General features: G+C 50.6%; 5 protein-coding genes across 7 annotated transcripts in view; 3 read left to right on the top strand and 2 right to left on the bottom strand.

The window, feature by feature from the left end:
• The first annotated feature begins 853 nt into the window (after window positions 1-853).
• On the top strand, window positions 854-46,257 carry CCDC39 (coiled-coil domain 39 molecular ruler complex subunit). 2 transcript variants are annotated; one of them, XM_078878592.1, is made up of 21 exons: window positions 854-1,083; window positions 4,298-4,417; window positions 7,407-7,553; window positions 8,657-8,815; window positions 10,290-10,382; window positions 10,774-10,902; window positions 14,620-14,811; window positions 16,013-16,116; window positions 19,968-20,100; window positions 21,059-21,253; window positions 23,454-23,618; window positions 24,957-25,094; window positions 25,950-26,158; window positions 30,627-30,750; window positions 31,096-31,255; window positions 32,217-32,323; window positions 35,761-35,901; window positions 36,662-36,841; window positions 40,939-41,045; window positions 42,040-42,194; window positions 43,447-46,257. In XM_078878592.1, the coding sequence occupies exons 1-21, from the start codon at window positions 994-996 to the stop codon at window positions 43,503-43,505; spliced, it is 2,907 nt and encodes a 968-aa protein (XP_078734718.1). In that variant the 5' UTR covers window positions 854-993; the 3' UTR covers window positions 43,506-46,257. The 2 variants fall into 2 exon arrangements, with proteins under 2 accessions (XP_078734718.1, XP_078734717.1); XM_078878591.1 differs by having other exon boundaries at window positions 42,037-42,194.
• Window positions 46,258-57,412: 11,155 nt separating this feature from the next.
• Window positions 57,413-81,513, top strand: LOC144948886 (uncharacterized). Of its 2 annotated transcripts, none has more exons than XM_078878593.1 (10): window positions 57,413-57,584; window positions 66,533-66,694; window positions 68,510-69,355; window positions 69,612-70,318; window positions 72,412-72,583; window positions 74,101-74,231; window positions 75,431-75,580; window positions 76,629-76,768; window positions 77,475-77,650; window positions 79,088-81,513. In XM_078878593.1, exons 1-10 carry the CDS (start codon window positions 57,434-57,436, stop codon window positions 79,306-79,308), a joined length of 2,856 nt encoding a protein of 951 aa, XP_078734719.1. In that variant the 5' UTR covers window positions 57,413-57,433; the 3' UTR covers window positions 79,309-81,513. The 2 variants fall into 2 exon arrangements, with proteins under 2 accessions (XP_078734719.1, XP_078734720.1); XM_078878594.1 differs by lacking the exon at window positions 57,413-57,584 and adding an exon at window positions 65,297-65,527.
• Window positions 81,514-88,704: 7,191 nt separating this feature from the next.
• Window positions 88,705-95,465, bottom strand: LOC144948838 (uncharacterized). Its single transcript, XM_078878488.1, has 4 exons — window positions 95,134-95,465; window positions 94,819-95,090; window positions 90,833-90,961; window positions 88,705-89,311 (listed from the first exon to the last, which is right to left on the bottom strand). The coding sequence occupies exons 1-4, from the start codon at window positions 95,463-95,465 to the stop codon at window positions 89,046-89,048; spliced, it is 999 nt and encodes a 332-aa protein (XP_078734614.1). The 3' UTR covers window positions 88,705-89,045.
• A 1,243-nt stretch (window positions 95,466-96,708) lies between these two features.
• On the top strand, window positions 96,709-130,440 carry TRAF3IP1 (TRAF3 interacting protein 1). Its single transcript, XM_078878590.1, has 16 exons — window positions 96,709-97,083; window positions 102,776-102,844; window positions 104,682-104,843; window positions 106,629-106,766; window positions 109,304-109,587; window positions 109,663-109,819; window positions 113,061-113,117; window positions 113,340-113,375; window positions 115,617-115,719; window positions 116,449-116,539; window positions 117,628-117,711; window positions 118,070-118,211; window positions 122,585-122,621; window positions 124,785-124,849; window positions 125,545-125,759; window positions 127,557-130,440. The coding sequence occupies exons 1-16, from the start codon at window positions 96,961-96,963 to the stop codon at window positions 127,720-127,722; spliced, it is 1,929 nt and encodes a 642-aa protein (XP_078734716.1). The 5' UTR covers window positions 96,709-96,960; the 3' UTR covers window positions 127,723-130,440.
• Window positions 130,441-138,004: 7,564 nt separating this feature from the next.
• LOC144948837 (uncharacterized) overlaps window positions 138,005-144,179 on the bottom strand; it is a 29,061-nt gene continuing 22,886 nt past the window's right edge. Inside the window, exon 2 of the mRNA XM_078878487.1 lies at window positions 138,005-139,729. Coding sequence (XP_078734613.1) covers window positions 138,005-139,684 — 1,680 coding nt within the window. The 5' untranslated portion in view covers window positions 139,685-139,729. The remainder of the gene's footprint in view (window positions 139,730-144,179) is intronic.

Genomic DNA, 144,179 nt, shown 5'->3' with positions numbered 1-144,179 from the left:
CTCCACCCGTTGTTGTGAGCGTCGCCCCCCCCCCCCCCCCCGCTGGCACTGCCCCCACCCCTCCCCATCAGCCAATAGCGGTGGGGGACGCGCGCCACGTGACCGAGTGGAGAGAGGGTGGGGCGGGGGGCTCTGTCCGTGTCGCCAAGGCAACGGGCGTGTACATAGACAAAGGTCCCCCACATAGCCCCGAGCAGACCTTTGGGGCAAGTGCAGCTTAGCTAAGTAAGCAGCTTACAACTCGCATCGTAACAATACCCTGATTACTAATCTAGCATATAATTACAGTCACTCCCCCCTTGAATCTTTGCACCTGATGAGTTAATGAGTTAATGATGACGTCACCCTGCTGCTGCTCTATATAAGAACGGGAGACACAGCAGAGCCTCACCATTCTGGCGAATTGCCCGATGATGCTGGATGCAATTACCAGCGAAACGTCGTACTCAAATTGTAAATGTTGTGGCTTCAACACACCGGTGGGCTAAAGCAGTGAACTATTTTGTCTTTTGTCAACGTGACACATTTTTACTGATTGGCCGTGTCGGGTGGTGGAGGGTTACGACACATTTATAAATAACGCGATCTAAACCCAAAAACGTTGATTATGAAGTAAGCAGCACCGATGAAGGCCGGCACTGTGGCACACGAAGGGGGTGGTCAGCACCACGCCCGGCCGCCTTTGTCTTCCCAATGGCGATGTTTTACAAGCCGTGGCAGGTAACAGCAGCGCGCTAACCGCTGCACCACCGCTCCCCACCCTATAGCCACACACTCCCCCCCTCACCCAATAGCGGTGGAGGACGCGCGCCACGTGACCGAGTGGGGAGGCGGGGCTCTCCGTGTCGTCAAGGCAACGGCGTGTATACAAATTCGGCCACTCGCTGTTCGCAAACTCTTTGGTTAAATGTTCCTCGTTTTTTAACGAGGGAATACAAAACATTTTTTTTAAAACCACATCGCTAAATACAAAGTGAGGCCTCCGACATCGAGATGAGCGACTCGGTGCTCGCTGAGCTGCAATGGGACGAGGGGATGGCGATCCCAGTCGCAAACGAGGAAAACAAAGCCTTGGAGATGCAGGTAGGCCTCAACTTTCCAGCCTGTCATTTGAATTATTTAAAATATATATCTATAGAGTGATGTACCTGTTAACAATCCGTACGGCTTCACCCCGTGTTCTTGTACAGGGGGAAATTTAGTTTTTAGGTCCATGCCGCGTACAGCCGTTTTAATGCGGGGCACAAAAAAGTGTCTATTTGTTTGTGTTTCTCACTTGGGAGTTTGTAGGATGAACGTTGGGATTCATAAGGGCACGGGGTGACCTCTAAGGTCTGAATTGGTCTGTAATAAGATATGATCTACATTTGTAATACATTTCGATTTGAAGCTTTCGTTACTGCAGGGATTCATCTTCTTGGTTCTTTCGGTAAAGTCACGTAGAAGGGAAATAATACAATAATACAAATAAAACATAATAAAATACAATTCTGAGCGTCATTCGGACGCTGTCTTTCCGACAGCCCTGTTCTTCACCTGAGGACGGCTGCTTGCGTTGTGGCCGAAACGTCGTGAGAATTGTATTTTATTGTTTTATTTTTATTATTTTATTATTTCCCTTCTACGTGACTTTACCGAAAGAACCAAGAAGATTTGTAATACATTTTACAATGTTGCGTTTTTAAGGTGCATTAGAAAGTGACGTTTACGAGATGCATCAGAATCGGAATAATTTATACTGGAGGAGGAATCCGATGAGCTATGAAGCTATTTTTAAATCCTTTATATTAAGTTCACTTGCTTGCTTGCTTACGACCGTGCAAATCTTTCGGTCGTTTTTTAACCCACTTCCCGTGATCCAATCGAGCTGACATTTTCCACACAGACTCGTTGTGCGAGACAATTAATGTTCGTGAAAAAAAATTCCCAAAAATGTACACTGTTTAGGGAAAACAAATTAAATATTTATTTACCAATTGCTTAATACTGGCAGACAATCATCTGACCCATAGGTGGCGGCCATCTCAAGCCAGAGGACGAGAAGACTCTAACCGCCACGCATATAAAGGATTTATATTGAAAAACTTTGTTTTTACGGGTTTACTTGTTCACAGATGTCCAGCAAGGGCACGCCACTCACAACAACATCCTATTTCCCCCAGTAAATAGTAAAGGTGCAGCCCTGCAATTGCCTTCTAATGCACACCCGCTGTCTTCTTGGTTCTTTCGGTAAAGTCACGTAGAAGGGAAGTAATAAAATAATAAAACTAAAACATAATAAAATAAAATAATTCTCACGACGTTTCAGCTACAACGCAAGCAGCCGTCTTCAGGTGAAGAATGAATTTTATTTTATTATGTTTTAGTTTTATTATTTTATTACTTCCCTTCTACGCGACTTTACCGAAAGAACCAAGAAGATGAATCCCTGCAGTCACGAAAGCTTTAAATCGAAATTTAATTATTTTATTATGTTTTAGTTTTATTATTTTATTACTTCCCTTCTACGCGACTTTACCGAAAGAACCAAGAAGATGAATCCCTGCAGTCACGAAAGCTTTAAATCGAAATTTAATTATTTTATTATGTTTTATTTTTATTATTTTATGATTTCCCTTCTACGTGACTTTACCGAAAGAACCAATAAGATGAATCCCTGCAGTCACGAAAGCTTTAAATCGAAATTTTATTATGTTTTATTTTTATTATTTTATTACTTCCCTTCTACGTGACTTTACCGAAAGAACCAAGAAGATGAATCCCTGCAGTCACGAAAGCTTTAAATCGAAATTTAATTATTTTATTATGTTTTATTTTTATTATTTTATTATTTCCCTTCTACGTGACTTTACCGAAAGAACCAATAAGATGAATCCCTGCAGTCACGAAAGCTTTAAATCGAAATTTTATTATGTTTTATTTTTATTATTTTATTACTTCCCTTCTACGTGACTTTACCGAAAGAACCAAGAAGATGAATCCCTGCAGTCACGAAAGCTTTAAATCGAAATTTTATTATGTTTTATTTTTATTATTTTATTACTTCCCTTCTACGTGACTTTACCGAAAGAACCAAGAAGATGAATCCCTGCAGTCACGAAAGCTTTAAATCGAAAGCACAACCGCTGGTGAAAGTAGCCTCCACTATAGAGGTGCTATAGAGGGTGTTTGGCCTCCTCTTCCACGCTGCCCAATAACTCACACTTTACCCCAGTACAATCTTGTATGAATGCAATGAGTGCATTCGTTAACTGAAATTGCCCTGCGTATTTTTGCGCGGATGAGTCAATCGACTCAACGAATGCATCCTTTATCCGCGGGTTATCCAAATGAAGGATTGCAGCGCAGGCGGGTTCATGTCCTCACATCTGCATTCATCCGTTCGTCAATGAATGCATTCACTCATCGTCTAGGACTACGCGGGGAGTACTCACACTTTACCCCACCACACCAGAGGTCGCAAACGGGTTTTGATTCCTTACCCGTACCCGGCCGCACCAGGGTCGCAAACGGGTACCCGTACCCGTACCCGGCCGTACCCGTACCCTACCCGTACCCGACCGGGTACCCGACCGGGTACGGGTAGGTTACGGGTATCGGGTACCCGATTGCGACCTCTGGGATGAAGCCATGTTGCAGGCGCGGGTGGGTTGATTCTAGGAACTTGAATTGTGAGAAGAGACAAGACGTTGGGAAATGAGTGGCAAACGGTGACTCACCAGTGACTCACGGTCTACCCGTACCCGGCCGCACCAGGGTCGCAAACGGGTACCCGTACCCAGCCGGGTACGGGTAGCCGGGTATCGGTAGGGTACGGGTATCGGGTACCCGGTTGCGACCTCTGCACCACACTCACACTCCCTGTGGGTCGACTAACCGTGGTGTGTCCGTCTATGCTGCTGGGTGGACAGAGGCGGGGATGTTTAAGAAACGTGCAGCATTGTTTAAACCGCCGTTCCGGGAGATGGAATCGAACCTATAACTTCTGGTTTGCAAGCCTACAGGTTTCGCTCGTTCCATGTGCGTGTGATTTTGCGCTGTATATTTGGCCAACATGTTTCTACCACGAATCCGCTAGACAGTACGTGGTTTGAATTCACTCAGATGCGGCTATGCGGTCGGACGTGAGACAACATGGTGTGTGTGTGTACTGTGTGTGTGTGCTCTGTGTGTGCTGTGTGTGTGCTGTGTGTGCATAACCATCCTCCATAATGATAGGACTGTAATATGACAACAGTGTTCTTGTGTTGGCGTGGCAGTAATGCTTGGTTCTGTCGGGTTTGTGCTGCTGCTGTAGCTGCAGAAGCGACTGCAGGAGAATGTGTCGATGGAAGGGGAGATGATGGAGCAGGAGGAACGACTTCACGCGATGGTGGAGCACCTCAAGAACGTGAAACAGGAGTTCACCAACACGCAGGTGCTCACTCAGCTATTAACTCATTCACTCGGATCGCTCACTTGCTCTTTCATTCACTTGTTAACTCACTCCATCACTCAACCACTCAAGTCACTCACTCATTGACTCACCCACTCATCCCCTCAATGACACCGTCATTCCCCCACATAACACATTCCTACTGCGGAGGGAGCTGGTAGGAACGTTGGGTTGCTCGGTCAATGACCAGGGTCAACGGCCAGGGCGTGGTGTATTCCGCAAATATGCCCGACTGTGAGAGCGGGCACAAGCGGGCGTGAGTAGTAATCTTAATTTTAGAACTTTCGTGACTGCAGGAATTATTATTTGGTTCTTTCGGTTAAGTCACGTCTAAAGATAAAATAATAAATTAAATTAAATAATAGAATACGACGTTTCGATTGCAACACAAGCAATCATCATCAGGTATAATGAAATAGCGACATAAAATCTAACCAGAAAACTATAGACAGACATATTAGCAGACAGATATCACCAAGATACATAGAGAGAGCAACACAGGTAACAGAGAGAGGTGGTCGTCTCTGTGGGGTGGCCTTAAATAGACAGAGGAGGGCGGACGCAGAGAGAGGGAGGGGGGTTAGAGAAAAAATTAGCATATCAATGAGTGGACAACAAAATGTGGTGCTGCAAGTGCGATGACACGGCAAGCAAGCCTGAAAATCAGGAGAAGGACACACTAAAATTAAATAACCTAGTAAAATATCGAAATGTAATGTAATACAACACAGAGGGTCGCTCAACACACAATTAACGCATAGCCTGGTTGATTACGTATTTCAAAAATTGCTAAGTTAGAATTTAAGTGTGAACATTCCAAAGAGAGGACACAGGCAGAGAGAACAAGTAGTCAGAGTGAGAGAAAAAAGAAGATAAGTTTAAAACTTCCCCGTAGAAGTGGTTCAATCTTAATTTTAGAACTTTCGTGACTGCAGGAATTATTATTTGTTTCTTATATGTCTGTCTATAGTTTTCTGGTTAGATTTTATGTCGCTATTTCATTATACCTGATGATGATTGCTTGTGTTGCAATCGAAACGTCGTATTCTATTATTTAATTTAATTTATTATTTTATCTTTAGACGTGACTTAACCGAAAGAACTAAATAATAGGGCGTGAGTAGGTTAAACGTTGAGTTTTATAAGGGCACCACGGGGTGACCAGCCCCACCCCTCCCACCCCTCACCCAGCCCCACCCTCCCCTCCCAGCCACTCCCCACCCAGCCCCTCCCCACCCTCCCCTCCCCACCCAGCCCCTCCCTCCCCTCCCCACCCAGGCCCTCCCTCCCCACCCAGCCCCTCCCTGCACGACGGACGGACACAAGAATCCCCTGTGGGCTGGTGGAACCAGTGGGTTCCTACCAGTATTAATTCACCTACACACTCACTAACCAAAGCACTATCCCATTCACCCGGTCACTCGCCCCTCACTCGCTCGATAACTAGTCCTCTCCCTGGCTCACTTGCACGCTCCCTTACTAGCTCCCTCACTCACTCATTCGTAAGCTCAACCACAGACTCACACACTTTCCAAAAGCACACTACCTCTTACACCACAGTAGGACGATGGCCCAGCCTTGTCTTTTATTGCTGCTGCTGCTGCTGCTGTGTTCACGCAGCACCACGGCTCTCCCTTGTAACATAGCCCGTCACCTGGCGACATGAGATCTTCATCCGTAGAACGGATGAAGCAAACTCAACGATGTGCGCAGTCATGACAGGGAGCCGAGTGGAGTCAGAAGGCACTTTCGCCTTCTGACGTCTTCCATCTTGCAGCGCTATATAAAACGCAGCCGGGTTTGCTCGAAAACATCGACGTCGTATAAGGCAATCACGTTGTGCTCGTACACAAATGGCTATTTCAACTTTGCCCTCGCTATCCATTGAGTCGGTGAGCCCTACGATAACAGCAGCCGGTGTTTTACAGTTTAGTTTCGATACCTTTCGCCAGACTCGTACAAAGGATAAATGTCCGTGGCCCTAAAACACTCATGCCCAGTGGCTTTCTTCTGTAAAATTAGCAGACGTTAGCGCCACATATTCTGGCTGGGAGGCATCCTTTGAATTTCTGTGAGTGCAGCCTTATTTGTATGATAAGCGGCTAATAACAAAGACATTACTCTGAGAGACCCAAAAGAGGAACGCGTGGATTGTAGAATACATCCGAGGTTAAGGACTTCATTTTGACGTTAAGAAATTGTCATGATGTGCTTGGGCAAGACACATCGCTGGAAGAGACGATGGGCGGTGCTGAGAATTTCACCGGGGTGGCAGCGGTAAGAGGGAGTGTGTTCGAGGCGTGTGTGAGTCTCATTCTAAGGCCATACTTCACGTGCACATAGCCTGGCACAAGTGCTCTGGTGATGTCACCGCCACATAGTGGCGAACGGCGGTTGTTGTTGTTGTTGTATTCTCGCTGCGTGTGTGTGTGTCTCTCGCTGTAGTGCAGCGGTGAGCACGCTGCAATGCGAACCCAGCCGGCCACCAACACCGGTGACGATTATCCGAACCAGTGCTGGGCATCCCCTAGGTCGACTCAGCCTTAAACGAGTATCTGGTGCAATGTGTAAACATCGCCACTAGGGAGGCAAAGGCAGATGGAGCGTGGTGATAGCCACCCACCCCCTCGTGTACCGTGTCATTCTTAACAGCCGCTCGCTAACAGCACTTGCCCCAACAGCCTGTTAAAGGCTACACGGGGGACTTTTTCGTCTTTTGGGGGTTCGCGGTTAACACACTTGTCGACTAACATAGCAATCCCGGTTCAACTCCAGTCGATGGCTTCCTTTACCCACAACCAAGCCACGTACCTTGCTGGCCCACACCTACCACTAATCCACTGTGCGCCGGGTCTTCATAGGTGCTCGCTAACAGCACTTGCCCCAACGGTCTGATGAGGCTATCCGGGGGGTGTCGTGGGGGTGGTGGGGGGCGAGCCTTTGTGTTGGCGCGTGTCACTGGTGCTCGCAGGTGCTGTGCCGTGCGCGTGAGAAGGAGCTGGAGACGGAGTCGCACTTCACGACGCTCGCCGAGCGCGAGGACGGGCGCCTCAAGCAGGAGCTGCGTCGACTCGACACGGAGATGCACGACGCGAGGGAGCGGCAGAACAACCAGCAGGTGCAAGCTCACGCACACACACACGCACGTGCGCGCGTGTGTGTGCGTGAGCGGTAGTGTAGCGGTTAGCGCGCCGCGCTACGAACCTGGCGACACGGGTTCGATTCCCGCTCACGGCCAACACCGGTGACGATTATCTGAACCGGTCCCGGGCCTCCCCTAGGTCGACTCAGCCTCAAATGAGTACCTGGTGCGGTGTGTAAAAATCGCCACTAGAAAGACAAAGGCGGTCGGGCGTGGTGCTGGCCACCCACCCCTCGATGTACCGTTCTGGCCTTCATAGGTGCTCGCTAACAGCACTTGCCCCTACAGTCTATTAAGGCTATACGGGGGATCTTTGTATCTCTGTACGCACACACACATGCGTGCATACGCGAACACGCTACGATGGCTTGAATAGCCATGCACAGGGCTCGGCAACCAGCGTCTCCGAAACCGCGTGTGGCTGATTACCGTCGGCATAATTATTTCATTCTGCTGACGATAATGTTATTGACAATGATGATGAAGGCGATGATGATGACGGTGAAGGCATTGACGATGATTATGATGATGACAACGATCGTGAAGGCAGTGACCATGATGTCGGCAATGACGATGATGGAAGTAATGACGATGATGAAGGCAATGACAATTATGACGACGATGAAGGCATTGGCGATGATTATGATGATGACAACGATCGTGAAGGCAGTGACCATGATGTCGGCAATGACGATGATGGAAGTATCGACGATGATGAAGGCAATGACAATGATTACGACGATGAAGGCATTGGCGATGATTATGATGATGACAACGATCGTGAAGGCAGTGACCATGATGTCGGCAATGACGATGATGGAAGTATCGACGATGATGAAGGCAATGACAATGATTACGACGATGAAGGCATTGGCGATGATTATGATGATGACAACGATCATGAAGGCAGTGACCATGATGGAGGCAATGACGATGATGGAAGTATCGACGATGATGAAGGCAATGACAATGAAGACGACGATGAAGACATTTCAAATTACGACGACGACGACGATGAAGGGGATGACCGCGACAGCCGCTACGATGACAATTTATGGCGGTGGTGGTGGCGGCCGCAGAACGAGCTGTTCCGGGCGACGCGCCGGCTGGAGGAGAAGCGAGCGGAGCTGCGCTGGGACGAGCTGGCGCTCGACGCGTGGCTGGAGGAGGCGGCGCGCCGGGACGAGGACATCGAGGCGCTGCAGAGATACGCACGGCTCGACGAGGGCAAGATCCGGGTGAGGATCGCTCGCCCGCCCGCCCGCCAGCCTACACGCTTACTCGTCCACTTGCTCACCCGCTCGCTCACTCGCCTACACACTCGCCTACCTACACGCTTACTCGTCCACTTGCTCATTCACTCGCCTACACACTCACCTACACGCTTACTCGCACACTCGCTCGCTCACTCGCTTACTCGCACACTCGCTCGCTCACCTACCCACTCACCTACACGCTTACTCGCACACTCGCTCGCTCACTCGCTTACTCGCACACTCGCTCGCTCACCCACCCACTCACCTACACGCTTACTCGTCCATTTGCTCACTCGCCTACACGCTTACTCGCACACTCGCTCGCTCACTCGCTTACTCGCACACTCGCTCGCTCACCCACCCACTCACCTACACGCTTACTCGTCCATTTGCTCACTCGCCTACACGCTTACTCGCACACTCGCTCGCTCACTCACCCACTCACCTACACGCTTACTCGTCCACTTGCTCACTCGCTCGCTCGCCCACTCACCTACACACTTACTTGTCCACTCGCTCACTCGCTCACTCGCCTACACGCTTACTCGCTCGCTCGCTCACCCACCCACTCACCTGCACGCTTACTCGTCCACTTGCTCACTCGCTCGCTCGCTCACCTATACGCTTACTTGACCTACGCTCGCACACTCACTCGCTCGCTCACTCACCTACACGCTTACTCGCTCGCTCGCTCACCCACCCACTCACCTGCACGCTTACTCGTCCACTTGCTCACTCGCTCGCTCACTCACCTACACGCTTACTCGCTCGCTCACTCACCCACCAACTCACCTACACACTTACTCATCCCACTCACTCGCTCACAGACTCACCTACACGCTTACTCGTCTCACTTGCTCGCTCGCTCCCACACTCACTTGTTCACACGCTTACCTCCATGCTTACTCGTCCACCCGCTCGGTTACCGACCCACCTACCCACTCACTCACTCACCTACACGCTTACTCATCCACTCACTCGCTCCCTCACTCACCCACTGCACTCGCTCGCCCGCCCACCCACTCACCTACACGCTTACTCATCCACTTGCTCACTCACCCACTCACCTACACGCTTACTCATCCACTTGCTCACTCACCCACTCACCTACACACTTACTCATCCACTCACTCGCTCCCTCACTCACTCACTGCACTCGCTCGCCCGCCCACCCACTCACCTACACGCTTACTCATCCACTTGCTCACTCACCCACTCACCTACACGCTTACTCATCCACTCACTCGCTCACACACTCACCCACGCACACACCCACTCACGCACACACCCACTCACGCACGCGCCCACTTAAGAATGAATATGCTGCCACCATTGATGCTGATGATACATTTTCTGCCACTTGATGATAATGGTACTTTTGCTGCTGATGATGCTGATGATGCTGCTGCTGGTGACTTCACTGCTGTGCCTCTGCGCATCATGACACGTGGTGCAGGAGCTGATGTTGAGACTGGACCGGCTCACGGATGAGGAGTCTCAAAAGAAACGATCCCTCGAGAATGAAGTCACGGAGACTGTGATGACGCAGGTGACTCTCCAAACACAACTTTGTGCATGCGTGTGTGTGAGAGTGTGTGTGAGAGTGTGTGTGAGAGTGTGTGTGTGCGTGAGAGTGTGTGTGTGCGTGTGTGTGAGAGTGTGTGTGAGAGTGTGTGCGTGTGTGTGTGCGTGTGTGTGCATGTGTGTGTGTGCGTGTGTGTGAGAGTGTGTGCGTGTGTGTGCATGTGTGTGTGTGTGAGAGTGTGTGTGTCAGTCTGTGTGTGAGCTCTACGAAGTGGCTCATCGTGTGGACATCCAAAGCAGCAAATATAAAATACCACCAGCGGTGGCTGTGCTCTCCCGCTGCCTGCTACTGCGTCCGGGGGCTCCGGCTGATGGAGGTTTTCTTTTCTTCGTCTTCCCCGTTTTGCCTCCTGCAGGTGGAGCTGGACAAGGCCGCGGAAGAGTTCCGCCGGGCGCATCGGGAGCGGCAGCAGCTGCTGCAGCAGTGGGAGGAGACGATTCAGCAGATGCAGCGGAGAGACCGGGACGTCGAGCGCTGTGCGCTGGTGCGCGCCGCCCTCCGTCACCTTTCCCCACTCGCTCGCTCGCTCGTTCGCTCGATTGATCGCTCGATTGATCGCTTGATCGATTGATCGCTCGATCGCTCGCCCGATCGATCGATCGCTCGCTCGCTCGATCGCGTTCCCCCCGATGATGGTGATAGGCCAGCGTCTACGCGCACGTGGTTTAAACACGAAGACAAAGGTCACCTATGTAGCCTTGAACAGGTCTCTCCGAGCACCTATGGGGGGAGCGGTGGTGCCGTTCGCGGCGCTACACAACCAGGCGACCAAAAGTTCGGTTCTAGCTCATGACCAGTCAAACAGCCAACGCCAGTGACGATTATGTGAACCGGCCCTGGGCGTCCCCTAGGTCGACTCAGCCTTACATGAATACCTGGTGCGTTGTGTAATCATCAGCACTGGGGAGACAAAGGCGGCCGGGCGTAGTACTGGTCAACCACCCCCTCATGTGCCATGTCGGCCTTCATAGGTGCTGGCAGTTGACAAACAGATATCTGCACACTTACACGTAGCATACACAAGTGTACGTGTCAGTGGACGTGTCACATCCAGCAGGGAAGGGGCGATTGGTGTGAGAGCAGTGGATTGGTAAAAATCTGGCCGTACTTCCCACAATGCCCAAGTGAAAAGCCACTTTGCGATTATAGTGACATCCATAATAAAGTTTTATTTGGGTTAGATCGCGTAAGTAGAAATGTGTCTTTCGATTTAAAGCTTTCGTGGCTGCAGGGATTCATATTCTTGGTTCTTTCGCTAAAGTCACGTAGAAGGGAAATAATAAAATAATAAAAATACAACAATACAATTTTCACGACGTTTCGATTGCAACACAAGCGATCATCATTGGAAGGATGTGATAAACCATTTCGGGTCTTGATTGATTGTGTTCACGTTTACGGTGACTTTCAGACCGCGTTCCATTCTCATTCTCTCCCCCCTCCTCCGTTCCGAGCATCGATGGACCCGTCCATCTGAACAATACCAGTCGCTGTCCGTGGTGCTGACATTAAGAAAAAAACGCCACTTTAAAAAAAAAAGATCTTGCTGTGGTTTTCACACCTGATGACGATTGCTTGTATACTGTTAGGTTTTTTCGGTAAAGTCACGTAGGTAAAACAATACAATTAAAAGTTAATAAAAGTAATAATGGAAATAAAATAATAAATCACGACGTTTCGGAGGCAACACAAGTCTCCGTCATCAGGTGGGATCGTCACAGCTAAAATTACTGCATCAATGCAGTAATACGTGACTTTACCGAAAAAAACCTAACAGTATGAATCCTTGCAGTCACGAAAGCTTCAAATCTAGAATGATTGCTTGTGGTGCAATCGAAACGTCGTGAGAATTTTATTGTTTTGTTTTTATTATTTTATTCTATCCCTTCTACGTGACTTTACCGAAAGAACCAAGAATATAAATGTTGTGTCGTAACCCTCCACCACCCGACACAGCCAATTAGTCAGGGGTTTGGCAAATCGCCCGATGATGATGCTGGATGTAACTACCAGCGCAACGTCGTACTACTCAAATTGTAAATGTCGTGGATTTACTCTCCAACACACCGGTGGGGCTGAAGTAGTGGCAAATCTCTTACTGATTGGCTGTGTCGGGTGGTGGAGGGTTATGACACATTTATAATAAAAATAAAACATAATAAAATAATTTTCACGACGTTTCGGCCACAACGCAAGCAGCCGTCCTCAGGTGAAGAACAGGTCTGTCGGAAAGACATCGTCATTCAGACGCTGTCTTTCCAACAGACCTTCACCTGAGGACGGCTGCTTGCGTTGTGGCCGAAACGTCGTGAGAATTATTTTATTATGTTTTACTTTTATTATTTGATTACTTCCCTTCTACGTGACTTTACCGAAAGAACCAAGAAGATGAATCCCTGCAGTCACGAAAGAAGCTTTAAATCGAAATACAACATTTATACTTACGCGATCGAACCCAAAAAAACCTCTATTATTAATAATATTGGTCGCGAAAACCCACTACGTTATAGTCACATCGCCCACATATCTAGACTTTGTCCACTGCCCCGGATGAATCCCCTTCTAATGCTGCTAGACGTCATTACCCACTCTGCTTCTGCTTATTCCACTGCTTCTGCTGTTTCTGTTTTGGCTCCTGCCAATGCTGCTGCCGCTGCGTCTTCCCCTATCACCGCAGCTTCCAACGATGTTATACAACCGCTGATCACGCTTCTCCTGCTGCTGCTGCTGTCTGCTACCGCTGCTTCCGCATTGCCGCTGATGTTTTTTCTTCAATTCCTTCCCCTGCTCTCCCCGCTGTCTCTTCTGCTTCTGTTGAATCTTTATTTTTAAAAACATGTTTCCGCACCTTCATCTGTTGCTTCTGATGCTCCCTGTGCTCCTACGTCTGCCCCCTGCTGATTTTGCCACTTCTCCTCTCCTCTCTCTCTTCCACTCCCACCGCTCCTCCTGTCCCTCTACTCCTGTCCCTCTACTCCTGTCCCTCTACTCCTGTCCCGCTCCTCCTGTCCCTCTCCTCTCTCTCTCTTCCACTCCCACCGCTCCTCCTGTCCCTCTACTCCTGTCCCACTACTCCTGTCCCTCTCCTCTCTCTCTTCCACTCCCACCGCTCCTCCTGTCCCACTACTCCTGTCCCTCTACTCCTGTCCCACTACTCCTGTCCCACTACTCCTGTCCCTCTACTCCTGTCCCTCTACTCCTGTCCCTCTACTCCTGTCCCTCTACTCCTGTCCCTCTACTCCTGTCCCTCTACTCCTGTCCCTCTACTCCTGTCCCTCTACTCCTGTCCCTCTACTCCTGTCCCACCACTCCTGTCCCACTACTCCTGTCCCACTACTCCTGTCCCACTACTCCTGTCCCACTACTCCTGTCCCACCACTCCTGTCCCTCTACTCCTGTCCCACTACTCCTGTCCCACTACTCCTGTCCCACTACTCCTGTCCCACTACTCCTGTCCCACTACTCCTGTCCCACCACTCCTGTCCCACCACTCCTGTCCCACTACTCCTGTCCCTCTACTCCTGTCCCACTACTCCTGTCCCACTACTCCTGTCCCACTACTCCTGTCCCTCTACTCCTGTCCCACCACTCCTGTCCCACCACTCCTGTCCCACTACTCCTGTCCCTCTACTCCTGTCCCACTACTCCTGTCCCACTACTCCTGTCCCACTACTCCTGTCCCACTACTCCTGTCCCACTACTCCTGTCCCTCTCCTCCTGTCCCACTACTCCTGTCCCTCCACTCCTGTCCCTCCACTCCTGTCCCTCTACTCCTGTCCCTCTCCTCCTGTCCCTCTCCTCCTGTCCCTCTCCTCCTGTCCCACTACTCCTGTCCCACTACTCCTGTCCCACTACTCCTGTCCCACTACTCCTGTCCCACTACTCCTGTCCCTCTCCTCCTGTCCCACTACTCCTGTCCCTCCACTCCTGTCCCTCCACTCCTGTCCCTCTACTCCTGTCCCTCTCCTCCTGTCCCTCTCCTCCTGTCCCTCTCCTCCTGTCCCTCTCCTCCTGTCCCTCTCCTCTCTCTCTTCCACTACCCCCGCCTCTCCTCCTGTCCCTCTACTCCTGTCCCTCTCCTCCTGTCCCTCTACTCCTGTACCTCTCCTCCTGTCCCACCACCCCCGCCTCTCATCCTGCCGTCACCGCTCCACGCGGCACGCTGCGACCCCCTCCCCCGCTCTGCCCTCGCGCCGTCCAGGACCTGGCGGAAGCGCGTCAGGAGCAGCGCGGGCGCAAGGAGCTGCTGCGGCAGAAGCGCCAGTTCCTGGAGCGCGAGGCGGAGAACAACGCGGAGCACGAGAGGCGCACGGCGGGCAGCGAGCGCCTCGCCGCAAAGCTGCGCCGGGCCCTGCTGCAACTGGACGGCGCGCGGGAGCAGCTGCACGACCAGGTGCGGCGGACACGGCGGGGAGGGCGGGCACGTCACGCCGTCGCATTAAAACTAACGATGGCGCGTTGAAGAATCGCAGGTACAAGACAAACGACGTGTGTAATGCGAGCGTAAACGGGGTTCGCTGCTGGGCTCTGGCCCAATCATACGGGCCGGGGTATTGGGGGGCGGAGCCCAGTATGGGGGGGCGTGTGGGAGGGCCCGCCGTTCACCTCGGGTCCAATCGGAAGCGAGGTGAGTGGGGGTGAAGCCAGCAGGGCGCTGTGGGAAGGCCGGATCTGACGTTCCGGAAGGGGAGGAGTCAGGATCACGTGGTGAAGGGGATATAGGTGGGAGCCCGGAAGCGCTCCGGGTCAGTTGGGAGAGTCACGCAGCTGGACCACGTTGGGTGGCCGGAGGGGATCCGCGCCATCGGCCACGTGGCTGCAGGAGCTTCAGCCCAGCGTCGGCCAGCGGTGTGCGGAGTGGGGGAGCGGAGGAGCTGACGAGGGAGCGCGTGCGGGGCGCGCGTGAGGAGACGTGGGTCCGCTGTCGGGACCAGCGGGGTGCGAGCAAGAAGCTAAATAAAGAGCAACGGAGACCAGCAGTGTGTGTGACGAAGTCCTTTATTGCATATATATACTATTGAAACGAATTAAAATAAAATCTTGATTTGAAACAGGAATCCATACTCTTTGGTTCTTTCGGTAAAGTCACGTAGGTAGAAAAATAAAAGGTCGCGACGTTTCGATGGCAACACAAGCAAGGAAAAACTGCTGCTTTGTTCTTGCTGTGGTTGTCCCACCCGGTGACGATTTGCTTGTGTTTTGCGAACGAAACGTCGTGATCTATTAGTTTTCTACCGAAAGAACCAAAGAGTATGGATTAAAATAACATCGTGTGTATTGTGTGTGTGTGTGAATGGAGTAGTGTAGTGGTTTAGCGCGCTGCCCTACGAACCCGGCCACCCAATTTAGATTCCCGCTCACGACCACCAACACCGGTGAAGATTACCTGAACCGGTCCTGGGCCTCCCCTAGGTCGACCCAGCCTCAAATAAGTACCTGGTGCGATGTGGTGCTGGCCACCCACCCGCTCGTGTGCCGTGCCGGCCTTCACATGACGCTTCTCGTTAACAGCATTTGCCTCAACCGCCCGTTAATGGTACATGGGGGGGTGGGGGAGACCTGTCTCTCGTCTGTGTCTTGTGCGTGGTGTGCAGCTGGAGACCCTGAAGGGCACGGTGGAGCGCACGGCCACTGAGCTGGAGAACGCCCGGGCACAGGTGTCGAACCTAGGCAAGGAGGCGCAGGACAAGACGAACCGGTGGGCGCAAACTCCGGCACCACCCACGGCACACGATCGCTGCGTGCTTCACGTGACACATTTGTCTCCCCGTTATTGATGGATTCAGAGTGCTGGCATGGTGTCATGCACCAGGTAAGGGCCACTGGGCTGTACAGTGTTTTTGTTTAGACGCGACCTGGCTAACACAAATGATAGCTCAACGATGTGGCTTATCGTCGTGTGGAAATGTATAGCAGCAGCAACAATACTCTGAACGCGTGATGTGGATTCTAAATATGTGGGGAAAAACCCGGGCGGGGGGACCGGAGAAAAAAATCCACGTGACCATGGGGAGAGAAACATGCAAATTCCAAATATGTAGGAGTCAGGGTTAGGATCGAAGCCACAACCTCCTGTATACCAGGTGAGGTAGTGAACATCTCGCCACGGTGGCAAGATGTTGTTTTAGTGTACACCGTGTGCTGTACGGTGTTATACGATACACCGTGCGCTGCTCTGTACGGTGCTATAGATCGTGATGATGATGTTGGTGGGGGTGGTGGAGGGGGTTGACCGGTTGAGGGGCCCTCTCCAGTGTAACGCGTCGAGCGAGACCACCGCTTCGAGTGTGTTGGGGACCGAAGATCGCGATGAAATATCGAATCCGCACCATCTGCAGGCGGACCGCGCACTCCTTAGCCAACGCAGAGATGAGAATCCTCGCAGCGTCAAACCGCGTACGGCCGAAGATTCGCACTCCGTGTTCCCTGGAAAATGTACCTCGATAAGTAAAATCGTGCACAGCTGAAACATGCCTTCGATTTAACAGCCTTGGGTAAGGTGTGACCGACTTTGACGGCCGATACCTGGATCATGAAATGGCAGAAAATGTTGGGGTTGGTCTCAGGACACATGAGATCGAACACTTGCACAAGCGCGAACAGCAGTTTTCGTCCGGGCTGATGCCACGTAAAAAATGCCCCGACTTGGAATCAAAACATTCATAACGGTGTAAACTCCACCAACAGATGGCTCTGTAGAATACTATTGGGCTCAAAGCAGGTCATTTTTTTGATCACAGCTTTCGAGCGGGATCAGGGTACCCGTTCACATTCACCAGAAGGAATCACAACGTTTGGTGAATTGGCTACGGTTGCTCAAGGCTGTACGCTCAATTCTGTCTGTCGGATGCTGTGCACTGTGGTGATTGTATGCTCTAAGCCAGCAACGAAAATAACAAGAACAGACAATGTTTTTTCTAATTCGATAAAAAAAGCTGAATATTTCATGAGCCGCAATGCATGTGAATACGAGGCGGTCCTGAATAAATAACGTCATGAAGCAGTGCTTAAAGAGGTATAGAGTAGGTCATCGGTTCTATCACGACCCTGACGCCTGTATATTTGGAGTTTCCATGTCTCTGTCTCTCTCTGTGGTCGTGCGGTTTCATCTCCGGTTGCCGCGGTTCTTTCACTCCACGTTTATAATCAACTTGCGTTCAGAGTATTCGGCCGCGACACATTCCCACGCGACGATGATAGGCCACTTCCGTTGGGCTGCTATGATTTGTGGCCAAGGTAGCTTGCGAATAAGTATAACCCGTAAAAACAAAGTTTTTCACTATAAATCCTTTATATGCGTGGCGGCTAGAGTCCTCTCGTCCTCTGGCTTGAGATGGCTGCCACCTATGGGTCAGATGATTGCATTGCACCATTAAGCAATTGGTAATTAAATATAATATTTTTGTCCTAAAAAGTGTAAAATTTTGGAAAAAAATTTTAGACGAACATTAATTGTCACGCAAAACGAGTCTGTGTGGAAAATGTCAGCTCGATTGGATCACGGGAAGTGGGTTAAAAAACGACCGAAAGATTTGCACGGTCCTAAGCAAGCAAGCGAACTTAATATAAAGGATTTAAAAAAAGCCACACAGCTGAGAGGGGCCTTTTACCTGCCAAAATAAAAATTAAAAAAATCAATATAGCACGCGGCTCTGCAACCGCAGGTTTTCGACCCATGCTCCAAGCTGTTCGATCTGCACCAATTCTCTTCATTGCAAGGCCCGTGGGCCAATAGCGGCCCCTGGTGGCCTTTAGCGCGGCCTCTGACGTGTGGCCCCCGACAATACACAACACGTGACGTGATGACACCCCATCGTGCTGTCAAACCCAATGGCGGGCCTCACACTGATGTCTTATTGGCGGAAAAGTGGTCTCCCCCCCAACTCTGAAAATGAGTGAAGAAGACTTCCATAGATTCGTGCAGAGACCCATAGACTCGTGTAGATACCCTTAGATCAGTGGTCTGGATTGCAGGGCCCGTGGGCCACTGGCGGCTCCTGGTGGCCTTTGGCGCGGCCCCTGATGTGCCGCCCCCGACAATACACAAATGTGATAACGCTCCCCATCATCAAAGTGCTGTCAATTCCAATGTTTTCAAATGCGTGGTGGTAGCCCTCACACCGATGATGTCTTATCGGCGAAAGTGCCCCCCCCCCCCGAAAATGAGTGAAGAGCACTGCTCTAGAGGGTCTCCTGTAGAGGAGCTCTTCTCGATGAGACCCTCTAGAGGAATGTAGTCTACAGCCTCCGCCTCTCTCCTCTTACCGGACGATGCACGAACGAGCGGTGGATCAGTTGACTCGGCAGCAGCAGCTACAACGCCGGGGGGGTGGGGAAGGTGGGGGAGCGACCCCCAATGTCGTGGCCGCGACTTCTTTGGGCCCCGTCTCGTTATTGGTCACTGGGCGAGAGGTCGGGACGGGTTCCCTGCACTCTCGGGCAAAGATTCTGATTCCGTGACAGCAGCAGGCAGGAGTTAGGGTGGGAGAGGGACGGTGAAGGTGGGATGGGAGGGTGACTAGGGGGGGAGGGGAGGGGCGGCTGCTGTACCGAGTTCTATAGCAGACAGCAGGAGTCGGGACAGGGTGCACTGCTGTCCCAAGCCCTGTAGTTCAGGGCTTGGGACAGCAGGAGTCGGGACAGGCTGCGCTGCTGTGCCAAGTCCTGTAGTTCAGGGCTTGGGACAGCAGGAGTCGGGACAGGGTGCACTGCTATGCCAAGTCCTGTAGTTCAAGGCTTGGGACAGCAGGAGTCGGGACAGGCTGCGCTGCTGTGCCAAGTCCTGTAGTTCAGGGCTTGGGACAGCAGGAGTCGGGACAGGGTGCACTGCTATGCCAAGTCCTGTAGTTCAAGGCTTGGGACAGCAGGAGTCGGGACAGGCTGCGCTGCTGTGCCAAGTCCTGTAGTTCAGGGCTTGGGACAGCAGGAGTCGGGACAGGGTGCACTGCTATGCCAAGTCCTGTAGTTCAGGGCTTGGGACAGCAGGAGTCGGGACAGGGTGCACTGCTATGCCAAGTCCTGTAGTTCAGGGCTTGGGACAGCAGGAGTCGGGACAGGGTGCACTGCTATGCCAAGTCCTGTAGTTCAGGGCTTGGGACAGCAGGAGTCGGGACAGGGTGCACTGCTGTGCCAAGTCCTGTAGTTCAGGGCTTGGGACAGCAGGAGTCGGGACAGGCTGCGCTGCTGTGCCAAGTCCTGTAGTTCAGGGCTTGGGACAGCAGGAGTCGGGACAGGGTGCACTGCTGTGCCAAGTCCTGTAGTTCAGGGCTTGGGACAGCAGGAGTCGGGACAGGCTGCGCTGCTGTGCCAAGTCCTGTAGTTCAGGGCTTGGGACAGCAGGAGTCGGGACAGGGTGCACTGCTGTGCCAAGTCCTGTAGTTCAGGGCTTGGGACAGCAGGAGTCGGGACAGGGTGCACGGCTATGCCAAGTCCTGTAGTTCAGGGCTTGGGACAGCAGGAGTCGGGATGGGGCGGGAGGTAACGGGAGGGGGGGCTGCTGTGCGCATGCCGTGCGCTGCATGGGGTGTGCTGTGCCGTGTGTCCGCGCAGGCTGCGTGCGCTGGAGGGTGAGCGGGAGTCGCTGCGTGAGAGGCTCAAGTCGAGCCAGGAGACGGCGCTGAGCGCGGAGGAGCGGGCGCTACGCATGGACGAGATGTTCGCTCAGGAGCAGCAGCGCATCAAGGTGTCGCGGAAGCACGTCGCTCGGACGTACACGCATACACGCACCCGGGCACACGTGTGCACAGATACACGCGGATATGCACACGTGCAGATATAGACAAATACACACGCGCGCATAAAGATGTACACAAATACACAATACACAAATGTAAATGAATACGTCACGCATATACAAATATGTGCGGATACACACGCATGCAAATGTACACGTATACATGCATACATATACGAGAGCACACAATACAAATTCAAATATTATACAACTAAAACAACAACAACAGTCGCCGTTCACCACCAAGTGTCAGTGACGTCACCACGGCACTTGTGCCAGGCCAGGTGCACTTTGAGGCCACTTGAGGTGTCGAAGGCTGCCTGCGGGCAGGACGTCACGGGACAGACCCAAGTGTTATGGGTTGACCGACGTGCCAGGCTAGGTGCAGGAGATCACGACGGCACACGCCCAGGTGTTACGGTTGACTGACTGAGATGCGCCACCAAGTGCCGCCAGGGGCTCCGCTCGTTGTTGCCAGCGTCGCTCCTCTTCCCCCAGTTGTTGTTGGGAGGGCACCTGCTATCAGTGGCCCAGTAGCGTCCTAAACGATCCTCCTCCATACGTACACAGGCAAAGATGAAGATCCCCCCTATACCCTTGAACAGACTTTCAGCGCAAGTGCTGTTTCACGAGCGCCCTTAAAGACCGGCACGGCACACGAGGGGGTCGGTTGGCCAGCACCACGCTCGTGCATCCTGTGTGCCGCTGTGTGAACGTAACGAATCCTGTGATGGTGCCGCTCTTGTTTGCCCTACGTTGCACCCAATGTCCTGCCACTCAGCCTTTGTCAATTTCACCGGTACAGCGACCACCTGGTGTAGCCACGGAGCACAGCAACACAACCCTTCCCTCCAGCTCTTCTCACTCTCCCCCCCACCTCCTCCACGTCCTCCTCGTCTCTGCGTAGGAGCTGGAGCAGACACTGGCGCAGGTGAAGAACCAGAAGTTTGCGCGGGAGCAGCAGCTGCAGGAGGGCAGGGTGCGCGAGCGGCAGGCCGAGGTGGCGATGGCCGGGGCGAGGGCCTCGATCGCCGGCCTCGGCAGCAGACTCCAGCGCCTCGACGCGGACGCCATCAAGCAGAGCAACGTCATCTACAGCCAGGTGGGACGACACGCGGGGAGACACGCGGGGAGATGCGGGGAGACACGGGGAGATGTGGGGAGACGCGGGGAGATGTGGGGAGACGCAGGGAGATGTCCAGACACCGGTGAGACGCGGGGACATGCGGGCAGACACGGGGAGACACGGGGAGACGCAGGGAGGCGTGGCTACACACGGGGAGACGCAGAGATGCACGCCTGGAGACACACGGGGAAATGTGGGGAGAATGGCAGGGAGGTGTCCAGACACCGGTGAGACGCGGGGACACGCGGGGAGACACGGGGAGATGTGGGGAGACACGGGGAGGCGTGGCTACGTATGGGGAGACGCAGAGATGCACGCCTGGAGACACGCGGGGAGATGTGGGGAGAATGGCAGGAAGGTGTCCAGACACCGGTGAGACGCGGGGACACGCGGGGAGACACGGGGAGATGTGGGGAGACGCAGGGAGACGTGGCTATGCACAGGAGACGCAGAGATGCACGCCTGGAGACACGCGGGCAGGTGCCCAGACACTGGTGAGACACGGGGACACAAGTGAGACGCGGGGATACAGGTGAGATGTGGGGACACGCGGGGAGATGTAGAAAGGCATGCCTGGAGACACGCGGGGAGGTGCCCATAAACTGGTGAGACGGGGAGATGCGGGTGCGATGTGGGGAAATGGGAGAGACGCAAGGGGTGATACGGGGACATACGGGGGTGGGGTGGGGGGGCACAGGGACACACTGTGGCAGAAGCGAGACACCGGGAGACACGGAGAGGCACGGGGGACACGTGGGACACGTGGGGACACGGGGGAGATGCAAGCGATGCGCAGGAAAACCTCAGAAAATAAAAAAATCCATAAACAAATCAATAAATAGCCCCAAAACAACAGAGGCACAAACAACAACCAAACAGAGAAGTTAGTCCATTCAGTCCCAACATCGCAGAATACAGTCCGCACCTCCGATAAGCACGGTTGGCTACGTACGGTGCGACAGAAGTCCACACCCGAGACGGCTTTCCTTAGAGCCTAGTCTCATATGGGTTGGACCAGATGACGCCAAAAGGCGCACAACTCAAAGACAATGCACCATCAGAGTATGAGAGCTCGGGGCAAGCATCTACACTATGGGAACCTCATTTGCCAGTAAAAATATGATAATTGGTTTTTTACCCTTCTATCTGGCAACAAAACTGACACCTTTTTACAAGGAGTCATGTTTGCATAGACCGCAATACCTGCAGTCATATTACAAACAAAAGAACATAACTGATAATGTGCACTGTCCTTGAAGTTGATTGGTCCACACCCGAGACAGCTTTCCTTAGAGCCTAGTCTCACATGGGTTGGACCAGATGACGCCAAAAGGTGCACAACTGGGTTCAACGCCTACGGCACTATCAGCATGAACGCGCTCCATCTCGTCGGAAGCTACGCGGGATTTCGCGCCCGCTGCGTACTTGGGTGGGTGACCGCTTAAGGGGCTTGCCAGATGTTGCACGCGTGGTGCTGCGGGTTAACCGGGAAAGATGGGGGCTCTGAGCGTCAACCTCCCCGTGGTCCTGGGTCTTCACTGCGTCCTCTGGTTGCCTTCCACATCATTGGAACCTCATTTGCCAGTAAAAAATTATGATAATAGTTTTTTTTTACCCTTCTATCTGGCAACAAAACTGACACCTTTTTTACGAGGAGTCATGTTTGCATAGACCACAATACCTGCAGTCGTAATGCAAACAAAAAACACAACTCTGATAATGTATGTACCGTCCTTGAAGTTGATTGGTCCACACCCGAGACAGCTTTCCTTAGAGCCTAGTCTCACATGGGTTGGACCAGATGACGCCAAAAGGCGCACAACTCAAAGACAATGACCAATCAACTTCAAGGACAGTGCATACATTATCAGAGTTGTGTTTTTTGTTTGCATTACGACTGCAGGTATTGTGGTCTATGCAAACATGACTCCTCGTAAAAAAAGGTGTCAGTTTTGTTGCCAGATAGAAGGGTAAAAAAACAATTATCATTTTTTTTACTGGCAAATGAGGTACCAATGGTGTAAAGGAGGAATGATGATGAGGCAGTGCCAGAAAGCTACAACCAATTTAGACCAATCGGGTACAAGTATCCAAAAAAATACAACGCAATCAATTTCGCACAATGATGCCAGCGTGCGCGCATCGCCGCCGCGTTCGCGCCGTCCGCGTTTTGCAGGACTTCCAGCTGGCGCAGCTGGAGCGCCGCCTCGCCCAGCTGCAGGGGGACATCTCCAACGAGGAGAAAGAACAGCTGGAGGCTCAGGTGGCGAAGCTCAAGGCCCAGCTGAGCGAGAGGAACGACACGCACGCCCTGCTGAGCGCACAGCTGCGCAGAGTGCAGGTAAAGCCTTTGAGGTCGTCGTCATCATCAGCCATGTGCCGCCCTGCATACTTTAAACACGTGACGTTGATCCAAGTGCGGAGGGGAGAAACAGGAGGGCCCGGAGAAAAATCCACGCGACCACGGGGAGGAGAGGGACGCGCAAAGGATGCAACATGCTTCTTGGTTCTTTCGGTAAAGTCACGTAGAAGGGAAATAATGAAATAATAAAAATAAACCTATTAAATAATTCTCACGACGTTTCGGCCACAACGCAAGCAGCCGTCCTCAGGTGAAGAACAGGTCTGTCGGGAAGACAGCGTCTGAATGAACACCACCAGGCTTGGCAGCGTATATTTAAGCTGGGTGGGAGGGGGGAGGGGCGCCTTGACAAAGGAATTTGCATGTCAAGATTGGTATTACCTTAGAGTCGCGGCATCTCTCCGACAGACCTGTTCTTCACCTGAGGACAGCTGCTTGCGTTGTGGCCGAAACGTCGTGAGAATTGTATTTTATTATGTTTTATATTTATTATTTTATTATTTCCCTTCTACGTGACTTTACCGAAAGAACCAACAAGATGAATCCCTGCAGTCACGAAAGCTTTAAATCGAAATTTATACAACATGCGTCGGGGTCAGGATCGAATCCACGACCTCCTGCATACCGGGCGAGAGGGTTAACATCTCCTAGCCACAGTGGCACTAGACCCAGGGCTAGAAACCCAGTCTTCTAGCGGTGCTGACTCAGTGTTCCAACCCTGCCATGTCCATTTAGAACCTTCTTCTAAGAGAGAGTTAGAGAGAAGAGTTATCGTCTTCCACACTTGATGTATCTCCGTGTGATCCACCACCGCAATGCCTCTTGAGATTCCAGATCACATGTGTGTGTATTCTTAGGTTTTTTCGGTAAAGTCATGTAGGTAAAAAAAATGTTTTATTAAAATTAATGAAAGTAAAATAAAAATAAAATGAAAATCACGACGTTTCGGAGGCAACACAAGCTTCCGTCTTCAGGTGGAACCGTCACAGCACGATAGCTGTATCACTTGATACAGCTGTCACTTGATACATCTCTCACTTGATACAGCTATCGTGCTGTGACGGTTCCACCTGAAGACGGAAGCTTGTGTTGCCTCCGAAACGTCGTGATTTTTATTTTATTTTATTTTAATTATTATTTTTACCTACGCGACTTTACCTAAAAAACCTAAGAATATGAATCCTTGCAGTCACGAAAGCTTCAAATCTAGAATGTGTATGTATGTTGAATTTCGTTCGCGCCTTACATAGCCAACCGTGCTAATGGGAGGCTACACAGGGGATCTTTGTGTGTGTGTGTGCGTGCGTGCGTGCGCAGGATGACATAAGGCACACTCGGAGAGACCTGGAACGCTCGTCTTCTGAAAAGGCGGAACTCACGAGCAAGATTGAGCAGCTGGACCTGGAGAACAGTTCAGCCGAGAAGGAAATGAAGAAAATCACGAACGCCAAGCAGGTTTGATTCCACAAAGACAAAGATCCCCCGTATAGCCTGAGCAGACCGTTGGGGCAAGTGCTGTTAGCGAGTAACACCTGTGAAGGCCGGCACAGCCCTCAAACATTGCTCATACGAAAGATATTACGCTGATAATTATTTTTTTACCCTTCTATCTGGCAACAAAACTGACACCTTTTTTACGAGGAGTCATGTTTGCATAGACCACAATACCTGCAGTCGTAATGCAAATAAAAAACACAACTCTGATAATGTATGCACTGTCCTTGAAGTTGATTGGTCCACACCCGAGACAGCTTTCCTTAGAGCCTAGTCTCACATGGTGTTGGAACAGATGACGCCAAATATGCCAGATAGAAGGGTAAAAAAACAATTATCATATTTTTTACTGGAAAATGAGGTTCCAATGGTGAGATATTATGCTGTCGGGAACGCATCTCCATATATATAATGGTATCAACGACCCCTCTTTAGCTCCGATTCGATTAGCGCCCCTACCTGGACTTCTGCGCGAAAAGAAGCTTCATAGCCCATCGGATTCCTCCGGCATGAATACACATTCCGATGAAGAAATTTTACTGATTGATTTCAGACGCTGTCTTTCCGACAGACCTGTTCTTCACCTGAGGACGGCTGCTTGCGTTGTGGCCGAAACGTCGTGAGAATTATTTTATTACGTTTTATTTTTATTATTTTATTACTTCCCTTCTACGTGACTTTACCGAAAGAACCAAGAAGATGAATCCCTGCGGTCGCGAAAGCTTTAAATCGAAATGTAATATTTACTGATGTTATACTGAGTCTCTTACAAGGCTACTGGGGGGGGTGGCTGTGGGGGCATCTGTGTCTGCGTAGGAGCTGCTGGTGGAGGAGAGCCTGCTGAAGCTGGAGTGCCGGCGCGTGCGGGCGCTGGTGGCCGCGAGCGCCGACGGGGTCCTCTCGCTGGAGAAGCGGCAGCAGGCGCTGCAGACGGCGCTGAAGGAGCGCTCGCTGGAGAACGACGCTCGCAAGCACGAGCTGCTGACTCTGGAGCGCGGCCTGCAGCAGGAGAGGCAGGCGCTGAGGTGGGGGCGCGGGCACTGGCAACAACAACAACAACAGCCATTCGCCACTAAGTGGCGGTGACGTCACCACGACGCTTGTGCCAGGCCATGTGCACCTTGAGGCTACCACGTGAAGTGTCGAACGCCCGATGGCAGGAGGTCACGGGGCAGACCCAGTTGCCACGGGTCGACTGACCGAGATGACCGAGATGACTGGCTGATGCACCACCTGTGCCCACCGGCAACACACGCGCACACGCACGCACACACACGTGCAAAAGACACGGGCTGTTAGCGAGCAGCACCTATGAAGGCCGCCACGGCACACGAGGGGGTGGGTGGCCAACACCACGCCCCGGCCACCTTTCTCTCCCCAGCGTCGATGTTTGCACACTGTACGAGGTACTAATTTGAGGCTGAGTCGACCTAGGGGAGGCCCAGGACCGGTTCAGATAAACGTCACCGGTGTTGGCCGTGAGCGGGAATCGAACTCGGTGACCGGATTCGTAGCGCAGCGCGCTCACCGCTATGCCACCGCTCCCCACAAACTCCCCTACGCGCACACACACAGACAGACGTGCAAAAACAAAGACGTGCAAAAACAAAGACGCACACGCGGAAAAATGTGCACATTTAGATACGAGCGCACGCAGAGAGTTAGAGTGACAGACATGCACAAAAGCGCATTCACACACAGCCGGAGATGTGATAATGACAGAAAGCCAGAGAGTGCTTTTCCTCGCAAAGATTAACGCCTCGAATGTTTCAAGTGCACCGCACCGCACTTGAAAAGGAACAAAACATCACGGCGTCGGCAAGGTCACTCACGCAAATCTGCGTTGGGCCTTGAACGTTTCCCCTTGGCCCTTGAAATACATTGAAGCGTAATAATTTATCAGGTTTGGTGTCCGCGCCATGCTGGGAGCGCAGGGTTGATGTTTATTTTAATATTGCGTTTGCCCTGTCTTTGGTAATCTCTCAGCTTGGTCAATGGTAGTCTTGAGCGATATTAGTTAGCCTGGGAATAGCAGTCTGTGGGCAGTGTTAGTCTATGGGCAGTGATAGTCTATGGGCAGTGTTAGTCTATGGGCAGTGTTAGTCTATGGGCAGTGTTAGTCTATGGGCAATGTTAGTCTATGGGCAGTGTTAGTCTATGGGCAGTGTTAGTCTATGGGTAGTGTTAGTCTATGGGTAGTGTTAGTCTATGGGCAGTGTTAGTCTATGGGTAGTGTTAGTCTATGGGCAGTGTTAGTCTATGGGCAGTGTTAGTCTATGGGCAATGTTAGTCTATGGGCAGTGTTAGTCTATGGGTAGTGTTAGTCTATGGGTAGTGTTAGTCTATGGGCAGTGTTAGTCTATGGGCAATGTTAGTCTATGGGCAATGTTAGTCTATGGGCAATGTTAGTCTATGGGCAGTGTTAGTCTATGGGCAATGTTAGTCTATGGGCAATGTTAGTCTATGGGCAATGTTAGTCTATGGGCAGTGTTAGTCTATGGGCAATGTTAGTCTATGGGCAATGTTAGTCTATGGGCAATGTTAGTCTATGGGCAGTGTTAGTCTATGGGCAATGTTAGTCTATGGGCAATGTTAGTCTATGTGCAATGTTAGTCTATGTGCAGTGTTAGTCTTTGGGCAATGTTAGTCTATGGGCAATGTTAGTCTATGTGCAATGTTAGTCTATGGGCAATGTTAGTCTATGTGCAGTGTTAGTCTTTGGGCAATGTTAGTCTATGGGCAATGTTAGTCTATGGGCAGTGTTAGTCTATGGGCAATGTTAGTCTATGGGCAGTGTTAGTCTATGGGCAATGTTAGTCTATGTGCAGTGTTAGTCTATGGGCAGTGTTAGTCTATGGGCAATGTTAGTCTTTGGGCAATGTTAGTCTATGGGCAATGTTAGTCTATGTGCAGTGTTAGTCTATGTGCAGTGTTAGTCTATGGGCAATGTTAGTCTATGGGCAGTGTTAGTCTATGTGCAGTGTTAGTCTATGGGCAGTGTTAGTCTATGGGCAGTGTTAGTCTATGGGCAATGTTAGTCTATGGGCAGTGTTAGTCTATGTGCAGTGTTAGTCTATGGGCAATGTTAGTCTATGTGCAATGTTAGTCTATGGGCAGTGTTAGTCTATGGGCAATGTTAGTCTATGGGCAATGTTAGTCTATGGGCAATGTTAGTCTATGGGCAATGTTAGTCTATGGGCAATGTTAGTCTATGGGCAGTGTTAGTCTATGGGCAATGTTAGTCTATGGGCAGTGTTAGTCTATGGGCAATGTTAGTCTATGGGCAATGTTAGTCTATGGGCAGTGTTAGTCTATGGGCAGTGTTAGTCTATGGGCAGTGTTAGTCTATGGGCAATGTTAGTCTATGGGCAATGTTAGTCTATGGGCAATGTTAGTCTATGGGCAGTGTTAGTCTATGGGCAATTTTAGTCTATGGGCAATGTTAGTCTATGGGCAATGTTAGTCTATGGGCAATGTTAGTCTATGGGCGATGTTAGTCTATGGGCAGTGTTAGTCTATGGGCAGTGTTAGTCTATGGCAGGGGTCTGCAACCTTTAAGACATAAAGAGCCACTTGGACCCGTTTCCGAAGGAAAAAATAAACTGGGAGCCGCAAAACCATTGCAACTATTAAAACAAATATAACACTGCATATATTGTTTCTTACCTTATTGCTATATACAGGATCGTGCAGTCAGCTGTCAATCTGAATAAAAAAAGGACTTTTTCACTTAACAATGTAAAATATATTTTTGCAAATTAATAGCTAAATTACCTGGTTAATGGGATTTTTGCTCCTGAACCTCAGTGCACAGTGTCTGCACATCAGGGCTGTAAGACGTCACCTTCATTTTCACACAGGCTTGCAAGCTGTCATCTGTGAGGCGTGATCGATGTTTGTTTTTAATATAGTTCATGTTGGAGAAGACCTGCTCACATACATATGTGGAGCCGAAGATCGACAGGACTCCAAATGCATACTTTTTCATGTTTATATAAGTGTTGGGGATGGCATTCCATGTTTCGAATACAAGTTTGTCCTGTTTGGGAAGGTTTTCAATATCACTCCATTTATGATTCTGAGCCAGAATGGCCTTCTGACGGGCAACATCCTCAAGAGTAGCGGTCAAGCATTTGAACTTGGACACCCATATATCTTTGTCGGCTATATCGGCCAGTTCCATCTCAAGATCAGGTTGACTTACACCTGCAAATGCAGTCATATTCAATAGGGATGGATCGATCGCCAGGGGAGTGACAGGGAAGGATAATGTCGTTTTTTCCTCTCTGAACTCACAGAATCGTTTCCCAAACGAACTTTGCATTGTGGTGATTGCAGACTTGAAATATTCCAAATTTATCGTATCATGACTTTGTTTGAACTCTCTCAAAGAGGAAAAGTGAGACAGTGTACCTCTCTGTAAATCTTTGACAAACACTGTCAACTTGCGCTCGAATGCCAAAACCTCCTCCAGCATGTGCAGGGCTGTGCCTCCTTTCCCCTGAAGGGTTGTATTTAGCGTGTTTAGATGTGCTGTCATGTCTACCATAAAATGTAATTTTTCCAGCCACTCTGGCTGTTCCAGCTCAGCAAAGGTGAGCTCTTTGCTGCCCAGGAAGGTTTTTACTTCTTCCAAACATGTGACAAAGCAACGGCAACGTTATTGCCTGTCACCGGGCGGGCAGTGTGGAGCGGAGCGGCGACCTGTCAGCAGCGGCAACGCCAGAGCAGGTGTCACAGTGCGCCTCCTCCCCTCGCTAGCATCCGCCCCGGAGCCGCGGTCAAGGTTCAAAAGAGCCGCATGCGGCTCCGGAGCCGCAGGTTGCCGACCCCTGGTCTATGGGCAATGTTAGTCTATGGGCAATGTTAGTCTATGGGCAATGTTAGTCTATGGGCAATGTTAGTCTATGGGCGATGTTAGTCTATGGGCAGTGTTAGTCTATGGGCATTGCAAACTCCAAATATACAGCAGCAGCAGGCGTCAGGGTCGGGATCGAACCCACGACCTCCTGTAGACCAGGCGAGGACATTAACATCTCACCACTGTGGCGCTCCTGAACTGCATTGCTGCTGCCGCCATCATGCACAAGAATAGAATCAGGTGTTGGGTTTTTTGTTGCTTAACGGTTGCCATTCCCCAACATCGCAGCAGCCTAAAGCGCCCTGCGTCGCCCGCCTGATGTTGTTGCGTTGTTGTTGTCTTCTTGGTTCTTTCGGTAAAGTCACGTAGAAGGGAAGTAATAAAATAATAAAAATAAAACATAATAAAACAATTCTCACGACGTTTCGGCCACAACGCAAGCAGCCGTCCTCAGGTGGAGAACAGGTCCGTCAAGTAGACAGAGTCTGAAGACTTTACCGAAAGAACCAAGAAGATGAATCCCTGCAGTCACGAAAGCTTTAAATCGAAAAATGCTGTTGTTGTTGTTGTTGTTGCTGTTGTTGTTGCTGTTGTTGTTGATGTTATTGTTGTTGTGTCGCGATTGTTTCCAGCGCTGAGCTCCACGAGAGGCTCTCGAAGGTCGACAAAATGCGCAAGAGGTACGAGATCTTGACGGTCGCCATGGCCCCCCCGGAGGGCGATGAGGATAAATCGCAGGCTTACTATGTGATCAAGGTGAGTGCCGGGCCCGTGTGCGTGCGGGTCGGAGGGTACGGGCGTGCGTCCCCGCGCCTCCCATGAGCACGGCTGGCTGCGTACGGTGCGAAAGAGGATTATCATATTTTTTCTTCTGGCAAACGAGGTTCCAATGGTGTAAATACAGGTATGTATGTTGAACTTCTTGGTCAGAGGTTGACAATCGAAATAACAAGAAGAGCCATTTTTTTTTCTATTTTTTTGGTATTTTATTTCAAGAGCCTCACTGCAGTCCTTTGGACACGATGAAATGCTCGTGGAGTGGGGGGTAGGGGAGCACGGTCGCGGTGTCGTTGACACGGTCGCTTTTCCTCGGGTGCCCAGGCCGCCCAGGAGAAGGAGGAGATGCAGAAGCAGGGAGACGAGCTCGATGCCAGAATCCGCCGCGCCGAGAAGGAGATCCGCGCCATGGAGAACACGGTGCAGGTGGTGAACGGGCGCAACGCGGCGCTGCGCCGGTCTCACAGCAAGGTCCCGCAGGGCGGTACGTACACAGGGGTGACAGTGGTGTGTACACAGTGGTGTGTACACGGTGGTGTGTACACGGTGGTGTGTACACGGTGGTGTGTACACGGTGGTGTGTACACAGTGGTGTGTACACAGTGGTGTGTACACGGTGGTGTGTACACGGTGGTGTGTACACAGTGGTGTGTACACGGTGGTGTGTACACGGTGGTGTGTACACGGTGGTGTGTACACAGTGGTGTGTACACGGTGGTGTGTACACAGTGGTGGGTACACAGTGGTGTGTACACAGTGCTGTGTACACAGTGGTGTGTACACAGTGGTGTGTACACAGTGGTGTGTACACAGTGGTGTGTACACAGTGGTGTGTACACGGTGGTGACAGTGGTGCACACACAGCGGTGCACACACAGCGGTGCACACACAGCGGTGCACACACAGTGGTGACAGTGGTGCACACACAGTGGTGCACACACAGTGGTGACAGTGGTGCACACACAGTGGTGACAGTGGTGCACACACAGTGGTGCACACACAGTGGTGACAGTGGTGCACACACAGTGGTGCACACACAGCGGTGCACACACAGCGGTGACAGTGGTGCACACACAGTGGTGACAGTGGTGCACACACAGCGGTGCACACACAGTGGTGACAGTGGTGCACACACAGTGGTGCACACACAGTGGTGACAGTGGTGCACACACAGTGGTGACAGTGGTGCACGCACAGTGGTACGTACGGCACGGGACACGCACAGCGGTACGTACGGCACAAGCTAAGGCAGACGGTCCGGTGCTCGCGCGGCGAGCGTCAACACGAGTTTGAATCGGCGAGCAAAAGTTGCGTCGCTGCAGGCGGAGCCCGCACAGCGCCACGGGCGACTGCTGTAGCCTACACAGCACCGAGGGGTCTCTCTACCCCCCCCACTTCCCCCCTCTCCCCCTCTCCCCCGCCGTGCGTACCGCGCGCTCACGCAGGCGCCGAGCACGAGGAGAGGCTGCGTCTGGAGGAGCAGAAGCGATCGCTGGAGGAGAAGCTCAAGTTTAAGAGGCGGCAAGTCCGCGAGCTGCAGCACGACCTGCAGGTGAGGGCGCGGTGATGCGATGAGGACGCACGCACGCACGCGGATAAAGATCCCCCGTGTAGCCTTGACAGGCTGTAGGGGCAAGTACTGTTAGCGAGCGCCTGTGAAGGCCGCAACGGCACACGAGGGGGTGGGTGGCCAGCACCACGCCCGACCGCCTTTGTCTCCCCAGTGGCGATGTTTACACACCGCACCAGGTACTCATTTAAGGCTGAGTCGACCCAGGGGAGGCCCAGGACCGGTTCAGATAATCGTCACTGGTGTTGGCCGTGAGCGGGAATCGAACTCGGGTGGCCGGGTTCATAGCGTAGCGTGCTAACCACTACACCACCGCTCCCCACGGATACACACGAACGCACACACACACGCACATCTACGCAACATTACACAAATACATACGCAAGTGTACACCCAAATCTGCACGCACACACATGTACACAGACACGGCGTGTAGAGCGCCGTTTCGTGATAACGTTCTTTGTCTTCCTGCACAGATCAGCCCATGTATGGAAGATCGTGGGCATGGCGTTGCCCGTAAGGGGCATGTCTCTGCCCACGTACGGCCTTGTGTAGCCCCAATCGAGGTGTCTGTTGTATCGATTCTGCTCACGGATGATCCGACAGCCACGTGAGAACCGTCGAATCGTCGCGGGTTAAATCGCCGCCGTGTCGATCCATCGGCAAGCGATCCACAGCGAGCGAGTAGTCCCATTGTACTCATGCAGGTTGAACTTCTCTCGCACCGTACGTTTGCCGACCGTGCTAATCGGAGGTGCGGGTGAAGGTCAGCAAACTGAACTCAAAAAGCAGTTCTCAAGAAATGAGTTCAGTCGTGTGAATCGCCCCCCCCCCCCCTTTTTTTTTCCTCTTTGATCGTCTAACATCTGCACCATCGGTGATTGGGTCACGGCTCGTAAGGGGGCAGCCGTCGGCTAGGTTCAGCCGACCGCTGGCTCGGCCCGCGTGAGAAGGGGGCATCCTACACCAGGGTGAGGTCCTGAGGTTGGAATTCCAAAGGGGGCCTACGAAACGGTGATCCTTGTTTTTGTTCGACCTCAGAGACATGCCGTTGAGGACAATGATCTTGATCATCATCATCATCATCAAGGGCGCCACGGTGGCTAGGAGATGTTGACTACCTCGCCTGGTATACAGGAGGCCGTGGGTTCGATCCCGACCCTGACGCCTGCTGCTGTATATTTGGAGTTTGCGTGTCTCTCTCTCATCATCATCATCACGGTGGCTAGGAGATGTTAACTACCTCGCCTGGTATACAGGAGGCCGTGGGTTCGATCCCGACCTTGACGCCTGCTGCTGTATATTTGGAGTTTGCTTGTTCTGCCCGTGGTCGCGTGGATTTTTTCTCAGGGTCCTACGGTTTTTCCCTCCACATTTAGAATCGACGTCTCGCGTTTAGAGTATCTGTCTGCTGCTATAGATTGCCACGTGATGATAAGCCACTTCGTTGAGCTATCATTGGTGATGGCCACGTCGGTTCTGAAAGAGAGATATACAGCTCAGTGGGCCTTACCTGGTAAAATACAAAAACAATAAATTTCGATTTTAAGCTTTCGTGACTGCAGGGATTCATCTTCTTGATTCTTTCGGTAAAGTCACGTAGAAGGGAAATAATAAAATAATAAAAATAAAACATAATAAAATACAATTCCCACGACGTTTCGGCCACAACACAAGCAGCCGTCCTCAGGTGAAGAACAGGTCTGTCGGAAAGACAGCGTCTGACGCTGTCTTTCATTCAGACGCTGTCTTTCCGACAGACCTGTTCTTCACCTGAGGACGGCTGCTTGCGTTGTGGCCGAAACGTCGTGAGAATTGTATTTTATTATGTTTTATTTTTATTATTTTATTATTTCCCTTCTACGTGACTTCACCGAAAACCAAGAAGGCAAACACAATAGTTTAGTTTTGATGATGATGATGATGATTTGATGTGTAATTATTCTTCCCGTCAGTGATTCAATGGAATCGCCACAATTCTCCGTTGTGATTTCATTGAAGAATTAATTTTAGTTTTTCTCCCTTTAATTTGTATTTGCTTTTATCCGTTACCATTTTTCCCGAGCTTTTCACCTCTGCTTGTCGCATAACAGTGACATTTCACACATAATCCTCATGAAATTTGCAATAATTGCACACAATCGATTCCTGAATGCACGAATTCAACGAAGCGTGAGCCTAGTAATCAATATTAATTGATTAAATGATGACGATGTTGGTGATGAACTGAATCCATTCAGCCGGCATGACGAATAAATCCATTGCCTGATATCTAAGCCGCCGGTCCTAGTTGATAGGGCCTTTAAATGAGTACTTGCTGGATTGTGAAACACATCGACACACTGGAGGGAGACAAAGGCAGCCAGGGCTTGGTTCTTTCCACACCGCCAACTTGGGTGCCAGATGCGTTTTTACGGCCGTCTTGAACGCTCTTGCTTCTGAAATTAGGAAGCCACGTTTAAATCATCATCTAGATCAGGCGTGGGGAACGTCCGGCCCGCGGGCCGTATGAGGCCCCGCGAAATCATTTGGTGTGGCCCTGCCAATTCAATAAATCTCGGAGCAAACCTGGAAAAGAAGTTGCGAGTAGCAGCAACATCATCGATACCAGCTAACATCACCACGCGCCTCGCCAAAGAGAAGCAGTTCCAGCCATGACATTAGGGGTGAGTTAATTAAATGTTTGACCAAATATAACGGTTCTAGATTTGAAGCTTTCGTGACTGCAAGGATTCATACTCTTAGGTTTGTTCGGTAAAGTCACGTAGGTGAAAAATAAATTATAATAATAAAAATAATAGACTTTACCGGAAAAACCTAAGAGTACAAATATAACGGGCTAATTTTTAAGTTGATCATTTTGTTCATATCCAAATGGCCCTTGGCAGAAAAAGGTTCCCCACCCCTGATCTAGATTGCCAAACTCATTCATTCACACTTTTTAAATCCTTTATATTAAGTTCACTTGCTTGCTTGCTTGCGTGCTTGCATGCTTGCTTGCTTGCTTACGACCGTGCAAATCTTTCGGTCGTTTTTTAAGCCACTTCCCGCTATCCAATCGAGCTGACATTTTGCACACAGACTCGTTGTGCGTGACAATTAATTTTCGTGAAAAAATGTTTCCAAAATTTTACACTTTTTAGGGAAAATTTTTAAATATTTAATTACCAATTGCTTAATGGTGGCAGACAATCATCTGACCCATAGGTGGCAGCCATCTCAAGCCAGAGGACGAGAGGACTCTAGCCGCCACGCATATAAAGGATTTATAGTGAAAAACTTTGTTTTTACGGGTTAATTTTTTTGAGTGCAGCTTGTTGTCCCCCCCCGCGCCGCACCTCCGATTAACACGGCTGGCTACGTGCGGTGCGTAGGCGAGTTCAACGTACACGCACGCGCACGTGCTTCCTGTCGCGCAGGTGATGAATGAGAGCATGGATGAGCTGCTGAGTGAAGGGGACGCGCAGGAGGGGGACCTGGAGGGGCACAGCGGCAGCGTGCAGCAGCTGAAGAAGGAGATCAGGGAGCAGCAGGAGAAGATCGAGCGGGGAAACAAACAGGTGAGCGGGCCAAGCCCTGTTCCATTCCTAGCCGTGGGGAGCCGTCGCGTCAGAGGTCGCAACCGGATACCCGATACCCGTACCCTACCCGATACCTGGCTACCCGTACCCGGCTGGGTACGGGTGCCCGTTTGCGACCCTGGTGCGGCCGGGTACGGGTACGGGTAGGCCGTGAGTCACCGGTGAGTCACCGTTTGTCACTCATTTCCCAACGTCTTGTCTCTTCTCAAAATTCAAATTCCTAGAATCAACCCACCCGCGCCTGCAACATGGCTTCATCCCAGAGGTCGCAATCGGGTACCCGATACCCGTACCCTACCCGAGGGGCTGGTCACCCCGTGGTGCCCTTATAAAACTCAACGTTTAACCTACTCACGCCGGCTTGTGCCCGCCCTCACAGTCGGGCATATTTGCGGAATACACCACGCCGCCGTTGACCCTGGACATTGACCGAGCAACCCAACGTTTTTACCAGCTCCCTCCGCAGGAATGTGTAAATGATGCTACTGCTAAGACTGGTAATGATGCTACTGCTGAGACTGATGATGACTCTGATCATGATGCTACTGTTGAGACTGATGATGATACTGATGACCCTGATGATGATGCTACTGCTGAGACTGATGATGACCATGATGATGATACTGATGACCCTGATGATGATGATACTGCTGAGACTGACGACGCCACCGCTAAAGCCTTGGTCGCGCGCTCTTCGCCGCTCTCCCCACCCCCCGTCTCTCTCCGCGCCGGCCTGCAGTGCTCCAAGCTGTCCCGCGAGCTGCGTGCGGCCGCCAAGAGCCGCGAGGCGACTCTCGCCGAGAGGGACGTCGCTCTGCGCGAGCTCCGCGACTTTGGACGCGCCGTGACGCGCCTGCTGTCCGACAGCCTGGGCCAGAGCCCCGAGCTCGCCGAAGACGTGAACGTGTTCTTCCAGCAGGTCGCGCCGCTGCGTCAGAGTTGTTTTTGCGTTGCGCGCGTGATTAGTTTGTTGTCCTTACCCAGCCCCCGCAGCTCCGATGAGCAGGGTAGGGCTGCGTACGGTGCAAAGGAAGTTCAACATCCATACACACAGAGACTCGCACAGAGATTCATAGACTCGCACAGAGACACATAGACTCACGCAGAGATTCATAGACTCACACAGAGATTCATAGACTCGCACAGAGATTCATAGACTCACACAGAGACACATAGACTCACACAGAGACACATAGACTCACACAGAGATTCATAGACTCGCACAGAGATTCATAGACTCGCACAGAGACACATAGACTCACGCAGAGATTCATAGACTCACACAGAGATTCATAGACTCGCACAGAGATTCATAGACTCACACAGAGATTCATAGACTCGCACAGAGACACATAGACTCACACAGAGACACATAGACTCACACAGAGATTCATAGACTCGCACAGAGATTCATAGACTCACACAGAGATTCATAGACTCACACAGAGACACATAGACTCGCACAGAGACACATAGACTCACACAGAGACCCATAGACTCACACAGAGACCCATAGACTCACACACACACATAGACTCACACAGAGACACATAGACCCACACAGAGACCCATAGACTCACACAGAGACTCATAGACCCACACAGAGACCCATAGACTCACACAGAGACCCATAGATTCACACAGAGATTCATAGACTCACAGAGACCCATAGACTCGCACAGAGACCCATAGACCCGCACAGAGACCCATAGACTCGCACAGAAACCCATAGACTCACACAGAGACACATAGACTCACACAGAGACACATAGACTCACACAGAGACACATAGACTCACACAGAGACCCATAGACCCACACAGAGACACATAGACTCGCACAGAGACACATAGACTCACACAGAGACACATAGACTCACAGAGAGGCCCATAGACTCACACAGAGATACATAGACTCACACAGAGACCCATAGACCCACACAGAGACCCATAGACTCACACAGAGACCCATAGACTCACACAGAGACCCATAGACTCACACAGAGACCCATAGACTCACACAGAGATTCATAGACTCACACAGAGACACATAGACTCACACAGAGACCCATAGACTCACACAGAGACCCATAGACTCACACAGAGACCCATAGACCCACACAGAGACCCATAGACTCATACAGAGACCCATAGACTCACACAGAGGCCCATAGACTCACACAGGAACCCATCGACTCCCACAGAGACCCATAGACTCACACAGAGACCCATAGACTCACACAGAGATTCATAGACTCACACAGAGACACATAGACTCACACAGAGACCCATAGACTCGCACAGAGATTCATAGACTCACACAGAGATTCATAGACTCACACAGAGACACATAGACTCGCACAGAGACCCATAGACTCACACAGAGACCCATAGACTCACACACACACATAGACTCACACAGAGACACATAGACCCACACAGAGACCCATAGACTCACACAGAGACTCATAGACCCACACAGAGACCCATAGACTCACACAGAGACCCATAGATTCACACAGAGATTCATAGACTCACAGAGACCCATAGACTCGCACAGAGACCCATAGACCCGCACAGAGACCCATAGACTCGCACAGAAACCCATAGACTCACACAGAGACACATAGACTCACACAGAGACACATAGACTCACACAGAGACACATAGACTCACACAGAGACCCATAGACCCACACAGAGACACATAGACTCGCACAGAGACACATAGACTCACACAGAGACACATAGACTCACAGAGAGGCCCATAGACTCACACAGAGATACATAGACTCACACAGAGACCCATAGACCCACACAGAGACCCATAGACTCACACAGAGACCCATAGACTCACACAGAGACCCATAGACTCACACAGAGACCCATAGACTCACACAGAGATTCATAGACTCACACAGAGACACATAGACTCACACAGAGACCCATAGACTCACACAGAGACCCATAGACTCACACAGAGACCCATAGACCCACACAGAGACCCATAGACTCATACAGAGACCCATAGACTCACACAGAGGCCCATAGACTCACACAGGAACCCATCGACTCCCACAGAGACCCATAGACTCACACAGAGACCCATAGACTCACACAGAGATTCATAGACTCACACAGAGACACATAGACTCACACAGAGACCCATAGACTCGCACAGAGATTCATAGACTCACACAGAGATTCATAGACTCACACAGAGACACATAGACTCGCACAGAGACACATAGACTCACACAGAGACCCATAGACTCACACAGAGACCCATAGACTCACACACACACATAGACTCACACAGAGACCCATACACTCACACAGAGACTCATAGACCCACACAGAGACCCATAGACTCACACAGAGACCCATAGACTCACACAGAGACACATAGACTCACACAGAGACCCATAGTTTGTTATCCTTCCTCCGCACCTCTGATTTGCACAGTTGGCTACGTATGGTGCAAAAGAAGTTCAATGTACATATGTACATTTCCAAATGAATTGACTTCGCAAGTAATTTACCAAATCTGGGCCATGGCAATAGCCAAGTTTTTCATCTCTTAGCATCTCCATTCTGTCATCACTAAACGTTCAAGTGTTAATGTCCTTTAACAACGTAATTGTACATTTTTTAAATGAAATCTGTTCTTTGAAATCTGCAATTGTGGAATGTTTTATGATGTCTGCCAGCTGAGCCGGCCCCCCTTGATGAAGAGCGTCTTGGCTCTACCGGCTTTTTTCGATGGGGAAGTAAACTTCTTGATTCTCAGGATCATTACACTGGTCAACAATACAAAAAAAAATCTGGCCTGGACTTTTGCAGCTGTTTTAGACTAATTTCAGGGTGCCGATTCCAAATCTGATCTCAGATTTGCTCTATCACATCTCATTTTTATGTTATCGGCATACCCCATTTGCATTGATTTTACCCGAAATTAACTCTGTCACTTATGATTGCAAGTTGTTGCGAGTCAGTGACTGCTTTAGTGTTAAAATATGGTGCTGTATTTTTAGGATGGTGTGTTTATAATATAATTTCATGTAGATATCCACATTTATTTAATATTTTTCTTCCGCAGTTTTTATTGAAAATGCAATATTTGATATCTCAACAACCCGATGTGATAGACAAAAACTGATGCCAGATTTGGAATCAGCACCCCAAAATTACATTTAAAACCGTTGGAATACCTTATGCCAGAAAAAGTGTGTTGACCTGTGTTATCAGAGTTGTGTTTTTTGTTTGCATTAAGACTGCAGGTATTGTGGTCAATGCAAACATGACTCCTTGTAAAAAAAGGTGTCAGTTTTGTTGCCAGATAAAAGGGTAAAAAAAATGTATCATATTTTTTAATGGCAAATGAGGTTCCAATGGCATACATTTTCTGTTTTTATTGAAAAGCAATATTTGATCTCTCAAAAACCTGATGTGATGGACAAAAACTGATGCCAGATTTGGAATCAGCACCTCAGCAAATTACCTTAAAATTGTTGGAATACCTTATGCCAGAAAAAGTGTGTTGACCAGTGATATCTTTATTTATCCCAGAGGAAAAAAATCCGATGAGCTATGAAGCTCTTTCCACAGATGCGTACCTGTCAACCCACACGGTTTACCCGTATTCTTGTGCAGGAGAATTGAGTGTTCACTTCCATGCGGCGTACAGCCGTTTCAGTACAGGCAACAACAAAGCATCCACTTGTTTGTGTTTCTCCCTTGTGATGGGATTTTGTAGGATGAACGTTGAGATCTAGAAGGCCACGGGGTGACCAATAGGGTCTGAATTGGTCTGTAATAAGGTAGGGCACTGATAAGGGGTTGACAGGTGTGCAGATGTTCCAGCATTTCCACGGACGCCCCCTGGCAGCAAAAAATGATTGTTGTATTAAACGCCCATACCGACGCGGCGGTACTCATGAGCAAACCCTGGGCCGTCGATTTAACGGGCTGCGACGTCTTTTTGTTTGTTTGTGTTTTTCTCTCGTGGGAACGCCGCAGGCTGGGATCACTCTGCCATCACCATCGTCTTCCACGTCATCGTCATCTTCCAGCAGCAGGCAGAGCTCACGACTATCTTCTGCAAGATCCTCTGCATCATCAGTCCGGTACCGTAATGTCGATGTTTTCTACGTATCATTTGATATATATACGTGGCGTAGATGCCCCCCGTATAGCTTTAACAGGCTGTTGGGGCAAGTGCTGTTATTGAGCACCTATGAAGGCCGGCAGGGTACAGTGAGGAGGTGGGTGGGTGTAGTGGTTAGCGCTACGCTGCGCTACGAACCTGGCAACCAAGGTTCGATTACCGCTCACGGCCACCACTGGTGACGATTATTTGAACCGGTCCCGGGTCTCCCTTAGCCATACAGATATACAAACACAGACATAAGATGGATTCAAATTGAGCAATCATTGGAAAGATGTGATTAACCATGTTAATGACATGTTAATGACATGTTAATGGCATGTTAAACCTCAACCGCCACTCTCCCCCCCCCCCGCTCTACGTGCTGTATATTTGGAGTTTGCGTGTCTCTCTCATCATCATCATCACGGTGGCCAGGAGATGTTAACTCCCTCGCCTGGTGTGCAGGAGGTCGTGGTTACGATCCTGACCCTGACGCCTGCTGCTGTATATTTGGAGTCTGTGTCTCTCTCATCATCATCATCATCACGGTGGCCAGGAGATGTTATCTCGCTCGCCTGGTGTGCAGGAGGTCGGAGTAACGATCCTGACCCTGACGCCTGCTGCTGTGTATTGGAGTTTGCGTGTCTCTCTCCGTTGGTTGCGTGGATTTGTTTTTCATCGGGCCCTCCGGTTTTTCCCTACATATTGAGAACCAACATCACGCGTTGAGGATATTTCACTCACCAGTGACTCACGGCCTACCCGTACCCGGCCGCACCAGGGTCTACCCGGCTACCCGTACCCGGCCGGGTACGGGTAGCCGGGTATCGGGTAGGGTACGGGTATCGGGTACCCGATTGTGACCTCTGCCTGTGCCCCTACTGGAGACGTTTGATAACCCATCGGATTCCTCCTCCAGTCGAAGTAAACGATTGCGATTCTCCCTGCCTCTGCGCCGCCGTCACCAGCAGCGGCGTTGGATCCCAGCGAGCCTCGCCGGGGGCTGCGGTGGTGACGACCGTGCAACTGGGACTGGAGCTGCCGCCACCCTCGCCGTCGTCTCCGCACGGGGGCACCCCAGCGGGCAGGAGCCCCGGCCGCGGCTCGGTGACCGAGAGCACCAAGGGTGAGAAGCGAGCCCGCAGGCCCGCAGGCTTGCGTCCGAGCTCTGTGGTCCTCTACGTGTTGAGATGCTTTCAGCCAGCCAATGAGTGGTTGGTGCACGTCGGAGGAAAACTTTGAGCGCTCCGGAGTAGACCCACGCACGCGAGGGTGCAACACTCTATCCCGTACAGTTCAAAGTTCAAAAGTTCAAAGTTAATTTATTAGGTATAGCCCTGTGAGCCATTCGGCTCTTAAATCGGGTGCAACCGCAACAAACAAAAAAACATGAACAAGAAAACATCTTAAAGTGAATATGTGACTATGTGCAAACAGAAAATCAAAGAAAAGACAGCAAAATATTGCAGAAAAATCACCGTACACCAACCCTGTGTGCAAAAATCCCAGCGGGATGCAAGTCAAACAACAACAACAACCACTAGACAACTTAGATTAAGGCCATCAGTCTAACTCTGTACTACAACAAACAAACATGGCCAAACCAAAACACTTTTCGAAAATCACCAAAATAAAGCCATAAAAGCAGAAGGGACAGATGGACATTAGCCCACATTATTTCCCGTGCTGTTTTACAGCCTTATCCTGACCAGCCATAGCATGCCACTCGACTCCTACGGGAAGGGAGTTTCGCAACATCCGTGCGGTTGGTCCGCCAACCCTCGCCGCTGCCGCCACGGTGCTGGAGGTTCAAAGGTCACGTGCGGCGTCACCACCAGCAGCCGTGTGTGTGTCAGAGGTCGCAAACGGGTTTTGATTCCTTACCCGTACCCGTACCCGGCCGCACCAGGGTCGAAAACGGGTACCCGTACCCTACCCGATACCCGGCCGGGTACGGGTAGGATACGGGTATCGGGTACCCGATTGCGACCTCTGGGATGAAGCCATGTTGCAGGCGCGGGTGGGTTGATTCTAGGAACTTGAATTGTGAGAAGAGACAAGACGTTGGGAAATGAGTGACAAACGGTGACTCACCAGTGACTCACGGTCTACCCGTACCCGGCCGCACCAGGGTCGCAAACGGCTACCCATACCCGGCCGGGTACGGGTAGCCAGGTATCGGGTAGGGTACGGGTACGGGTAGCCGGTTGCGACCTCTGGTGTTTGTGTTTGTGTCTGGGCGTGGTGCCGTGCTGGTCACCCACCACCTCGTGTGCCCTGCCGGCCTTCATCGGCGCTACGCGCGAACAGCACTTGCCCCACACAGTCTGTTGAGGCTATAGGGCGATCTTTGTCTTTGTGTGTGTGTGTCTGTGCAGGAAGTGCAAAATCATCTCGTCCGAGCAGTCGTGGAAGTCAGAGCAGCACTCGGCGATAGCGCCGTCTGTTCCAGCGCAGCCGTTCCCGGCGCGTGGTCCACTCGGCAACCCAAACACAAACTTCCAACACAGACGAAGACAGGGCAAAGGTCCCCCGTACAGCTTTGACAAGGGCCGTTCGCGAGTAGCGCCTATGAGGGTCGGCACGGCACACGAGGGGGTGGGTTGGTGGGTGGGTGGCCAGAACCACGCCCGGCCACGTTTGTCTCCCCGGCGGCGATGATTACGACAAACAGATAATCTAGATTTCGATTGAAAGCTTTCGTGACTGCAGGGATTCATCTTCTTGGTTCTTTCGGTAAAGTCACGTAGAATGGAAATAATAAAATAATAACAATAAAACATAATAAAATAAGTATAAAACATAATAAAATAATTACTTAATCATGCTTTATTTTTATTATTTTATTATTTCCATTCCAAACATAATAAAATAAATATTGTGATAAAATAAAATAATTATTTTATAATGTTTTATTTTTTTTATTTTATTATTTCCATTCTACGTGACTTTACCGAAAGAACCAAGAAGAAGATAATCTAGACTTCAACAAAAAAAATGTCTTGCTGTGGTTGATGTTTGCTTGCGTTGCAATCGAAACGTCGTGATTTAATTTATTTTATTTTCTACCTACGTGACTTCACCGAAATAACCAAAGAGTATGGACAAACAGATGCTCATGGGACCGGCGTAGTTCAGATAATCGGCACTGATGTTGACGACCGTGAACTCGTGTCGCCGGGCTCGCAGCGCAGCCGGCTACCAACCGTTGCGCCACCGCTCCCCAACGTAGAACATGGGAACAAACCAACGCAAGGGGCTTGGTGAATCGAGCCTGTACTCCAGCACAGGAGGCAAGATTGCCACTAAGCAGACAACGCGCCTCACTCGCTCACGTACATGTCCTTCCACGGGAACAAGATGACGTTACTTTTGACGCATCCCATCAGCTAGCCGCACAGCCTACTGGGAGGGCGCAATTTTTGGTGAGCGTTGGTTCAGTACAAGCAAAGCTGTGGCTCAGATTTCTTGAAGCAGGGATTGGCGATCGATGAAGATTTGTCTATAGGTCTCTGTGTGCGTCTGTGGGTCTCTGTGTGAGTCTGTGGGTCTCTGTGTGAGTCTAAGGGTCTCTGTGTGCGTCTGTGGGTCTCTGTGTGAGTCTGTGGGTCTCTGTGTGAGTCTAAGGGTCTCTGTGTGAGTCTGTGGGTCTCTGTGTGAGTCTGTGGGTCTCTGTGTGAGTCTAAGGGTCTCTGTGTGCGTCTGTGGGTCTCTGTGTGAGTCTGTGGGTCTCTGTGTGAGTCTATGGGTCTCTGTGTGAGTCTATGGGTCTCTGTGTGAGTCTGTGGGTCTCTGTGTCAGTCTGGATCTTTGTGTGAGTCTATGGGTGTCTGTGAGTCTAAGGGTCTCTGTGTGAGTCTATGGGTCTCTGTGTGAGTCTGTGGGTCTCTGTGTGAGTCTATGGGTCTCTGTGTGAGTCTATGGGTCTCTGTGTGAGTCTACGGGTCTCTGTGTGAGTCTATGGGTCTCTGTGTGAGTCTATATATGTACGTATGTTGAACTTCTTTTGCACCGTACATCGTCAACTGTGCTAGTCGGAGGTGCGGGTGGAAGGACAACACACCACCGTTCCTTCGTGAATTTTGTCCAGCCCAGGCCCGTGTACTTTTCTTCGCAGTCAACTGGAGTTCTCGAATTATCGATTGTTCCCCGCTTCCGTATGTCCCTCGTTTTGCCGGCTCTCAAAAGTTGTTTGCGTAACTTCTCTGCTTTGTTCCATCTTCATTGGCGTAGGCGATACGGACCGTGAGTGTGTGTGTGTATATTCGTTTAGACATGTGATGTGCAATTTAAACTATAAACTAGTTTTATTTTACCAGGTAAGGCCCCACCGAGCTATGTAGCTCTTTGTCAGAAGCGACCTGGCCGCAAATTATCGCTCAACAAAGTGGCTCATCACGTGGAAATGTGGAGGGGAAAACCGGAGGACCCGAATAAAAATCCACGCGACCACGGGGAGAACAAGCTCACTCCAAATATTCAGGGGTCGGGATCGAACCCACGACCTCCTGCGTACCAGGCGAGGGAGTTAACATCTCCTAGCCACCGTGATGATGATGATGATAGAAACACGCAAACTCCAAATATACAGCAGCAGGCATCAGGGTCAAGATCGAACTCACGACCTCCTGTATACCAGGCGAGGTAGTTAACATCTCCTAGCCACCGTGATGATGATGAGAGAGAGAGACACGCAAACTCCAAATATACAGCAGCAGGCGTCAGGGTCGGGATCGAACCCACGTCCTCCTGTATACCAGGCGAGGTAGTTAACATCTCCTAGCCACCGTGATGATGATGAGAGAGAGACGCAAACTCCAAATATACAGCAGCAGGCGTCAGGGTCGGGTTCAAACCCACGACCTCCTGCGTACCAGGCGAGGTAGTTAACATCTCCTAGCTACCGTGATGATGATAGAGAATCAGACTCCAAATACACAGCAGCAGGCGTCAGGGTCGGGATCGAACCCACGACCTCCTGCGTACCAGGCGAGGTAGTCAACACCTCACCATCGCGGCGCCCAATTTACAATCGTTTATCTTTTACGCATTTGCCTCTTAGTAAAGCATCCGTGTTACTGATCCACGCGTGCTGGATAAAATGGTGATGAAATTTCAGAAGTCTTGCGTTAACTCAAGTGATTCGTGTATTTGTGGAAGTGTACACATCGGTTAACTTTACACTTGATTAAAATTCCATTTGGGAAAGTGTGGAATTGTGTACGTGGATTCATATGCATCGGTGACACACTGAGCGGCGGTTCACCCGTGCCACTTTCAGATGCGCTTCTGCGTCCGTCTGGAACGCTCTTCCGATATTAGAAAGCACTTTTAAATCGTCTAGATTAAAAACTAATTTCTTTAGAGCCGCTTTTTGTGTTTAGTTTGTTGTCCTTCCCCCGCACCTCCGATTAGCACGGGTTGGCTACGTACGGTGCGAAAGAAGTTCAACACACACACATACAAACACTGTGAACCCGGCCACCTGAGTTCGATTCCCGGCCACGACTAACATCAGTGCCGACCTGATGTCAGAGCCATTCTTGGGCCTCTCCATTCATCAACCTGCAATGAACAGCTGTGGTGAAGTATGGTCAAACAAACCCTCCTGACCAACAGCATGGCGACACTTTTAACGAGCACTGGACTGATGATAAGCTGTCAATTATTATTTTAAAATATATCAGAATCTTAATATTTATACTGGAGGAATCCGATGAGCTATAAAGTTCCTGTTTCACAGATGATCCTTATGGCAGTACCCCAGGCTACCAAATAATGCAAACTGGCCGAGGCAATTAAATATTTTATTTCTGGGTAAAAAGTTGATCGAAACAGGTTTCCAAAATTTGTCGACCCTCCCGTTTTTATTTAATTTTTTAGCCATTTATACCTACCTCTACATATGTAGTGGTTTCATTTGAGACGCACACTTGACTTAGGAGGCAACACGTTTATTCTCTCACCACAACGGGGTAACTATATAAACGTACAACGGGATAACTATATAGTGGTAACCACCACGGGGTTACTATATAACCGGGTCAGTTAACACACTGCCCCTGACCCACAATGCCGAGCGTGAAGACCGTAGCAAGGCGAGGTTCCATTCCAGAAGACAGCCCCGATCGGATCTCGGGACCTCCCTTTTATGCCCCTGAGCGTGGCCTGGCTCCGCCCTCTTCTGAATCCTCCCAGAAGGTTCTGGGCCATACACCACGTGTCCCTCTCGCCACCTTTGGGCCACATTCTTAGCCTGTCCTGGTCACGTGCCCTCTCGGGTTCAACCAGACTACCACGTCCTCAACTGCCCTCTCTCTGACAGCAGGGGCGGTTTCTTCATTAGGGCGATTGGGCGACGCACCACCAATATCATTCAACCACAGAGTCACGCTAGCCGTCACTGTGCCTCTGGATATAGTCCAATCAGCGTCATGCTACGTTCTGTGGAGTACCGCCTCTTTTTGGGCGATTTCACTCCGGCTGAGAATCGCCCAGAGTGGTCCCATAGACTTACATTCAAAGATGTTTTTTTTCGAACGGGGGGCGCTGCAATGCATTCTCCATGGCTTCCGGGAGGGCTCGCACTAACGTGCTTACGTCATCATACGTAAGCACGTTTCATCCAACAAAATTATTTGTCGCCACCTAGTGGAATCTTTAAGAAAAGAAACATGAGTGGATTGTATTAATAGTGAGTATAGAAACAAACAAGATGTATTGTAAGAGTCACTTTATTTTCCATTAATATTAAAGAAGTGAAGTTGCCTTGACATGCTTAAACTGTTAATTTATCCTTTGCATGGGTGGACCTTATCCTTATCAATCATCCAGACATTTGCCCCCCCCTGAGAGATTTTGCAGGAGCCGCCACTGTCTGACAGTCACCAGAACCATGCCCCTGAGGACCCCCTTCCATGCGGTAGATACTCTGGTGCCAGAGAGAGGTTCTAAGACTTGCAGTTCCACGCTTCTATCAGTAGCTGGCGCTAAACGCCGTAGTGACCCAACATAGATCACTACACAAACAATAGAGTCAGATACTACTGTAGAGTCAGTAGATACTACTATAGAGTCAGTAGATAATACTGTAGAGTCAGTAGATACTACTGTAGAGTCAGTAGATAATACTGTAGAGTCAGTAGATACTACTGTAGAGTCAGTAGATACTACTGCAGAGTCAGTAGATACTACTGTAGAGTCAGTAGATACTACTGTAGAGTCAGTAGATACTACTGTAGAGTCAGTAGATACTACTATAGAGTCAGTAGATACTACTGTAGAGTCAGTAGATACTACTGTAGAGTCAGTAGATACTACTATAGAGTCAGTAGATACTACTGTAGAGTCAGTAGATACTACAGTAGAGTCAGTAGATACTACTGTAGAGTCAGTAGATACTACTGTAGATTCAGTAGATACTACTGTAGAGTCAGTAGATACTACTGTAGAGTCAGTAGATACTACTGTAGAGTCAGTAGATACTACAATAGAGTCAGTAGATACTACTGTAGAGTCAGTAGATACTACTGTAGATTCAGTAGATACTACTGTAGAGTCAGTAGATACTACTGTAGAGTCAGTAGATACTACTGTAGAGTCAGTAGATACTACTGTAGAGTCAGTAGATACTACTGTAGAGTCAGTAGATACTACTGTAGAGTCAGTAGATACTACTATAGAGTCAGTAGATACTACTGTAGAGTCAGTAGATACTACAATAGAGTCAGTAGATACTACTGTAGAGTCAGTAGATACTACTATAGAGTCAGTAGATACTACTGTAGAGTCAGTAGATACTACTGTAGAGTCAGTAGATACTACTGTAGAGTCAGTAGATAATACTGTAGAGTCAGTAGATACTACTGTAGAGTCAGTAGATACTACTGTAGAGTCAGTAGATACTACTATAGAGTCAGTAGATAATACTGTAGAGTCAGTAGATACTACTGTAGAGTCAGTAGATACTACTGTAGAGTCAGTAGATACTACTGTAGAGTCAGTAGATACTACTATAGAGTCAGATACTACTGTAGAGTCAGTAGATACTACTGTAGAGTCAGTAGATACTACTATAGAGTCAGTAGATACTACTATAGAGTCAGTAGATACTACTGTAGAGTCAGTAGATACTACTATAGAGTCAGTAGATACTACTATAGAGTCAGTAGATGCTACTGTAGAGTCAGTAGATACTACTGTAGAGTCAGTAGATACTACTATAGAGTCAGTAGATACTACTGTAGAGTCAGTAGATACTACTGTAGAGTAAGTAGATACTACTGTAGAGTCAGTAGATACTACTGTAGAGTCAGTAGATACTACTGTAGAGTCAGTAGATACTACTGTAGAGTAAGTAGATACTACTGTAGATTCAGTAGATACTACTGTAGAGCCAGTAGATACTACTGTAGAGTCAGTAGATACTACTATAGAGTCAGTAGATACTACTGTAGAGTCAGTAGATACTACTGTAGAGTAAGTAGATACTACTATAGAGTCAGTAGATACTACTGTAGAGTCAGTAGATACTACTGTAGAGTCAGTAGATACTACTGTAGAGTCAGTAGATACTACTGTAGATTCAGTAGATACTACTGTAGTGTCAGTAGATACTACTGTAGAGTCAGTAGATACTACTGTAGAGTCAGTAGATACTACTATAGAGTCAGTAGATACTACTGTAGAGTCAGTAGATACTACTGTAGAGTCAGTAGATACTACTGTAGAGTCAGTACATACTACTGTAGAGTCAGTAGATACTACTGTAGAGTCAGTAGATACTACTGTAGAGTCAGTAGATACTACTATAGAGTCAGTAGATACTACTATAGAGTCAGTAGATACTACTGTAGAGTCAGTAGATACTACTGTAGAGTCAGTAGATACTACTATAGAGTCAGTAGATGCTACTGTAGAGTCAGTAGATACTACTGTAGAGTCAGTAGATACTACTATAGAGTCAGTAGATACTACTGTAGAGTCAGTAGATACTACTGTAGAGTAAGTAGATACTACTGTAGAGTCAGTAGATACTACTGTAGAGTAAGTAGATACTACTGTAGAGTCAGTAGATACTACTATAGAGTCAGTAGATACTACTGTAGAGTCAGTATATACTACTGTAGAGTAAGTAGATACTACTGTAGAGTCAGTAGATACTACTGTAGAGTCAGTAGATACTACTGTAGAGTCAGTAGATACTACTATAGAGTCAGTAGATACTACTATAGAGTCAGTAGATACTACTATAGAGTCAGATACTACAATAGAGTCAGTAGATACTACTGTAGAGTCAGTAGATACTACTATAGAGTCATCAGATACTACTATAGAGTCAGTAGATACTACTGTAGAGTCAGTAGATACTACTGTAGAGTCAGTAGATACTACTGTAGAGTCAGTAGATACTACTGTAGAGTCGGTAGATACTACTGTAGAGTCAGTAGATACTACTGTAGAGTCAGTAGATACTACTGTAGAGTCAGTAGATACTACTGTAGAGTCAGTAGATACTACTGTAGAGTCGGTAGATACTACTGTAGAGTCAGTAGATACTACTGTAGAGTCAGTAGATACTACTGTAGAGTCAGTACATACTACTGTAGAGTCAGTAGATACTACTGTAGAGTCAGTACATACTACTGTAGAGTCAGTAGATACTACTGTAGAGTCAGTAGATACTACTGTAGAGTCAGTAGATACTACTGTAGAGTCGGTAGATACTACTATAGAGTCAGTAGATACTACTATAGAGTCAGTAGATACTACTGTAGAGTCGGTAGATACTACTGTAGAGTCGGTAGATACTACTATAGAGTCAGTAGATACTACTGTAGAGTCGGTAGATACTACTGTAGAGTCGGTAGATACTACTGTAGTGTCAGTAGATACTACTGTAGAGTCGGTAGATACTACTGTAGTGTCAGTAGATACTACTGTAGAGTCGGTAGATACTACTGTAGAGTCAGTAGATACTACTGTAGTGTCAGTAGATACTACTGTAGTGTCAGTAGATTCTACTATAGAGTCAGTAGATACTACTGTAGAGTCAGTAGATACTACTGTAGAGTCGGTAGATACTACTGTAGTGTCAGTAGATACTACTATAGAGTCAGTACATACTACTGTAGAGTCAGTAGATACTACTGTAGAGTCAGTAGATACTACTATAGAGTCAGTATATACTACTATAGAGTCAGTAGATACTACTGTAGAGTCAGTAGATACTACTATAGAGTCAGTATATACTGCTATAGAGTCAGTAGATACTACTGTAGAGTCAGTAGATACTACTATAGAGTCAGTATATACTACTATAGAGTCAGTATATACTACTGTAGAGTCAGTAGATACTACTGTAGAGTCAGTATATACTACTATAGAGTCAGTAGATACTACTGTAGAGTCAGTAGATACTACTATAGAGTCAGTAGATACTACTGTAGAGTCAGTAGATACTACTATAGAGTCAGTATATACTACTATAGAGTCAGTAGATACTACTGTAGAGTCGGTAGATACTACTGTAGAGTCGGTAGATACTACTATAGAGTCAGTAGATACTACTGTAGAGTCGGTAGATACTACTGTAGAGTCGGTAGATACTACTGTAGTGTCAGTAGATACTACTGTAGAGTCGGTAGATACTACTGTAGTGTCAGTAGATACTACTGTAGAGTCGGTAGATACTACTGTAGAGTCAGTAGATACTACTGTAGTGTCAGTAGATACTACTGTAGTGTCAGTAGATTCTACTATAGAGTCAGTAGATACTACTGTAGAGTCAGTAGATACTACTGTAGAGTCGGTAGATACTACTGTAGTGTCAGTAGATACTACTATAGAGTCAGTACATACTACTGTAGAGTCAGTAGATACTACTGTAGAGTCAGTAGATACTACTATAGAGTCAGTATATACTACTATAGAGTCAGTAGATACTACTGTAGAGTCAGTAGATACTACTATAGAGTCAGTATATACTACTATAGAGTCAGTAGATACTACTGTAGAGTCAGTAGATACTACTATAGAGTCAGTATATACTACTATAGAGTCAGTATATACTACTGTAGAGTCAGTAGATACTACTGTAGAGTCAGTATATACTACTATAGAGTCAGTAGATACTACTGTAGAGTCAGTAGATACTACTATAGAGTCAGTAGATACTACTGTAGAGTCAGTAGATACTACTATAGAGTCAGTATATACTACTATAGAGTCAGTAGATACTACTGTAGAGTCAGTAGATACTACTGTAGAGTCAGTAGATACTACTGTAGAGTCAGTAGATACTACTGTAGAGTCAGTAGATACTACTATAGAGTCAGTAGATACTACTATAGAGTCAGTAGATACTACTATAGAGTCAGTAGATACTACTATAGAGTCATTAGATACTACTGTAGAGTCAGTAGATACTACAATAGAGTCAGATACTACAATAGAGTTAGTAGATACTACAATAGAGTCAGTACTACTGACTCTATAGGATGTAGGGTGTGTATGCTTGCATGCATATATCTGCACACAAGGTGGTGGGGGGGTAGAGAAATGAGGACATCGTTTGGGGGGCGAGGCGTGAAGCTTTGAGAACCCCACCGCAGGGACTCAGAGTTCAAGGGGGTGGCCGCGAAACGTCGAAATTCTCCGTGTCAAGAAAAGAGGCTCAGGGTCAGGCCGGATGCTGGGGGGGGGCGGGGTGCTCAATCACTATTTAAACACCGAACCGGGTTACTCGTTTGAGGCTGAGTTGACCTAGGGGAGACCCAGGACCAGGTTCAGGATAATCGGCACTGGTGGTGGGTGGCCGTGAGCGGTGATCGAACTCGGCTTCGTAGGCGGAGGGGGGGTGTCCCTAGCGCAGCGCGCTAACCGCTGCGCCACCGCTCCCCACGCGCTCTACCCACACGCACCCCAGACGCGCGTGTACACACACACACGTGTACACACACACACACGCACACACACATACGTGTACACACACACGTGTACACACACACACACACGCACACACACACACGAGTACACACACGTGTACACGCACACACGCACACATACGTGTACACACACACGTGTACACACACACACACACGTGTACACACACACACGAGTACACACACGCACACACACGCGTGTACACACACACACACGTGTACACACACACGCACACACGCGCGCGTATTGATGAGCGCGTGTGAGCTGTGACGGGCTGCATCGTGGGCACAGATCCCAGACGTAGACACCCCCCGCACACATCCATGGCTCGCTCCACACACGCCTAACGCACACACACACACGTGTACACACACACACGTCTGCACAATCACACAAGTCTGCACGCACCAAACGCTCATCCAAGATCCCATTGTGCGCGCTCCGTCTACGACCAGTACGTGGTAAGAATGTTGTCTTCTTCGAACGAGAGGCAGCCGACACAGCCGACCGCCTTTGTCTTCTTGGAACGAGACGCAGCCGACGAAGCCGGACTAAGCCGTTCGGGTCAGGTCGGCGAATTTGCGATCTCCATCGGCCGAAAGCCGGAATGCGACGATCATCTAAGATGCTCGTCCCTTTGGCGGTGCACTCCGCGTGTTGGGGAAGGCGTGCAAAAACGTCGTCGCAATCCCGCACGCGGTGACCTTTGTAATACTCTTGTGTTTTTTCGGTAAAGTCACGTAGGTAAAAAATTAAATTAAAATTAACAAAAAAAAAATGAAAAGGAAAAAAAATCACTTTTTAATTTTTATTAATTTAAATTTCATTTTTTACCTACGTGACTTTACCGAAAAAACTAAGGGTATGAATGCTTGCAGTCAAATCTAGACCCTTTCTAATGTCCACGGCGCGTTCGCATTGTCACGAACGTAAATACAGAGAAGCGGGGGGTGGTGGTGGTGGTGGTGAAGATAGCCTCGAATTTGAAATCATTGAACACGCTCTGTGCGGATTGACGTTAGTAATCTCGACTGCCGTGCGCGAAATGATGACAATTCGGCAGAGGTGTGCGTAGGTGTCTATAGATAGATTTAGATATTTATGTTTGTGTGTGTGTGTTTGCTGCAACGGGTAACATCATTGACGCTTCGTATTTTGAGTAGCACGGTGATGATTTCTGTGCGGTCTCCGTTGAATCTGGGAGCAGGGCTCCTCCACTGTATCCTATTAACCCGTTGCATCGCGTCCCGAGAATGATGTTTGATGTCTAACGAGCAAATTTCGTCTAGATGATCAATAATCGTCGTGATGAGCCGGTTGGAAAATCCACTGCTGGATGGATTGAACTGAAACTGAGTGTGTGTGTGATGTGTTGGCTGGCCATACTTCACCGCTCTGGTCAATTCGGATTGTATTGAATTAACACCAATAAATTATAACGCGTTATGTATTACCGGTAGGCGCTGTGTGTGTATGATTGTTAAAAACAAAATATTATTTGTACAGTTTTTGTTTAATGTGCCTTAGTCTCTGGCTCTATGAGTCTTGGGCGTTTTTGTTGAATTCAGTACCTCCTTTGGGATGTGAGTGTGTGTCTGTGTGTCTGTGGTCGCGTGTGTCTGTGTGTGTGTCTGTGGTCGTGTGTGTGTGTCTGTGTGTGGGGAGCGGTGGTGTAGCGGTTAGCGCGCTGCGCTATGAACCTGGCGACCCGGGTTCGATTCCCGCTCACGGCCAACACCAGTGACGATTATCTGAACCGGTCCTGGGCCTCCCCTAGGTCGACTCAGCCTGAATTGAGTACCTGGTGTGGTGTGTAAACATCGCCACTGGGGAGACAAAGGCGGTCGGGCGTGGTGCTGGCCACCCAACCCCCTCGTGTGCCGTTCTGGTCTTCATAGGTGCTCGCTAACAGCACTTGCCCCTACAGTCTGTTAAGGCTATACGGGGGATCTTTGTCTGTGTGTGTGTCGGTCAACTCAGCCGGTGTGGTGTGTAATCATCGCTCACGCGCGAGACAAAGGCGACTAGGCGTGGTGCTGGCCACCCACCCCCTACTCGATAACAGCACTTGCCCCTACAGTCTGTGAAGGCTTTGTCTGTAGGTCGACGCAGCCTTATAAGTAGACGCCTTTGGTGTGTGGATCTCAGCACTGGGAAGACAAAGGCGGCCGCGCACGGTGCTAGCCACACCCCAGACCTTTGTGTGCCCTAATAGGTGCTCGCTAACAACACTTGAGTCAATATTTTAATGGGTATTTTAATGTGTGTAGAGAGTCTATGTTTTTTAATCATTCAGGTGTATGTGAGATGGTGTGTGTGTTGATTTTTGTGTGTAAGAGAGACGTGTGTATGATGAAATGTGTGTGTCAAGACATTGAATGTGTGTGTGTGAGAGAGTAGGGTTGTGTGTGATGAGTGTGTGTGAGATGTATTGTAAGAGATGGGAGTGTGTGATGAGGAGTGTGTGTGTGATGTGTGTGTGTGATGTGTGTGTGTGATGTGTGTGTGTGTGATGTGTGTGATGTGTGTGTGTGAGATGAGTGTGTGTGATGAGTGTGATGAGTGTGTGTGTGATGTGTGTGTGTGATGTGTGTGATGTGTGTGTGTGTGATGAGTGTGATGAGTGTGGGTGTGTGTGAGTGTGTGTGATGAGTTTGATCAGTGTGTGTGTGATGTGTGTGTGAGATGGATTGTAAGAGATGTGTGTGTGTGATGAGTGTGATGAGTGTGTGTGTGAGTGAGTGTGTGTGATGAGTTTGATGAGTGTGTGATGAGTGTGTGTGATGTGTGTGTGAGATGGATTGTAAGTGATGAGTGTGTGTGATGAGTGTGTGTGTGATGTGTGTGATGAGTGTGTGTGTGTGATGTGTGTGTGATGAGTTTGATGAGTGTATGTGATGAGTGTGAATGTGTGATGAGTGTGAGTGTGATGAGTTTGATGAGTGTGTGATGAGTGTGTGTGTGATGAGTGTCTGTGTGATGAGTGTGAGTGTGGTGAGTGTGTGTGTGTGATGAGTGTGTGTGTGAGTGTGTGTGATGAGTGTGTGTGTGTATGTAATGAGTGTGATGAGTGTGAGTGTGATGAGTTTGATGTGTGTGTGATGAGTGTGATGTGTATGTGATGAGTGTGAGTGTGTGATGAGTGTGTGTGTGATGAGTGTGATGAGTGTGTGTGTGATGAGTGTGTGTGTGATGTGTATGTGTGTGTGTGATGAGTGTATGTGTGTATGTGATGAGTGTGTGTGTGTGATGAGTGTGTGTGTGAGTGTGTGTGATGAGTGTGTGTGTGAGTGTGTGTGTGATGAGTGTGTGTGTGAGTGTGTCAGTGTATGTGTGTATGTAATGAGTGTGATGAGTGTATGTGTGTATGTGTGAATGTATGTAATGAGTGTGTATGTGTGTATGTGATGAGTGTATGTGTGTATGTGTGAGTGTATGTGTGTATGTAATGAGTGTGATGAGTGTGTGTGTGTGATGCCAACCTTCTCAGTCAGTCAACCCATAGCACCTGGGTCTGTCAAGTGACCTGCCAGCGAGCCTCCAACACTTCATGGCCTCGAGGTGCACCTAGCCTGGCACAAGCACCATGGTGACATCACCACCGCTTATTTGTCGAACGGAATGTTGTTGTTGGCGCCTGTGCGTGAGCTCATTCGAGTGTGCGAGTGTCTGTGTGTTGAGTTTTTGCGTCGAGACATTGCACTGTGAGAGACCGTGGGTTTGCGTGCGTTTGTGTCAGATGCATTGTGTTAGATTGAAGTGTGTGTGTGTATGTGAAGTGTGTGTGTGTGTATGTGATGAGTGTGTGTGTGTAAACGTCGCCACGAGGGAGACAAAGGCGGTCGGGCGTGGTGCTGACTTCCCCACCGCCTTCTATGCGCGCGACGTGCCGGCCTTAATGGGTGCTCGCTAACAGCACTTGCCGCACGGAGCCTGCGTGGGCTACACGGGCCACCTTTGTCTTTGCGAGACGGGTACCACCCCCCCTCCCACGTGACCTGTCCCTCATCCAGCAGTGGATTGACCCTGACGGCTGTTGGCGTTCTCAGCCCGTGGCCTCGATCCCAACGCAACGGAGATGACCACGTGACCTCCCCGTCAGTGCGCGAATGCACAATCCGAATATGTATTACTGGAGGAATCCGATGAGCTATGAAGCTCTTTAGCGCGGATGTCTAGCAACAATGTCTCTGAGCCGTGACCTCTTCACCCCCCCTCGCCCCTCCTGCCCTCCCCCCCCCACTTTTCACCCCCCCCCCCTCCTCCCGCCCCTCCTGCCCCCCCCCCCTCCTCCCGCCCCTCCTGCCCCTCCCCCCCACTCTTCACCCCCCCCTCCCACCCCTCCTGCCCCTCCCCCACTCTCCCCCCCCCCTCCCGATGTTATCAACTCCGACAGCTGCCCGGACACTGGTCACGTGCGAGATGACGCGCTTCTGCGTCGTGGGGCTGCTCTGGGCGCTGATCTCCGCCGGCTCCTGCCTGGGAGCGGACCAGCTCTCGTGTCCGACGTTTCGCAGGGTGACCAACCAGGGCGCAGCGGGGGCCGTTGAAGTCCTTGCCAGGCCGGTGCCAGGTATGCCACCGTCCATGCACAGTCCTCGTCATCCTCCTCATCTTACTCATCATCCTCAATCGCTCTCAGCGCTCACTGCGGGGAGGGGGCGATCGATGCCAACTCCGGCCGAGACTCCGGCAACCTCGCCCAGAGTCCCGGCGAAGGTAGCTGCGACCCTGAGCACGAGGCTCCGCCGCTTGGAACACCTCGAGATTCCGTAAACAGTCAATAAACAAAAGTAGGTTGTAAATAACGGGGGAGTGTTGGTGGTGGGGGGGCGCCTTGGGAGAGAGGCGAGCTTTTACAGAAATTGAGTCAGAATCAGCTTCGAGTTGCTTCGTCTATCCTGGAGGAATCACGGGTCAGACCAGGTCCCCCCACCACCCACCACCCCCCGCCTACTGAAGTTGCCCCCAAGGGTTTGTAGCGATTCGAGGTGGGACCCAGGCCGCTGGTGCAACCGCCATCGCTCCCTTCCTTCTGCCAGGTCACCTCCAAACGGTCGCGAGCCGGGTGGCTGCTGCCGGCATACCCCGGCACACGACCCCCGACCCGAGTTCGATTCCCCGGCTCGCGGGCCGCCAACAGACAGCGGCGGTTGTCTGAACCGGCCGTGGGCCTCGCTTAGGTCGACTCGGCCGTAAATGAGTGGCTGGTGTGGTGCGTAACAACAACAAAACACTTGATACAGCTCTCACTTGATACAGCTGTCGGGCTGTGACGGTTCCACCTGAAGACGGAAGCTTGTGTTGCCTCCGAAACGTCGTGATTTTTATTCTATTTTTATTTTGCTTTTATTAATTTTAAGTTTTTTACCTACGTGACTTTACCGAAAAAACCTAAGAATACGCAGAAAACACATCGCCACCAGGGAGACGAAGGGTTGCCGGGTGTGGTGATGGCCAAAATCTGCCGCTCTATAGCCGTGCCGGCCTTAATAGGTGCTCGCTAACAGCAGCCAAACATCTTCTTGGTTCTTTTGCTAAAGTCACGTAGAAGGGAAATAATAAAATAATAAAAATAAAACATAATAAAATACAATTCTCACGACGTTTCGGCCACAACGCAAGCAGCCGTCCTCAGACGCTGTCTTTCCGACAGACCTGTTCTTCACCTGAGCACGGCTGGTAAACCGAAGGACCACTGCCAGTAGCAAAATATAAGAATAAGATTTCGAAGACAATCGATATACTATCAGAGCATGTGTTCGTCACGCACCTGGGGGGGGGGGAGGTCAGAGATTTGTGACGATGTGTGACGAGGGGGGGGGGTTGAGAAATGTGACGTCACATCAAAATGCGCAACACGTTCTACTTTTTAAATCCTTTATATTAAGTTCACTTGCTTGCTTGCGCGCTTACGACCGTGCAAATTTTTCGGTCGTTTTTTAACCCGCTTCCCGTGATCCAATCGAGCTGACATTTTCCACACAGACTCGTTGTGCGTGACAATTAATTTTCGTGAAAACATTTTTCCAAAATTTTACACTTTTTAGGAACAAAAATTTATATTTAATTACCAATTGCTTAATGGTGGCAGGCAATCATCTGACCCATAGGTGGCAGCCATCTCAAGCCAGAGGACGAGAGGACTCTAGCCGTCACGCATATAAAGGATTTATAGTGAAAAACTTTGTTTTTATGGGTTAATTTTTTAAGAAATGTTTTCTCCTACAACATCAGAGTGCAGCGCCACATTAAATACGCACTACAATGACAATAGTTTTAAAGCGATTTTAAGCAGGTTTCGCGTGACGTCATTTATGGACGGTCCCTTAATGCAGACACGATACCTTGCAAAAGGTTTCCGTTCGGTGTCGTAACATCTTAACACAACTGTTGTATTGCCAGCAAGGGTTAAACCTATTGTCATACGAAGGACCACTGTAGCTCATTTGATGCTGAGTCGACCTAGGGGAGGCCCAGGACCGGTCCAGATAATCACCGCTGGTGTTGGTGACCCTGAGCAGGAATCACAAACTCACACGCAAAGACAAAGATCCCCCCGTATAGCTTACACAGACTGTAGGGGCAAGTGCTGTTAGCGAGCACCGATGAAGGCCGGCACGGCACACGAGGGGGTGGGTGGCCAGCACCACGCCCGCCCGCCTTCGTCTCCCTAGTAGCCACATTTACACACTGCACCAGATACTCATTTGAGGCCGAGTCGACCTAGTGGAGAGGGGGGGGGAGGCCCGTTTCAGATAAATCGTCACCGGTGTTGGCCGCGAGCGGGAATCTTAACTCGGGTCGCCGGGTTCGTAGCGCAGCGTGGCGCCTAACCGCTGCGCCACCGCTCGTTCGATGCGAACGCGTGCGTGACCGCGGCTGTAAAACTCGCTCGGGTAACCCCTCGAAACAAACCCCCCCCCCCTTCGCCACCGCGGGGTTATCGACCCAGCTTGCCAACAGCCCCCCACGGCCAAGAGAGCCCCCCCCCCCCCCTCCACCCCTGTGCTTTAACTCGGACCGTGGAAGCAGCGAGTCGAACCCTGCAAGCTCAGCGGATAACGGTGGCCAGGAGATGTTAACTACCTCGCTTGGTGTGCAGGTGGTCGTGGGTTCAATCCCGACCCTGCCGCCTGCTGCTGTATATTTGGAGTTTGCGTGTCTCTCTCATCATCATCATCACGGTGGCTAGGAGATGTTAACTTTATCGCTTGGTGTGCAGCAGGTCGTGGGTCCGATCCCGACCCTGACGCCTGCTGCTGCTGTATATTTGGAGTTTGCGTGTCTCTCTCATCATCATCATCACTGTGGCTATGAGATGTTAACTACCTCGCTTGGTATGCAGGAGGTCGCAGGTTCGATCCCCACCCTGATGACTGTTGTATACAGGGAGTCCCCTACTTACGAACGGGTTAGGTTCCAGAGTTCTGTTCGTAAGTCGATTTGTTCGTAATTCCAGCTTTACTCCCGTCGATTTCAAACGTGTTGTACGGCGTGTACACTAAACACGGGGAATGGCTTTAAAAGTTGTATGATCTCCTGTAGATGCCACCGGTTCTTCGCGTTCCGCAGATGTAGATGCCACTGGTTCTTCGCGTTCCGCAGATGTAGATGCCACTGGTTTTTCGCGTTCCGCAGATGTAGATGCCACTGGTTCTTCACGTTCCGCAGATGTAGATGCCACTGGTTCTTCGCGTTCCGCAGATGTAGATGCCACTGGTTCTTCACGTTCTGCAGATGTAGATGCCACTGGTTCTTCGCGTTCCGCAGATGTAGATGCCACTGGTTCTTCACGTTCTGTAGATGTAGATGCCACTGGTTCTTCACGTTCTGCAGATGTAGATGCCACTGGGTCTTCACGTTCTGCAGATGTAGATGCCACTGGGTCTTCACGTTCCGCAGATGTAGATGCCACTGGTTCTTCACGTTCTGCAGATGTAGATGCCACTGGTTCTTCACGTTCTGCAGATGTAGATGCCACTGGTTCTTCACGTTCTGCAGATGTAGATGCCACTGGTTCTTCACGTTCTGCAGATGTAGATGCCACTGGTTCTTCACGTTCCGCAGATGTAGATGCCACTGGTTCTTCACATTCTGTAGATGTAGATGCCACTGGGTCTTCACGTTCTGCAGATGTAGACGCAACTGGTTCTTGACGTTCTGCAGATGTAGATGCCACTGGGTCTTCACGTTCTGTAGATGTAGATGCCACTGGTTCTTCACGTTCTGTAGATGTAGATGTCACTGGTTCTTCACGTTCTGCAGATGTAGATGCCACTGGGTCTTCACGTTCTGCAGATGTAGATGCCACTGGGTCTTCACGTTCCGCAGATGTAGATGCCACTGGTTCTTCACGTTCTGCAGATGTAGATGCCACTGGGTCTTCACGTTCTGCAGATGTAGATGCCACTGGGTCTTCACGTTCTGCAGATGTAGATGTCACTAGTTCTTCACGTTCAGCAGATGTAGATGCCACTGGTTCTTCGTGTTCTGCAAATGTAGATGCCACTGGTTCTTCTTGTTCTGCAGATGTAGATGCCACTGGTTCTTCACGTTCTGCAGATGTAGATGCCACCACCGCCATATATTGCGCGGCGGTTTAACTTACGAATCTCGGTCCGAACAGGCAACTGGACACACGGACCAGGTTTGTTCGTATCTCTGAAAGTTCACAAGTCGGATGTTCGCTAATAGAGGAGTCACTGTATTTGGAGTTTGCGTGTCTCTCTCTCCCCGTGGTCGTGTGGATTTTTCTCTGAGTCCTCCGTTTTTTTCCATTCCACATTCAGAATCAACATCATCACGCGGTTAGAGTGTTTGGTTGCTGTCAATGTCCACGTGATGGGCCATTTCGTTGAGCTATCATTTGTGTGCCAGGTCGCTTCTGAAAAAAAGAGCTGCATAGCTCAGTGGGCCTTGCCTGCTAAAATTCTAAATAGTTGATTTTGTTTTTAGTTTAACAGTTTCACAATCGGCTTCTTTTCCGGGGTATACGTCGTTGGTCGTGTGGGTATAATGTAAACAAAAATGTTATTTACAAACCGGCGGGACGTTGAAATTCCAAGCAAAATATTCCACGATATCTTTTTTTAATTCAAGGATTTCTTTGGAGATTAATTCCATAAACGGCAATAACAACAACAACAACCGCCATTCATCACCAAGAGGCGGTGACATCACCGGTGACATCACCGCCTCTTAACCCGTGCCAGGCTAAGTGCCATCGCGTGAAATGTGCACGGCTCCCTGCTGGCAGGAGGAGGTCACGGGACAGATCCATTTACCGTGGAATGACCGACTGAGATGACTGGATAATGCACCACCTGTGACCCCTACTGTGCCAGCTCGCTGCGTTTTAGCTGCCCGGCGCTCCGCTCGTTGTTGTGAGCGTCGCTGCTCCGTCCTCCGTTGTTGTATTCAGACTCGTAGAGAAATAAGTAAAATATATTTTTTAAACTTTTTTTAAAAACACGCTTTAATGAAATGTACGAGTAATGGAAGAACTCCACGACTCCAGGAAGTGGCCCCGAAGCTTGCCATGACGTAAGGGGACCGTGGTCAATTAGACCCAAGCCGAAACATAACATATAAAAAATATTGTTTAAAAATATGTATTATTTTGTATGATAGAAAATAGTATTGTCATCACTACGACACAAGTATACCAAGTTTGCAGTCGATGCCACATTGGGAAGTGGGTTAAAATTGAGTTACGAGATTTGAGGATACAACAACGACAACAACAACAACAACAGAGTGAGTTAAATTAAAGCGTGTAAGTAATAACGCCGAGATTCGAGCGGTGAACGGGACACCACCAACTTGTAGACGTCTCGGGAAACGGGGTTTAAGTGGCTAAGTGGGCCACGCAAGGCACCTTGCACGCAGGCCGAGATGTTAAGTGGGGGGCTTTGGTGGACCAATACAGTTATTTTATTTAAAATTCTCTTCCGGTTGCATTCCGATGACGTACACGTAGGTATACGTCATCGGAACTGGGAAAGGGTTATCACGAACAGCCCCCCCCCCTCCTCCCAACTACTGGTCTTCCCTCAGAATGTTAGTTACCTCTCCCTTGTTAGTTACCTCTCCCCCTGTCCCTCTTTCCCCTTGCCCTCTCTCTTTTTCCCCTCTCTTCCTCTACCCCCCCTCTCTCCTCCCTCTCTCCTCTCCCCCTCTCCCTCCCCCTCTCCCCCCCCCTCTCCCCCTTCCCCCCTATCCCCCCTCTCCCCCTTCCGCCCTATCCCCCCTCCCCCCTCTCCCCCCTCCCCCCTATCCCCCTATCCCCCCTCTCCCCCTTCCCCCCTATCCCCCCTCCCCCCTATCCCCCTCTCCCCCTCCCCCCCTCCCAATATAAAGCTTCAAGTGCCCCCGCACGTGGCCCCCACTTGGGGGGGGGGGGCAGCGAGCTCCCCCCTCCCTCCGCCCACTTGGTCCAGTTCACGGCCGCGCCAAATTCGGGGTTCCCCCATCTGCTCGGTGATCGCCGCCTTGATGATGATGATGAGGAGGAGGAGGATGATGATGAGGATGAGGAGGATTATGATGAGGAGGATGGTGATGATGAGGAGGAGGATGGTGATGATGATGATGGTGATGATGATGATGGTGATGATGATGAGGATGATGATGATGAGGATGATGATGATGATGAGGAGGAGGAGGAGGATGGTGATGATGATGATGAGGATGATGAGGATGATGAGGATGATGATGGTGATGATGATGAGGAGGATGATGATGAGGAGGATGGTGATGATGAGGAGGAGGATGGTGATGATGATGATGGTGATGATGATGATGGTGATGATGATGAGGATGATGATGATGAGGATGATGATGATGAGGAGGAGGATGGTGATGATGATGAGGATGATGATGAGGATGATGATGGTGATGATGATGAGGAGGATGATGATGATGATGAGGAGCTCACCCGGTTCCTCCCGATCCCCCGGGGACCAGGCGAGGGAATCGATCGCGGGGGGCGGGGGGGGTGACGCAAGGCCTCGCGTCTGCACACGGCACTGCCGTCGATTGATTGATGGCTGTTTGTGCCTGTGCGTGTGGTGTGTGTGTGTGGGGTGTGTGTGTGAGGTGGAGTGTGTGTGTGTGGGGTGTGTGTGGTGGGGTGATGTGTGCGTGGGGTGTGTGTGTGTGTGGTGTGTGTGTGAGGTGGAGTGTGTGTGGTGGGGTGGGGTGCGTGTGTGTGGGGTGTGTGTGTGTGTGGGGTGTGTGTGTGAGGTGGAGTGTGTGTGGTACGGTGGGGTGCGTGTGTGTGGGGTGTGTGTGTGTGTGGGGTGTGTGTGGGGTGTGTGTGTGTGTGGTGTGTGTGTGGGGTGTGTGTGTGGTGTGTGTGTGTGTAGTGGGGTGGAGTGTGTGTGGGGTGTGGTGGTGTATGTGTGGTGGGGTGGTGTGTGTGTGTGTGTGGGGTGTGTAGTGGGGTGTGTAGTGGGGTGTGTGTGGTGGAGTGTGTGTGTGGGGTGTGTGTGTGGGGTGTGTGTGTGGGGTGTGTGTGTGTGGTGTGTGTGTGTGGTGGGGTGGTGTGTGTGTGTGGGGGGTGTGTAGTGTGGTGAGTGTGTGTGGTGTGTGTGGGGTGTGTGTGGGGGGGGGTATGTGGGGTGTGTGTGTGGGGTGTGTGTGTGTGGGGTGTGTGTGTGTGTGTGGGGTGTGTGTGTGTGGGGGGGGGGTGTGTGGGGTGTGTGTGGGGTGTGTGTGTGTGGGGTGTGTGTAGTGGGGTGTGTGTGTGGGGGGGGGTGTGTGTGTGGGGTGTGGTGGGGTGGTGTGTGTGTGTGGTGGAGTGTGTGTGTGTGGTGGGGTGCGTGTGTGTGTGGGGTGGAGTGTGTGTGGGGTGTGGTGGAGTTCGTGTGTGTGTGTGTGTGTGGTGGGGTGCCTGTGCGTGTGTGTGTGAGGTGGAGTGTGTGTGTGTGGTGTGTGTGTGGTGGGGTGCGTGTGTGGGGTGTGTGTGTGGTTGGGTGTGTTTGTGTGGGGTGTGTGTGTGGTGGGGTGTGTTTGTGTGTGGTGTGTGTGGGGTGTGTGGTGTGTGTGTGGTGGGCTGTGTGTGTGTGGGGTGTGTGTGTGTGGGGTGTGTGGCGTGGTGGGCTGTGTGTGTGGTGGGGTGCGTATGTGTGTGTGGGGTGTGTGTGGTGTGTGAGTGTGTGGGGTGTGTGTGTGTGTGGGGTGTGTGTGTGTGGGGTGTGTGTGTGTGTGTGGGGTGTGTGTGTGTGGGGTGTGTGTGTGGGGTGTGTGTGTGTGGTGTGGTGGGCTGTGTGTGTGGTGGGGTGCGTGTGTGTGTGTGGGGGGTGTGTGTGTGTGGGGTGTGTGTGTGTGGGGTGTGTGTGTGTATGATGTGACAGTGCACCGGGTAGCGCGCTGGCGCTACCAACCCGGCGGCCCGAGTCCGATTCCCGCTTGCGTCCCAAACAACAGCGGCGAATACCTCCAGGGGGGCCTCCTCCTTCTGCCTCTAGGTCGACTCAGCCTCAAAAATACGCACCGGGGAGACCCCAATCGGTACCTCGGGGGGGGGGGGAGCGGGGGAACTTTGTTGTTGTTTCAATCTTCATTTGAAGCTTTCGTGAAAGCAGGAATCCATGCTCGTTGGTTTTTTCGGTAAAGTCACGTAGGTAGAAAAACACTAGATCACGACGTTTCGATCGCAACACAAGCAAATCGTCATCAGGTGGGACAACCACAGCAGCAGGCGAATGGCAGAGGTCGCAAACGGGTTTTGATTCCTTACCCGTACCAGTACCCGGCCGCACCAGGGTCGCAATCGGGTACCCGATACCCGTACCCTACCCGATACCCGGCTACTTGTACCCGGCCGGGTATCGGGTAGGGTACGGGTATCGGGTACCCGATTGCGACCTCTGGGATGAAGCCATGTTGCAGGCACGGGTGGGTTGATTATAGGAACTTGGATTGTGAGAAGAGTCAAGACGTTGGGAAATGAGTGACAAACGGTTACTCACCAGTGACTCACGGCCTACCCGTACCCGGCCGCACCAGGGTCGCAAACCCATACCCGTACCCGGCCGGGTACGGGTAGCCGGGTATCGGGTAGTGTACGGGTATCGGGTAGGGTACGGGTATCGGGTAGGGTACGGGTATCGGGTACGGGTAGCCGGGTATCGGGTAGGGTACGGGTATCGTGTAGGGTACGAGTATCGGGTAGGGTACGGGTATCGGGTAGGGTACGGGTATCGGGTAGGGTACGGGTATCGGGTACGGGTAGCCGGGTATCGTGTAGGGTACGGGTATCGGGTAGGGTACGGGTATCGGGTACGGGTAGCCGGGTATCGGGTAGTGTACGGGTATCGGGTAGGGTACGAGTATCGGGTACCCGATTGCGACCTCTGGCAAGAGGTCTGCCGTGGCACGAGGTTATATAGTAGCAGTAGGGGGGGGGGAGAGAGGGGGGGAAGGGGGCGTGGCAGGAAGTAGACCCCGTTGTTGTTGTTGTTGTTCTTCTTCTCACCCCACCCACCACCACCCACCCTCCCCCACCCCCACAAGGCCATCACTTGTCGGTGTGCCGCCCGCGCGCCCTCTCCTGCTGCTCGCGCTCCGTGGAGGCCCAGCTGGGCCCAGCCGCCCGGCTGGACCTGCAGCACCTCGTGGAGGAGAGTAGCCACTTCCCGCTGGCCGCGTTCCAGTCGCAGTACAGCAAGATGGACGGTAACGCGGCTTGCGGCACGCGGCACACGCGGCCACGTGGCACGGTTTGGTCACTTGGTCACTTCCACTTAGCACGGTTTGGTCAATTGGCACGGTTTGGTCAATTGGCACAGTTTGGTCAATTGGCACAGTTTGGTCAATTGGCACGGTTTGGTCAATTGGCACGGTTTGGTCAATTGGCACAGTTTGGTCAATTGGCACGGTTTGGTCAATTGGCACAGTTTGGTCAATTGGCTCAGTTTGGTCAATTGGCACAGTTTGGTCAATTGGCACGGTTTGGTCAATTGGCACGGTTTGGTCAATTGGCACGGTTTGGTCAATTGGCACAGTTTGGTCAATTGGCACGGTTTGGTCAATTGGCACGGTTTGGTCAATTGGCACGGTTTGGCTACTTGGCACGGTTTGGCCACTTGGCACGGTTTGGCCACTTGGCACGGTTTGGCTACTTGGCACGCTGCTGCTGCTCGCTGTTGTTGTTGATCTCAGTTTGTACCACCGGACGTAGCCGACCCCGCTAAACGGAGGTTGCGGGGGAAAGGACACTAAACTATACGTATCTGCGTGAATCTGTGGGTCTCTGCGTGAGTCTGTGGGTCTCTGCGTGAGTCTGTGGGTCTCTGCGTGAGTCTGTAGGTGTCTGAGTGAGTCTGTGGGTTTCTGCGTGAGTCTGTGGATCTCTGCGCGAGTCTGTGGGTCTCTACGTGAGTCTATGGGTCTCTGTGCGAGTCTATGGGTCTCTGTGTGAGTCTGTGGGTCTCTGCGTGAGTCTGTGGGTTTCTGTGCGAGTCTATGGGTCTCTGTGTGAGTATATGGGTCTCTGTGTGAGTCTGTGGGTCTCTGTGTGAGTCTGTGGGTCTCTGTGCGAGTCTATGGGTCTCTGTGTGAGTATATGGGTCTCTGTGTGAGTATATGGGTCTCTGTGTGAGTCTGTGGGTCTCTGCGTGAGTCTATGGGTCTCTGCGTGAGTCTATGGGTCTCTGTGTGAGTCTGTGGGTCTCTGCGTGAGTCTGTGGGTTTCTGTGTGAGTCTGTGGGTCTCTGCGTGAGTCTATGGGTCTCTGCGTGAGTCTATGGGTCTCTGCGTGAGTCTATGGGTCTCTGTGTGAGTATGTGGGTCTCTGCGTGAGTCTGTGGGTTTCTGTGTGAGTCTGTGGGTCTCTGCGTGAGTCTGTGGGTCTCTGTGTGAGTATATGGGTCTCTGTGTGAGTCTGTGGGTCTCTGCGTGAGTCTATGGGTCTCTGTGTGAGTATATGGGTCTCTGTGTGAGTATATGGGTCTCTGTGTGAGTCTGTGGGTCTCTGCGTGAGTCTATGGGTCTCTGCGTGAGTCTATGGGTCTCTGTGTGAGTCTGTGGGTCTCTGCGTGAGTCTATGGGTCTCTGCGTGAGTCTATGGGTCTCTGTGTGAGTCTGTGGGTCTCTGCGTGAGTCTGTGGGTTTCTGTGTGAGTCTGTGGGTCTCTGCGTGAGTCTGTGGGTCTCTGTGTGAGTATATGGGTCTCTGTGTGAGTCTGTGGGTCTCTGCGTGAGTCTATGGGTCTCTGCGTGAGTCTATGGGTCTCTGTGTGAGTCTGTGGGTCTCTGCGTGAGTCTGTGGGTTTCTGTGTGAGTATATGGGTCTCTGTGTGAGTCTGTGGGTCTCTGCGTGAGTCTGTGGGTCTCTGCGTGAGTCTATGGGTCTCTGTGTCTGTATGCCATCCGCGCGCCCTCTCCTGCTGCGCGAAAATGTTTCAAAACCACTCACAGATTAACACGACTGTCTATCATCATCTCTCTCTTCTGTCCTACCCCTTCCTTCACCCCCCACCCCCTCCGCTAGACTACATGGGCGACCTGCTGCGGCGTGCCGAGGCCTCGCTGCACGACATGTTCGTGCGCTCCTACGGCGTCATCTACACCCAGAACGCGGACCTCTTCCTGTGGCTCTTCTCCCAGCTGCGGCTGTACGCTGGCGTGAGCGCCCCTCCCCCGCCCGCCCCCCCCCAGCCCCCCCACCGCCGGACCCCCGGCGGGCCCTCCCCCGAGTCCCGGCGGTCTCGGCGCGGACCGGACGCCGACGCCGACGCCGGCGATCGTGGACGGAGGGGCGCAGTGCCGCTCGCCGACCGGGGAGGGAGATCTCCCGGGGTGGGGGGGCGACGTGGGGAGGACGACGGTGGACGGCCAGAGCCGGACGGGAGGACGAGGAGGAGGAGGAGGGAGTCCCCCAACATCCACCCGCGTGGGTCGGAGGCGGAGGGGACGCTGGGAGAGGGGAGAGCTGACGAGGCATCGAGCGGCGCGAGGGCGACGGTCGTCCTGGAGCCGTCGTCACGGGAGACGTTGTCACGGGAACCGTCGTCACGTGAGCCGTTGTCACGGGAGACGTCGCCACGGGATCCGTCGTCACGTGAGCCGTCATCACAGGATCCGTCGTCACATGAGCCGTCGTCACGTGAGACGTCGCCACGTGAGCCGTCGCCACGGGATCCGTCGTCACGGGAGCCGTCATCACGGGATCCGTCGTCACGTGAGCTGTCGTCACGGGATCCGTCGTCACGTGAGCCGTCGCCATGGGAGCCGTCGTCACGGGAGCTGTCGCCACGGGAGCCGTCGTCACGTGAGCCGTCGCCACGTGACCCGTTGTCACGGGAACCGTCGTCACGCAGTGCGGTCCAGGATGCACGTGAGTGAAGCGTGTCGTGGAGCGGAGGTGCTGAGGTTAGCGCGTCGCGCAAACGAACCCAGTGACCCGAGTCCAATCCTCGCTCACGGCCAGCAACACCGGTGACGATTATTTGAACCGGTCCTGGGCCTCCCCTAGGTCGACTCAGCCTTACTATTATCGATGGTTGTGCTTTCTCCCCAACTGCTTGCTGTCGATGTTCTCAACGCAGAATCGGCACTGAGAGGTTTCTCTTTCCAACGTTGTTCTGTTTCAGGCATCCAAGCACCGATTTTCATCTCCTTATCATCATCACCATCACCACCGTCAGCATCTTCGTCATCATTTTCTTCAACCGCATCATCATCATTATCATCATCATCACCACCACCAGCACCACCTTCATCATCATCCTCATCATTATCATCATCATCTTCATCATCCTCACCACCACCACCACCATTATCATTCTTATCACTATCATCATCATCCTCACCACCACCATCATCATCATCTTCATCAACCTCACCATTACCACCACCACCACCATCATTCTTATCACTATCATCATCATCTTCACCATTACCACCACCACCATCATTCTTATCACCACCACCATCATCATCATCTTCACCATCCTCACCCTCACCATTACCACCACCATCATCATCGTCCTACTCATTGACCCCATCGTCGCTCTCGTCATCGTCGTCATCGTCCCGCGCCGCCGCCGCCGTCGACCTTGCCGAGGTGATGTCGGAGTTCTGGTCGCAGCTGCTCGAGCGAATGCTGCAGCTGCTCAACCCCCAGTACCGCTTCTCGGACGGCGACCTCGAGTGCGCCGTCAAGCTCGCCGAGAGCCTGCGGCCCTTCGGCGCCGCTCCCCGCAAGCTGCTGGCGCAGCTGGGCCGGGCGGCGCTGGCCACGCGCTCGCTCACGCGAGGCCTGCGGCTCGCCGCCGGAGTCGCCAACGCCACGCGCACGGTCAGAGGCTGTGTGTGTGTGTGTACGTGTGTGTGTGTGTCCGTGTGTGTGTGTGTGTCCGTGTGTGTGTGTGTCCGTGTGTGTTCGTGTGTGTGTGTGTCCGTGTGTATGTCCGTGTGTGTGCGTCCGTGCGGGTGTGTCCATGCGTGTGTGTGTGTCTGTGTGTGTCCATGTGTGTGTGTCCATGCGTGTGTGTGTGTCCGTGTGTGTGTCTGTGTGTGTGTGTCAAGGTGCACATGGCCTGGCACAAGCGTCGTGGTGACGTCACCGCCACTTAGTAGTGAATGGCGGTTGTTGTTGTGTTGTTGTTGTGTGTGTCCGTGTGTGTGTCCATGTGTGTGTGTGTCTGTGTGTCTTTTCATCGGTTGCTCATGATCATTAAGGACCTTCATGATGGTGAGCGGGCCCGGGTAAAACTACGTGGCCGGGAGTCGGAGCCTTTCCCTGTACACCTTGGGGTGCGACAGGGATGTCCTCTGGCTCCCACATTATTTAACATCTATTTCGACTGCGTAGTTCGTGAAGCCTTCAATAGCTGTACCGGGGGAATTTCCATCTGGTACAGAAACAATGGGAGGCTGGTCAATGCCGGGTGCGGTCAAGGGATGGCTCCCTATTGCTCAACCACGTTATGTATGCCGATGACCTGGTAATTGCTGCTCACTCAGAGGAGGAGTTGGAGGCGCTGCTGCTGAACCTGGAGCGTGCCACTAAGAGGTGGGGCCTTACCATCAGCCCCACCAAAACTAAGCACCTGCCTGGGTATTTTGTACCATCGGACACTCCACCCCCACTTCTCCCAATCGGTGATGGGCTAGTTGTGGAGAGAGTGGAGAGTTTCCCATACCTGGGCAGTGTGCTCATGAGCAGCTATGGTTTGACAGAGGTCTTGCTCCGAATCAGTCGAGCGGCAATATCTCTTCATCAGTTGCGTAACGCTGTGTGGAAGCTCCCTGGTCTGTCACTCGGCACGAAGCTTTGGGTCTTTTTAGCAACAATCATGCCCTCCCTTCTCTACGCTCGTGTAATGTGAGGGTGCACCTGGGTGATTAAGTGGTCACACCTAATTGATAATGATTGACTCTACCGGTCCAGGCCCATAACCAATGGGGAGAGGTGTAGGGGCGTGGCCCTGACGTAATGCGAAGGTTACACCGGGAAGGAGATGATTGGCTCTGCTGGCTTCAGCCACAGCCAATTGGGGGGACGAGTTAGGGGCGTGGTCCTGGGGCCGTAGGATGGGATCTGGAAGATTCCAGGGAGGTCACCCAGGACTGGCTGAGAGGCACCACGTGACCCAGGGATTAAAAGGGGCGGAGATGGGAAACACGTGGTCAGAACTGGAACGAAGGGGGAAGCAACGCGGGAGCGCGGGGTCCAGAGCCTGCCACGTGGCAGCGACAGTCATCTCTCTCTCTATCCCTCCCTCTCACGCTGTCTGTCAACAGTGTCAAGGAGTCAGATTGCAGAGGAGTCCGTACGATGAGAGCTGTGGAAGAAAGATAATAAACAACACTGATTCCAGAAGTTGCCTCCGCGACCTTTATTACACTTGTGAAACATGGACCCCTATGATCGACCATCTTCGCTGGTTAGAAACATTTAGGCTGGCCTGCCTACAATCCATCCTGGGTTTAACCAGGCTGGATTGTCTCCTCCCCACGTCTCCCCACGTCTCCTCCCCACGTCTCCCCCCCCCCCCCCCACGTCTCCTCCCCACTCCCCCACACGTCTCCCCCCCTCCACATCTCCCCACGTCTCCCCACGTCTCTCCCACCCCCACGTCTCCCCCCACTCCTCCCCACGTCTCCCCCCACGTCTCCCCCCCCCCACGTCTCCCCCCCCCACCCCCACGTCTACCCCCCACTCCTCCCCACGTCTCCCCCCCACGTCCCCCCCCCCACATCTCCCCCCACGTCTCCCCCCCCCCCCCACGTCTCCCCCCCCCCCACGTCTCCCCCCCCACGTCTCCCCCCACGTCTCCTCCCCCTCCACGTCTCATCCCCCCCCACATCTCCCCCCCCTACGTCTCCTCCCCACGTCTCCCCACGTCTCCCCCCCCCCCCCTCCCTGCGTCTCTCCCCGCCGTGCAGGTTCCCCTGTCGGCCGAGTGTGTGCGCTCCCTGGTGCGCATGTGGTACTGCCCGCACTGCGGTGGCGCCACTGCCGTGCTGCTGCCGCCCTGCCACGCGTACTGCCTGAACGTGCTCAAGGGCTGCCTGGCGCACACCGCAGACATGGACGCAGCCTGGAACAGCTTCATCGGTGAGCACCGCGCGCCCCCCCCAGTCCTTCGTTCCCACGATTCGCTCCCCCCGATTCATTCCACTGTTTCATTCCCCGAGTCATTCCACTCAATCAGCCTGGAACAGCTTCATGGGTGCGCCCCGTGGGCCAGCCCAGCCCTTCGTTCCCAAGATTCGTTCCCCCCGATTCATTCCACTGTTGCTTCTCTAATTCATTCCCATGATTCGTTCCACTGATTCATTCCCCGATTCGTTCCACTGATTCATTCCCCCGATTCATTCTACCGAATTGTTCTCCCGATTAATTCCTCTCGAGCTTTCTCCGATTCATTCCACTGAATCATTACACTGATTAATTTCACTGATTAATTCCGCCAATTCTTCCCCCCCCCCCCCCCCGATTTATTCCCCCCCGATCCATTGCACTGATTAGAATCATCCTGCTACGTAAACTTGCAGGAACGACCTCGCGGGGGGGGGGGGGTGCCTCAGCCGATTATCCTGCAAACTGCTGCCCTTCCCTCGCTGCTGCTGCTGACGGTGACGATGATGATGACGACGATGATGATGACGATGATGACAATGACGACGATAATGACGATGATGATGATGACGACGACGATGATGATGACGATGATGATGACAATGACGACGATAATGACGATGATGATGACGATGACGATGATGATGATGACGACGCTGATGACAACGATGACAACGATGACGACGATGATGACGATGGTGACGATGACGACGATGACGACGATGACGATGATGATGACGATGATGACGATGATGACGATGACGACGATTATGACGATGATGACGATGGTGATGCCGATGATGACGATGATGACGATGACGACGATGACGACGATGATGACGACGATGACGACAATGGTGACGATGACGACGATGACGATGATGATGACGATGACGATGATGATGACGATGATGACGATGACGACGATGATGACGATGATGACGACGATGACGACAATGGTGACGATGACGACGATGACGATGATGATGACGATGACGATGATGATGACGATGATGACGATGACGACGATGACGACGATGATGACGACGATGACGACAATGGTGACGATGACGACGATGACGATGATGATGACGATGACGATGATGATGACGATGATGACGATGACGACGATGATGACGATGATGACGATGGTGATGCCGATGATGCCGACGATGATGACAATGCCGACGATGACGACGATGATGATGCCGATGATGTCGATGATGATGCCGATGATGTCGATGATGATGCCGATGATGTCGATGATGACGACGATGATGACGACGATCACGACGATGATGACGACGATCACGATCCGCTCCGGTGGCAGAGTCACCACCCCCTGGCTCGTGCACAACCGCACGTCCTATCCGGGACTCCCAACTCGCCCGTTCCGCCGAACGTTCACGCCGCGCGGCATCAACCGAGACCCCTTCTTGCCCGGCCGAGAGCGCGCTAACCACTGCGCCACCGTTCCCCACCTCACGACGCAGACGCGATGCTGCAGCTGACGGAGCGACTGGAGGGTCCCTTCAACGTGGAGACGGTCCTGGCTCCGATCGACGTGAGGATTTCGGACGCGATCATGCACCTCCAGGAAAACAGCGTCCAGGTGTCCACGCAGGTGATTCGCAAGTGCAAATCACGACGGCGATCGCCGCGATCTGTTCACAGGGCGACACTCGAAAGAATTCGGCCGCTTGGCACGCCGTGTTCACGCTGCGGTACGTGGTACGGTGATGCAGTACGCGGAACGGTGATGCAGTACGCGGAACGGTGATGCATGTGCGTGTGTGTGTACACAGTGTGTGTGTTGGGGGGGCATAGGTGGTGCATTAACCAGTCATCTCGGTCATCTCAGTCAGTCGAACCCGTGGCACCTGCTGGGTCTGCCCCGTGACCTCCTGCCAGCGGGCGTTCGACACTTCACGTGGCCTCAAGGTGCACATGGCCTGGCACAAGCGTCGTGGTGACGTCACCGTCACTTAATGGCGAATGGCGGTTGTTGTTGTTGGGGAGTGGTGGTGTAGCGGTTAGCGCTACGCTGCGCTACGAACCTGGTGACCCGGGTTCGCCCAACTTCGCCGTAGCTGCATCATTCGCAGGCGGCAGTGTCTCCGATTGAGCGCGGCGCTCATCAGACAGGCGTCTCCTCCTGCTGCTGCTGCTGCTACTGCTGCTGCTGCTGCTACTGCTGCTGCTGCTACTGCTTCTACTGCTACTGCTGCTACTGCTGCTACTGCTGCTGCTGCTACTACTGCTGCTGCTGCTACTACTGCTACTGCTGCTACTGCTGCTACTGCTGCTGCTGCTGCTACTGCTGCTGCTGCTACTGCTGCTGCTGCTACTGCTGCTGCTGCTACTGCTGCTGCTGCTACTGCTGCTGCTGCTACTGCTGCTGCTACTGCTGCTGCTACTGCTGCTGCTGCTACTGCTGCTGCTGCTGCCACTGCCGCTGCTGCTGCCGCTGCTGCTGCTGCCGCTGCTACTACTGCTACTGCTGCTACTGCTGCTACTGCTACTGCTGCTACTGCTGCTGCTGCTACTACTACTGCTGCTGCTGCTACTGCTGCTGCTACTACTGCTACTGCTGCTGCTACTGCTGCTGCTACTGCTGCTGCTACTGCTGCTGCTGCTACTTCTGCTGCTGCTGCTACTGCTGTTGCTGCTACTGCTGCTGCTGCTACTGCTGCTGCTGCTACTGCTGCTGCTGCTGTTACTGCTGCTGCTGTTGCTGCTGCTGCTGCTACTGCTGCTGCTGCTCCTGCCGACGGCTTCAGCGAGGGCCTTCGTCGCTGTGTGTCCGCTCCCACGCGCCCCCAGATCTTCGCGGAGTGCGGCATCCCCAACCCCGGCAGGGCGCACCAGGCCGGTAAGGGCGCGGCGCCGTCCGGCTACGGCGGCAGGGGGAGGGTCGGCACGAGTCGCCCGCCGGCTCCCACCGCCTCGCCCAGCACCACCATCGTCCACCTGGTGAGGTCGTGGGTCCCCCTTCCCCACACCCCTCCCCCCTCGGTGTTCAGGTCAAGGTCGTTCAAGTTCATCCCCCCGTCCCATCCCGTGGGTGGAGTCGTTCAGGTCGGGGTCGTTCAAGTCGCCCCCTAGGGGCTTCTGGTTGAGAAGGAGGTCGCCCGGCAGCGCGAGAGGCTTTGGGGTTCGGGGGTCACCAGCTCGACACCGAGGCAGGCGCGCAGACGGAGACGCCAGCGAACGCGAGCCCGATGCTCCCACGATCCACTCCCTCCCGCCTCCTCTCCCTCTCTCTCCCTCTCTCCTGCGCCGGATTGACGATGCGCCGTTAATTATCGTTCCATAGATCAGCGCCGTGACCGCCGCTTGCCACTCCGCCTGCGATCGTTGGCCGTAATGACTTTGCCCGTAACTCCTCCGGCGGAGCGCGCGCGCGTGTGTGTGTGTGTGTGCGAGAGTGTGCGTGTGTGTGTGTTTGTGTGCGTGTGTGAGCGTGTGTGTGCGTGCCTGTGTGTGTGTGTGCGAGAGTGTGCGTGTGTGTGTTTGTGTGCGTGTGTGAGCGTGTGTGTGCGTGCCTGTGTGTGTGTGTATTTGTGTGGGGAGCAGTAGATTAGAGGTTAGCGCTACGCTGCGCTATGAACCTGGCGACCCGGGTTCGATTTCCGCTCACGATCAAAACACCAGTAACGATTATCTCAACCGGTCCTGGGCCTCCCCGAGGTCAACTCAGCCTTAAATGAGTACCTGGTGCGGTGTGTAAACATCGCCACTGGTGGAGACAAAGGCGGCCGGGCGTGGTGCTGGCCACCCACCCCCTCGTGTGCCGTGCCGGCCTTCATAGGTGCTCGCTAACAGCACTTGCCCATACAGTCTGTCAAGGCTACACGGGGGATCTTTGCCTTTGTAGGCGAACGCACCTTTCCGTGGGCACCGGAATTTGAGCCACGTGGTGCCCCCCTCCAACCCCCTGCACCCCCCCACTGCCCCCCCCCCCCACTGCCCCCCCCCCCACACTGCCCCCCCCACATCCCCCCCCCCCCCCGTGGTGCAGGTGCGGGAGGCGAGGGACACCCTGCGCAGGATGAAGTCGTTCTGGGCCTCGCTGCCGTTCAGCGTGTGCAGCAGCGCGGAGCGCGTCGCCGCGGAGATCTCCAGCGAGGAGCGCTGCTGGAACGGGGAGGGGGAGGGCAGGTGGGGCCGTCTCTTCCTTCCCACAGAGCCGTCTCTCCCTTCCCTCTGCCAGCCCCCCCCCCAGAGCCGTCTCTTCCTTCCCTCTGCCGGATCCCACCACCCCCCCCCCCCCCCAGGGACACCCCCCTCTTAGCAGGACAACCACGGCGGTTGACCTCCCGAAAATCAGACCACCACGACTGGGTCTCATCGACCCCCAGAGGAACGACACGACGATGACGATGACGATGATGACGATAACGACGATGACGATGATGACGATGATGACGATGACGACGATGACGACGACGACGATGACGATGATGACGATAACGACGATGACGACGATGACGACGACGATGATGACGATGACGACGATGACGACAATGATGACGATGATGACGATGACGACGATGATGACGATAACGACGATGACGATGATGACGGTGACGACAATGATGACGATGATGACGATAATGACGATGACGACAATGACGACGACGATGACGACGACGATGACGACAATGATGACGATGATGACGATAATGACGATGACGACAATGACGACGACGATGACGACGACGATGACGACAATGATGACGATGACAATGACGACAATGACGATGATGACGGTGACGACGATGACGACGACGACGATAACGTTGACAACAATGATGACGACGATGACGATGCCTCTCTCTCTCTCCCTCGCTCTCCCCTCTGCAAGGTATCTGCGCGACGTGGTGGGCGATGGCTTGGCCCAGCAGAGGGACAACCCGGAGGTGAAGGTGGACGTCACCCGGCCCGACCTGCAGTCCCGCCGGCAGATCATGGCGCTGCGCGTCATGACCAGTCAGCTTCACGGAGCCTTCCACGGCCACGACACACACTTCGCCGACAGCAGTGAGCACTGCCCCCCCCCCCCCCGCCCGCCCCCCCCCCCCCAGACGCGCCACCCACTGTGTTGCCCCCCCTTCTTTAGCGCCCCCCTTTCCTGATGAGTAAGGAATGGTGGTGGTGGTGGTGGTGCCTCTTGAGGCTCGGAGCCCTTCTTCTTATAATAATTATAGAGTTTCGATTTAAAGCTTTTGTGACTGCAGGGATTCATCTTCTTGGTTCTTTCGGTAAAGTCACATAGAAGGGAAATAATAAAATAATAATATTTTTTTTTTTATTATGTTTCATTTTTATTACTTTATTATTTCCCTTCTACGTGACTTTACCGAAAGAACCAAGAAGAAGAATAATAGGGGGTTTTTCCCCTTTATTCTGGCAACAAAACTGAAACCTTTTGACAAGGAATCCTGTTACTGCATTAACCGCGATACTTGCCGTCAAAAACTCAAACAAAACCCACACTCTGATAACACGATGCATCGTCCTTGATACTGATTGTTCGAGGCCCTCGGTCGACCTCCGAACCGCCCCCCCCCCCACCCGTGTAGGCCTCGGCAAGGTAAGGTAAAAGTTAAAAGGTAAAAACAACGAGCCTACCTTTACCCTACCTTTTACCTTACCACAATACAATCACTCTACCCTTACCTTTTACCCTTTAGCAGGTAAGGTAAAAGGTAAAAAGCAACGAGCCTACCTTTTACCTTACCTTTTAACCTTACCCCATACAAATTACCCAATTACAGGGTAATTACTAGGGAACTACTACACATGAACAAGGTTTATAACGGTAAATGCTACAAGGTAGAGCGCTTTAATCATATAGAATACTCTCGATGATTCCAATTTTACACGCTTTCTGTTAACTCACTCTGTCTGTTGTTGTTGTCGTCGTTGTTGTTGTTGTATCCTCAAATCTTTAAACTAAATTTTTACCCACTTCCTAATGTAGTATCGACTGCAAACTTGGTATACTTATGTCATACTGATGACAATACTATATTCTATCATAAAATCCTTTATTATATATTATGTTTCGGCTTGGGTCTAATTGTCCACGCTCAACTGACGTTGGCTGTAATTGGCCACGGTCCCTTACGTTGTGGCAAACTTCGGGCCACTTCCTGGAGTCGTGGAGTTCTGCCATTACGAGTACATTTCATAAAAGCGTGTTTTTAATAAAGTTTGTTTTAATATTACTTGTTAAATGTAGGCCACGGACTGCGCCACGGAGCTTCTCGCGGTAAACAAGGCACCGTATTTACCGGGTAATACTTTGCGCTACCTTTACCCTACCGGGTAATTACCTTTACCCTGTACCCTTTACCTTACCACTTGGCATGTCGACATCTTTACCCTTTACCTTTACCCTTTTACCCGGTAAAAAGGGTAAATTACCTTACCTTGCAGAGGCCTACCCCGGTGTGTGTGTGTCCCCCCCGGCAGGCGACGAGTGGGGCTCTGGCAGCGGGGACTGCGGCGGCGGCGAGGACGCGTCGTGCCCGAGGCCGGCGGAGCCGCCCCCCCGCGCGTCGCTGACGCCGTCCTCTGGGGGACGTTCACACGACGGGAGTCCATCACGGGCCACTCCTCCCGCGTCCTCGTCCCGTTCCGCTCTTGGACTCCTCTCAGCCGCGCTCGCCGCGATGCTCCGGCGATTGCAATAGGGGTGGGGGTCGAGCGAGCGAGTATGTACGTGTGTACACAGTGTGTGTGTTAGGGGGCATAGGTGGTGCATCAGCCAGTCATCTCGGTCATCTCAGTCAGTCAGACTGGTACTAGCGGTGTCAAGATCGGCCTCTGTAGAGGAGGCTCGTCAAGGACGCTACTACTGGGCAGTTGGAGGCAGTCGCCCTCCAACAACAACGGAGGGTGGAGGAGCGACGCTCACAACAACGAGCGGAGCGCCGGGTGGCTAAAGCACAGCAAGTTGGTACAGTAGGGGGCACAGGTGGTGCATCAACCAGTCATCTCGGTCATCTCAGTCAGTCGACCCGTGGCACCTGCTGGGTCTGCCCCGTGACCTCCTGCCAGCGGGTGTTCCACACTTCACGTGGCCTCAATGTGCACCTAGCCTGGCACAAGCGTCGTGGTGACGTCACCGTCACTTAGTGGCGAATGGCGGTTGTTGTTGTTTGGGAGCGGTGGTGTAGCGGTTAGCGGTACGCTGCGCTATGAACCTGGCGACCCGGGTTCGATTCCCGCTAACGGCCAACACCAGTGACGATTATTTGAACCGGTCCCCTGGGCCTCCCCTAGGTCGACTCAGCCTCAAATGAGTACCTGGTGCGGTGTGTAAACATCGCCACTGGGAGAGACAAAGGTGGTCGGGCGTGGTGTTGGCCACCCACCCCCTCGTGTACCGTTCTGGGCCTTGATAGGTTCTCACTAACAGCACTTGCCCCTACAGTCTATTAAGGCTACACGGGTGGGATATTTGTCTTTGTGTAAGCAGGTGCGCGTGCAGGCGTAACGACTCTCGGCCACGCGGACTGTCGAGGGTTTCTTTATTTTGATCGGTCGCTTCACAGCGACGGCTCTCAGACAGCGACGACGCGAAGACAGCGCCCCCCGGGACCGCGACGACCCCGACTTCCACAGCAGCCCCGAACCTCGCTCCTCGCTCCTTTTTAAATCATTTATATTAAGTTCGCTTGCTTGCTTGCTTGCGCGCTTACGACCGTGCAAATCTTTCGGTCGTTTTTTTAACCCACTTCCCGTGATCCAATCGAGCTGACATTTTGCACACAGACTCGTTGTGCGTGACAATTTATTTTCCTGAAAAAATTTTCCCAAAATTTGACACTTTTTAGGAATTTTTTATTTTATTTAATTACCAATTGCTTAATGGTGGCAGGCAATCATCTGACCCATAGGTGGCTACCATCTCAAGCCAGGGGACGAGAGGACTCTAGCCGCCACGCATATAAAGGATTTATAGTGAAAAACTTTGTTTTTACGGGTTAATTTTTTATCCCCGGCGTGGCCATCGCTCCGCCTCATGGCCACGACGCCCTTACTTCTCCAACTCTCTGGCGAGTTCCCGAATCCTTCCTGGAGATTCCAGATCGTTCCCTTCTCTGTCACCTCGCCTGTAATTACCACTTGCGGCTGCTAGCCTTCTATATTGTCTTCACGCCTGTAATTACCACTCGTGGCCGCTAGTCCACGCACTGTCTTTACACAAGTATTAATTTTTCACTGCTAGACGGGAGTAGGCATGTGACCAGTGATTGCCTCTGCCACAGTGAAAGGCTACGCTGGACATGGTGTTGCCGGATGCGGCCATATTTTCAGGATCAAGGACGTGTACATATGTGTGTTCTGCAGATGCCACTGGTTCTTCACGTTCTGTAGATGCCACTGTTTCTTCACGTTCTGTAGATGAAGATGCCACTGGTTCTTCACGTTCTGTAGATGTCGATGCCACTGATTCTTCACGTTCTGTAGATGTAGATGCCACTGGTTCTTCACGTTCTGCAGATGTAGATGCCACTGGTTCTTCACGTTCTGTAGATGCCACTGGTTCTTCACGTTCTGTAGATCTAGATGCCACTGGTTCTTCACGTTCTGTAGATGTAGATGCCACTGGTTCTTCACGTTCTGTAGGTGTAGATGCCACTGGTTCTTCACGTTCTGCAGATGTAGATGCCACTGGTTCTTCACGTTCTGTAGATGTACTGTAGATGCCACTAGTTCTTCACGTTCTGCAGATGTAGATGCCACTGGTTCTTCGCGTTCTGCAGATGTAGATGCCACTGGTTCTTCACGTTCTACAGATGTAGATGCCACTGGTTTCTCACGTTCTGCAGATGTAGATGCCACTGGTTCTTCACGTTCTGCAGATGTAGATGCCACTGGTTCTTCACGTTCTGCAGATGTAGATGCCACTGGTTCTTCACGTTCTGCAGATGTAGATGCCACTGGTTCTTCACGTTCTGCAGATGTAGATGCTACTGGTTCTTCACGTTCTGTAGATGTAGATGCCACTGGGTCTTCACGTTCTGTAGATGTAGATGCCACTGGGTCTTCACGTTCTGTAGATGTAGATGCCACTGGTTCTTCACGTTCTGCAGATGTAGATGCCACTGGTTCTTCACGTTCTGTAGATGTAGATGCCACTGGTTCTTCACGTTCTACAGATGTAGATGCCACTGGTTCTTCACGTTCTGCAGATGTAGATGCCACTGGTTCTTCACGTTCTGCAGATGCCACCACCGCCCTCTATTGCGCGACGGTTGAACTTACGACTCTCGGTCCGAACAGGAAACTGGACATACGGACAGGTTTGTTCGTATCTCTGAAAGTTCGTAAGTCGAATGTTCGTAAGTAGAGTAGTCGCCGCTGCATTAATACCACCAGGACCAGATCAGCGTCACCTCGACACGCAATCACGTCCGTATTTCTCGTAAATCCGTCGCCTCTCGGCCTTCACCACCAGCTACTACCCTGGACACGAATCACCTTGCGGCGTCGTGCGTAAAGAATTGTACCGTACTGCAGAGTACAATATATTGTTTACGCACAGTATTTACGCGACTTTATAGTGTAGTGTATCGTATTGTACCCTGTACAATTTGTCTTCAAAGTTTACCGCTGTCACACTAGTGCCGAGTACAGTATTTTTAGTAACTTAACGCGACGTTGCGGGTACGTCCGGGATGAAGACGCTCGCGTTAAGACGGGGTTACCTGTCGCCTCCGCTCTCCGTTTAGCTCTCGTGGAAGGAAAAAAAAAATCGCTTTTGATTTGACGTCGTTTCGACGTCGCAAGGAACGCATCCCCGACGTAAAAAAACCGGAGGTACTGGCAAAAAAAAGAGGTCACGCTCACACCAATCGCGAGTTTGCAACATCTCTCTCAAGGATCGATTTCCCATATTCTTAGGTTTTTTTCGGTAAAGTCACGTAGGTAAAAAATAAAAATTAATAAAAGTAAAATAAAAAATAAAATAAAAATCACGACGTTTCGGAGGCAACACAAGCTTCCGTCTTCAGGTGGACTTTTATTAATTTTAATTTTTTTACCTACGTGACTTTACCGAAAAAACCTAAGAATATGAATCCTTGCAGTCACGAAAGCTTCAAATCTAGTCCCCAACAATGACCGCCTGATCATGCGTTATCCAGCGGTGCCAACGGTGTGTGACATCACACCTCACCGACACTCGCGCCGCAGAGACAGCGACATCGCTCCCACACGGCGGATGTTACATCGCACAGAGGTAGTGGACATCATCAGAGGCAGGTGAAGGGGGCCCGGAAGAGATGGGAGGAGAAAGATGGTCCTGATCGAGCTCGGAACCGGGGTTGAAGTTTGAGATGCCAGCACCTCCCGATGATGATGCTGCGTCGTTGTTGCCTCTGGATCTGAGCCAGAGAGAGGATGAAGCTCATGCTGCTGGAGAACAGCAGGCCGTGAGGCTTACTTCACGAACCAGGCCACCAAGGTCACCTCTCTTGCAAATGAGACTTTCCCCTGGTCTCTCTCGTGTTCTCAGCCGGTTAAACGACAAACTTGTGGATTTACAAAAGCCACTTCGTTGAGCTGTCATTTGTTGCCAGGTCGCTTCTGACGAAAGAAGCTAATGGCTCAATGGGGCGATAAAAAAAAATTGTCTCATTTAAATTTGTATATACGGTACTTTTAAAGTGATTTGTTTACCTTTGCTATACTTTGCACTCCAATCGTGTTTTTGTATTGTTTGTTCTTGTAACATTGTGACCCGTCCCTGCTGGACATCCATAGCTCATCGGATTCCTCCTCCAGTAACAAATAAAGATTCCGATTCCGAAAGGATCAGAATCACAGCCGCCGCCGCCTCTGAACCAGAGGCCCATCAGCTCGCTTCAAAAACTGGAATCTCTCGCCAGGGAGCTCTTCGTGTTGGTGGTGGCAGGCGGGGTTGGATAATTCTTACGCAGCAGGTTCCCACACGAGTTCACCGCCCCACCGAGATGGAGATGGCAGCCGCCCTCACAAACGCCGCTCGCCACCCGAACACTTTGGGTCAGTTCTCAACGCGGGAGCAGCTTGCAAGATGCTCGTGATCGGCTCAGGCGAGAGAGGTCTAACACGAACGAGGCTTTTATTGACAGCGAACGTTTTTTACTGGCGGGACATTTCAAAATAAAAGTTCCGAGGCAAAACCGCGTGGCATGTCTGTACGAACGGCAGTCGACATTTACTCTGCACCATAGCGCGGTGCAATTATCTACAACGATGCTAGTCGGTAGGCATCTTCCCCTCTACCATGGTTAGGCCCGAACCATCCCTTCATCGAAGAATAAGTTACTCAAATGGAATGCGCTCAACCTGGACATGTTACCGAAAAGATGTGAGGGTGAAGCGGCTGATGTCCATGGAAGTCTTCTTAAGTACCTTACTGTGTAACGTTTCGACAGTTGAATAAAACACGAGGGACATAGCATCCTGTACTTCTTGACCAAATATTAAAGTACCCGCATTGCAATATTTTTCGTGTGATATTTTTACGGATGCACGTTCAGCAGTTTTGTATGCGAATAAACCAACCTATCACACTGGTCAACAACAAAAAAATTCTGGCCTGGACTTTTGCAGCTGTATTAGACTAATTTCAGGGTACCGATTCCAAATCTGATCTCAGATTTGCTCTATCACATCTCATTTTATGCTATCGGCATACCCCATTTTCATTGATTTTACCCGAAATTAACTCTGTCACTTATGATTGCAAGTTGTTGCGAGTCAGTGACTGCTTTAGTGTTAAAATATGGTGCTGTATTTTTAGGATAGTGTGTTTATAATATCATTTTATGTAGATATCCACATTTATTTAATATTTTTCTTCTCCAGTTTTTATTGAAAATGCAATATTTGATATCTCAAAAACCTGATGTGATAGACAAAAACTGATGCCAGATTTGAAATCAGCACCCCAAAATTACCTTAAAACCTTTGGAATACCTTATGCCAGAAAAAAGTGTGTTGACCAGTGTCATTAACAAAACAGATTTATGTACAGAGTGCTTCAACAACAATGTGAACACTTCTGAGAATTTGCAACAAGACCACGAGAAATGTGCCTCCGAGCTCTGGAGACCACCTGGAGATGATTCCAGGCACGCGTTGACAACGATGGCGAACAAGTGGAGACTGACTGTTTGAAGCGATTAACACACATTTATATTCTTGGTTCTTTCGGTAAAGTCACGTAGAAGGGAAATAATAAAATAAATATAAAACAAGAAAATTCTCACGACGTTTCGACTTCAACACAAGCAATCATCATCGGATGTGAAATCCACAGCAGTAACTGCTACACTACCGCTCCCCACACACCACCATCCTTGCTGTGGATTTCACACCTGATGACGATTGCTTGTGTTGCAGTCGAAACGTCGTGAGAATTTTATTGTTTTATATTTGTATTATTTAAATTTCCCTTCTACGTGACTTTACCGAAAGAACCAAGAATATGAATCCCTGCAGTCACGAAAGCTTCAAATCAAAACTTAACACACATTCGTTATTATGTTAGTGCATTATCCGTTTTTCCATTAAAAACATAGCCCCATGTAAGTGTTAACATTTTTTTGAAACACCCTGTACATTTCGATTTAAAGCTTTCGTGACTGCAGGGATTCATCTTTTTGGTTCTTTCTGTTGTGTATACGCCCCCTTTTTATTTTTATTTTTAATATTATTTGTTAATTTTTTTTTAGAATTATTCTGCCAACATATAAAATATCGTTTTTTTTAATAGACACGGGGCAACGTGAGAACGGACACGCCCCCACACTCCCACAGATGTGCGCACATCTCATTTCAAAGGAAAGAGGGCATGAAAGAAGGGTAATCAAGATCATAAAAACTCCCAGAATTTCACACAGGAGGAACAAGGGAGGGGGGAATGGCAGGCGGGGGGTTGGAATGACACCCTCTCGAAAAAAGCCGTGCAGGGCCGGGCACCACGGAGGAATATATAATTATATTCTTAACAAAGGAAACAACATTGACGATAAAAAAAAGCACATACGGGTCTTTGAACCATGTTAGATGCACAAGTACCAACTTAGCCATGAATATTAAGCAAACAGTATCCATCCTCACGCCAATTGAAAACCAGAGTCGCGATTTATCAATTGTTAATTAAATACGGACATTATTTACCTTAAATAATTCCTACGCGGCCGGGCCGAAGCACCAAAGAATAATTATGACTTGGGGGTCCAAAACAAAATTCCTAGCCGGGATAGCAGATTAAATAATCACAAGAAGTCAAATAATAAGTACGGAATTAAAGAAGAAGAGGAATCAAGGGCGGATAAGGCTCTCAAAATTAACCAAACACAACACCCATGGGAAGCGAGCAACACGACCGTCTTTGTCTTTCCGAGAGGATCTCCACACGCAGGCACAAAAGCGAGGAAATTAACACGCTCTCGGAAATAAATAAGCGCATGCGCCGGGTGCTTCCACCGTGGAAACAACCGTCTTTGTCTTCCCACAACACGGACAGCAAAAATTGCACACGTGAGGAAATAACATTTCAATGAGAGATCGGGTCACGATGAAACATCGGGAACACGGTTTCGGCATAACTGGGGCATAATGGAAATAAGTCGCATTTCAACTCCCAAACCAAAACAACTTAAGCTGTGTGAGACAAAAGATATGATCCCGAGCAAGGGAGGGAATAATTAAGCTCGCTTAACGCGTAGGTTTTCGCGACAAATATTATTCAGTAACAAAACATGGATTCGAATATTTCTTTTATATATATAACTCGACGCGAATCATCGGTCTGACTAATGGATAACTCCGGTGGCGCCGTCACGAGGCCCCCACCCCCCCCTTCCAGAACGACACACAGCTGTGTCTTCAAAGCTAATAAACACACGGACAAACACGCACGCGAAACACACGGACGGACACGCACACGACACACACACACACGGATGCAGATGGTTCCACCCACAGGAAGGTTTTATGACAGACTTTGAACAACTCGGGAAACGGAGTGGATTTTCTCAATATAAACCGAAGGAAAATCCATTCAAGACAGATCGTCAGGGCCTCTGGCCCCATCACAGATCTCCAGGGCTTCGGCTCCAACTCTTCTCGTCACCGCCAACGAAGAAGCTTTTCGTCATCCAGAAGGACGAGGTTCGCGGGGTGCCGAGGCGCATCGCCTGACCCAAACGAGTACATGAGACTCAACCCCCTTGCCGTGTCACCACGCCGAGGTGCATCGCCTGCCGCACACGAGTGTACGAGCCCAGCTCCCTTGCCGTGCCACCACGCCGAGGTGCATCGCCTGCCGCACACGAGTGTACGAGCCCAGCTCCCTTGCCGTGCCACCACGCCGAGGTGCATCGCCTGCCGCACACGAGTGTACGAGCCCAGCTCCCTTGCCGTGCCACCACGCCGAGGTGCATCGCCTGCCGCACACGAGTGTACGAGCCCAGCTCCCTTGCCGTATCACCACGCCGAGGTGCATCGCCTGCCACACACGAGTGTACGAGCCCAGCTCCCGTGCCGTGTCGCCACGCCGAGGTGCATCGCCTGACCACGCAAACGAGCGCGGCCGCGCCGACAATCATCGTACGGGGTCAGCCGAGGGCGGAGTCTGCAGCAGCTGATCACCGCAACCGCGACAAGGAGGGCCCTTCTCCGAAAGTCGTTCGTACCCACAACTTCCCCCACCAATAGACCCACACACACGCACGCATCGACGCCCCACTCACCTGTGAGACTATCCTATCTAGTTCACCCTTACCATCGTATCAACCCTAGTCAATTATCAGAAGACTGATTATCAACCACATGAACCATTAGCTGGCCATGAGGAATCGTGGCCCATCGAGTGATTAAGAGTCCGTCGGTTATAAGAGTGAGGTTGTTTTCCGTGCCTTTCCCTCATTCCGCTCATCACATAGGCGATCAATAGACTCGTCGAGGCAAACTCAACCTCCCGAAATCTTCATTACGAATCGACCGTGCACAAAGAGAGAAAATCTTGTCAAACCAGTTTTCTTTGTCAGAGAATCTCGCCGAAGAATTAATTAAAACAGAGCCAGATCCGCTCGCCACACACACACGCCCTCCCCCCCTTATATCAAACAATCCGTTAAAAGGATATTATACTTGCCGACGAATCTATTGACATATACTTTCGCCTCTGGGATACAATAAGTGCTTTTTCTTACCGCAAAATGAAGTGTGTCATGCTTGGTTTCAAACTCGGCCAGTCGCCGATTGTGATCGATACCAAAACGAACTAATGAGATGCCTGGTTGTTAGGAGGGTTTTTAGTCATTCAGTTCGTTAAATGCATAAGAGTTTTGAGTTGTTCTCGCAAATGCATAAGTGTTTATTCATTCATTTTAGTCAAATGCATGGTCTCGTAATTGCATAAGAATTTTAGTTATTCATATTAGTCGAATGCATAATATAGTTAAATGCATAAGAGGTTTGAGTTATTCAATTTAGTTAAATGCATAGTTTCGCAAATGCATAAGTGTTTATTCATTCATTTTAGTCAAATGCATAGTCTCGTAATTGCATAAGGATTTTAGTTATTCATATTAATCGAATGCATAGTATCGCAAATGCATAAGAGTTTGGTTATTCATGAATTATTGACGCATGTTTGACCTGCATGATAGAATGTCACATGCTTGTTAGAATAAAATTGCTTAACACCAACTGTTCGAGTGCTTTTTTCCAAGTCCATGCAAAACTATCTTATTCTTGATAACTGTATCCTGTGATGAGATATGAAAATGGAGACCTAAATATCATAACACACACTAGGATAATCGGTAAACGTTTAATCGATGATAATCGTGTTATCCTGATTGACAACTCTGGATAAACGAAGCTGAGCCTAATTATCATAACTTCACACATTAACATAATCGCAAGCATCCGCATAAATTACTACGATTATCTCCGCGATTATCATAATTTATGCATACAATTACTCACACCATCATAATTTATGCATATCATTACACGCATTATCATAATTTATACATGTTAATACACACATTAACATAATTAATGCGATTTGCGCATTTTTCGGGAAATTATTAATTTTTATTATTTTCATCAAAATTTCATAACCCGACACATACAACATAATGGGTAAAGTCACGTAGAATGGAAATAATAAAATAATAAAAATAAAACATAATCAAATAATTCTCACGACGTTTCGGCCACAACGCAAGCAGCCGTCCTCAGGTGAAGAACAAGTCTGTCGAGAAGACAGAGTCTGAATGACACACCCCAGACTTGGAGCGACTATTTAAGCTGGGATGGAGGGGGGAAAGAGCATGCCACGATTATGCGTTTGTTCTCATGTACAACCTGCACGCACGGAAGCAACACATTGACAAACGAAAACAAACTCTCCTCAATCCAAAGGCAGATCCCTCGCCTCCCTTGCCAGGAGCGCGTGCCCAAGTTGTTTCAGAACGGAGATCAGTTCTCTGTTGACGAAGGTCGACGCTTCCGTTTCTCGTTCCCGCTGGTCACGGTCCAGGTTCATCTGCCGTTCTTTAAGCTCCCGGTCGGCCTGCATTTCTTGACGGAGGAACTCCATGTACCTTTCATCAGATTCCCGCATGCATTTCGCCAGTTCCGCGACCGAGTCTGGCGCGTCTCTTTTTCGCTTTTTGGCTGAAAAATAGAGAAATGCAACACACATGCCCGGAAGGGAATCCACACCTCCGATTAGCACAGTTGGCAACGTACGGTTACGAAAGAAGTGCAACACAGTAATAGGTTTTTTACCCTTTCAACTGGTACAAAACTGACACCTTTATACAAGGGATCATGTTTGCAATAACCACAACACAAGCAGTCAAAATGCAAACAAAAAGAAACAACTCTGATAATGATATGCACTGTCCTTGAAGTTGATTGGTCCACACCTGAGACAGCTTTTCTTAGGTGTCAGTTTTATACTGGTTTTGTACCAGTTGAAAGGGTAAAAAACCTATTACTATATCTTGCCACCTGGTAAAGGAGGTCTCATAGTGTAAGTTCAACACACATCATCCCGCACCTCCGATTAGCATGGTTGGCCACGTACGGCGCGAAAGAAGTTCAACATACAACCAAAACATAACACTCGTACAACTTGCCAGCAGCAGCAGCGATATAATACACTACTACAAACGAGACGTAAATATCATATCGTAGAGAACTATTATGCCCGATGATGCTGGATGCAATTACCAGCGAAACGTCGTACTTAAAAATTGTAAATGTTGTGGTTTCACGCTTCAACACACCGGTGGGCTAAAGCAATGAACTATTTTGTCTTTTGTCAACGTGACACTTTTTTGCTGATTGGCCGTGTCGGGTGGTGGAGGGTTACGACACATTTATAAATAACGAGATCTAACCCAAAAACGTTGATTATGAATACAACATATTAACAGCACACGGTGTGCATTGTGCAACTGTGAATAAATACGCTGCGGTTACAAGGTAGACATGGCTGATTGCATTGTCCATTAAAACCTTGGATTGCGAGTAACTTGGTTTGCGAGTGTTTTGCAAGACAAGCAAATGTTTTAAATAAACTTTAATTTGATAAACGAGCGAGGTCTTGCAATACGAGTAGTACGTGTACACGCTTTGTCTGCCTAGCGTCACGTGATCACAACTGATGTACGAGTGCTTTGATATACGAGTGCTTTGGATTAGAAACACCTTTCCGGAACGAATTATGCTCGCAATCCAAGGTGTTACTGTGCATGCAATGCGCATGCAATGTGGTTACTCTCAGAACATTTCACGCAAAATTCCAGCCCGTACATAATCCTCCGCTTGCGATGGGTTTCTTTTTTGTTTCCTTCATTATTTGCAGAGTGTTGGCCTTTTAAGTATAACTGGCAATGCAGGATGGAGAATAAGATAATGAGGCAAGAGTTGCATTTTTTCCCCGCTTGCTCTTTGGAACAACACGATGACAACATTCGCATCTCGATGTTAGACGGATGTTAGACGGGTGTTAGCCACCAAGGCCGTGACGGGGGTTTCTTTTATCATTCCTGCCGTTCCGTACAGCCTGCGCCGTTCCCCGTCCTGCCGTAATGTGCACCGGTGCCTCCTCCTTGCTTTATCGAGGGCGATATTGGCACCCGAGATAAATCATTGATCTCATCTGAGAGCTCACGCTTGGATATTTACCCTGCAGTGTCTTGAGACTCGTCAACCCCGGGTTCACCGCTGACGAGTGTCCGGCTTGCGGGGCCGCAGTGCCGTCATGGACATCCTCGATTAGAACACTGCCGTCCGAGTGGACAGACGAGGCGTCCTCTAGCAAGGAAAACAAATGACACGCACACGGATGGATTCTGTAAATGCTTTCCGACATGGCCCATAGGTTGACAACGTGAAACTGCAGAACGGAACACTTTTTTGTTCAAGTTCATTTCAAGTTCATTTATTAGGTGTAGCCCTGTGAGCCATTCGGCTCTTGAATCGGGTGCAACCGCAACAAACAAAAAACAAAAACATGAACAAAAAACATCTTAAAGTGAATATGTGACTAAGTGCAAACAGAAAATCCAAGAAAAGACAGCAAAATATTACAGAAAAAAAATCACCGTACACCAACGCTGTGTGCAATAATCCCAGTGGGATGCAAGTCAAACAACAACAACCACAAGACAACTTAGATTAAGGCCATCAGTCGAACTCTGTACTACAACAAACAAACATGGCTAAACCAATACACTTTTCGAAATCACCAAAATAAAGCCATGAAAGCAATGAAACAGTGATCATAGGAACTGTGACGGAATTTTCACAATAAATGGCATAAACATGTACCACCAAAACCCTGCAGCCATAGCTGGCTGCATGAGTCACTCCACAACAGCAGGAGCATCAGTAGGAGTATTATAATTTTTCAATGCACCCGGTAAGGCCTCACTGAGCAACATCGCTCTATTTCAGAAGTGACCTTGGCTCTCGCAAATGATAGCTCAGCAAAGTGGATCATCATCACTCGTTGGTTCTTTCGGTAAAGTCACGCATAAAGAGAAAATAATAAATTAAATACTAGCATACGACGTTTCGATTGCAACACAAGCAATCATCATCAGGTATAAATGAAATAGAAACACAAATCTTGTATACTTAGAAATGTAATGTAATACAGCAGAGAGTCGGATAACATTCAACAGTCAACACCCTACCTAGTTGATTACGTTCTTCCTGAGAATGCTAAATTTGAGAGAGAGATGAAACACAGAACCAGAGACATACAGACAGACATATAAGTAGAGACAGATATCACAGAGATACATAGAGAGAGACATACATAGGCGACTCTCTATTGTATTACATTACATTTCTAAGTATACTAGATTTGTGTTTCTATTTCATTAATACCTGATGATGATTGCTTGTGTTGCAATCGAATCGAAACGTCGTATGCTAGTATTTAATTTATTGTTTTTTCTCTTTATACGTGACTTTACCGAAAGAACCAAAGAGTAATTCCTGCAGTCACGAAAGCTCCAAATGAAGTATGGATCATCATCATCATCACGTGGACATGTATAGCAGCCAATACTCGTGATGTTGATTCTAAATGTGGAAGGGAAAGACCGGAGGACCCGGAGAAAACTCCACGCGAACATCTCACGATGGCGAGGAGACCCCATCTCTCTCGCCTGGTATGCAGGAGGACATGGGTTTGATCCCAGACCCTGACGATGCCTCTTGTGTAACGTTGGAGTTCGTGTGTTCTCTATTCTCTCCCGGGGAGGTCGCGTGTGTGTCCTTGACAGTAAATATATATTTTATAAGAAAGCCAACGTTTTTGGCAATTACCCTTCTTCATCGAACATAAGAAAGGGCCATAGCCCGAAACGTCTCCGGTTATAGTTACGAACGCGAAGGACATCCGCGGTTGAAACGTTCACTGAACATCTGCGAAAAAAAGTTTCGCATCTCGTCGGATAATAAACATTCTGACATTTAACTATCTTTCATTTATTGTATTTCACGAGTTAAGGCGACGTTGCAGCCAGCATTGTCGCTTCAACGTTGACACACACAAAAAAAACACTCCGGACCGGATTTCGACATCAAGTTGTCTTCACCGGCAGTGGTCCTTTCGTGCGGCCCAGGTGACCAAAACAACATCGCGTGGACACCAAGATCATCATTAAGCCATTTAGAAATTCCCTGTCTATGACGGAAACCGGGACGCGGTGAATCCATCGCTGCATCTTCGTCGTCCCACGCGCTAACGTTGGCACAACAAACAAGCCCCTTCTTTTACGCTATGAGACATCTCCTTTACCAGTGGAAAAATATAGTGATAGGTTTTTACCCCTTCAACTGGTACAAAAACTGACACCTTTATACAAGGCATCATGTTTGCAATAACCACAACACAAGCAGTCAAAATGCAAACAAAAAGAAACAACTCTGATAATGATATGCACTGTCCTTGAAGTTGATGATGCCTTGTATAAAGGTGTCAGTTTTTGTACCAGTTGAAAGGGTAAAAACCTATTACTAGGCCCCCTCTTCTTTCGCACCGTACCTCAGCCAAAACCGTGCTCACCGTGGGGGCGAAGGTTGGGATCAAACCCACGGCCGACCTCCTGTATACCAGGCGAGGCAGTTAACATCTCCTAGCCACCGTGAGATGTTGGTACGTGGTCGGTTCCAACCACGTGTCAACATCTCCTCGCCACCGCGAGATGTTGATACGTGGTCGGTTCCAACCACGTGTCAACATCTCCTCGCCACCGCGAGATGTTGGTACGTGGTCGGTTCCAACCACGTGGCAACATCTCCTCGCCACCGTGAGATGTTGATACGTGGTCGGTTCCAACCACGTGTCAACATCTCCTCGCCACCGCGAGATGTTGGTACGTGGTCGGTTCCAACCACGTGGCAACATCTCCTTGCCACCGTGAGATGTTGATACGTGGTCGGTTCCAACCACGTGTCAACATCTCCTTGCCACCGCGAGATGTTGGTACGTGGTCGGTTCCAACCACGTGGCAACATCTCCTAGCCACCGTGAGATGTTGGGACGTGGTCGGTTCCAACCACATGGCAACATCTCCTTGCCACCGCGAGATGTTGGTACGTGGTCGGTTCCAACCACGTGTCAACATCTCCTAGCCACCGTGAGATTTTGACACGTGGTCGGTTCCAACCGCGTGCCAACATCTCCTTGCCACCGCGAGATGTTGGTACGTGGTCGGTTCCAACCACGTGTCAACATCTCCTAGCCACCGTGAGATTTTGACACGTGGTCGGTTCCAACCACATGGCAACATCTCCTTGCCACCGCGAGATGTTGGTACGTGGTCGGTTCCAACCACGTGTCAACATCTCCTAGCCACCGTGAGATTTTGACACGTGGTCGGTTCCAACCACATGGCAACATCTCCTTGCCACCGCGAGATGTTGGTACGTGGTCGGTTCCAACCACGTGTCAACATCTCCTAGCCACCGTGAGATTTTGACACGTGGTCGGTTCCAACCACGTGTCAACATCTCCTTGCCACCGCGAGATGTTGGTACGTGGTCGGTTCCAACCACGTGTCAACATCTCCTAGCCACCGTGAGATGTTGGGACGTGGTCGGTTCCAACCACATGGCAACATCTCCTTGCCACCGCGAGATGTTGGTACGTGGTCGGTTCCAACCACGTGTCAACATCTCCTAGCCACCGTGAGATTTTGACACGTGGTCGGTTCCAACCGCGTGCCAACATCTCCTAGCCACCGTGAGATGTTGGGACGTGTTCCAACAACGTGGCAACATCTCCTAGCCACCAAGGAGATGTTGGGACGTGGTCGGTTCCAACCACGTGTCAACATCTCCTTACCACCGTGAGATGTTGACACATGGTCAGTTCCAACCACGTGGCAACATCTCCTTGCCACCGTAAGATGTTGATACGTGGTCGGTTCCAACATCTCCTAGTCACCGTGAGATGTTGGCACGTGGTCGGTTCCAACCACGTGGCAACATCTCCTTGCCACCGTAAGATGTTGATACGTGGTCGGTTCCAACATCTCCTAGTCACCGTGAGATGTTGACACATGGTCAGTTCCAACCACGTGGCAACATCTCCTAGCCACCAAGGAGATTGCGTTTGCTGCTGTGATTGTTGAACTTTTCTTTCATGGACTCACCAGATTCTTGAGACTCCACCATCTCTTGAAGCTGCTGCTGCTGCTGTTGCTGCTGCTGATGATCCTGCTGTTGCTGCTGATGATGATCTTGCTGATGATGATGATGATCCTGCTGATGATGATCCTGCTGATGATGATGAGTCTGCTGCTGCTCTTGACGACTCTGCTGCTGTTCTTGCTGCTGCTGATTCTGCTGTTGTTGTTTGATGATTCTGCTGCTGCTGCTCTTGATGATTCTGCTGTTCTTGCTGCTGCTGCTGCTGATGATTCTGCTGCTTATCGTAATGCGAGGCCACCGTTCTCGGCCCCATCGACCTAACCCCACCACCACCGCCACCACGGCCCATCACGGCGTCCAGCATCTGATAGTGTCGGCTCCGCTTGCGACCGGCGGCCGCCGCCTCGCTGAGCCTCTTGTACTCCTGCTTGAGCTTCTTCACCTTCTCGCGACACTGCTTGGGGCTGCGGCTGATGCCCGAGCACCTCAGGTCTGCCGAGATGCGCGCGTACACCCTCTCGTTCCTCACGGATGCCTCCAGCGCGGCCTGCACGCCCGCCTCGCCCCACAGAGACAGCAAGGCCCGCACCTCGTCCGCGTCCCACAGCTGCTTCTTCTCGTCCGCGTCGATGCTCGCCGCGGTGTTCATCGCGGGCACTGGCTGATGCTGCTGCTGCTGTTGTTGCTGCTACACTACTGCTGCTGCTGCTGCTACACTACTGCTGCTACACTACTACTACTGCTGCTACACTACTACTGCTGCTGCTGCTACACTACTACTACTGCTGCTACACTACTACTACTGCTGCTACACTACTACTACTGCTGCTACACTACTACTACTGCTGCTACACTACTACTACTGCTGCTGTTGCTGCTACACTACTACTACTGCTGCTGCTGCTACACTACTACTACTGCTGCTACACTACTACTACTGCTGCTACACTACTACTACTGCTGCTGCTGTTGCTGCTACACTACTACTACTGCTGCTGCTGCACACTACTACTGCTGCTGCTGCTACACTACTACTACTGCTGCTACACTACTACTGCTGCTGCTACACTACTACTACTGCTGCTGCTGCTACACTACTACTGCTGATGCTACACTACTACTACTGCTGCTACACTACTACTGCTGCTGCTGCTACACTACTACTACTGCTGCTACACTACTACTACTGCTGCTACACTACTACTACTGCTGCTACACTACTACTGCTGCTGCTGCTCTACCCCCGGCCTGCTCCTCTCCTCCCCCCTCCCCCCCTCCTCCTCCCCCCCACCTCCCTCCCCCCCCCCCCCCCCCTCCTCCCCCCCTCCTCCCCCCCCTCCCCCCCCTCCTCCCCCCCCTCCGCCCCCCCTCCGCCCCCTCCTCCTCCTCCTCCCCCTCCTCCCCCTCCTCCCCCCCCCTCCTCCCCCCCTCCGCCCCCTCCTCCTCCTCCTCCCCCTCCTCCCCCTCCTCCCCCCCCCTCCTCCCCCCCCGCCTGCCCCCCCCGCCTGCCCCCTCCTCGTCGTCCTCGTCTCGAGCCGGGCTGCTGTCACGGCGGTGATTGCGTAACCAGCCCCCCCCCTCCCCCCACGGGGGCCCTGACTTCGCCGGTCAACACGACAACGGTCGGAGCAACGTTGCCCCGACGTTCAGCCAACGTTGGTTCAACGTCGCAGCAACGTTGTAAACCCCGCCCCTGCGCCCTGCTTCGCCTGCCAACACGACAACGTTGGTTCAACGTTGGACTAACGTTCGCACAACGTTCGCCGAACGTTCGTACAACGTTCGCGCAATGTCGTAGCGACGTTTTTTTTGGTGCGCGCGCGTTTTAGTTTTGTTCGTAAACAAAAATCGCGTTTTTTAAATACATACGCACGCGCACACATTGGCGAGCGCGCGAGCCACGGGGCTTTCCGTACCGCGGGTGACGTCACGCGTCGCCCTGGCAACCGCGTTGAGGGCCGCGCGCGCTCACTTCGCGCGCTGCATTGTGGTCGCAGCTCCACCATCAACGTCGCCGCCGTCGAAATCACCGAAACAAATTCTCCTCAGCGACTAAAACAATCAAACAAACAGCGACAAACGTCGCCTTTCGCGCGTATAAAACCACCGCGCGGCGATTGACTTCTCCCTCGCGAGCCCTAACGATGGACGCGAGCGCCGTGAAGCGCACCCAGGAGACGCTGGGCCGCGTTATCCGCAAGCCGCCGCTGACGGAGAAACTCCTCGGAAAGCCTCCGTTCAGATTCCTACACGATGTCATCACGGAGGCGAGTCTCGCATTACTACAATATCACTATTACATTACACACTACAACTATAACAATAACACTACATTATACACTACAACATCATAGTGTGCTGTGTAACACACTAGCGTGTCCAGGGTGTAACTGTTATAACGATAACAGACTGAGTTGTAGCACCAATCAGGCTCGCATACACTGCCTCATCACGGTAGGCAAACCTCGCATTACTACAATACCACTATTACAGTATACACTATAACAATATCACTATTACAGTATTCACTATAACTATGATAATATCACTTACATTATACACTACGACTATAACAATATCACTATTACATTATACACTACAACTATAACAATATCACTATTACAGTACACACTACAACTATAACAATATCACTATTACATTATACACTACAACTATAACATCATAGTGTGCTGTGTAACACACTAGCGTGGCCACGGTGTAACTGTTATAACGATAACAGACTGAGTTGTAACACCAATCAGGCTCGCATACACTGCCTCATCACGGTAGGCAAACCTCGCATTACTACAATACCACTATTACATTATACACTATAACAATACCACTATTACAGTATACACTATAACAATATCACTATTACAGTATTCACTATAACTATGATAATATCACTATTACATTATACACTAGAACTATAACAATATCACTTTTACATTATACACTAGAACTATAACAATATCACTATTACATTATACACTAGAACTATAACAATATCACTTTTACATTATACACTAGAACAATATCACTATTACATTACACACTACAACTATAACAATATCACTACATTACTCACTACAACTATAACAATATCACTATTACATATATACACTACAACTATAACATCATAGTGTGCTGTGTAACACACTGTAGTGCCCAGGGTATTACTAAGAACGGCAGCGTTGTAACACTACATGCTCACACGACGTCATCACGGAGGCGAATCTCACGTAGCAATAGCTCTACATTATACACTACTACTACTATAACATTACAGCATTGTATAGTGATAAATGTGCAGCACGCTTCAGTAACTATCGACAGGGTTACGCGCTGTGTTCTAACACTGATCAGGCTCGCATACACTACGTCATCACGGAGGCGAGTTTCGCTTTACAATAGCATTACATTAAACAAAACTACTACACCATTAGAGTATTGTATATCAATAACTGTGCAACATACTACAGTGCCAACGGTGTTAATATCGGCACGGTAACGCGCTGTGTTGTAACACATCGAGCTCACATACACTACGTCATCACAGAAGCACGTCTCGCTATACAATCTCATTACATTGTACACAACTACTATAACACATTCCTGCGGAGGGAGCTGGTAGGAACGTTGGGTTGCTCGGTCAATGGCCAGGGTCAACGGCGGCGTGGTGTATTCCGCAAATATGCCCGACTGTGAGGGCGGGCACAAGCCGGCGTGAGTAGGTTAAACGTTGAGTTTTATAAGGGCACCACGGGGTGACCAGCCCCACCCTCCCCACCCAGCCCCTCCCCACTCTTCCCTCCCCACCCAGCCCCTCCCTCTACGACGGACGGACGGACACAATAATCCCCTGTGGGCTGGTGGAACCAGTGGGTTCCTACCAGTATAATCATACAATAACAACACACTGGAACACTCATTCTGCACTGCAGCAACAATATACTATATTTAAAAAAAACTTTGTTTATTTTAACCAGGTAAGGCCCACCGCTCTATACTGTATAGCTTTTTTTATTAGAAGTGACCTGACCACACAAATGATAGTTCACCGAGGCGGCTCACCGGCCAGACTCTCTAAACGCGCGATGATTCTAAATGTGGAGGGAAAAACCAGAGGAACCAGAGAAAAAAACCACGCGACCACGGGGAGAGAGACACGCAAACTCCAAATATAAAGGCGTCAGGGTCGGGATCGAACCCTCAAAAACATAACAACGATTCAAGAGCCGAATGGCTCACAGGGCTATACCTAATAAATGAACTTGAACTTGAACTCACGACCTCCTGAATACCTCGCGAGGTCATTAACATCTCACCACCATGTGCATAGCTCCCGTGGCTTCCTACTATTGGAAGGAGTAAACCTGCCGATGTTTTCATCTCCACCAATGTGGAAAATGGCCCAGGCGGTGTACGTTGTACACTTCAAACGAGATGTGAAATCTGCCCAGATTTATGCCTGACATGTAAAAAGGTCAATTATCGATTCGTAGTTGCTTTCTCTTGGGTTAGATCACGTAGGTATTCTTGGGTTTTTTCGGTAAAGTCACGTAGGTAAAAAATAAAAATTAATAAAATAAAAATCACGACGTTTCGGAGGCAACACAAGTTTCCGTCTTCAGGTGGAACCATCACAACACGCTTGCTGTATCAAGTAAATGAGAAATTCCAAGAGATCCGACCCCGTATATATACTGGTTGAGCGGGGAGGAGCCAGGACAGGCCCCCTTTTTATTATTATTCCCAAGAATATGAATCCTTGGAGTCACGAAAGCTTCAAATCTAGAATCACGTAGGTAGTTTCTTGTCCTTCCCCCGCACCTCCGATTAGCACGCTTGGCTACGTATGGTGCGAAAGAAGTTCAACATACATACGTCGGTACATTGTTAACTATAACCCTCCACCACCCGACGAAGCGAGGTTTCGTGATCTTCTACGCCGTGTTTATTTATGCGCAGAGGGTCGTCCCGCATGAAACTTTAACGAGCACGGTGGCAATGCCAAGCTGTATAATCCACCATGCCGCAGTTGTCACGACCAGTAGCTGGACTGTGCTGCGCTAAGTCTTGAGTCAGGTCTTCTCTCTCCGCTCAATCGAGTATGAGGTGGCGATCATCTCCCTGGACGCAATTAAGCCAGTGGTGGAGATTCTGCATTGCTATAGTGGGGCCAGTCTCTCCACAGGACAACCACATTTTATTATGTCTTTGAAGGGCGGGTTTGAGTGGGATAGTGTTAGACTTGCCCCTTTAATGTACCCGGCGATTACTCATTTCCTACCTGGTACCACGAGATAGTAATCGATTATTAATCGATAAATTCAACCTAAATTAATCCGTAATCACGATGACTAAAATTTAGTGAAAATCGTCCACTCTTATAATGAATCGCTTACAACCTCTGAAGAATTGACAATCATTTTATCATGCGGAAGATTCAATTCACCCTATCCTAGACTCAAGAATACATTTTAATTGGTGAAGCAGTGCGTCCTAACGTACATTGCGTCTTCTCACGATGCATCATTGCGTGGATGTTGTTCTCATCGGCTTGCATAAATAAATGACATTGCGAGCTCGGATAATAAGGATTACATGAGGAGCAAACAGATCGGAGGCACTCGTACGATATTCCAGAGAAGGAACTAATGAAGCCAAGTGAGAATGTGTACTTCTGTGTGTGTGTTCGTGTTCCCGATTCAGATGAACAGGAATGCGTTTGGTGGCTGTTGCGTAACAATTGGCGAAACACGTCTACCAACAAACCGTGTTGGCACTAGCAACAGTGTTGATGTGGCTTCGCTAATTGCTTCTTGGCTAGCTTCGTAATGGGACAAGGCATGTTGCAAAACGTGGCTCCGTTCTCTCCCGCGCTGCTCGGAGAGACAGCTGTTCTACCCTGTCCTCAAGTGTCCGTAGCGCAGGCTTTATCCCGGACTGATCGAGCGCAATTGCAAAGTTTATCCGGCCCTTGTGAGTCAAGCGGTCGGTTCGTAATCATCCAAATTGTCCTGCAGGCTCGCGTTGAAAAAATAACTCGGGCATCCCATTTGTGAGTCTTCTTGACTGTATGCTCGGAAGAGTTGTAGCCGATTTCAAATCGTTACCGCTCGTGTATGCGCTGACGTAGGAGGGATACGGCCGGCAGTGAACTTTTTGATGCAAAAATAAGAGAAAAAATAACGTAACACATTCGTCAAACAACTGCCTCGTAAGGAAATAATATGTATAATCGGCAAATGTCTTTGAGTTTTGTCGTTTGCACTTGTACACCACTACCAAAGTAGTATCACAAAATATATTTGTTTAATTTTAACGTAGACTCATGTCAGCTTTGACACTGGATGATGATGTGTAATAAGGCAGCAAAGTTTAGTTGGGTACATCCATACAAGAATTTTATACCAGGTGCGTGTCCATTGATACAGAAGTTCCTGTTGAAAGGGGGGGTATCTCAAGTTCAAGTTCATTTATTAGGTGTAGCCCTGTGAGCCATTCGGCTCTTGAATCGGGTGCAACCGCAAAAAACATGAACAAAAAATATCTTAAAGTGAATATGTGACTAAGTGCAAACAGAAAATCCAAGAAAAGACAGCAAAATGTTGCAGAAAAAACACCGTACACCAACGCTGTGTGCAAAAATCCAAGTGGGATGCAAGTCAAACAACAACAACAACAACCACAAGACAACTTAGATTAAGGCCATCAGTCTAACTCTGTACTACAACAACACAAACATGGCTAAACCAATACACTTTTCGAAATCACCAAAATAAAGCCATGAAAGCAATGAAAAAGCAATCGTAGGAACTGTGACGGAATTTTCTGCAGTGTGGAGAGATATAAAATAATCTCGGTGTGACAAACACAGACAACCCATTCATAAAAATCAACAAAGGCAAGTCAAAAATATATTCACGATACATATTGTGTGGGGATACTCATTAAACAACCTTTCAGCCATCCAGTTCATGCAGAAAGGTTGTGAACATGATGATCCGTGCAACGGTCGCTAATATTTAACAACATTGGTGTGCGTTTTTTGAGAGTCATCTCTTCCTATTTTTATTTTTACAGCAGCGGTCACGAATGACTTGATCTTCGTGCCTCTTGCACACTGGCCGACCCTAGTGATTCAAGTGGTAGGCTGTCGATTAGTAAACCACCTACTATAATGAAAAAGCTAATCATTCTACTTTTGATTTTAAATCCATATAGGTTAAAATGTTTTTCCAAAAGTTTTTTTTTTTACTTATTGGCTATGCCGGGTGGTGGTGGTGGGTAAATGACACATTCATATTTACGCGATTTAACCCAAATTTTTTTTTCGTTTATGAATAATATTGGTCGCGAAAGCCTGCGTGTTCAATTGGTCAAATGTCAAACGGCCTTCCACTTAAATTTGTGGGTTTGGCTGCTGTCTTGCACAGCGCGTGCAATTGTTTCCGTTTGTCTGTATTATAACAATGGTTGCGATACAACATCGGTGACTTATTATCTGAACCGATCCTGGGCCCTCCCCTAGATCGACTGAGCCTCAAATGAGTACCCGGTGCGGTGTGTGACCAGTGCCACTGGGGAGATGGAGGCGGTCGGACGTGTGGGGCTGGCCAACACGCCTGACCGCCCTTGTGTGCCGTGCCGGTTTTCATCGCTGCTGCTCGCTAACAGCACTTGCCCCAACAAGCTGTTAAGGCTATACAGGGGAGATCTTTATCTTTGGTGGTGATGATGGTGGTGGTGATGATGGTGGTGGTGGTGATGATAGTGGCACTGGTTAAGCAGTTGAAGTCTTCCTCGCGCTGAATGATTTTCAAACCCCTTAATTTCACTAGTAAAAAAAACACAATCGTTATAATACGCGCAAAGGCAACAACGATGAACAATGCCGTCCGTCTGACCTTGACCTGGTTGTTGTGTGGTTTATTTTCTTTTATCCTGCAGGTGATCCGCACAACTGGGTTCATGAAGGGACTTTACGGCGAGTCGGATATGAAATCGGATAACGTGAAGGTACACACCAATTCCTCGTTTCCGTTGCCTCCGATGACAGCTTGCCAACTTCTTCTTCTTCTTGGTTCTTTCGGTAAAGTCACGTAGAAGGAAAATAATAAAATAATAAAAATAAAACATAATAAAATAATTCTCACGACGTTTCGGCCACAACGCAAGCAGCCGTCCTCAGGTGAAGAACAGGTCTGTCGGAAAGACAGCGTCACCTGAGGACGGCTGCTTGCGTTGTGGCCGAAACGTCGTGAGAATTATTTTATTATGTTTGATTTTTATTATTTTCCTTCTACGTGACTTTACCGAAAGAACCGTGAAGATGAATCTCTGCAGTCACGAAAGCTTTAAATCGAAGCTTGCCAACTGTTCCCCGTTCAGTTCGCTTCCGTGTCCCTGGCTGACTTGCGGCGTTGAGCGGGTGGCCCTTCAGTGTTGAGTGAGCGAGGTCAGTGGAGGATTACTCTTCAGAAGGGTTTGAGTGGTGGAGTGATCGTCCAGGGCCCTTTCACTGACATGGCGTGAGGCCGTGTTTAATGGCCGGAAAGGGATGTTTAGTTACAACTCCTAAGGCGTAGTAGTAGGTTTTTACCCTTTTAAACTGGTACAAAACTGACACCTTTATTCAAGGCATCATGTTTGCAATAACCACAACACAAGTAGTCAATAAAGCAAACAAAAAGAAGCAACTCTGATAATGATAATAATATGCACTGTCCTTGAAGTTGATTGGTCCACACCCGAGACGGCTTTCTTTAGAGCCTAGTCCCCATTGTAATTGGGGTTTTATGGGGATTAAATAATTGTTTAAATATCGGCAGTGGAGTGAGACCCCATTGTGCACCGCTCACCATATTGTAACCCCTCGCTTTAACGCGCGTTCAGCGGTGCGATACGGTACGCGGAATGATGCAGTACGAGTTATTTGTCACGCGATCTCACTGCACGTGCGAAGTCGTACATCGTATCTGGCCAAACTGTATCGTTGCACAGGAGAGGGAGGCCAAGGTCACCTTTGTGACATGACGCGAGGCTGTGTTTAATGGCCAGAAAATTGATGTTTAGTTACGATGCCTACAGCGTAATTGGGTTTTATTGGGATTTAAATTATTGCTTAAATGTCGCCATCGGAGCGAGCCCTCATTGTACAACGCTCGCTACACGGTAACTCCTCGCGCAACGCGTGGTGTTCGCATTACAACGTGTTTTCGCTGTAAGGCGGTTCTTCCAGATATAACAATAGGTTTTACCCTTTCTGGCAATAAAACAGGAGGTGTTAAGATATTCTTAGGTTTTTCGGTAAAGTCACGTAGGTAAATAATTTTTTTTTTTATGAAAGTAAAATAAAATAAAAATCACGACGTTTCGGAGGCAACACAAGCTTCCGTTGCCTCCGAAACGTCGTGATTTTTATTTTATTTTACTTTTATTAATTTCGATTTTTTTTTACCTACGTGACTTTACCGAAAAACCGAAGAATATGAATCCTTGCAGTCACGAAAGCTTCAAATCTAGGTGTTAAGATGTTAAAACACCAAACAGAAACCTTTTACAAGGAATCATATAACTGCATTAACCACATATACTTGTTGTGAGCATGCAAACAAATACTCTGGTTGCATTGTTTTTGAAACCGATTGGTCCACACCAGAGACCGCTTTCTTTAGAGCGTCATCTCAAACAGTGTCAGACCAGAGGATGCCAAAAGGCGAACAGCACAAAGACAATTCACTATCGGGACATTGAGAGCTCGGAGTGAGCCACTCAATGATCCGTCCCGCGACCTCACCGCACGTGCATGCGTAGCAGCACACATCGTATCGCGCCAAACTTTATCGTTGCACAGGAGAGGGAGGCCAAGATCACCTTCCTGCAGAAGGCCATCGACGTGGTGGCGATGGCGTCGGGGGAGGCCGTGCCGGTGCGTCCGTCCAAGATCGTGGCCGGCCACGAACCGGAGAGAACAAACGAGTTCCTGCAAGCGCTCGCACAGTGCTGCCTCAGCAAGGTGGGGGCGGTGGGATGGCAGCGTCACGCAGCCACGGTGGCGAGATGTTGATTACCTCGCCTGGTATGCAGGAGGAACTCGTGGGTTCGATCCCCGACCCTGACGATGCCTGTTGTATGTGGAGTTTGTGTGTCTCTCTCTCTCGCTCGTCATCATCACGGTGGCTAGGAGATGTTAACTACCTCGGTTGGTATACAGGAGGTCGTGGGTTCGATCCCCGACCCTGATGATGCCTGTTGTATGTGGGGTTTGTGTGTTCTCTCTCGCTCATCATCATCACGGTGGCTAGGAGATGTTAACTACCTCGCCTGGTATGCAGTAGGTCGTGGGTTCGATCCCCGACCCTGACGCTTGTTGTATGTGGAGTTTGTGTGTTCTCTCTCGCTCGTCATCATCACGGTGGCTAGGAGATGTTAACTACCTCGCCTGGTATGCAGTAGGTCGTGGGTTCGATGCTGTATAGTTGGAGTTTGCCTTTCCCTCTCTTTTTAAATCCTTTATATTAAGTTCGCTTGCTTGCTTACGACCGTGTAAATCTTGCGGTCGTTTTTTAAACCACTTCCCGTGATCCAATCGAGCTGACATTTTCCACACAGACTCGTGCGTGACAATGTTTGTGAATTTTTTTTCTCAAAATTTTACACTTTTTAGGCAAAAAAAATTATTTTACATTTATTCAAATAGAACTCATTCATGGCTTTGGCTGAACGTCACAGTGTAGGAGCCCAGAGCGTAACCCCTCCACAGGCCGTGGCGGAGTAGCGCAGTTGGTAGCGCCCTCGCTTCCCATGCCAAAGGTCGCGGGATCGATCCCCGCGTCCTCCACAGGCGAATATATTTTTTAAATCCTTTATATTAAGTTCACTTGCTTGCTTGCTTAGGACCGTGAAATTCTTTCGGTCGTTTTTTAACCCACTTCCCGTGATCCAATCGAGCTGACATTTTCCACACAGACTCGTTGTGCGTGACAATTAATGTTCGTGAACATTTTTTCCCAAAATTTTACACTTTTTAGGACAAAAAAATTATATTTAATTACCAATTGCTTAATGGTGGCAGGCAATCATCTGACCCATAGGTGGCGGCCATCTCAAGCCAGAGGACGAGAGGACTCTAGCCGCCACGCATATAAAGGATTTATAGTGAAAAACTTTGTTTTTACGGGTTATACTTTTTCGTTCCCCGTGGTCGCATGTTTTTTTCTCCGGGTCCTCCGGTTTTAGCCTCCACATTTAGAATCGATATGCGTTTCAAATATTTGCTCGCTATACATTTTTGCACAGTAAGCCACTTCGTTGGGCTATCATTTGTGGCCAGGTCGCTTCTGAAAAAGAGCTATACAGTGGGGCTTACCTGGTAAAATAAAAAATAGTTTAGCTGCATCAACATCTGGGACGCACGTTTAATGCACGCTAATACGTGTCTAATATAATCTGCTACCACAGCTGGATGAGCATCGTCCCATGCCCTGTTGGGGGAGGGGGGGAGGGAAGGATTGTCGGGATTGATTTGACCGTACGGACGGACGTACATTGAACTTCTTTCGCACCGTATGTAGCCAACCGTGCATATTGGAAGTGCTGTGACGAATCACCACACCCCCGGCTTCCTCCCTTAATTGTTTCCACTTTCCTCCGCCTTGTACCACTCTGCTCAAGTAGTGTCCTCATGTCGTGTGTCGTTGTAGCCGCACAGCACAACGCTGGATCTTGCCGCGCTGCCCTCAGCCGAGCCTGCGCATGACGCTGTTGTGTCTCCCCCCCCTCGCACCCCCTCCCACCGCAGCTGCCGAGCGAGGACGCAGTGAGACGCGTGCTCGCCGGGGAGAAGCCCGACGCCAAGCCCGACGCCAAGAGCGGCGCCGCACCGGCGAAGTCGCAGGGCAAGGAGAACCGCGACGAGCGCCCGTCGCGGCAACGAGAGGTGGGCCGCCCCGTCACCGCCCCTTCAACGGCGCGTCACGTCCCGTCACCGCCGCCGCTCTACTCCGTGCGGTGGTCGCCTTACCGGCGGCGGCGGTGGAGCCAGATGCCCGCGAGATTCTGATGCCGGGTCGTGGTGGACGTTCCGGACAATCGGAATGGAAATATTCATACTCATAGTGTTTTTCGGTAAAGTCACGTAGGTGAAGAAATGAAATTAAAGTTCATAAAAAATAAAATAAAATTTTTATTTTATTTTTCTAAATTTTAATTTCATAATAAAAATAAAATACTTTTATTATTTTATTTTTTATTAATTTTCATTTCATTTTTTTACCTACGTGACTTTACCGAAAAAACTAAGAGTATGAATCCTTGCAGTCACGAAAGCTTCAAATCTAGAATCGGAATATTCATTTATTTCTACGGTTTGATCCCCTGCGACTCGGTCGCAGTTGCGTTCATGAAGAAACACCGCGTGATGGAAAAATGGCGTTATAATAAGGAATGTAATAATATAGGGGGTAAAGCACAGTGCGCGGCAATGCGTGAGATTCGTACGCAGGCCGAACAAACACTGAGGTGCGTGGGTAGCGTCGAGAACAGGGGTGTCCAATCTTTTTGCAAAGAGGGCTACATTTGATAAAGCGAAGATGCCCGGGGGCCAATAGTTCCTTTTGACATTGTTTTAACCACAAAAGTTACGTGGAAACACACACTGTTACAAAACAATTTTCATTGTCACAATTACCTTTATTTTTCAAATGACAATGTAACCAAATATAAGCCACTCAGGCAGACGGGAACAACTCTAAAAACGCAATTCTGCCTTTCATTCAGTCAGATAACATTGAACAAACTGTATAGAATACCTTAAATTTCCATGAGTTGTATGATGTATTTATTCTGACAGAGCTGGCGAGCCATAAATAACACGTTATAAGACCGAAGCTGCGGGCCGTATGAAATCTGCCCGCGGGCCGGGCTTTGGACATGCCTGGTCTAGAAGCATCAACTAGTGGCATGTGTGAGGCTACACCGAGGTAGACGTTACCACCGCTTATTCCCACTTGCGCGACGTGGTTCCGTTCACTCGATCGCGTTATATTCAATTTGCATCCGCGTTATAAAAAAACCTGTTCCGTAATTACACTAGGCTCTAAGGAAAGCTGTCTCGGGTGTGGACCGATCAACTTCAAGGACAGTGCATACATTATCAGAGTTGTGTGTTTTGTTTGCATTATGACTGCAGGTATTGTGGTCTATGCAAACATGACTCCTCGTAAAAAAGGTGTCAGTTTTGTTGCCAGATAGAAGGGTAAAAAAACAATTATCATATTTTTTACTGGCAAATGAGGTTCCAATGGTACATTAGTCGCGTTACATCCAACTCGCGTTTTGAAAACAACACGCGGCGTTCTAGGAGAACGGACTGTCCTGGAGGAATCCGATGATCATCGCCAGCCCGCCCCACACCCCCCCCCCGTCCTCTGGGGGTTTGTCAAAATCGGCACGGCTTGGATGGAGTGGTCCTCGCCGTGGAAATGTGGAGTTTCCGCGGCTAGCTCAAGGCTGTGAGTGGAGGTGAACGTCGCACCGAGAGCGTATCTTTCCACCGCTGCACGGAAACGACAATGCAGTTATATTTTTTGGTTTTTGATCGGATTTTTGTTCCAGTGTACTGTTGTACAGCTCCATTGGAACCTCATTTGCCAGTAGAAGAATATGATAATTGTTTTTTTTACCCTTTTATCTGGCAACAAAACTGACACCTTTTGCTTACCCCGAGCTCTCATACTCTGATGGTGCATTGTCTTTGAGTTGTGCGCCTTTTGGCGTCATGTGGTCCAACACCATGTGAGACTAGGCTCTAAGGAAAGCTGTCTCGGGTGTGGACCAATCAACTTCAAGGACAGTGCATACATTATCAGAGTTGTGTTTTTTGTTTGCATTATGACTGCAGGTATTGTGGTCGATGCAAACATGACTCCTCGTAAAAAAGGTGTCAGTTTTGTTGCCAGATAAAAGGGTAAAAAACCAATTATCATGTTGTACAGCTCTTCGTCAATCTACTGCGAGATGATAGTCTCCCCCTCCCCCACACCTTTTGGGTGGTGGAGGTTATTTCACCACGGTTCACCACGCTGTTCAGTGAGGGATGATGAAGGCGGGGAGCAAACAAGTACAGTACAACAATTTCATTGATCTGCATTGCCTTCGCTGCCCAACCACAGAGGCAGTTGGGAGACGCTCTGACATTGTGCTTAGAGGATAGCTAGCAAGCCCACACAAGTCCTTTGGACGTGACCGTCCATCCGTCCGTCCCTCCCCCCAGCCAGCCCTCGCCAGACCGACGCCATCGCCAGCTTTGCTGGCTGGGTGGAATTGACCCCCAATCTGCCGTCACCTAACCGTGCCGTGGGCGTTTCGGCGGCGCTGCGCGTGTCAAATCCGTTGTCGCTCTCACGCGACGCGTTCTGCGCGTCGATGGTTACCGCCGTCTGCCGGCTCGCGTTTTCGTCCGCGTCTCTTGGGCAGACCAAGAAGGAGGTGGAGTTCAAGGAGCCCTCGGGCAGCCGCGAACGCCAGGAGAAGGAGGCCTCCTCGCAAGACAGGCACCATCGCGACAGGGACAAGGACAAGAGCAAGGAGGGAGACAAAGACAGCAAGGGCAGGGAGAGGGAAAGAGAGCGGCACGCGGCCAAAGACGGCGAAAGGGACCGAGAGAGGACGAAGGACGGGCATCGCGACAGAGACTCGGAGCGGAGGCGGGAGAAGGAGAGCAACGCGGAGGGCTCCAAGGAGCGGGAGAGGGGCGGGGAGCGCGGGGAGAGGGGCGGGGAGCGCGGGGAGAGGGGCGGGGAGCGCGGGGAGAGGGGCGGGGAGCGCGGGGAGAGGGGCGGGGAGCGCGGGGAGAGGGGCGGGGAGCGCGGGGAGAGGGGCGGGGAGCGGAAGGACAAGGACGAGCGAGGAGACCGTGTGGCCGCGGGAAGCAGCAAAGACAAGGACAGGCGGAGGGACAAGCAGCGCGACGAAGAGAAAAAAGATAAAAAGGTGAGCGGGGGACGTAAGCTGCAGTCGATGGGTGGGGGAGGTTGGGAGTGGGGGGTCGCTTCCTCTCTGCAGCTGACCCCGCTGTCAATTCGTTCCCCGTGTTCAAGTGCAGGCTACAGGACCTTACTCTTCCACTCTGACTATGACTGTCTCTATCAAATGTTTGCGCATGTCCACTTCTGTTTCGGTACAGCGACCTGACTTGTGGTGGGTCGTACAAAGTAGTAACAGCAACAAAATAATATTTTTCGATTTAAAGCTTTCGTGACTGCAGGGATTCATCTTCTTGGTTCTTTCGGTAAAGTCACGTAGAATGGAAATAATAAAATAATAACATTTAAACATAATAAAATAATTCTCACGACGTTTCGGCCACAACGCAAGCAGCTGTCCTCAGGTGAAGAACAGGTCTGTCTTCCCGACAGAGAATTATGTTATTATGCTTTATTTTTATTATTTTATTATTACCATTCTACGTGACTTTACCGAAAGAACCAAGAAAACAAAATAATAGTTAAAATGTTCAGCCCTTTTTGAAGGCCTTCCCATGCTGTATTTGTTGTCATTGGCGTTACTTAATCCTTTCCCGTTCCGAGACTTCTGCCAGTTGCAGGGTGGGGGTCCCGTTCACCGCCGAATCTCGGAACGCGCGAGCGACTCGGCTTAATTTAATTTCGAGAGGCATAGTGGCGATATTTTTAAACGGATTGTACTCAATGCGGGCGCCAGACTCTGCCACGCGCCCTCCCACATGGCCTTGTGGGTGCTTCGGTCCCGTTAAAGTTATTTTATTTTAGTTTTTCTTCCGATTATGTACACGTACGTCATCGGAATGTTGAAAGGGTTAACAATCCTTCACGTTGGTGAGTGCACGATATCAAGTTCAAGTTCATTTATTAGGTATAGCCCTGTGAGCCATTCGGCTCTTGAATCGGGTGCAACCGCAACAAACAAAAAACTAAAACATGAACAAAAAACATCTTAAAGTGAATATGTGACTGAGTGCAAACAGAAAATCCAAGAAAAGACAGCAAAACATTGCAGAAAAAAACACCGTACACCAACGCTGTGTGAAGGGGAAGACCAGGTCCGCTTCAGATCTCACTCGCCACTGGTATTCTCCGTGCCCAGGAATCGAACTCGGGTCACTGGGTTTACAGCGCAGCGTTGTAACCCACCGCTCCACCTCTCCCGCAAACAGACCATCGGGCCCGTGTATATATGAACGTTGATTTTAAAAAAACAGACTATAAATAACCTGAAGCGAAACTCAGGTCGGCTTCTGCGCACTCGGTCGAGAAGTCACCCTGTCTGCCCTCACCATAGCTGCGGTCACAGCCCACGGGCCACTAATGGGATCGGTGAAGCGAGGTTCACGGTGGAGAGATGTTCACGACCTCGCTTGCTATACAGGAGGTCGTGGGTTCGATCCCAACCCCCCCGAGGCCTGTATATTTGGAGTTTGCGTGTCTTTCTCCCCTTGTTGTCGAGCGGATTTTTCTCCGGGTCCTCCGGTTTTTCCCCTCCACATTTAGAATCAACATCACGCTTTTAGCGTATTTGGCCGCTATAAATTTCCACGCGATGATAAGCCACTTCGTTGAGCCGTCATTTGTGATGTCCAGATCGCTTCTGAAAAAGACCTACGTAGCTTAAGTGGGACTTACACCTGGTAAAATGTAAAATAGTTTAGCAGTTTAGTTTTGCATTGCTGCGGTCACACCCCTGCGGGCAGCTAATGGGATCAACGGAGCGAGCCTCTTATTTATTTAACTTGGGTGAGGGCTTTTGAGTTACAAGGCCTCCCCCCCCCCCCAGCCACCACCACCACCCCCCCTCCGGCACTTGAGCAATGCAAACCAGGCCAAGGCAACTTAACGGTGACTCCGGCCGGCAAAACGGACGAGCTGGTGCCCCACGGAGGGTGACTGCAGAGCTGTGGTGCCAAGAAAATGGGATTGAAATTAAAACTATTTGAAGGTTTACCAGGTGAGGCCCACTTGAGCTCTTTTGTCAGGAAGTGACCTCTTGATATGCAAATTATTTTTGTCAAGGCGCCCCTTCCCCCCCCCCCCTTCCAACCCAGCTTAAATATACGCTCCAAGCATGGTGCTGTTTCATTCAGACGCTGTCTCCCCGACAGACCTGGTCTTCACCTGATGACGGCTGCTTGCGTTGTGGCCGAAACGTCGTGAGAATTATTTTATTATGTTTTATTTTTATTATTTTATTACTTCCCTTCTACGTGACTTTACCGAAAGAACCAAGAAGATGAATCCCTGCAGTCACAAAAGCTTTAAATCGAAATTTAGATGGGTTGTTAACGATATTTGTTTACTTTCCCGAAAAGGAAATGGCATTCGGAGCCCGTACAGCCTTCGGATGTTCCGGTTTAATGTCAAAAACAAATTGTCGTGAACCGAAAAAACCTCGGCTGTATTCATTATCGATCGGTTCACCGGATTGTTGAAGATAGAACCGGGGAGCGGTGCCATTCACCCCCCCCCCAGCTCTGCACATCGCTCCCACGTCACGGTTCGGTGTCACAATTCCATTCAGGAATTCTGTTGTGTTTTTTAATCGTTTTTTTCATATTGAACAAGAGCACCGACAGGGGGTACAGCCTGCCCCGTGGGCGACGAGGCCCCCATGGTCCCGGGGTGATTTGGGCAGATGATTCCGTTTGTTAACATTGCCGCAAAAATGGCAGAAACTCCGGGCGACACGCAGCGTTGGTTTGTGAACCCGACTCGTGAAACGTGTGCGAATTGCTTGAAGAAAAAAAACATTAATTCGTACAGGGTTTGAAGCGTGCGTCGCAACCTTCTCATTGATACATTTATATTTTTTGATCAATATATGCATCATTCCACTGATTCTATCTCGTAAATAAACCATGCACCGAGTTTTACTTGCTCAGCCGCTGAGCGTATTTCCGTCGTACACAAAAATAGAATGTAATGTTCAACTTCCTTCACACCGTACTTAGCCAACCCCATGCTGATCAGAGGTAAGGGTTGGGATCGAACTCACAATCTCCTGTATACCAGGCGAGGTAGTTAACATTTTGCCACTGTGAGATGTTGGTATGTGGTTAGCGGTTGGCTCCAACCACATACCAAAGACATTGCTGCTGCTGCTGCTGCTGTTATTGTTGAACTTGTGCGTGGACTCACCCGTACTCTTGAGGAGACCCCACCATCTCTTGCTGCTGCCGCTTGCTGTGTTGTGTGTGACCCAGTCCAGAGACAGGGAGCCGCCGACTGCAGCTACTTCGGAAGACGCACGAGGGCTGGAGGTGAGTGACTGTGGCTTGCACGGGGGAGGGAGGCTTCCTGGAACACTTCCCTCCTTACCCAACGCTCCGTGAATGGCGCATTTCTATTGGGGTCCGTCTCTCACACGCTTTGTTCTTCGAGCTTTTACCATTGTCGATCACTTCACGGCTTCAAGTAACCCAGTGTCAAGACGAGTGTGCTCGTGCGTGCGTGCGTGCCTGTCTTTCTCATTCTGTCGCAAGCCTGCGTCTGAGCCTGCCGATGCTGTGGATTTTGAGGTATTTTACTTTCACCATCTGCACCTTGAATTCAAAGGAAGACGCGACCCAAACTGTGTTTTAAGCCATTCCATTACACCGACATTGTCGATAAGTTCCAACCGCTGGTCACTCGGCACCTTAAAAAAGGCCTGCCCATGCTGGGTCTGTCATTGGGGGTTGTTTGACCATGCTGTGTTATGCTACTCGGTGCAGGATGTTCAAACACCAAATAGAAACCTTTTGCAAGGAGTCAAGTCTGCATTAGCCGCACGTGGTGAACATGTAAACAAACACGCTCTGAAGGGCTAAACCCATTCTTATTCATGGTCATACTTTGATAATGGGAAACAAAGTCCCATGATATTCATAATAAAGCTTTTTGGGTTATTTATAAATGTATCGTAACCCTCCACCGCCCGACACGGCCAAACAGTAAAAAATATGTCACGTTTACAAAGGACAAATAGTTCACTACTTTAGCCCACCGGTGTGTTGAAGAGTGAATCAACATCATTTTAAATTTTGAGTAGCACGACGTTTCGCTGGTAATTACATCCGGCTTCATCGGGCAATTTGCCAGAATGGTGAAGCCCTCCACTGGCTCCCGGTCTTAAATAGAGCAGCAGCAGGGTGATGTCATCTTTTAACTCGATCTGGTGCAGAGATTTGATATATTGTCTGCTGTACATTTCCACGTGATACGCCACTTTGTTGAGCGGCCATTTGTGGTAGCCAGGTCACTTCTGAAAAAAATAAGTAATATTTAAAAATACTTTTTTTAAAACACGCTTTAATGAAATGTACCGCGCTCGTAATGGCAAAACTCCACGACTCCAGGAAGTGGCCCCGAAGCTTGCCATAATGTAAGGGGCCGTGGTGATTTACAGCCAACGTCAGTTGAGCGTGGACAATTAGACCCAAGCCGAAACATAACATATAAAAAAGATGGTTTGAAAATATTTATTTTAATTTTTAATGATGGAATATAGTATTGTCATCAGTATGACATAAGTATACTAAGTTTGCAGTCGATACCACATTGGGAAGTGGGTAAAAATTTAGTTACAAGATTTGAGGATACAACAACAACAGACAGAGTGAGTTAATAGAAAGCGTGTAAAAGAGCTCTAGGTGATGGTGGAGGCAATGCTTACCCAGAGCTCTCATACTCTGATGGTGCATTGTCTTTGAGTTTGCGCCTTTTGGCGTCATCTGGTCCAACACCATGTGAGACTAGGCTCTAAGGAAAGCTGTCTCGGGTGTGGACCAATCAACTTCAAGGACAGTGCATACATTATCAGAGTTTTTTTTTCGTTATGACTGCAGGTATTGTGGTCTATGCAAACATGAATGACTCCTTGTAAAAAAGGTGTCAGTTTTGTTGCCAGATAGAAGGGTAAAAAAACAATTATCGCAAGGGCAGTCGTTTAGATTCAAAATGTTCAGTGAGCATTTGAACGTGCGTTGTAACGTCTTGCGTTGCGTAGGCCCCACGTTGTTTTCTCGCGAGATAATAGCGCGTCGTTCTTTGGGGCCAGGTCTTCCGTTGAGCATGTTCTTACGCCGTTGTCTCCGTAGTGCGCCGGTTGTCAGCTTTTCTTGTTTAGTTTGTTTCCGTTTAGAACTGCGTTCTGTGTTTAGTTTGTTGTCCTGGCCCCCCACCCCCCGCATCTCCGATTATATCCACGGTTGTCTACGTACGATGCGAAAGACGTTCAACATACAGTAAAACCTTGGATTGCGAGCGTAATTCGTTCCGGAAACGTGTTTGTAATCCAAAGAACTCGTACATCAGTTGTGATCACGTGACGCTCGGCAGACAAAGCGTACACACGTGCTACTCGTATTGCAAAACCTCGCTCGTTTATCAAATTAATATTTACTTAAAATTTTTGCTCGTCTCGCAAAACACTCGCAGACCATGTTACTCGCAAGCCAAGCTTTTACTGTACATGCGTACATCTTCACGATACATGCGGCGTGGCAATCGGGTAGGGTACGGGTACCCGATTGCCACCTCTGGGATGAAGCCATGTTGCAGGCGCGGGTGGGTTGATTCTAGGAACTTGAATTGTGAGAAGAGACAAGACGTTGGGAAATGAGTGACAAACGGTGATTCACCAGTGACTCACGGCCTACCCGTACCCGTACCCGGCCGCACCAGGGTAGGGTACGGGTATCGGGTACCCAGTTGCGACCTCTGGGACTCGGTGACGGTCATGCCACGTGCGACTGCTCTGTTGCCATGTTTTGCCGCAGGCGGGGAGCCCGGCACGGGTGGTGCGGCCGCCCACAGCCAAGGGCCACCGTAGACGGCACCGCGACGTCGTCACCAACGACGCCGCCGCCGCCGCTGACGAAGGTGGGGCCCCGGGAGGCCACCGGTGCGGCTGGCCTCACGGTGGGGCGTGCGCGGCGAGCGAACGTCGGCGCCGCTGCGAGGCTCGGGCACCCGGGAGTCTCGCGGCTCTCTTTCAGGAGGGTCCCACGAAGTTTTTTTCGCAGTCGTCGGGGTTGCGACGATTGCTGCGTGTATTCTAACAACGCAATTGCATCGCTTACAGCATCGTGCGTCCTTTGTCGTTATCCGTCGCCTCTCAGCCTTCGCCTCCACCGCCTACAGTGAGGAAAACAAGTATTTGATCTCCTGCTGATTTTGTACGTTTGCCCACTGACAAAGAAATGATCAGTCTATGATTTAATGGTAGGTTTATTTGAACAGTGAGAGACAGGATAACAACAACAAAATCCAGAAAAACGCATGTCAAAAATGTTATAAATTGATTTGCATTTTAACGAGGGAAATAAGTATTTAACCAAAATCAGCAGGGGATCAAATACTTTTTTCCCTCACTGTACTACTACCCTTTAAAGCGCTTCCATATCCTTCAGTCGCACCTTTCAGGAACGCATCCCCCACGTAAACCGGTAGTATTGCTGTCGTTGCCCGCAACGCATTCATCTCCAGCGTCGGGCCAGGGCGCACCGAGCCGTGCTCCCGCGTAGGGGTTAACGGGGATGAACGCGAGTCGCTTCGGCGGCAGGCTTGTCGCTCGTGAGCCGAAGCGAGTGAATCGTTCCCGCATCGCAGAGGCGGAGGGCGCGCAGAAGGAGGAGAAGGAGGAGGAGGGAGCGCGGGTGAACGGCGAGGCTGCTGATGTTGCTGCGCTACCGCTACAGAGGTGCGGACGCATGAGCACACGCTAGTGTACACGAGAGCACACACACTAGTGTACACGAGAGCATACACTAGTGTACACGAGAGCGCACACGCTAGTGTACACGAGAGCGCACGCTAGTGTACACGAGAGCACACACACTAGTGTACATGAGAGCGCACGCTAGTGTACACGAGAGCGCACACGCTAGTGTACACGAGAGCACACGCTAGTGTACACGAGAGCACACACACTAGTGTACATGAGAGCGCACACGCTAGTGTACACGAGAGCACACGCTAGTGTACATGAGAGCGCACACGCTAGTGTACACGAGAGCATACACACTAGTGTACACGAGAGCATACACCCCAGCGCGTACACACTTGCGTACATGAGTGCGGACACATGAGGGTACGGACTTGCGTACACACACGCGATTCCTGCTCACGGTTATCTGAACCGGTCCTGGGCCTCCCTTAGGTCCACTCAACCTCTAATAAGTACCTGGTGCGGTGTGTAAAAACATCCCCACTGGGGAGACAAAGGTGGTCGGGCGTGGTGCTGGCCAACCACCCCCTTGCGTGCCGTGTCGGCCTTCATAAGTGCTTGCTAACAGCACTTGCCCTAACAGTCTGTTAAGGCTATAAGGGGAATCTTTGTCTTTGTTTGCGCGCTCTGTGCTGTGTGCGTGTGTGCGTGTGTGTTTGCGTGTGTGCGCGCGTGTGTGTGTGTGCGTGCGTATGTGTGTGCGTGTGTGCGTGTGTGTGCGTGTGTGCGTGTGTGTGTGCGTGTGTGTGTGCGTGTGTGTGCGTGCGTGTGTGTGTGTGTGCGCGTGTGCGCGTGCGTGCGTGTGCGCGTGTGTGCGCGTGTGTGTGTGTGTGTGTGCGTGTGTGTGTGTGCGTGTCTGTGCGTGTGTGTGCGTGTGTGTGCGTGTGTGTGTGCGTGTGTGTGTGCGCGTGTGTGTGTGCGCGTGCGTGCGTGCGTACGTGCGTGTGTGTGCGTGTGTGTGCGCGCGTGTGTGCGTGTGTGTGTGTGCGCGTGTGTGTGTGTGTGCGTGTGTGTGTGTGCGTGTGTGTGTGTGTGCGTGTGTGCGTGTGTGCGTGTACTAGGAGGCCCCCGCGCCCCAGCAGCGCCCGCCCAGCTGCACCGAGAATCCGACGTCAGGAGAGCGCCGAGACGCATCCGACCGAGAGGTAACGAGGCATCGCCGTGGCGACCCCAACCCTCGCGGTCCCCCCACAAACTCGGCCGAGTCTCTCCATCTTCGTATTTTTGTGTGTGCGTGTATCGCTGTCGCTGTGTGCATCATTCTCTCACTGTGTGTGTGGTGCGTATGGTGGTCTCTGTGTGTACGTGTATCTTCGTATTTCTGTGTGTGCGCGTGTATCGCTGTCGCTGTGTGCATCATTCTCTCACTGTGTATGTGTGGTGCGTTTGGTGGTCTCTGTGTGTACGTGTATCTTCGTATTTCTGTGTGTGCGCGTGTATCGTTGTCGCTGTGTGCATCATTCTCTCACTGTGTGTGTGTGTGTGCGTATTTGCCGAGCTCAGGACGGGGAGTGCCAAGGCCGTGGCCAACGTCATCGTGGAAGGAGGCAGGAACTCCGACGGCGGCGACGATGACGATGACGAGCAGTTCGTGGTTGCTGAGTCGGCGCCAGCTACCTCGGACTCGCTCGACGCCGCAGGACCCGTGAGTTCCACGTCACCAGAATGAGAATATTTATTTAGACTGGAGGAGGAGGAGGAGGAATCCGATGAGCTATGAAGCTATTTTTTTTCACAGATGTCCTGTAGGGGGGCGCAGGGTAAGAACGTTACAACAAACAATACAAAAAGCACGATAGGGGTGGAAAGGTAAAGGAAAGGTAAAAAAAAATCGCCTAAATACGTACAAATAAAACTAAACTATAATCTCGATTTAAAGCTTTCGTGACTGCAGGGATTCATATTCTTGGTTATTTCGGTAAAGTCACGTAGAAGGGAAATAATAAAATAATAAAAATACAACATTATAAAATAAAATTCTCACGACGTTTCGGCCACAACGCAAGCTGCTGTCTTTCCCACAGCTCTGTTTCTTCACCTGAGGACGGCTGCTTGCGTTGTGGCCGAAACGTCGTGAGAATTGTATTTTATTGTTTTATTTTTATTACTTTATTATTTCCCTTACGTGACTTTACCGAAAGAACCAAGAAGATAAACTATAATCCTACAAGCAAAGCCCACTGAGGGTAATGAACTTATTTTTCAGAAGCTACCTGGCCACAAATGGTAGTTCAACAAAGTGGTTCATCATTTGGACATTTGATAGCAGCAAAATAATCTAAAACAATAAAAAAAATGCGTGCCTCTTAACGGTAGCTCAACCCGCCGCGTCGGTTCGTCCACGCGCCCTCCCGAGTTACTAAAAGCCGCGTGCCAGAGGTCGCAACCGGGTACCCGATACCCGTACCCTACCCGATACCCAGCTACCCGTACCCGGCTGGGTACGGGTACGGGTACCCGTTTGCGACCCTGGTGCGGCCGGGTACGGGTAGACCGTGAGTCACTGGTGAGTAACTATTTGTCACTCATTTCCCATCGTCTTGTCTCTTCTCACAATTCAAGTTCCTAGAATCAACTCACCCGCGCCTGCAACATGGCTTCATCCCAGAGGTCGCAATCGGGTACCCGATACCCGTACCCTACCCGTACCCGGCCGGGTACGGCCGGGTACGGGTACCCGTTTGCGACCCTGGTGCGGCCGGGTACGGGTAAGGAATCAAAACCCGTTTGCGACCTCTGCCGCCCGCCTAACTTCTAAGCAGCGTCCGCCGCTTAGTGAGAGCGCGAGAGGAGTTTGGTCCGACCAGCTCGTTGGTGTTCCGAGTGGTGGCGGAGCGATTCGGAGATCCCACCCCGGCTTCCAGAATCGGAATCTTTTATTTAGTCTGGAGGAGGAATCCGATGAGCTGTGAAGCTCTTTCTCACAGATGTCCAGTGTGGGGCTCTGCGCTTGTTCAACACGAACGCCTCCTCCTGGCCTCCGTCATGAACTTTTCCCACACGTGGCTTCCTCCCGTGGTGGCCTGTGAGTGTACTTTCCTCTCTGTGCTCAGCTGCGAGTGGTCGTATAACCGGATGGTTCGACTTGGTAGATTTTATTTACGATGGAAAATGTAACAGGCCCTTAATAGGTGCCGCTCGCCAGCACTTGCCCCAACACTCTGCCGAGGCTATACGGGCGATCTTTTGTTTTGTATTTACGTACTTCACCGGATAAGCCAGCGGTTAGAAACCGTGGACGCTAGCACGAAACCTTCGCCCGCAGAATGCAACGGGTTCCAGTCGCGCTCTCTCCCAGCCCCCCGCACGTGGTCGCGTTCGCTCGGCAAACCCGCGACGCTCCGTCGTGCGGCCTCCACGTGCGGCGGGGGCTCGCGTCGTTGAGGCGGTGCGCACGGAAGCCAACGTCTCGCAAGAGTGGCAGCCGTAGCTTTATTTATTTACTTACTTAAAAATCAGGCGAGAGAGCGCTGAGGGTTAGTAACATCCGTGCGCAGTCTCCACAGGCCCGGTGTGTTTACACTCGCGTATGCATTATGCATCGCCAGAGCCTTGTTTAAAAGCAGGTGCGAGCCTCCTGCAAAGATAAGCTTTAGAATATTCATGTGGCGTCTCTATAGACTACCACCACCGCCCACCCCCCCTCCTGCCTCCCATTCATTCACAATCAATTATGCATTGGCCTCCCCCTATTCTGTGGGCCACAGTGCAATATGTTCACAGTTGCATCTTCCACCACGGGCCTGCTTGACCCAGGTGCTTCGCTCGTCAGTACTGGCCAATAACTTGTGTGACAACCATGTGAAATAACGAAGTGTGGTTATCCAGTAATCCATTTTCATCAGCCCTGTGAACAAATCGACACGGCTAAAGTTTTGCTGTCTGAGGTGGTGCCAATATGTGCTCTGGCCCACAGACTCTGATGTTCATTCACTCCCTCCCCACTGCCAATAAGCCTCATGTTTACAACTCCTGGCTACTGATTTAATTTTACATCGGTAACGATTGTTTTTATTAACGGTGTTTGGTATTTTATACGCACAGCAGACGAATGTAGCGTCTATATAAAATAGTGTTTTATGCAAACAGAGAATGTGACGTAGTGCTGCCCATTGGTGGTACGACCACCGTGGTTGCCATTGTGAGTGCGGTATTTTAAACGCTGCGCCCAGAACTAATCGGTTGCCGTGAAGGGCATGGGCAGCGGTCATCAGCCTTCAAGGACCCGCTTAGAGCAGAGGTCGCAAACGGGTTTTGATTCCTTACCCGTACCCATACCCGGCCGGGTACGGGTAGCCGTTCTCTACCCGTACCCTACCCGAAATGAGTGACAAACGGTGATTCACCAGTGACTCACGGCCTACCCGTACCCGTACCCGGCCGCACCAGGGTCGCAAACGGGTACCCGTACCTGGCCGGGTACGGGTAGCCGGGTATCGGGTAGGGTACGGGTATCGGGTACCCGGTTGCGACCTCTGGCTCGGATACGTCATTTGTCAAGGACCACACGACCGTCTCGTGTTCACGTCGCATTGCGGCGATTGAAGTACAGGTCGTCCCCGACTTACGATGGGGTGCGACTTACGATATTTCGATGTTACGATGGCGATAGCGATGCGAGAAAATTGTAAAATATTTTAAATTTCGCGCGGCAGGCAAACGCAGCAGCGTACGAGGTACGATACTGTACGTTTGGACGCTGCCGGGATGTTCTGTACGCATATAGTTTATACAGTACGCTACTGCAAATTGCTCTGTGTTGCTAAATTATCACCATTCTTTAAGTCTCCTGGGTAGGCTAGGCCATCTTGGACTTACGATATTTTCGACTTACGATGGGGTCGTTGTAACGCATCTCCATCGTAAGTCGGGGACTGCCTGTAATTGTTTTTGTTTGTTACCGAATTCGAACAAAAGAAATGTCTCTCGTTATCTTTGTTGCCCGACCTCCTTGGCATAGGGCAACGATGGTGTGACATCACGACTAAACTCGACTTTAAATTATTCGTTTTCAGTAAAGTCACGTAGGTAAGAAAGAAAATAAATCAATTAAATCGCGATGTTTCGAAGGCAACACAAGCTTCCGTCTTCAGGTGGAACCGTCACAGCAAAATCAGTGTGTCAAGTTTTGGTGTGACAGCAAAATTAGTGCGAGGTAGTTAACAACTCGCCATCGTTTAGTCGGCTTTCGTGAGCCCCAGGCTCTTTCTCACTTCAAGGAGCCATGCGAGCTTTATGCCAGCCAGATTACCGTCCCAGGAACAGCTTTTATAAAGTTTGTGGGACTGTTGTGGGAACACCCCAGCTTGGGTACTGTCCCAGCAGTACTGTGCTGAATATATAATAATTATCAACAATAATATCAGTGCAATTTATAACGCGCACAGATGTAAATTAATCTGACTGTCGGGTGCAGAGCCAAGCTCCGTGTGAGTGCCTCCTTAAAAACAAAAACTCTGCGCATGCTGCTGCTGCTGGAAATGTAGGGGGCGGCGATGGCGTTGCAGACGGCTTAGGCTGCCGCGGAGAAACGACGACAGGCAGTGACCCCTGGTCATGCTCCTCGGTGCAGAGAGGAGGAGGAGGAGGTTATGAGCTGCGCTGCTGCGGAGGAGGAGTGGGGTGCAAACCGTGAGCCGTGTAGTGCAAGGATACAGGAGGGCGAAGGGCACGGAGAAACAACGGCAGGCAGTGGCAACGGACCCTGGTCCTGGATTACAGAGGAGGTTTTGAGTCGCGCCGTGGAGAGTCGCAAAATACATGGTGCTGGTTTGGGGTTGCCACCTGTCCTGCTTTTCCCAGCGTTGTCCTCTTGTGGAGGCAGCCGTCCTGGGAATTCTGTACCCGTAGTCATGATAATAACGTACACCACTTGTCTTCCTTCGGCATTGTGGGATATTCTTCCCATGATACACCCTGGTGTCTTCGGGCCTCAAAAGTGCTTGCCAACAGCAACCGTGGCAACGCCTCCCCCCCCCCCATACCCTGTCTGTCTAAAGTGGGGTTCTTCTTTTTCAGTTGGAGGCTACGGAAGACGTCGATGGAGAGGAACACGGTGGGTGGTTGTAGTTTTTAGTTTGTATCTATACATCTATAAATGAAACTGTAAAACTAAACTATTTTTATTTCACCAGGTAAGTATCGATATTTTTCAGAAGCGACCTGGCCCGCAAATGATAGCTCAACCAAGTGGCTTATCGCGTGGACATTTATCGCAGCCAAACGGACGCATGTTTCTAAACGCGGAGGGAAAAAAAACCCGAGGACCCGGAGAAAAATCCGCACCACCACAGGGAAAAGACAAACTCCAAATGTACAGCAGGTGTCAGGGTGGTAATCGAACCCACGACCTCCTGTATACCAGGCGAGGTAGTTAACATCTCCGCCACCGTGGGATCCCATCGTAGTGTGCGTGATCGCCAGCGCTGTTGTTGGCGTGGGAGGGTGCACACGTGGCACTGCAGAGTATAATTAACTCGTGTTTCATTATTCAGCAAATGCCAACTATGCATCCGTGAGCCGTCTGCCGCATATCAACATAAGTGCCACCCCTCCGCTCCCCTCCCTGTGTCCACGCAACCGCTCTCGTGCAGCCCCCTTCTTCAGCCGCCCCGGGGGGGGGGGGCGATAATCCGGCGCTTTGAAAACAAGGGGGGCGTTGCGGCTCGCGCAAACGAGCGGCGAGACGTCCAGACACGCTGTGTGTTGAGGGAGTTGCGTGGTGGCCAGAGTAACAGAGTGGGAGTTGCGTGGTGGCGCGAGTAACAGAGTGGGAGTTGGGTGGTGGCCAAAGTAACAGGGTGGGAGTTGGGTGGTGGCCAGAGTAACAGAGTGGGAGTTGGGTGGTGGCCAAAGTAACAGGGTGGGAGTTGGGTGGTGGCCAGAGTAACAGAGTGGGAGTTGGGTGGTGGCCAAAGTAACAGGGTGGGAGTTGGGTGGTGGCCAGAGTAACAGAGTGGGAGTTGGGTGGTGGCGCGAGTAACAGAGTGGGAGTTGGGTGGTGGCCAGAGTAACAGAGTGGGAGTTGGGTGGTGGCCAGAGTAACAGAGTGGGAGTTGCGTGGTGGCGCGAGTAACAGAGTGGGAGTTGGGTGGTGGCCAAAGTAACAGGGTGGGAGTTGGGTGGTGGCCAGAGTAACAGAGTGGGAGTTGGGTGGTGGCCAAAGTAACAGGGTGGGAGTTGGGTGGTGGCGCGAGTAACAGAGTGGGAGTTGCGTGGTGGCCAGAGTAGCAGAGTGGGAGTTGGGTGGTGGCGCGAGTAACAGAGTGGGAGTTGCGTGGTGGCCAGAGTAGCAGAGTGGGAGTTGGGTGGTGGCCAGAGTAGCAGAGTGGGAGTTGGGTGGTGGCCAGAGTAACAGAGTGGGAGTTGGGTGGTGGCCAGAGTAGCAGAGTGGGAGTTGGGTGGTGGCCAGAGTAGCAGAGTGGGAGTTGGGTGGTGGCCAGAGTAACAGAGTGGGAGTTGGGTGGTGGCCAGAGTAGCAGAGTGGGAGTTGGGTGGTGGCGCGAGTAACAGAGTGGGAGTTGCGTGGTGGCCAGAGTAACCGAGTGGGAGTTGGGTGGTGGCCAGAGTAGCAGAGTGGGAGTTGGGTGGTGGCCAGAGTAGCAGAGTGGGAGTTGCGTGGTGGCCAGAGTAACCGAGTGGGAGTTGCGTGGTGGCCAGAGTAACAGGGTGGAGCGGTATACCTGTGACCGCAGGGAGGTTGAGTCTCGTGCCCATCTCGGGTTTGTTTCAACCGACGCCTCGGTTTGACGGAATCGGCCAAAAACAACGAAAATTGCCAGGAGCCGTCGACTTGTTCAGCAGTATTTCTTCACTCATTTTCAGAGATGGGAGGGCCCACTCTGCCGATAAGACATCAGTAGTGTTAAGGGGCCACCACACCTTTGAAACCATTGGGGAGGTTTGACAGCACGATGATGATGATGGGGGACGGTATTTCACATTTCGTGTATTGTCGGAGAGGCCGTGCTTAAGGCCACCAGGGGGGGGCCCGGCCCACCGGTGGGACCCGCGGGGGGGGGGGGGGGGGCCTTTACGATGAAGACCACCGACTTGGGAGACCCGAGGCCCCTGAGTGGAACTCGGCTTCCTGGCGACCGCGGGATGAGGGCAGCGGCGTCCCGAGCCGCGCGAGCCCCTTGGCCTCGTCGTTTCCCCGTGCCGACGTGCCGACGTGTCGACTTGCCGACGTGCCGACGTGCGCCGCTTTGTGCCGCAGGTGGCCTCGTGAAGAAGATCCTGGAGACGAAGAAGGGCTACGGAGCGACGCGGACACCGCCCAAGGTGCGCGGCGGTGGCGGTGGCTTCGTGCGCCGAGGGGACGAATTAACACCCCCCCCCCCGTCCCCAGGCCACGCGTGACGGTCCCAAGTTTACGTTTGTTGGACGCGAGTCCCAACTCAAGAGACCGGGGATGAAGTCTCGTTTGCAAAAGTGACACGATTTAGGGGGGGGGGGTGTAGGTGGTAGCCTGCCAGTAAGAGGGGGCGATGATTGGTATGTAGAGTGGTGCAAGAAGCCTATGTGGGGTCAAAGGCCTGTGTGTGTTTGTGTAAATAACTTATTTTGCACCGGATGTACGTATGTGCTTGTCTGTCAGTATGTCCGAATGCGTGCATGTCTGTGTGCGTCTCTGGGGTAGGGGGAGCGGGAGTGTAGTGGTTGGCGTGCTGCACTACGAACCCCCGTCGTCAGAGTTCGATTCCCGCTCACGGCTACCAACACCAGTGACGGTTATCTGGGCCTCCCCTAGGTCGACTCGGCCTCAAATGAGCACATGGTGTGGAGTGTAATCGCCACTAGGGCATGGTGCCGGCCACCCACCCACCCCCCGTCGCGTGCCGGCCACCCACCCACCCCCCGTCGCGTGCCGGCCATCATAATATGCGCTGCTCCTCGCGAAGCGCACTCGCCCCAACAGTCTGTTAAAGCTGACGCGGGGTGGGGATCTCTGCCCGCGCGTGCGTGCGTGCTGCAAGGTGGTGATGGACGGCGCGCGTCAGAAGGGGCGCGAGGCGGCGCTGCGCGAGACGGAGCGCCTACGTGGAGCCGTGCAGGCGCTGTGCCGCAGCACGCTGCCGCTCAGCAAGGTGATGGACTACCTGCAGGAGGACCTGGACGCCATGCACGCCGAGCTCGCCACGTGGACGCGCCAGAGGCGGCAGCACGCCGAGGCTCTCGCCGACCAGCACAGGTTGCCCGCGTGTGTCCGCGTGTGTGTGTCCGCGTGTGTGTGTGTGCCCGCGTGTGTGTGTGTGCCCGCGTGTGTGTGTCCGCGTGCGTGTGTGTGTCCGCGTGTGTGTGCCCGCGTGTGCCCACGTGTGCCCACGTGTGTGCCCGCGTGTGGCCGCGCATGTGTGTGTGTGTGTGAGGAGCAGTGGTGTAACCGGTTAGCGCGCTGCGCTACAAACCCCCCCGGCGAACGGAGTTTCGATGCCCTGGTTTTTTCGGTAAAGTCACGTAGGTAAAAAATAAATAGAAATAATAATAGAAATAAAATAATAATTCACGACGTTTCGGAGGCAACACAAGTCTCCGTCATCAGGTGGGACCGTCACAGCCAGATTTACTGTATCAAGTGAGGAAAAATCCAAGAGACAAGATCTTATATACAAGTTAAGGGGGAGGGGGGGAGGAGGTTTTCTGACTTTACCGAAAAAACCTAAGAGTATGAATCCTTGCAGTCACGAAAGCTTCAAATCTAGAAGTTCGATTCCCTGCTTTAAGCTACCAAACATTTGTCGTGGGCCTCCCCTAGGGCGACTCAGCCTCAATTGAGTACCCACTGCTCTCTGCTGTGTAAACGTCGCCACTGGGGAGACCACAGCGGCCGGGTGTGGTTCTGACCACCCTCGTGGGCCGTGGCAGCCTTCATAGGTGCTACTCAATTTAAAGCTTTCGTGACTGCAGGGATTCATCTTCTTGGTTCTTTCCCTTCTACGTGACTTTACCGAAAGAACCAAGAAGAGGTGCTACTCAATGTAACGGCACTTGTCCCAACAGTCGGTTCAAGGCTATACGGGGGATCTTTGCGTCTTGCTGGAGAGCTTATGCCGTGGTCCATTGCACTGCGATGCAGGCCTAGTGGCCTGACCCTAACATTCGCTCCTGTCTCCACAGCCTAAGCCAGTCGTCCTCAAGCCTTTATGGCAAATGTACTCCCTGCCTTGTTGTTGAATTTTGTTTCAACCGAGTTAACCCCCCCTTTGCCTGACCCACCATGATTCCGGGTTACCCAACGGATTTAAATGTTATCGTTGTTATTTTATATTGGAAGATTCACACGTGACTATTCACCAGTGGCTTCGCGTATGATGTGTAACTTCACACATTTACAAGTCACCGTCTAGCCCCTGGGACACTGCCACCTACCCCCAGGGGTCCGCATACCCCCGGTTGAGAACCACTGGCCGAAGTTGTGGGGGTTCATGAATATTTTACGGTCTCGCCGTCCTCTTATCAACTACATCTCATCTCTATTTAAAGCTTTCGTGACTGCAGGGATTCATCTTCTTGGTTCTTTCAGTAAAGTCACGTGAATTTACCGAAAGAACCAAGAAGATACATCTCATATCGCTAGACGGTTCTGCGATGTTAACTCTCTCGCCTGGTATACAAGAGGTCGTGGGTTCGATCCCGACCCTGACACTGTATATATGGAGTGTGCGTGTCCTCTCACCCTGTGGTCGCGTGTACATTTTTTCCAGGTCCTCCGGTTTTCCCCTCCGCATTTCAGAATCAGAATCTTTATACTGGAGGAATCCGATGGGCTGTGAAGATCTTTTCTATAGATGTATTTGGCTGCCATGAATGCCAACGTAATAATAGAAGCCCACTTGGTTGAGCCATCATTTGTGATAGCCAGATGGTCGCTTCTGAAAAAAATGGCTACGTAGCTCGGCGAGGCATTCACCTGGTGAAATAGAAAATAGTTTAGTCGTTACAGCTTGCGCGTCCTTATCGTGCGCCCGTGTCTCGTACGCGCGCCAAGGCTGACGGAGAAGGCGCTGGAGCCGCTGAGGGCCGAGTTGACGACCCTCGATCAGCAGATCCAGGAGCAGCTGGAGCAGATCGGCGCCGTCAAGGCGTCCGTCCACCGCAACGACGAGAGAATCGACAAGATGATTGGCAGCATCGGCGCCGGAGCCAGGGCTTAGGGGGGCGGAGCGCCGGTCGGGCCGCAGGTCTCGCTCACGGTCCTCCTGCCGCCGGCGGAAGAGTGCGACGTACGTGGGTACGTACGTACGTACGTAGAACTTTGTTTCGCACCGTACGTAGCCAACCGCGCTAATCAGAGGGGAAGGACAACAAACTAAACACAAAAAGGAGCTCTAATAGAAGTGAGTTTTCAATCGAGATTATTTAAAAGTGGCATAGCTCCAGTGGCTTCCTAACATCGGAAGGAAGAGCGTTCCAGACGGTCCGCAGAACCACATCTGAAAGCGGCGACCGTCTTTATTGGATGGCTAGTCAAAAGCCGGTGCTACTGCTGCTGCCGCGAGGATGACCGACGGAGTTCGCGTGATGTTTTATGCCCCTTGACGAGATCAGCGAGCTGTCCCGGTTAATTTGTGACGAGCACTTTGTGTGTGTGATGAGCGCAGCCTTCCACCGTATTCGTTCGGCAATGGAAAGCCAATGCAAATCGGTGAACACCGAACGGATATCTAGCGGGAGAGACGTGGGACTGGGGGGTGGGACTCGTGTAGACTCGCACGGACCGACAGACCCCGTTGTTGATCGAGACGCAGGGAGGGAGAGGTTGTACACTGGGGGAGCTTTTAGCGAACACACGCCCAGTCTCATTGGATGACACTCCGAATGGAACTCAATCGCGAACACACAAACTCACACGCGCGCGCACGCACACACACACTCGGTTCTGAACAGGGCCTCACTCATCCCAGGCACTTGTTAGGAACCCAAAGCCGGTAGAAGCTTTTCCTGAACTTAGACATTCATTATAATTGTTGATGGTCACAGCTGTTGCAGAACTGTTTCCCGTGACGTCCATGTTGCTCTCATGTCCGGACAACCCGCTTGGGGTTGGTGGTTGAACGGCTCTTCCCTCTTAACGCGAGGCAGCGTTGCTGGGCTTGCCTCGTGTTACACACCCTTGCTGATGAGACTCAATGTACTGAGTCTGCCCGTTTAAACAAGTGCTGATAGATAAGATAGAATCTAGTAGTTCCTTTTTGGCCGATGAACCTCAAATGTTACTTTGATCGATCTCCGGTGGTTAAACAGAACCCGGTAGAATATTTTATTCCCAGCTCTAGCCACAGCCTCCACTGATTGTCTTTTTCTTCCCCATCTCAGTTCTGTTATACAATGCCGTGTAGGTGTCTACAAACAAACCAGGGGATGAGACATGGGACACTGGGAGACGAGGTGGGGGGGGGGACACTGGCAGACACACCACTCGCTCTTCTGTAGTGAATGGGATTTACAGATGACATCAGTCCTCCGATGGTGGCCCATGCCGCGAATTTAACACACACTTTGGGATCACAAGAAAGGGTTTCTCCGTTCACTATTCCTGTTACGTTGAGTTTGTGTTTTCTGCGCTCCAACGTGTGTGGGGTTTTCTCCGGGCACTCCGCAGTTTCCCGCACGCAAACAATATCAATAAACGAAACGTTCCAAGCACCAGGGCCTTCCTGCGACGGCTTTCCCCTGCAACAGATGCAGAAGCCGAGTCTCAGAGGTCGCAAACGGGTTTTGATTCCGTACCCGGCCGCACCAGGGTCGCAAACGGGTACCCGTACCCGGGTACCCGTTCCCTACCCGTACCGTACCCGTACCCTACCCGAAATGAGTGACAAACGGTTACTCACCAGTGACTCACGGCCTACCTGTACCCGGCCGCACCAGGGTCGCAAACGGGTACCCGATTGCGACCTCTGGGATGAAGCCATGTTGCAGGCGCGGGTGGGTTGATTCTAGGAACTTGAATTGTGAGAAGAGACAAGACGTTGGGAAATGAGTGACAAACGGTTACTCACCAGTGACTCACGGCCCACCCGTACCCGGCCGCACACGGGTACCCGTACCCGGCCGTTTGCGACCCTGGTGCGGCCGGGTACGGGTATGTGTAGGCCGTGAGTCACTGGTGAGTAACCGGCTGGGTACGGGTAGCCGGGTATCGGGTATCGGTTACCCGGTTGCGACCTCTGCCGAGTTTCGGTCAAGCCACTGCGCCGCTAAGGGCCTCATTGCATCATCTCGACGAGACCGCGTTTTTAGAGATCTGCAAGCGGCGATGACGGGCACTGCTCATTGCAGCCGTGGGGCCGCCAGTGACCAATTTAATTCTCATTGAACGTCGTTGATTTTAACTGTCACTTAAAGCTGTGTGTATATATAAAGCTATAAACCTGTACACTAAGTTGTACATACCACAGCAGCTACTTTTCGTAACGGTTTGCAAAACATCACTTTGAAAAGTTTGCGTGTTCTCTCGGTACGGAATTGCACGGAGTTTTATTTCTAAACGTGCTTTTTGTATCGTCAAATGTGTGGCCGTACAAAGTGTTTGTTAAATGCACCCGCAAGACTTTTTATTTAAATAAGGGGGGAGTTGTGTGGGTTTTCCCCAGCCACAGTGCTTTTGTCAGTGTGATGCACAAACACCACCCCAGCTTTTAAGACTTAAGGACATTTCTTCCCATGCGGTGGCTATTCTGGACACTTAAAACACATTCCACAGTATGCGTTTCTGCCTGCAAATACTGTGCATTAGGAACTGGGGGGGAGGGTTGGCACGGTTTTTTTGAAGTGATGCAAGGTTAATTGTTTGGACTTAAAATACGTTCTCAGGTTTGTGAAATATTCAAAGAGAAACCCTTCAAATAAAAGAAAAACCTGGAACACTCGTAGGAGGAGTGGTGGTTATTTAATCAACCGTACAACACGTGGAGGCAGAATGAGGTGTGGGTGGATATTTCACCAAACTGTGAATGCGGTGAGGTGCAAACCGTCCCGGCCTTTGTCGCTTGTGACTGCCCCGGCACGCCGCAGTATTCTGGCGGACCAAGCGGGTTTACTCCACTCCGCTACTCCCCCAAATGTCAATCGCGCTCGGCAAATCATAAAGCGTGTCCGCGACATTCACTTTTCACCGATAAAACTTTTATTCATCGTACAAGACACTAATGCTCGTGAGCGCTAATACTGTTCCTGTGTGTTACATATATAACAGCATTTCTCACGTGAAATTACATTCTACAATAACGGTACTGTTTACTATACACACTGAAAACACGCGCTCGCCGGTGACGATTATTGTGAAGCCACGTTCAATTGTTAATCGGCGCGCACGCGTGACGCGTCCGTGTGTACGAGTGATCCCGGTCACTCCACGCGGGGCAGGGCCGCGTGCGTGTCTTTGGCCAATGAGAGCTGCTCCCCCCCCCCCTCCCGTGGTGTCATCTTCAGGGCCACGATTACATCCCACCGATCATCGATTCCGAAAACGCCACGACAAAAAACTTGGGTAACACGTTTTCCGCGTTGATAACGCTGCGGCCTTAGCAGTAAAACGTATTTTAACTATTTAAACAGTTTTTCTATATACCAGGAAAGGCCCACCGAGTTGGATAGCTCTTTTTTCACAAGCGACCCATCACAAATGATAGCAGCTGAAGTGCTGAACGAAGTGGCTTGTCGCGTGGAAATTTACAAGTGGCAGCGAAATACTCTAAACGTAACGGGCGTCTTTTCGGGAAACGGCCCTTCTTCATCGCACAAATTATTGCGTTATTCAATAGCTGTGAGTAGATAATATGCCAATTTTAAAAGTGTTCATGAAGAAAGTTTATTTTACTTGCATTTTTAACAGGGTCCCAGTCTCCAACTATTTTCCATGGTGTCTCTAACCTCTCAATGTACTATAAAGAAAATGGTCTTGCACAAAACGTTTGCTCTATGAGATCTCTTTTACCAGTGGCAAAATATAATAGGTTTTTACCCTTTTAACTGGTACAAAACTGACACCTTTATTCAAGGCATCATGTTTGCAATGACCACAACACAAGTAGTCAATAAAGCAAACAAAAAAAAGCAACTGATAAGGATAATAATATGCACTGTCCTTACGCCTTCTGGTGTCATCTGGCCCTACACCAATGGGGACTAGGCTCTAAAGAAAGCCGTCTCGGGTGTGGGCCAATCAACTTCAAGGACAGTGCATATTATTATCCTTATCAGAGTTGCTTCTTTTTGTTTGCTTTATTGACTACTTGTTTTGTGGTCATTGCAAACATGATGCCTTGAATAAAGGTGTCAGTTTTGTACCAGTTAAAAGGGTAAAAACCTACCATTAAAACGTTTGCTATTTAACTTCCTCGCCTGGTATGCAGGAGGTTGGATCCAGACCCTGACGCCTGCTGTATATTATTTGGAGTTTGCATGTTCTCTCTCTCCCCATGGTGGGATACATTTATCTCCAGTTTTCCCCTCCACATTTCAAATCAACATCACACGTTTAGAGGATTTGGCTGGTGTGGATTTTTCTCCGGGTCCTCCGATTTTTCCCTCCGCGTTTAGGAACATGCGTCTATTTGGCTGCAATAAATGCCCACGCGATGATCCACTTTGTTGAGCCATCATTTTGTGGCCGGATCGCTTCTGATAAAGCGCTACATAAGCTCAGTGGGACTTGTCTTGTAAACAAACAAAACATTGGTTTAGCACCGAGTTTGTTTCAGCCTTTCATTTTGAGCCTGAATGGGGAGCTACGGTTGACCAGATCATGGGGAGGCATCCAGGTGGTGTGGTGGATCTGTCACAGCACCTGCGAGTAGCATGGTCGGCTACGTACGGTGCGAAAGAAGTTCAACATGAAGAGCACATCCACCCAAATGCATGTCCACCTCCCACACAAGGCTGAGTTTTTGCCGGACACGAACTCCCTCTCTCTCAGAAGGACATTTTAAAGGTATTCCTCCTTTTAAATACATTTGTTGTTTTAAGTCTTGACAAGAGAGTAACTTCTAGAAAAAGGGGAAATACGATGTTTACATGAACCTAAGGGGTCTAAAACATTACATTCATGATTTCGCTATTTCATTCGTTTAAATAAGGTAACAACACGAGACCGGGTTGCGACTTATTAGGGCCTCATCGGCAAAGGACGGACCATTCTGAGACGATGCCACTTCGGGATGGGCAATATCAGCCACCCAAGCACCGAGTTGATAACTAAAGTGAACAGCGAGGTTTCAGAGAACAATGTTAAGATTCGACCACTTCAGACCGGCTGTTTGCATGCAGCCCCAGTTGACAGTAACAATATTACTATTACCGGTCGATAAAAAAAAAACTATCTTCTCAACACGCCAAGGTAAAATATACATTAGAAGTTCACGACAAGAGCATTATTTATTTGCGTTAAAAAAAACACGGGCGCTTATCCGTAGGGCCTTGCTACTGGCACTCTCGTCTCGCTGTCCACTTGGGTCCTACGGGACATTTGGGTTCGATTCCGACCCCGAAGCCTTCCCGTGTGCTGCTCTCACTGCTGCGTGCCCAGTCAGCGTGCTTCCAGCCGCAAACGCAGCCCGGTGTTCATCTGGGGGCCTCTAATTGTGGCCTCGGGGCGGCCGTCGCGAAACAACGGAGGAGCCACAAACGGAGCAAAAATCGCAGGAGAAATTGTTAGTTAAAAAAAAAACTTCACTTAACTTCGATTCACCCGTTCTACAAAAAAATTATAATCAAACACCGTTTAAGAGAGCTGTGTTTGAGGTTAGTAAACGTGAATTGAGGTAGACGTTGTTTGCGGGTTGTATATAAACTGTTAACGCCATCCTCCGTAAAACCGTTCCGATGTATACGGCCACAACTCCAATTTTGGCATCGCGTCTTTGCAACAGAGTTCTAATTTAAGATGCACTAAGCGGAAAATACTGATGGGGTCGCTGGAACAGATGTCATTTTAATGCCGTTCGATCTCAATCCTCTAATTACCACCACTCGTGAGCCCATTGTGTCAATCTTTGCGCTCCAAAGAGTCCCAGTTCAGCTCAGCCCAGTCATCGTCGTCGTCATAATAATCATCTGTCCAGGGTCAGTAAAATGACTGCCACCTGCTGAGGTTGCTCCATGCGCAGGGGTCAATTGTAATTCATGGGATGTGTAGAAAAAAACTTTTACGTGGAGGGACAGATACAGACAGAAACGATGCCCGTTATTTATTCCGTTACGTGACTTATATTCTCCACAACAAAGCTAATGATTATTTCGGCAGAAGCTGGCAATGGTCATTTAAACATTTTAAGAAATACGCGTACATGTGTGTTGTCAACTTCTTTCCAGGACTAACCCCTAAAGTCACTTTGCTTCATGCGAGACTCCGCAGCGGTTAACGGGTTCGTGCGCGGGTGGGTACACCGACTAGGATCCCACTTTTAAAGCGGCATCGACGATCATCGGCGACATGGGCGATTATTGAAGACCGAGCGAGGGGATGGCGGGAGGGGCGATGTGCTGCCGATAGCACCGGGCAACGCACCCGCAGGTGACGGGTCGGATTGAAGAAGAGACGGGGATTCATTTGGCGACACTTTGGGCAATCGTCGCACGCATTTTCCAGAGGGTTGGCAACGTGAGCGTTCAAGCAAAGAAAGGAGGTGGTGGGGGGGGTCCTTGTAGTGATAACGGACGAGGTCGGGGAACGATTTCGCCATTGGCATAAGGGAAACTGGTGGTAGTCTGTCCACATTTGAACAGTTGCTGAAGATCCGTCTCTTCGGTCTGACACAAATCCGTAGAGTGTCGATTGGTCTTGCCAGCTTAGCACCACTTTCAATTTCTGGGGCCTGTTTACTCCCTCGGGGAGTGGGTTGATAAACTGTTGAATTGTACTGCGCGATTAAAATTTGTTTCGATGTAATGCAATTTGCGAAGCACTCTTGTCAATTATTTTATTGTTTAGAGCGCTCTACTAAATAACGTTTGATTTGCTTGTTGTGGGTACAATGACACTATCACTACGAAGTGGCATGAATATTTTTAAGATACGCGTGGGAAATGAAAGGGATTTATAGAAGACCAACACTTGAGAGTAACAGCGATAGCTCCACTTGTTGTTAGCTTGCCGCATTGAGGAGGGATTGTTGTCGTGAACCCGCCCCACGCCTACCCCCTACGTCACTGCCCATCACGACCTACTTGTTGCACATGCACACTGCACCCCCCCCCCCCTGCACTACACAAACATCCCAACCCTGTGTCCGGAGGAAAGACCGAGCCTAAAATCGGGAAGGGGTGGGGGATTAAGGAGTAACGGAGTAGGGCCTAAAGAGGAGGTGGGGCTTAAGGAGTAACAGGGTGGGGCCTAATCAGGAAGAGGTGGGGTCTAATCAGGAAGAGGTGGGGCTTAAGGAGGAAGAGGTGGGGCCTAATCAGGAAGAGGTGGAATCTAATCAGGAAAAGGTGGGGCCTAATCAGGAAGAGGTGGGGCCTAATCAGGAAGAGGTGGGGCTTAAGGAGTAACAGTGTCAGGTCTAAAGAGGAAAAGGGGTCTAAAGGAGGAAGGAAACGGCCTGAAGAGGTTGAAAACTGGTCTGCTTGAATAAAATAAAATTATTTTCAGGAACGCATCGTTGGCCAGGTCTGAGCGCAGCTGTACCCTGGCATCGTGGCCGATGCATTTTGACTGGCACTGGTGGTGGTTTTGCGGTTAGAGGTTGGGGGTCATTCCGTCGTCTTGATTCCGAGGAATCAGGCCGGCCTGACGAATGTGGGCGAGCGAACTGATGAGACGCCTCATAAGGCCTCCCCCCCCCCCCCCCCCAACTGGTCGGTCAGTCCAGCAGGCCACGTCCTGAATGTCCCCGAGGGGGGTCGGGTCGGGTCGGGTAGGTCCCCGGGAGCGCAGCAGGGCCCATTGCAAGTGGCCTCATTACACGCAGCCTTGCCCGGGGAATGACCTCTGCGGTTGACGCCTTAAGCCCTATCATCATGACCACCATCATGACCACCATCATCATGACCACCATCATCAAGACCATCATCATGACCACCATCATCATGACCACCATCATCAAGACCATCATCATGACCACCATCATCATGACCACCATCATCATGACCACCATCATCAAGACCATCATCATGACCACCATCATCATGACCACCATCATGACCATCATCATGACCACCATCATCAGCATCGTCATGATGCGCGAACCCCTCCAGGGCATCGGCGGTCCCCATGAGACGCCACCACCAGGCGATCGTACCCTGGGCCACGCCGCCACACTCAGTTGCGGGACCAAGGCCACGGTGGTGAAGATCGGCCTTGACCGTGCGGGGACCCGCCCCCGGGAGGTTCCTGGTGTTGATCCGCCGAGGTCGTCCGCTGGGGCAATGTGTCCGAAGAACCCGGAAAGTCTTCTGGCTCCGAGCGTGCCAGGACACAGATGGGCACCGCGTGCGAAGGTGGATCTTGGCGTTGCCAGCATCAAATTTCGATTTGAAGCTTTCGTGACTGCAGGGATTCATCTGCTTGGTTTTTTCGGTAAAGTCGCGTAGAAGGGAAATAAAATAAACAAATAAAAATTCTCACGACGTTTCGGCCATAGCACAAGCAGCCGTCAGTCACGTCGAAGGGAAATAATAAAATAATAAAAATAAAACATAAGATAAAATTCTCACGACGTTTCGGCCACAACACAAGCAGCTGTCTTTCCAACAGCTCTGTTTCTTCACCTGAGGACGGCTGCTTGCGTTGTGGCCGAAACGTCGTGGGAATTTTATCTTACGTAATATTTTTATAATTATATTATTTCCATTCGACGTGACTTTACCGAAAGAACCGAGAAGTATCAGCATCGCTCGTGGGAGTGACCGCGGAGAGTGTCTGTTACGGGCACCGCTGTCGGTCACGGGACGTCCGGCTTCCGGCTCGGCAACGCCATCGTTGACTCTGTCCTCTTGAGCCACACCGGAGTAGCACGGCTCAGCAGAGCCGAGATTTCCCTTACTTGGGGCACTGCTGGTGGCAGGAGGACGGGCGGGGATCCCGGCTACCAGGAGTGCCTTCCGATCTGGGAAGCCAATATCACCTGCCGGTCCGTCCGATTGTCGGCACCCGTACGGTAAAAGCCGCTGAGTCGGGGCACAGAAAACACTTTGCCTGATTTTTGTCACGTAGACAACGAACCTTCTCTACGTAACGTTCCGTGGCCCTGCGGGATTTCATGATCGTACACGATCGTACACGTACGCGTGGCAGCAGGCATCGTACGCCTCTATGAGCCTATCGTGGCTTTGGCGATGAGCACCGCACCGACATTCAAGAGAGGGTGCCCCCCCCGCCCGGGTGGTTCTCTGGCGTCTCCAGCTCCGATCGTTTCCGATGCTTCCATCACGCACCGTTGAAGATCGCTCGAGCTCGTCACGGAAACTAATAATTGAGTTTGTTTTTGTTTTAAACACGCAAGGAATGAGTTTGGTGGCCAATGTCCCGACCGTGGAGTTCCAACCGCTGCCTGCCTACGTACACGGCTCTTTGATATGTTGCGTACGATTCTCAATGGTGATTTAAGGGAAGCGTGCGGGATCATTTCTGTTCGCGTTACTAAAAATCAAAAAACGCAACCGACAGCAGCGCGTAAGTCGCTTGAGACGCGATGCCTCTTTGGTAAAGGAAGACCAGTACGATCGTACCAGACGACGGCTGTTATTTTTACGAATTCATATTTAGCGACGGATGGGCATTAGATCGCCGAGTTTATTGAGCACCGGATTCGTGATCGTGCAGTTATCAGTTCGGGTCCCAATCAGGGACGACTCAACCACAGCGTCGTCATAATTATCATCATCATCCTCTTCACCGTCGTGATCATCACCATCTCGCTGGGGTAGGTTAAATAATCATCAACTAGTGAGTTGCGAGGAAGTCAAAAACTATTGCATTCACAATGGGGCCTTGTTATAGGAATGTGAAATTTCACCACTTGGCAGAGGACCAGCAGCGTAAATTAGCGCCGCCCACAACTCATTTTGCTGTGGGATTTGGACACTGGCCACACGAGGGGCCAACTCTTGTGGACGATGCCACAGGGTCTTTAACATCCCCTCCACTGCTGTGGCCTATCGGAACACTTGAACAACAGCAGCAGCAGCAGCAGGGAATTCAACCCACGTCAGGTGGTGTGGCGACAAGAAAACTGACTGCTGGGCCAAGCAGTCGTCTCCTGTTACCGGTTCAGCTCGTCCCATCATCACCACCACCACCATCACCACCACCACCATCATCATCACCACTGCCGCCACCGCCGCCGCCACCACCACCATCATTACCACTGCCGCCACCACCACCGCTGCCACCACCACCACCACCGCCACCAGGTTTCCGCCCGTTTGCATCGACGCGCGCAACAAAGCGGCGGAGGCAACGCGCGGCTCCGCGGGCTCCCCCCCCCCCCCCCCTTACGTGACCGTCTCCATCTTGGCCTTGAGGCAGACGTGCCGATCCATCTCGTACTTGAAGAGGAAGCTCTTGCGGCAGGTGGGGCACGAGTACAGGTACACGCCGATGTGCACGAGCGAGTGCTTCACCAGGTTGCTCTTGTAGAGCGACACGTAGCCGCACAGGCGGCACCGCTGGTTCTCCACGTCCAGGTGCACCAGGCCGTGGTCACGCAGGTCCGACATGCAGCCGGCCACCGCCGCCCCGCACGCCCCGCAGGTCGCGCGCTCCGCCGGCACCGCCTGCCGCTGCCACTTGAGCTGGCGCACGTTCGACAGGCGCGTGCCGATGCCCTTGTACTTGCGCTTCTTGCACTGGCCGCGAGCGTGGGCGCTCAGCTTCTCGGGTGACAGGAACTTGTGGCCGCAGTGCTTGCAGGCGAGCAGCGCCACGCCCGTGTGGAGCAGGGCGTGCTCCACCGCGTCGCTGATGTTGCCGAAGCGCAGGCCGCAGACGCGGCACGCGAGACGCTCCATGTCCAGGTGGCCGCACGAGTGCTCGCGCAGCGCCGAGACGCTCTCCTCGACGGCCTCGCCGCACGCACGGCACCGCACGATTGCGCACGCCGCCTCCTCCGCCGCCGCCGCTGCCGCCGCCGCGTCGTCATCGTCGTACTCCTCGTCCTCCTCCTCCTCGTCGTCCTGGACGCCGCCGCCGGCCGCGAAGCGACTCTGGGAGGGCGACGCCGCCATCCGCAAGAAGGAGAGCGGCTGCTTTCCCTCCTCCAGGACGGCGGTCGCCAAGTCCAGCTCCTGCTTGGGGAAGCTGAGGCCGTCGCGCGGGTCGCCCGCCCCCTCGTACAGCTCCTCGTCGGGGGACTCCACCTTGATCCGGTAATCGGCGGCAGGAACGAGCTCGCCAAAGGCCGCGCCGGTCCCGCCCCTGAATGCGCCGCGCGGGAAACCGTGGGGCCGGCGCTCCTGGCCGGCGGCGAAGCGCGGCTGAGCGGGTTCCCCAGCGCGGGCGGCGACGCCGAACGGCTCGCGGGCGAGCGGCCACTCCACGAAGGCCCCGCTGCCGCCAATCCCCCTGGCGAGGCCCGCACCGAATCTCGGCGCCGGCGAGCACTTGGTCTGGGGGGCGTGCACGCTGCCCCCTCCTCCTCCGTCGTCTCCGTCATCGTCGCCGTCGTCACCGTCGTCACCGCCGCCGCCGTACTGGAAGACCGACACCGTGCTCACACGCGCCACCTCCACAATGTTCAGCTCGTCCGCGTTCGCCGCCGGAGAAGCGTCCTCTGGGCACGCGGGCAGCACGGGCAGGAACGGCGAGCAGGCCTCCTCCAGGCCGACGATGCCCAGTTTCTGGGCGCTCCGGTGGAGCTCGCCAAGGTCGGCGAGGCTCCCCACGGTGACCGTGCCCTTGTAGACGAAGTCGAGCGCGAGCTCGAAGGCGTTGGCGCCAACGCAGTCCACCACGAAGGGGCCCATGTTGCTGCAGGGCGCGCCCAGGAAGAGGCTGCGGAAGTAGCCGCTGGTGCTGCTCAGCACCGCCTTGTGCGCCAGGTAGCGGCAGCTCTGCACCTCCACCACGACGTCGCAGAAGGAGCCGCGCTCACGCAGCTCGCACAGCTCTTGCAGCAGGTCCGACAGCTGCTTGTTGGTGGAGAGGCAGATCTCCTCGGCGGCGCCCACCTCCATCTCGGCACGGGGTGGGGGGGGGGGAGGAAGGTCGCGGTGGCGTCTCTGCAGGCACAGCGGGAAACCGGGGAGTGACCGCAGCGTCAAAAGGGGAAAAAATTTTGATTGGGAAATGATCAGAAGCGCTCCACCTTTTTCGCTCCGTCCCACTTCCCCCGACGCCCTTTTGGTAAAGTAACCTACGTCACCTACGTGACTTTACCGAAAGAACAAGGGGAAAGTGTTTCGCAACATTTTTTCCACGGATGCGATTTGTAAAATCGGTCATCACTCGTAACAGTGTGATGGCGATGGTCGACGGAGCATGACGAGCTGAGTGAAATCCCTCCAAGCGTGCGCTGGGGACCCTCGGTTCTGGAGCATAGCGCTACAAACCCGGCGAACAGATTTCGATTCCCGCTGACCATTGACAATCATCTGAACCGGTTCTGGGCTTCCCCTAGGTAGACCCAGCCTCAACTGAGTACCCGGTGGAAACATCGCCACGAGGTGGGCTGAAGTCATGGGTGCTGGCATGCCGACATTCGTAGGTGCTACTCGTTAGCAGTACTTGCCCCAACAGTCTGCTCAGGCTATGTGGGGGATCTTTGTCTTTGAAACGGGAGTTTGTATTCTCTCCCTCTGTTCTGCACGGGTTTTCTCCGGTTTCCTCCCATCGCCAATAAAACATACATCAATGTTATCGGCAGATCCTTGAGACTCGGTGAGGGTGATCACGTGTACTGCCAATGATAATTGAAATGCAAGCACAAATCCTTAAAATATATTTTTCCATAAACAAAACATCATCTTCCCCCCCCACCTGCCCCACAATGTAACCTACCTCTCCCCCCGAGCTGCTGACACCTCCCATGAACCCGCGATGGGGCCGAAAAACATCGTAAAGTAACAACCCAATGTAGCAACACCCTCTTGATAAAAAAATAAAACCTCCTGTGACACGCACAATGTGGCCTCGCCTCTATAAATAATTAAGTAATGGGTCCCCCCCCCTTGACGTCATTCGAAATGAGGAGTGAAGGTCGAACGCTTGAAGCCGAGAGGTCGTGGGCCCAGGACTCCACGAGGATGTGGGCAGCAGCGGCGACGGAGACAAAGACCCAGGGGGTGGGTCCGTTCGCCGTTCATCACAGAGCTTCACGGTTCGAATCCAGCGGCCACCCCCGATTAACACTGCCGTGTGGTGCGCACACAGGAGGGGGGCCGTCTTTCTCCGCTCAAATCGAACGCTGAAGAGCCCTTGACGTCGTTCTCAAGAGCAGGCCGTTGTGTGCCGCGTCAGGTTGCGTATAGTGTAGCGCTGTATCAACATGGACTGTGTCTCTAGACTACATGCGGCGTCATTACAGACCGTCTCTCTAATCCACACACGCTGTCACTCCAATCTACACGTCGCTTCACTGCACTGCGTCTATTCTACACCAGAGGTCGCAACCGGGTACCCGATACCCGTACCCTACCTGATACCCGGCTACCTGTACCCGGCCGGGTACGGGTAGCCGTTTGCGATCCTGGTGCGGCTGGGTACGGGTACGGGTAGGCCGTGAGTCACTGGTGAGTCACCGTTTGTCACTCATTTCTGGTAGGGTACGGGTACGGGTAGGGAACGGGTTCCCGTACCCGGCCGGGAACGGGTAAGGAATCAAAACCCGTTTGCGACCTCTGTTCTACACCCCACGTCACCACAGACTGCCTCGTCTGCACGTTAAACTTCTTGCAGGCCACGCATTTTCAACTTCAAAAACACGCGGGAAAGAACCAGGTCCCTCCCATCTGGACAACACGGGGCCCCCACTGTTATTCTGTAGCCCAGGGTCTCGCACCGCGTCGCACCATGCCGAGCGACCTTGCCCTGTGCTGTGGCGACGCCGTGAGCTTGCACGGTGGGGGGGGGGGCTACCGAAGATTCCAACAGGGCGACAAAAAAAACGCCACCTCTGAGTTACGATTTCCTAAACAAGGTTGTTTATTTTTGCGCGGTAAATAGTTCACAAACATTAACTTCTGGGCAGAGTGAAGTGCGCCTCCACCCGCGACCGCGTATCGTACACCGGCAAATGAACTGGCGCACACAGACTTCCCTGCATGAATGGATCACTGTTCAAGCCAGCCACGGACGCACAGAGGTGATGTTGCGTTGTTTGGAACAGGGCCCGGTCATGTGATACATCGAGGACGGGAAACGTCAAGGCGTATTTACGAACGTAAGGTCGCGTTCCAAATGCAAATCATACGCTTTGTGAGAAATTCTCTTCAACTGGCCACAAAATGGTCATCGTAATCGGTGCATCAAAACGCTCGTCGGTGTGACGATTTCATTCAATTGATTCTAGATTTGAAGCTTTCGTGACTGCAAGGATTCATACTCATAGGTTTTTTTCGGTAAAGTTACGTAGGTAAAAAATGAAATTAAAATTAATAAAAGTAATAATATAAATAAAATAAGAGTATTAATTCAATTGGCTGGGTTGTCGGGGTGGTGGAGGGCTTCACGACACAGATTTGACCAGATCACCGCATGGCCCGAACCAACATTTTTTAAAATTGTGCATCGTAATATAATATACTTATTGGCCGTATAAATGTACGTGTTCAAATAATACTTCTTAGTTTGGCCTATTATTCCATGGGCCAGATCAGGTTTCGGATCCACCTAAAGTATCAAAACTTTCATGCTGCCAATTTATTTATACGGCGGATAGGAGAGAATAACTTGATAACCACACTCATTTCCAGTGGTTATCACACAATTCACTGTCGTTGTGTTGACCACATTGGGAAATTTGAACCAATAAAATAATAAAAATAAAACATAATAAGACAATATAATTCTCACGACGTTTCGGCCACAACGCAAGCAGCAAATTTGAACCAGTTAAAGTGCGGTTTCTGGTCTGGACTCATGGATTGTGGGTTGTCCACCATTCTGTCCCATCGACTACACCTGCCGGACACGGCCAAGCATCGGAGAAGCAAGTCACCCCAGTCCCATCTCATTCCGCTCGAGGAAAATCTCCACACTCCATCGCCAAGTGCCATCGTCGCAGGATTTATGTACGCATGTTGAACCTGTTTCGCACCATTCGTAGCCAACCGTGCTAAATCGGGATGGTCGACAGGATCAGAGGGCTATTGATACGGGCGTCCGTCTGGGATGAGACTGATGTAAAGAGCCCAAAGATGCACCAGCGTTTGTAGCAACTTCAAAGTTCTCTCTACTACGACGTGTTACAACTGCTACGTGTTCAACTCCGCAGGGAATTCCCACGACGTGGGTCAGTCCCTCCAAAGGACTATCCCCCACACAAAGCGGTGTGTTGACTTTACCGACCCCAGAAGGATGATGGGTTGAGTCGACCCCCCGACCTGGATGCGAACTGGAAAACCCACAGCGAGTGGCGTAAACGAGAGGATTGTGTGGAGCATCACGGCTGAAAGCAAATCGCAATGCGCAACTACACTCCGCCTCTCCACGTAGATTATTTAGATTACGTAGGCTGCTATAATGTCCAAATGATGGGTCACTTTGTCGAGCCAGCCAGGTTGCTTCTGAAAAACAAGTTAATACCTCAGTGGGCTTTGCCTGGTAGGATGGGGATGGTTCAGTTTTATTAGTACAGTGAGGGAAAAAAGTATTTGATCCCCTGCTGATTTTGTACGTTTGCCCACTGACAAAGAAATGATCAGTCTATAATTTTAATGGTAGGTTTATTTGAACAGTGAGAGACAGAATAACAACAAAATCCAGAAAAACGCATGTCAAAAATGTTATAAATTGATTTGCATTTTAATGAGCAAAATAAGTATTTGACCCCTCTGCAAAACATGACTTAGTACTTGGTGGCAAAACCCTTGTTGGCAATCACAGAGGTCAGACGTTTCTTGTAGTTGGCCACCAGGTTTGTACACATCTCAGGAGGGATTTTGTCCCACTCCTCTTTGCAGATCTTCTCCAAGTCATTAAGGTTTCGAGGCTATGGTTTGGCAACTTGAACCTTCAGCTCCCTCCACAGATTTTCTATGGGATTAAGGTCTGGAGACTGGCTAGGCCACTCCAGGACCTTAATGTGCTTCTTCTTGAGCCACTCCTTTGTTGCTTTGGCCGTGTGTTTTGGGTCATTGTCATGTTGGAATACCCACCCATTTTCAATGTCCTGGCTGAGGGAAGGAGTTCTCACCCAAGATTTGACGGTATATGGCCCCGTCCATCGTCCCTTTGATGCGGTGAAGTTGTCCTGTCCCCTTAGCAGATAAACACCCCCAAAGCGTAATGTTTCCACCTCCATGTTTGACGGTGGGGATGGTGTTCTTGGGGTCATAGGCAGCATTCCTCCTCCTCCAAACACGGCGAGTTGAGTTGATGCCAAAGAGCTCCATTTTGGTCTCATCTGACCACAACACTTTCACCCAGTTGTCCTCTGAATCATTCAGATGTACATTGGCAAACTTCAGATGGACATGTATATGTGCTTTCTTGAGCAGGGGGACCTTGCGG

This window comes from Lampetra fluviatilis, chromosome 51, assembly GCF_964198595.1.
Source record: "Lampetra fluviatilis chromosome 51, kcLamFluv1.1, whole genome shotgun sequence".
In the NCBI taxonomy this organism is placed as follows: domain Eukaryota; kingdom Metazoa; phylum Chordata; class Hyperoartia; order Petromyzontiformes; family Petromyzontidae; genus Lampetra; species Lampetra fluviatilis.
The sequence above is the reverse complement of the archived record's forward strand: the minus strand, read 5'-3'. Positions and strand labels throughout refer to the sequence as shown.

Coding starts and splice junctions, on each gene's coding strand:
- CCDC39 (XM_078878591.1), top strand. CDS start 994: ATGAGCGACTCGGTGCTCGCTGAGCTGCAATGGGACGAGGGGATGGCG. Junction 20,101..21,058: donor AGGAGCAGCAGCGCATCAAG/GTGTCGCGGAAG, acceptor GTCTCTGCGTAG/GAGCTGGAGCAGACACTGGC. Junction 35,902..36,661: donor TCGAGCGGGGAAACAAACAG/GTGAGCGGGCCA, acceptor GCCGGCCTGCAG/TGCTCCAAGCTGTCCCGCGA.
- LOC144948886 (XM_078878593.1), top strand. CDS start 57,434: ATGACGCGCTTCTGCGTCGTGGGGCTGCTCTGGGCGCTGATCTCCGCC. Junction 72,584..74,100: donor AGCCTGGAACAGCTTCATCG/GTGAGCACCGCG, acceptor CTCACGACGCAG/ACGCGATGCTGCAGCTGACG. Junction 76,769..77,474: donor AACGGGGAGGGGGAGGGCAG/GTGGGGCCGTCT, acceptor CCCCTCTGCAAG/GTATCTGCGCGACGTGGTGG.
- LOC144948838 (XM_078878488.1), bottom strand. CDS start 95,465: ATGAACACCGCGGCGAGCATCGACGCGGACGAGAAGAAGCAGCTGTGG. Junction 90,962..94,818: donor GGTGGAGTCTCAAGAATCTG/GTGAGTCCATGA, acceptor TTTCCTTGCTAG/AGGACGCCTCGTCTGTCCAC. Junction 89,312..90,832: donor GAGTCTCAAGACACTGCAGG/GTAAATATCCAA, acceptor TCTATTTTTCAG/CCAAAAAGCGAAAAAGAGAC.
- TRAF3IP1 (XM_078878590.1), top strand. CDS start 96,961: ATGGACGCGAGCGCCGTGAAGCGCACCCAGGAGACGCTGGGCCGCGTT. Junction 106,767..109,303: donor GCCCGTCGCGGCAACGAGAG/GTGGGCCGCCCC, acceptor TCTCTTGGGCAG/ACCAAGAAGGAGGTGGAGTT. Junction 113,376..115,616: donor CCGATGCTGTGGATTTTGAG/GTATTTTACTTT, acceptor GTTTTGCCGCAG/GCGGGGAGCCCGGCACGGGT.